Genomic DNA, 138,967 nt, shown 5'->3' with positions numbered 1-138,967 from the left:
TCTGCTTCTGTCAACTCCATAAATCCAATAAATCTGCCCCTGGTATCTCTTTTACAAACATACTGGGCCCGCTGACCATTGGAAGTGTGGTCCTAAGTCACGTAGGCTGCAATTTAAACCCACCAATGCTGTAACAGCTAAGGGATGATGCTGATGAACCTATAAACACTGTAAGAAACTGGGGATTGTGGCTCAGTTCTCAGGAAATGATTCTAGCTGAGCCCATTGGCCTAATAAACCGCTTGGGTCCTCCACTGTCTCTGGTGCCTGTTTGAATGGAGGGAGTTTTCCCACCCCAGGTTTCTGTAACAGCCCATCCTTCTGGGGAGTGAACCTATGGATGGAAGTTCTCTGTCTTTCTGCCTTTCAAATAAATAAATAAATCTGTTTTTAAAAACTATAACATTTGGGGCTAGCGCTCTGGCGCAGCGGGTTAACTCCCTGGCCTGAAGCACTGGCATCCCATGTGGGCACTGGTTCGAGACCTGGCTGCTCCACTTCCAATCCAGCTCTCTGCTTTGGCCTGGGATAGCAGTAGAGGATGGTTCAAGTCCTTGGGGCCCTGCACCCACATGGGAGACCGGGAAGAAGCTCCTGGCTCCTGCCTTCAGATCAGCACAGCTCCGGTCATTGTGGCCAACTAGGGAGTGAACCAGCGAATAGAAGACCTTTCTGACTCTCTCTGCCTCTCCTCTGTGTAACTCTTTCAAATAAGTAAATAAATCTTAAAAAAATAAAACTATAACATTCGTGAAAGAAAATACAGGAGCAAACCTTCACAACCTTGGGTCACTCATAGCCTTCTTAGCTACAACACCAAAAAACCACAAACAGCAAAAGAAAAAATAAATTGAATGCAAATTGTATCATCAAGAAAGTGTAAAGACAGTCACTGAATGAGAGAAAACGTCTTCAAGTCACAAAACTTACTCAGGAATTTGTATTACAACGTATAAGGGACCTCACAACTCACATAAATAATAAAAAGTCATATAACGCAACCCAAAAATGGACAAAGGATCTGAACAGAAATTTCTCCCGAGGTAGATATTGAAATGGGCGATAAGCGCACGAAAAGTTTGGTATCAGTGAATCCCTCGGCATGCACATCAAGATCACAAGACACCACACCCACAAGACCAGCTGTGAAAGAGAACATGAGAGACATTAGGTGCTGGAGAGGATGTGGACCAATCAGAAATTCACACATCGCTCGTGCGACAGCAAAACGGTGCAACCGTTTGGGGAAATGGTTTGGTAGCTGCTCAAAAAGTGAAACCCGGGGTTATCACATAGTCCAGCAAGTCCACGTAAGGCAGAGACCCACGAGAAATGCCCACGTGCACCCACGTGAAAACCTGCACGCGAATGTTTACAGCGGCATTATTCTCAAGAGCCTAACAGTGGAAACAGCGCACGCATTTGTCAACCGACGCGTGATTGGATGAATGAAGCACAGTACGTCTAAGAACGGAAGGGGGTTCCTCGGTGAAAAGGAATGACGTGCTCACCTGGGCCACAACATGAAGGAGTGAAGAAAATGTTCTTTTTTTTTAAAGATTTATTTTATTTATTTGAAAGAGTTACAGAGAGAGGTAGAGACAGAGAGAGAGAGGTCTTCCATCCTCTGGTTCACTCCTCAGATAGCCACAATGGCTGGAGCTTTGCCGATCAGAAGCCAGGAGCCAGGAACTTCTTCCAGCTCTCCCACGTGGGTGCAGGGGCCCAAGGACTTGGGCCATCTTCAGCTGTAGGATTAGCTTGCTGTGCCGCAGCGCAGGACCCTGGGTGCCTGGTTGGAGCCTCCAATACAATGTTGAGTAGAAGCGGCAAGGAAGGACCCATTGTCCCAACTTGCTCTCGGTCTTTTGTGGGTAGCAGGATGGTAACTGTGGTTTTCCTGGAAGCCTTTATCATATCAAGGTTTCCCCATTTCTCCAGCTGTGTGAATCACGCCCCTTTGACGTGCCCATCAGCACCTCTAGGCTTTTCACACTCATGTCATCCCGATGACACGCTGGGTCGGTCTGGGTCGGTTGGTCGGTTGCTGTGAAGGTGTCGCCTCCCGAAATGACTGAGACTCTCTAGGTGACAGCTGATCAACAGTGAGAAAGAGGGAGGAGGATGAGGGAGGCTGGAAGGGAGAGAGCGAGAAAACGTAGTGGTGACCTGGAGCCACGCGGCTCTGACGGGTGTCGGCGACTGGCACAGGGCATCCTTGCACGTGTGCTGGTGACAGTGAACACACTCTAGTTGGATGTGAACCTAAAAGTGTCATCGCCCAAACTTGCTTTAAAAACAAAAGATTTATGTATTTAAAAGCGACACTGATAGAGGAGAGAAAAGAGAAAGAGAGAGGGAAATATCTTCCAGTGTCTGGTTCGTTCTCCAAATGCCCACAACAGCCAGAGCTGGGCCAAGCCAAAGCCAAGAGCCTGGGACTCCATCTGTATCTCCCACGTGGGTGGCAGGGTCCCAAGAACTCAAGCCATCACCTGCTGCCTCCGAGGCACACTGGCAGGGGGCTGGATTGGAAGCACAGCAACAGAACTCTATCGGCGCTCTGATAATGGGACGCCAGCCTTCCAAACAGCAGCTTAACCCACTGCACCACAATACCCGCTCCTAAATCCTCCTCCCCCCTTTTAAAACCACACATTCTTGGGCTTCCTTACATTTTAATATTCTGAGATGGAATTCAAGAATGATAATCTCCACTCACATCAACACAGTGCTCAACCTCTACTACAGGGGAGGTATGAAAGGGAAGTAATTAAAAATGTACATTTCAATGTGTTCTTGGGTGCAACAAACCAAGCAGGCATAATGAAGACATCAGAGCGTAGACCCCCGTGGTGAGAGGTGTGGGGCCGAGATGTAAGCAGATGAGACACCGCCATGCACAAGCGGTGCGGGGAAATGAAACAGCAGGAGGTGCGGGTGGAAATTAAAATAAAAGCTGCTCTTAGGACAAGACATGGCAGCCGCAAGTTGTCTGCGGTGGACACAGAGAGAGGAATAGCCTTCACTGAGGGGGAGGGCACGCAAGACACACCGCGGCCGGCAGCAGGGAGACGAGGAAGGTGGCCTGGGGCGTGGCGGTCATCAGTTCCCTTCCTAGGCAGGGCGGGCTGCAGTCATGCAGGGAGCACATCACACCGGAACAAATCCCAGCCCCCACTGAGCCGGGTTCTGCTTTCAGATCTCTGTTTTTTGTTTGTTTATTTAATATTTATTTATTTACTTGAAAGTCAGAGAGGCAGAAAGAGAGAGAGAGAGAGAGAAAGTCTTCCATTCGCTGGTTCACTCCCCAAATGGCCACAATGGCTCTAGCCAATCAGAAGCCAGGAGATAGGTGGAGTTTCTTTCAGGTCTCTCACATAGGCGCAGGGGCCCAAGCACTTGGGCCATCTTCCACTGCTTTCCCAGGCCACAGCACAGAGCTGAATTGGAAGTGGAGCTGCCGGGACTCGAACCAGCACCCATATGGGATGCTGGCACTGCAGGTGGCTGCTTTACCCGCTACACCACAGCACTGGCTCAATGCCTTTAGATCTTAAAAAGCCCCTTTGGTCAGGTGGAGGTGGTCACCGAAAGCTGGGAGAAGCCACCTGCTGCAGCCATGGGGACCGTGTCTGAGTCACGCTGCAAGACTACAGGTGACCCCGGCATAAGTCGTGCACCTGTCCTTCACACAGCACGAATGCAAAACGGCCATCCTGGAAGGAATTCGGGGAGGCTGCTGGCATCTCTTGTGACTAATTCCGAGGTGGCTCTAAGCCTCTACCCAAGAGCCCCACGTGTCCTCCATTAAATATTTGCCAATGGCTTCACGGCTCTTCAGCCACAGCGTTCACATCCTGGAACGTTTCCCGTAAACACGGACTAGGAGTCGGTCTGATTCCCTGGCCGGCCAGGCTGGGCAGGATGGGGAAATTCTTCAGCCATTGACTCTCTGTCCTGCTCCGTGCCCGCGCCCCGGTCCGCCGCCGCCTTCCCCGAGTTACTGATTCTCCGCGCAGCTTCTATAGAAGCCTTTGGCGTCGCGATGCACTAACGGCCAGCGTATTTGTACTGGCTCCAGGCTTCCACCGTGTGCACACTGGAGGGTCGTGTGGGTGGGGGTGTATTTCTGCCACGTGTGACCGTTCACACGAGTGGGCTGCCCTGGGTCCCCGGTTCTTGCACTCGTAAATGTCCCTCGACACCCAGTTGTTGTGGCAGCCGTGGAGGACACCGTGTGAAATGCTCCTGAGACAGCTGTGGATTCAAAGCCACTTCGTCTCAATCCCACCCTGGTCATCCCCGACTCCATGGTTGGCATCTGAGTCCAGGGCCAGGGGCTGGTTCACGGTCACTTTTCTTACACCTTCAGTGTGTTAGATTCAGCCCATGCGTCCTGCTGGCCAGGTCTGTGGACATCCTGGTCGTGCCTTCTCATGTCTTGCTGCTCCTCTGCCACACTGTAACAGCTAGAGTGGTTGGGCAGGACGGGGCGTGGCCAGAGCCCTGTGACCTCCCACTCCACACCCTTCCAAAGGCTGTCCCAAGACCATCCCCGGCATCTTCTGGTGACCTCAAGATGCTGCCCGTGGTTCATCCACTTGCTCTTTGCTTAAATGTCAGGACTCCGTGGGGTGGGAAGGGTGCCGATCAGAAAGGAGAAGTGGCTCACCCAGGGTCGCCCCGCCAGAGGAGCCAGGGCAACGCGGACTGCCCTGGGGCTGACCCACTCCTTACATTCTTCTGACGGCTACTCAGCAGCCCACAGTGGACCCTGCACTACTCCCATCTGGCCTAAAAAGGGTTGGAATCCGGGGCCTGCGCCAGCCAAGCACACAGCGTCCGCAGCCTATTTCCATGTCTGGAGGGACTCGAGAAGTGGCAGGGAGCCAGCGCTCCATGGAGGCTGGAGTGAGCGGCCTCGTCCGATTCGAGACACCAGCAGCTGCTCACTCAGTCGTCTGAGAGTAGGGCCCAGGGCCCTCAGCAGGTGACCCGGGACGTAATCCCTTGTCAGCTGAGCCTCCATTCTCCCATCTGTAAAGTAGGAGCAGTTCCTCCTCTCCTGCTACCTCCCAAAGGCACTTGTAAAGAGCCAACCCGGAGGACCATTCTAGAACATTCTGAAGACACCGTCTGTGGCTCTCAGTGAGATGGGAGCCTTCAAACTAGTTTGGACAGAGAAGAGAAGCAATCTGCCTGAGATCTATTTATTTACTCGATAGGCAGAGTGACACAGTGATAAAGCTGGTTCACACCTCAAAATGGCCACAACAGCCATGGCTGAGCCAGGCTGAAGCCAAGAACCAGGAACTCCTCTGCTTTCCCAGGTGCATTAGCAGGGAGCTAGATTGGAAGTGGGGCAGCCGGGACTTGAACCAGCGCCCACATGGGATGTGGCATTGCCAGCAGTGGCTTAACCTGCTGCACCACAGCACCAGCCCGTGCTGCAGGTGCCTAAGTGCCCTGGATGCTGATGGGGAAGAAGTCCCATGGGGGAGGCTTGAGGCCATGAGCAGGTGAGGGGCTGCTGCAGAGACTCAGTGAGAGGGTCAGATTCCGGGGGATCCTGCAGCAGTAGTCACAGACTGAGTGTGGGTGTCAAGGATGACCCCAGGGTGTGACCTAAGCAGCGGGGCGGCACCCCTGTCTGGGGTGGGAAGTCGGTGGGAGGAGCGGGTTTGGTGGGGGCCGTGGCGAGCGTGACTTGTCTCAGACATCCCAGTGGGAATATCCAGTGGATCACATCACGTTAAATAAGTTCGCCCTGCTGCCTCCCCACTCCAAGTGCGTGCACTTGGCTTTCTGAGGAGCAGCAGTGTGCTTGGATTTGGGAGCATCCACTCGCTGCCCGCCCCTCGCCCTGGCTGTTTTCACCCAGCTTGGCTTCCAGATGCACCTGCTTGGCTCCCGTCTTCCCCGCCTGGGGCCTCAGCTTCAGCCCCACTCGGTGGCAGCTGCTTTTCCTCTCAGATGTTCTGAGTAGACCTGGAGACCCCAAGGGGGTGCCGGAGATGGGCAGCAGCCTGTGTATCAGATCCGATCACCCCTAACCCCTACTCTGCAGCCCCAGACCCTCCCGGGGTTCCTGTGACGTGGTACTAGAGAATCACTTTCCTTTAGGTGAGTCGTCACGCACGCCTCTGAGAGGTGAGGAATTACCAGTGGGGCGGCCTCTGAGCCAGTGTCCTGGCCTGTGAAATGGGCATGAGGTCCCTGCCTGGGCAGAAGGGAGGCCACAATCAGAGTGACGTCCCCAGCTATGTCCCTGCCACCAGCCCAGAGCTGCTCCGGCCCAGCCTCTGACAAGGAGAGGGACATCGAGGCAGAGACACCGGCAGCTGCTCTCCCGTGGCACGCAGTGGGGAGGGTCTGAGCTGGGGCCAGGGCCCAGGCTCTCCGACCCAAGTCCAGGAACGTCCTCACCCCACCCCATGCACACTCCGGGGGCCTCTAAGAGCAGCACCTCCTCCCAGCCAAGGAAACATCCCCTGCACCCCTCCCAGGCTCAGCTTGCTGCCAATTCTCCCCCTTCTCCTCCCTGCCTCCTGGACACCCTCTCTGCCTGCCTCGCTGCCCAGGCTCCCCGCAGGCCCTGTGAACTATAGACCTCTGGGCTTCCGGCCTCCACAGCTGCATGGACCCACGGGTAACCTGCAGGAGCTTCTCCTACGAGCCTGGTGCTGCCACCAGCCCTCCTCGCCTGCCCAACCCTCTCAGCCCCCTTCAGCCTAGTTCATTTTACAGATGAGAAAATGGAGGCCCACAGGGTTCCCAGGCAGAGCTGGGGTTCAAAAAGGCAGCTAGTAGGCCCTCTGGAGTGTCACCAGGATGAGCTGGGACAGAAGGCGTCCTGGGCAGACTCCCCCTGGGGAGAGGGCAGGAGCGTGGCTGCCCACTGTTGCACGGGATGCTGCAGGGGGCCGTGGGCCACGCACACTGCAAGCTTCCAACTGGTTCTTAAAGGAATGAGTGGAATTCCTGAGACAGTCTCCTTGGAATTCGAATGAGCCCACGGGGCAGGCAGTGTTTGGAACGGGAGGGGCCGGCCAGGTGTGGCTGGGGCCTGTGCGCTGCTCCTCATCCTTTTCGCTGAGATAGAGCCGGATGTCATTCCGGGTGGGGATGGAAAGCGATCCTGTTCCCCCTGCAGTCTGGCCTTCATGCAGATAAGAGAATTCCAGACTCACTGCGTAGGCTTGGTGAGCAGAAGCCACACACACAAATTAGCTTTTCTTTTGGGGCAAGTGCTTAGCAGGCCAAGACACGTATTTTGGGGGTGTCCTTACTGAACCCCAACACCGCCATGCTCTGTTGTCCAGAAATCGGGCCCTTGGTGATTAAGCCCCATGGCTACCGCAGGGGCAGCTCCCTGGGCTCTCAGCACGGTGTCCCAGCTCCACAAGCACCGGGCCTCTGGGGGCAGGCTCTAGGGAAGACGTGCCCCGGGCTAAAAAAGCAGGGAAGGTCAAAGTGGGTCCAGGCTGGCATCAGAGAGGGAGACTGGAGCCAGGATAGGGTCCCCCATCCTGGCTGAGGCTGGCCTGAGCCAGGGGCTGGGCCAAGTCCTATCGGCTAAGGAGGAGCCGCCCCCAGGGAAAGCCAGGCCCTGAAAAACAAGCCTCCTCCCTCTGCCAGCTCAGCCTGGCCAAGACACTGTGACCGGGACACTTAGCTCTGGCCCTGAGCCAGGAGGCCCCCGCCCTGCCCTGAGCCCCAGCCTCCTCTCCTGATAAGAGCCCCTCCTCCTCCCTGCATGTGTATGTGGCCCCCTTATTTCCCCCAGAGTCAAGAAGCAGGGAGAAGGGCCCCAGACTTCCCAGACGTCCACTTAACATCTGGGGAAACTGAGGCCCCAGGCTGGCCGGCAACTTGTCCAAGGTTACTCACATCTGTGCTCCTCTCGAGCCCTGCGCCCCACAGCACTGCAGGGCTGCCAGAGAAGGTGGACAGGGGCAGGCTGCTGGGGACCCCCCAAAGGGCAGCGTGTTGGCCACCGTCCAGTCCCTGCCAGCTGCGCCTGTGATACCGGAGCCCACAGTTTCCTGGTAGTGAGAGGGTTGGCACAGGGCCTTTTAACAGTAAAACCATTTTCCTAGAAAAGGGAAAAAAATAGAATAAAAAAAAGAAAACCAGACAAAGCCACAACGAGACGTAGCCCCTCCCCACGGCCTGCAAGCGGCAGACTCACGGGAAATTTGGGGGCGGCTCGGTTTATTCATTCGCTCATCAGACCTTTGTTTCCACACCATCTGTGTTCCGGGAGGGCAGGTGGGTGGCTGGCCTGGGCCAGTCCCTACTTCCCTGGAAGCACACAAGTCAAGAGACCGTCACAGACACGTACAAACGCGGCCCAACCTGGGGAGGAAGAACTTGGCCAGGGAAGGCTTCCAGGAGGAGGTGACATTGGGCTGTGTAGGAGTCGGCCAGGCAGGCAGGCGGGACCAGCAGGTGCCAAGGCCTGGAGCAGTGAGAGCGCGGGCGGGCTCTTCAGGAGCTGCTGGGCAGCTGGAGGCCAGGGGGAGCAGGACTCAGGGGCCGAGACACGGGGGTCTTCTGCCGGCTGCCCCCAGCCCCTGTGCTCAGCTTTCTGCTCTGACGAGGGTCAAGAGGAGGCTGCAGGATTCCAGAAACTGGGCCGAGGACTCTCTGGAGCCCAGGCAGTTTCTTTGGGAATTCTGGGACAGACCCCTGAGCTCCTGGCATGTCCCTGGCTCAGGCCACTTTCATGAAGTGGGAGACCTTGGGATGTCTGGCGATGGAATGCAACGGCCGTGGCCACAATTATGCACCCTCGTAGAGTACCCACGACACACACAGCCGGGCCGGCTGCCTCACAAGCACTGCTTGCGTTTCCTATGAAACCGATAGCAACAGAGGCCAGGGATGTCCGTGGAGCTTCGCCTGGTCTCACGGAGTTGGACGCAAGTGGAGCTGGCAGTGGAACGGGCTGTGTTTCGTGGGACCCTGCTGACGTGGGGTTTGCGGGTGAGGGGTTTATAAGGGAGTGCTCCCAGGTGGGACAGGGACATGAGGAACGGGAGGAGGCGGAGCGTGGGGGAGCCAGCCAGGCACATCCTCTGCCGGGCGAGTGGTAGGGGCCTCTGCCTCCCACGGCACTCAGGCACCTCTAGCCTCCTGTGCACAGGCACGGGGCTTGCCGCAGCCTGGGGCGGCCCAGGACGGAGACACAGCGCAGCTCCTAGGAATGAGAGCAGAGCAAGGGCCGTCATGCTGGAGTCAGGAAAGGAATCTGGGGGCTTGATGGGTGTCCAGGGAGCCAAGCGCCCCTCCCAGTCCCCGGCCTGGCCCTGCGGTCACCTGCCCCGCCGCCTCCTCACTTCCGCGCGTGCTGTGTGTGCTGTTCCCCCAGCGGATGTTAGGATACTCCAGTGCACCCACTGTGCGCCAGGCTCAGGGACAGGGTGGAGAGTGGAGCAGCCTGGGCCGGCCCCTCCCCATGGGGAGCGTGAGGGCTGGCCGAACAGACACATGTCACACAGTCACTACCAAGAGGTGGCGGCTCTAAAGGAAAAAGAGTTGTGGTTCTCTGACAAGAGGAGCTGGACCTAACCTGGGGGAATCAGGGAGGGCTTCCCTGAGGAAGTGGGTCTGCGCTGAGGTGGGAGGAAGGGGAGGTGCAGCAGCGGTCAGGGGAACCTGCCGGCTCTTCCCCGGCCGGGGCCTCGCAGCCTGGGAGCACCTGGGGAGTCAGGTTCTAGGCAGGAGAGCCAGACACGCCGACTCCCTGCTCCCGCTCAGAGCAGCGTCCACGGAGAAGTGCGTACTCAGCCATCCCAAGAGTCGCGGGCACCTCTGGCCCTGGGGACCCAGAGCCTTCCTGCCTGTGCTCTCAGCCCGGGACCCCTCAGGCTTAGCCGCCTGGCCCCTGACGGCTTCACGAAGCACGAAGGAAGCCCAGGTTGCAACACAGCTCCCTGGTTCTGAAGAACCCTGCCAGCTCAGGCTCCCTTGAGTCGGTGGTGGGGAGGGGCGGGGCCCTTCCTGTCTGCCAAGAATTACCACCCCTTAGGGGAAGCCGACTGGGGTCAGGACTTCGAGGAATATTCCAGACACAGCTCCATTTCTGGGGAAAAACAGGGCCAGGGACGGTGAGACTGGGTGTTGGGCTTGGCTGACAGCACCTGGAGCCATCTTCCGGCAGCCCCGCACCTTGCAGGTGCATCTGCCAGCCAGGCGGGGGCAGAACCTGACCTCGCTGGGCACTGTCCTCAGGCAGGTGGCACCGCCGGCCTCCCAGGCCCTGGAGCGGCTGCTGGTTGGGTCAGTCCCTGTGCCTTCAGCCTGGGCCACTCTGTCAAGCGGTGCTTGCAGCCCCGACTCCTGGGGGAGCCTTTGGGTCTCTGTGGTCTGCGTCCTGTCCCCTGCCCCGCGGGTCTGACCCTGGCAGGTGTTTGTGCTGACTCAGGCGTTCACAGTCACGCTTAGTGACTGCCTGGGCACGAACCATGCATTTCACTGGTTGCATTTTTGTATTTCAATTCAAAGGGAGAAGTCCCATGCCTCTGGCCACCTTCATGCCTGGGCTGACGTGTTCATTAACTCAACACACATTTACTGAGTGCCTACTGTGTGCCAGGCACTGTCCAGGCCCCAGGGAAGTCAGCAGCAGGCAAAGGCGACAGTGAAAATCCTGGCTTCAGGGAGCTTATGTTCTGCTAAAAGGGTCCAGCCACAGACAGATGAGGAAACACGTCCACACCTTGTGTTGGTGGTGATGGTGCTGTGTGTGTCTGTGTGTGCGCGTATGTGTCTGTGTGTGTAGAGGAGGGGGAGGGAGACACAGACAGAGGCTTGGATCCTCAGAGTTTTCTTTCTTTCACCACCACCTCCCATCTTGCCATCATCAAGATTAAGAGAGAGAAAAACACAGATGATTAAACAATTTAAATGTGCAAGTAAAATGACACCTCAGCGAGCACATTATGCAAATCTATTCAATTAACTTCACAAATGCAGTGAAGCCACTGGAGCCAAGGAGCGAATTTCTCGGGGGCTCTGGTGCCTCTCTTGCCCCTCTCTGAATGCCAGAAACTTCTCGGGTGGAAGGGAAAGGGGTGGGCGGGAGCAAGGGCTCAGCTGGGCTGTGGGCGGGACGCGTCCACGTGGCCCCGCGGGGTGGCCTCTGCCTGGGTGGACAAGCCTGGGCTTCCACACCGCATGGTGGCTGGGCTCCAAGGGAACTGAGTGGACATGCATTTGATGACCTGGCCTGGAAGCCCATAGCGTCACTTCCGCCACACTCAGCCATGGAGGGCACACAGACCCCAACCACCCAACAGGAGGAGAGGCAAGGTCACAGAGCAATGAAAAAACAGGTTAATGGGTTTGCCCAGCCCCCAACAGATACAGGAGCAATGCTGGCCCATCGTGTGAAAGGGAAAACTGAGGGTTGGAAGGAGATGAGACTAGAACCCAGGTCTCCTTAGAGCACGCAAAGTTGTCCCCCTGTCCCTCGGGGAGGTTGGAGCTTCTCACAGGCCTGCAGCCCTCCTCGGCCCCCTGAGGCAGAGATGGCCAGTAGGTCTTTGCTGTGAAGGGCCCGAGAGCAGGCCAGGTGGGCCAGACCATGCCCTTGTCATCGCAAGTGGCCACAGACAACGTATAAGCCAATGGGTGTGGCTGCGTCACAATAAAACCTTATTTATTGGGGTCGGCACTGTGGCACGGTGGGTGAAGTCATCATTGCAAGGCCAGAACTCCCCCAGTATCCTGTATCAGTGTCAGTTGGTGTCCCGGCTGCTCCACTTTCCATCCAGCTTCCTGCTAACATTCCTGGAAAATCAGATCATGGTCCTTGTAATTAGGCCCCTGCCACCCACATGGGGACCTGGATGGAGTTCCCAGATCCTGGCTTTGACATGGCCCAGCCCTAGCTGTTGCGGCCATTTGGGGAGTGAGCCAGTGGATAGAAGATCTCTCTGTGTGTAACTCTGCCTTTCAAATGAATACAATGACTCCTTTGAAAACAGCCCTTTATGTATAAACCAGGATTGCACTAAGAGATCTGGTTTAGCCAGAACTCCCCCTGCAGCTGACCAGTAACCATGGTGGCTGTAGCACCCTGGGCAGTTCCTCACCCACTGACCATGCTTCTCCACCTGAAGCATTGTGGAATGTTCTGGAGCAGTTCCGGCAATGAGAGGAGCTTGACTCAGCCCCGGGGGGGTGGGGCTCAGGACATCGGGGCACCCGTCCCCGTGTCCCAGCCCTGTGCTGGGGACTGGCCCTGTGCTCTGCAGGTGGAGAGTTCAGACGTGACACCAGGGAGACAGCTCGTCCTGCTCTGTGATGTCAGCGGCAGAGGCTGACTCAATGGCTGGAGGCTGCGATCATCCAGAAGCATCATCCCCGTAGGTCTGGCTGGGAGCAAGGGCTCAGCTGGGCTGTGGGCAGGACGCGTCCACATGGCCCCGTGGGGTGGCCTCTGCCTGGGTGGACGAGCCTGGGCTTCCACACTGCGTGGTGGCTGGGCTCCAAGAAAACTGAGTGAACATGCATTTGATGACCTGGCCTGGAAGCCCATAGCGTCACTTCCACCACACTCAGCCATGGAGGGCACACAGACCCCAACCACCCAATAGGAGGAGAGGCAAGGTCACATTCTAGGAAACCACGTCGGATGGGCGATCTGCCCCACACATGGCAGGAGAGGCTCCTGGGCTGGGGTCCGGGCCTAGAACTCGGCTGCTCTGGCTCAGGCGGTGGCAGCCTTGTCACTGGGAGCCCAAGCCGTTCCAATCCCAAGCCTTTTGTGGTCAAAGTCGGCCCTGGGCTCGATACTGGCTCTCCTGCAGGGCTCCTCCACTCCTCCTACTGTGGTACCATTTGCAGTCACGCTGTTTCATTTTCTTACAAACAATGAAGGAACAGCTGCAAACAGCCCCCACCCACACAGCAGCCCCGTGACCGCAGCATCACCAGGAGAGTTGGCAGCACCAATGGGAAACGTGGACACCAAAGCAGCCGGGAAAGCCCCCCTCCCCCGGCCCAGGCCAGAGGGTGTGATTATGTCCTGAGGGTTGGGGGGTGGGGCCGAGGTCCTGGCTGACCCAACGGCAGAGACCCTCAGAGAGTGGCAGGTGGGCACAGGGACCACAAGAGGCCAGGTCACCCCAGGGTCACAGGGTCACAGAGCTGCCAGCAGCAGACTGCCGTGTGGGAGGGATGGTTGGGCCGCTGACACCGTGGGGAGATGTGAGTCCTATTAGCACCCTTCTCCCCGCACATGAACGGAACCTCGAAGATCCAGCTCATCAGGGAATTCTGCCTCTGCTGTCGGATCCTCTCCCCAGCAATGGGAGACGGTGGGAGGAGGACCTGGGTGCTCAGCCATGGGGAGGGGCTTGCGTGGGGTCTTAGAGTAAGAGGCTGAGCTGGGACTTTTTTTTTTTTAATATTTATTTTATTTATTTGAAAGACAGAGTTAGAGAGAGAGAGAGAGAGAGAGAGAGAGAGAGTCTTCCATCCTGTGGTTCACTCTTCAAATGGCGACAAAGCCCAGAGCTGGGCCGATCCGACACCAGGAGCCAGGAGCCTCCTCCAGGTCTCCCACACGGATGCAGGAGCCCAAGGATTTGGTTCATCTTCTACCGCTTTCCCAGGCCGCAGCAGAGAGCTGGATCGGAAGTGGAACAGCTGGGACTCGAACTGGCACTATATGGGATGCCAGTGCCGCAGGCCAGGGCTTCAACCCGCTGAGCTGGAGCTTTAACCTGGGTCCCTGCTTCCTTCCTCAGACTCGCTTGAACGGGTCTCATTATGCATCCCCCTGTCACCGCCCACTCGCCAAGTTCCGGGTGCTGGGCATTGCATGCAGCACCTCACTTGACCTCACAGCAGCCTGAGGGCCGGGCTCCTGTTGCCTCTGCATTTCCACAGCAGGGATGCGACTTCTACAGAGAAGAAATGGCTGAGCTTGGACAAGACCCCAAGCCTGACACTTGCTCTCAAAGGCACACTGCGCGATGGCCCTTCTTTGGGGTGCGGGAGATGCTGGGACATTCCCAGCCCTGGCCTAGGCACCTCGGGGCATCCTGCCCCAGGTCATTGCTCCCCTGAGCCCCCAAGAGCCCCAGCTGGGTGTGGCTGTATCAGCAGAAGTGCCTGGGAAGTACAGAGGCAGGCGAGACCTGCAGGCACCCCATTCCAGCCAGCCTGGACGTTAGAGCCAGGATAATTGCCCCATTTTAACTCATGGGCAAACCAAGGCCCAGAAGGGAGCCAGGACACTCCTTTCTGGAGGAGTGGAGGGTGGGGAGCCACAGCCAGACCCTGGCTGACATCCTGCCCGCGGCTCTTTCCCCAGGGTGAGCTGGATGCGTGGGAACAACAGAGAGGCAAGGATGGGCCAGCAGCTCTTTCCCTGCAGACATTAGCTGATCAGCCGTCCCCATGACTCATCCCCACCTCCCAGCGGCCCTGAGGCTGCCCTGGCCTCAGCCTCCGAGCCCCTGCCTTGTTCCCCAGCTCTGAGGAGGGCCCTGGAGCCCACCCCCTCCTCCTCCAAGGCCCGGGGGACGTGGATCATCAGTGAAATGCATCAGATGGGTAGGGGGACAGTGTGATATATTGGGGAGCTATTAAGAATTACTCAAGGTCAGTGGGCATTGTCCAGGCTGCCCAGGGCAAGCAGATGTCTGGTCACCCTGCTGGACGGTCATGGCTAAACTCAGAGTATTAGAAGCACTAATGTCACACACTCGGGTACCACCACAGGTTAGGGCCAGAAGGTTCTGGGGCACGTATATTTTTGAGAACTGCAAGAGATGGGGTACCTTTGGGGGAATTCAAGTCTACATAAAGAGGTTTAGAGGACACACTTGGAAATGAGGCTTCTGGGTCCGCAGCCCGGCTCAACCACTTGGGGGCTGTGTGAGCTCAGGCATCTTACCTAACCTCTCTGACCCTCCTCCTCCTCCCCCATCAGACCAACCTCCCTCCCTTAGGATACTGTGCAACGATGATATGAGATAATTACCCATAATACTTGCACAGGATGGATGCTCAGCCGGGAGAGGGAAGTGGATCTGTGCTAGAACCGGAGCTCAAGTCCCCATTTCTTTTCCGTCGCCTGGGCTTCAGGGTCTAGGGTGCAGGAAGGAGTTGGGGTAGAGAACCAGGGAGAACAAAATCATGAAATAACAGGCTTCACAGCAGCGGTAATGACATTTTAACTTGAAAATTGCAAGGAGATGGGACTGTGGAGGCGTATGCAAATTTCATGTAGATGAGATGCAAATGTGACTGGCTGCTCCTGCCTGGCGCACCTGGATGTGGCTCAGTGACAAATCCTAACGGGCTTGGCGCGGCTGTGTGATTGATTAGCAAGGCCAGCTGGGATGACAACTGCTCTTCCCTCCCGGGGGCCGGGGGAGAGGCAGGACTCTGCTTCCAGGCAGCCCCTAGCGCCCTCTGTCGGGGGACCATGAGACATGGCCCTGCCCAGTTCCAGGATAGCAAATTTGGGACAAATCTTCTACCTGTAGGCCTGCCTGCACCAGGTGGCAGACATTGTTAATCAAAAATAGGATTCTTTGCTACTGAGCCAAGCAGGTGAGTTAGCCAGCCCCTACTAATCAAAAAGAGTTGCCATTAGTTCATCCATTGATTCATTCAACTGACAAATGCTATTGGACGGGAGGCCCAGTTCCCGCTCCTCCAAAATGCACAGTTTCGTAAGGGGTGTGGGTGCTAATAAAATATTGCCAAACAATTGAGACGCATGCCATGGCTTTTATAACAGTGTTTTAAGAAGATGTATTCATTTATTTGAAAGACAAAGAGAGCTCTTCCATCCACTGGTTCACTCCCCAAATGGCTGCAACAACTGGGACTGAGCCAGGCCACAGCCAGGAGCCAGGAACTCCATCTGAGTCGCCCATGTGGGTGGCAGAGGCCCAAGTCCTTGGGTCATCATCTGCTGTTTTCCTAGGTGCACAAGCAGGGGTCTGGATTGGAAGTGGAGCAGCCAGGACTCAAACCAGCACGCTGATACGGGCTGCCAGTGTCACAAGGGGCAGCTTGACCTGCCACTCCACAATGCTGGCCTCATTTTTACTATTTTTCCACGCACAATTCAATGACATTAATTGCATTAGCAATGTGCAGGCATCACTGTTCCTAAGGGAAACTCTGCCCATTAAGTAGCAACTCCCATCTCCCCCAGCCCCACCCTGCCCAGCCACTGGTAACCTGGAGTCTACTTTATGTCTTTATGAATTCGCCAGTTCTAGATAATTCATATAATGGAATTGCAATGTTGGTCCTCCAGCATCTGGCTTATTTCACTCACCAGGATGCTTTCAAGGCTCAGCTACGTAGTTGCCACTATCAGAACTACATGCCTTTTAATGGGTAGTATTCCAGAGTGTGTGTCTGTGTGTGTGTGTGTGCGTGCGTGTGTGTGTAACAAAATGCGATCTGTGTGTACCCGTACTGTGTTGTTTCTGGACATTTGAGCTGTAGCTACAGTGAGGACGCTGCTGCGAGCCTGGGTAGACAGGTGTCTCCCTGCGCTGGGTCCCTTCTTCTTCACCTTCATCGCCAGACTGTTTTACATGGCGGCTGCACCATCTCCCCTCCCCCACCCCCAGCATAGCACACCCACCCCGGCATTGGCTGTGGTCTGCTCTTGTTGTCGCAGCTGCCCTAGTAGCTGTAAGAAGCGTCTCACGTCTCACGGCGGGCTTCACTTGCATTTCTCTAATAACAAACGACAAGTCTTTTCACCTGCTTCCTGGCTGGCCATTTGTCTGTCTCCTTTGGGGAAATTCAAGTTCTTTCCCCATTTTCTAATAGTTTTGTTTGTCTTTCTGTTGTTGAGCTACAGGAATTCTTTATAGATTCTGCATATTAAAGCTTTGTCATACGTATGACTAGCAAATATGCTCTCCCACTCCATATGTTGTCTTTTCGCTTTCTTGATAATATCCTCAGAAGCAAAAAAGTTCTTAACTTTGATGCAGTCTATTTATAAATGTTTGCTTTGGTTGCTTGTGCCTTAGGTGCCGTATCTAGGAATCCATTGCCAAATCCAAACTCATGAAGATTTGCTCCTGTTTCTTTCTGATCATTTTATAGGTTTGGCTCTTACAGTTAGGGTGTTGATCTATTTTTAGTTAATTTTTATAGATGGTGTGAAGCAGGAGTCTGATATGACTTTCTGACTTGTTTATTGCTTTATTTGAAAGGCACAGTGATGGGGCGCAGAGAGAGAGAGACAGAGAGAGAGAGAGGAAAGAATTGTCCATCTAGCGGTTAGCTTCCCAAATGGCTGCAACAGCTGGAGCTGGGCCAGACCGAAGCCAGGAGCCAGGAGCTCTATCCAGGTTTCCCATGTAGGTGGCAGGAACCCAAGTCCCTGGGCCATCATTTGCTGCCTTCCAGGTGCAGTCGTAAGAAGCTGAATCAGAAGCAGAGGCAGGACTTGATCCCAGGCACTCCAATATAGAATGCAGGCTTCCCAGGGGGTGGCTTAGCCCCCTGGGCTGTGACATCTGCCCCCACGTCATTCTTTTTTTAAAAATTAATTAATTAGTTTTTTCCCCAAAGAAATCCTTTTATTTAAGGAATACAGACTTCATGCATTTTATAAGTACAACTTTAGGAACAGTGATTCTTCTCACCATATCCCACCCTCCCAGCCACTCTCTCACCCCTCCTCCTCCTCCCCTCCCATTCCCGGCCTCATTCTCCAATAAGATCCATTTTTGATTAACTTTATACACAGAAAATCAACTCTATACTAAGTAAAGAGTTCAATAATTTGCACAGAAAAAATAAAAACAAAACATTGAGACAAGGGCTGTTCAAAAATCAATGCATCTGGAAGTTAATTCTACTTTTTTTTTTAAGAACTTAATTTACTTTAAAGAAGCACCCAAGAATGATACATCTTAGACATGATTATAATACAACTCTTTGAGGACAAAGGTCCTGCATGGGAAGTTAGTGCACAGTGATTCCTGTTGCCAATTTAACAATTAACACTTTTATGTATGATGTCAGTGATCAGCTGAGGCTCTTGACATGAGCTGCCTAGGCTACGGAAGCCTTTTGAATCCACGGACTCCATTAGTATTTAGACAAGGCCAGAAGCAAAGTGAGAGTTCTCTCCTCCCTTCAGAGAAAAGTACCTCCTTCTTTGATGACCACTTCTTTCCACTGGGTTCTCACCCATCGAGGTCCTTCATGTAGGACATTTTTTTACCACAGTGTCTTGGCTTTCCATGCCTGAAATGCTCTTGTGGGCTTTTCAGCCAGACCAGAATGCCTTAAGGGCTGATTCTGAGGTCAGAGTGCTTTTTTTTTTTTTTAAAGATTTATTTATTTGAAAGTTGGAGTTACACAGAGAGACAGAGAGGTCTTCCATCCACTGGTTCACTCCCCAATTGGCTGCAACGGCCGGAGCTGCGCCAATCCAAAGCCAGGAGCCAGGAGCTTCTTTTAGGTTTCCCATGTGGGCCGCGTGGGTCTCCCAAGTACTTGGGCCATCTTCTACTGCTTTCCCAGGCCACAACAGTGAGCTGGATGGGAAGTGGAGCAGCCTGGACATGAACCAGTGCCCATATGGGATGCCGGCACTATAGGCATCGGCTTTACCCGCTACACCACAGCGCCGGCCCCCAGAATGCTATTTAAAGCAATTGTCATTCTATGAGTCTGCTCTGTGGACTGCTTCCCATGTTGGAGCATTCACTCCTTTTTAATTCAGACCCTTAACCCTATCCATATGATCATTTTAACACTTAAGATGGTATTTTTACCACTGAGCTTAAGGAGATATGGGGTCCCATGGCAAGTTTTTAAACTGTACCCTTAGAAGTAAGTCCATAGGAATGTATGCAGAACTATACAGCTTTACAATTACAAACTTCCTACACTTCCCACTTACAACTTAGGAAGATGGTGCTTCTTCCCACCATGCCTACCCTCCCACCCATACTCCCAACCCCTCCTCCTCCCTCTCTTATTCCCACTCTTATTTTTTACTGAGATCTATTTTCAATTGACTTTGTACACGTATGTTTAGTTTAACTTGACGTTAAGCAGAGTTCAACAAATAGTATTTTTAAAAAGATATGTTCCTCAATAGTCAAGACAAGGGCTATTCAAGTCATTGCTTCTCAAAGTGTCAATTTCATGTCTACAGATTGCCTTTTAGGTGCTCTATTAGTTATCATAGATCAGGAAGAACACATGGTATTTGTCCCTTTGGGACTGGCTTATTTCACTAAATATGATGTTTTCCAGATTCATCCATTTTGTTGTAAATGACTGGATTTCATTTTTTTTACTGCTGTGTAGTATTCCAAAGTGTACGTATCCCATAATTTCTTTATCCAGTCTTCAGTTGATGGGCATTTGGGTTGGTTCCATGTATTAGCTATTGTGAACTGAGCTGTAATAAACATGGGGGAGCAGGTAACTTTCATATGCTGATTTCATTTGCGTTGGGTAAATTTCCAGGAGTGGAATGGTTGGGTCATACGGGAGGTCTATATTCAGGTTTCTGAGGTTTGCCATGCTGTCTTCCATAGTGGCTTTACCAGTTTACATTCCCATCAACAGTGGATTGGGGTACCTTTTCCCCCACATCCTCGCCAGCATTTGTTGTTTGTTGATTTCTGTATGAAAGCCATTTTAACCAGGGTGAGGTGAAACCTCACTGTGGTTTTGATTTGCATTTCCCTGATGCCTAGTGATTCTGAGCATTTTTTCATGTGTCTGTTGGCCATTTGGATTTCATCTTTTGAAAAATGTCTAAGTCCTTTGCCTATATCTTAACTTGGTTGTTTGTTTTGTTGTGGAGTTTCTTGATCTCTTTGTATATTCTGGTTATTAATCCTTTGTCAGTTACATAGTTTGCAAATAATTTCTCCCATTCCGTTGGTTGCCTCTTCACTTTCCTGAGTGTTTCTTTTGCAGTACAGAAGCACCTCAATTTGAATTAATCCCATTTGTGAATTTTGGCTTTGATTGCTTGTGCCTCTGGGGTCTTTTCCAAGAAGTCTTTGCTATGTCAATGTCTTGCAGGGTTTCCCCAATAATTTGATGGTGTTAGGTTGTAGATTTAGGTCTTTAATCCATTTTGAGTGGATTTTTGTGTAAGGTGTGAGGTAGGGGTCTTGCTCCATACTCCTGCATGTGGAAACCCAGTTTTCCCAGCACCATTTGTTAAAGAGACTGCCATTGCTCCAGGGATTGATTCTAGCTCCTTTGTCAAATATTCATACGGAAAAGTTGGTTGTAGATGCATGGATTGATTTCTGGCATTTCTATTCTGTTCCATTGGTCTATCCACCTGTTTTCGTACCAGTACCAGGCTGTTTTGATTATAACTGCCCTGTAGTATGTCTTGAAATCTGGTATTGTGATGCCTCTGGCTTTGTTTTTGTTAAACTTCCTTTAGCTATTCGGGGTCTCCTGTGTTTCCATATGAATTTCAACATCATATTTTCTATATCTGTAAGAATGTCCTTGGTGTTTTGATTGGTACTGCATCGAATCTGTAAATTGCTTTTGGAAGCATGGACATTTTGATGATATTGATTCTTCCAATCCGTGAACATGGAAGATTTTTCCATTTTTTTGTATCTTCTATTTCTTTCTTTAATGTTTTGCAATTCTCATTATAGAGATCTTTGACATCCTTGATTAAATTTATTCTAGGGTATTTGAATTTTTTTTTTTTTTGTAGCTATTATGAATGGGATTGAAGTTCTTTCTCAACCATGGCATTGTCTGTGTATACACAGGCTGTTGAGTTTTGTGTATTGATTTTTTTTTTGACAGGCAGAGTTAGACAGTGAGTGAGAGAGAGAGAGAGAAAGGTCTTTCTTCCGTTGGTTCACCCCCAAAGTGGCCGCTACGGCCGGCACACTGCGGCCGGCGCACCATGCTGATCGGAAGCCAGGAGCCAGGTGCTTCTCCTGGTCTCCCATGCAGGTGCAGGGCCCAAGGACCTGGGCCATCCTCCACTGCACTCCCGGGCCACAGCAGGGGGCTGGACTGGAAGAGGAGCAACCGGGACTATTACCCAGCACCCCAACTGGGACTAGAACCCGGGGTGCTGGCACTGCAGGTGGAGGATTAGCCAAGTGAGCCGTGGTGCCGGCCTGTATTGATTTTATATCCTGCAATTTTACCACACTCTTCTATGAGTTCCAACAGTCTCTTGGTGGAGTCTTTTGGATCCCCTAGATGTACAATCATGTCAGTTAGGGATAGTTTGACTTCTCCTTCCCAATTTGTATCCCTTTGATTTCTTTTTCTTGCCTGATGGCTCTGGCTAAAACTTCCAGGACTATATTGATTAGCAATGGTGAGAGTGGGCATCCTCGTCTGATTCTGGATTTCAGTGGAAATACTTCCAACGTTTCCCCATTCAATGGATGCTGGCTGTGCGTTTGTCATAAATTCCCTGATTCTATTGAAGAATGGGCCGAGGGAGCTTCCGGAGAGCGGGACACCTGGAGACTCGGGGAGTGGGTGCAGAAGCTTGTGCCCCCCCACCCTCACCCCTTCCCGCAGGCTGTACCTGCACACCTCCCACCTGCTGCTCCTCCAGCTGCTTTGTAATGTGTTTTTATTTATTTATTTTTAAAGATGTATTTATTTGAAAAGCAGAGTTAGAGAGAGACAGATCGATACCCCTCTCCCATCCACTGGTTCAGTCCCCAAATAAAAACAAAATCCCAACAGCCATTTCTGCAGAAAGGAGGAGGTCAGGTCTCAGACTGGGTCTGGAGAGGGGTCCGCATGGAGGCTCACACACCCTCTGCGACTGGATATTGACCGGAACTCGGGCCCGCCCCGAGGCTTCCCCTCCCCAACCTCTGTCCCGGCTGCATGACCTTGGACATCTCCCCCTCTCTAGGCTTCAGTCTCCTCAGCTGTAAAATGGGGACATCCCAGAGGACGACTTCTGGGGCCCTCAAGGTCATAGCAAATGTCAGAGGAGGAAACGACAGACAAGCAGGTGCTTTGTAAACTGTAAAGTGCCCGCGCTTCTGCTTGGGTCTCGGTCCCGCTGCTGCCCCATGTCGCTGTCCAGCAGGCTTTCCAAGCTTTGCTCTTTCCCAAGACCACCACTCCTCTGGAAAGGAAAACATCCTGATGCAGAGCTCAGGGATCCTGAGATGCTATCATCTTCGCCCAGTAGGATTGACAAGCCCATTGAACAGACGGGGAAAACTGAGGGTGGCCATCTACTCGGAGGCACCAGGCATGGAATCCAAGACAGGGCTGATTCCCACGATGAGAAAGATCCTTACCCACCCCATGCCCCCATTGGACAGATGGGGTACACTAAGCACAAGAGAGGAAGTAACCTGCATGGGGTCACAGGGCACACAGGGTCCCTGAGTGCCAGGCTGGGCTCTCTCACACCAACAGCCCTTAGGGTTGCTCCATAGGGGTTCCCCTCACAGGGGGTGGTTCAATGGGGCCATGGGCAGACTTGGGGCTCAGCCCCACTGTCATCCCCTCAGGCCGGGCGGCCACCTCCTCGGAGCAGCCCTGGGGCCAGGGCCTTTGCAGTTTCACAGTTCTGCGGTCCCCCGGGGGGAGCTGCACATGCAGGGGGACTTCCCTGCTGCGACCCCACGCAGTAAGCTGGCCTCTGAGAAAGAGAGGGGATTCGAAAAACAACGCGAGGACGTCACCGGAATCGGAGTGCAAAGCCCCCCGGGATGCAGTGGGGGTTCACTGGTGGTCTCTGGGGAAACCTCTTCCTGGATACCAGGCAACGGAAGCAGGGGCTGGCAGGGCCGGCGCCGCAGAATGAGCCTGGGCGCCATCTGCTGAGCCCACGCCACGTCCCGCGGGATTTCCACGTTGGCTTGTTGTGAAAAAGTCAAAGCCTTTGTAACTCTTAGCACAAAGCGAGGCATGAGGAAGACGCAAAAGGAATGTTAGCTCTTAGAACCGCACTTGTATACTGTAATGATTACAGTGCATTTCTGCGTCCCCTTCTCCGCCAGGGCCTTTGTGAGTACACGGGCAGCACTTTTTGGAGATAGAAGGATGCACAAGATGACCTTGGGGACCCCCCTCCCAAGGGTTCTCAGATCACCCGCCCCCCACCAGCCCTCCTCCTCCCCAGCACTGTCTCTCCAGTGACTTTCCATCCTTGCACCCCAGTCTCCTTGGCTCCCTGCCTGTGGTCCCCACTGGCTGGATGCTGTTGCTATGGCAACAGCATTTTAAGAGCCTGAGGCCCCCCTCCGAGGCGACAGGCATGGATAGAGATGGGCTGATCAAACGGCTTTCCTTACGCATGGCTGGGCTTCTGCATGGCAGGCGGGGAGCAGACCACAGAATTTAGAGCAGGCTTGCGGTGCGGGGCTGGCTCGGGCACCTCTGCTTTGGCTTTGGTGCGTCCCCTGCCCCGTTCACGTATTGGAAACTTCATCTCCAGTGCCACAGTGTTGAGCTCTGGGGCTCCAGGGAGTGAGCAGGTGATGAGGGCTCTGTCTTCAGGAAGGGATCAAGGTGGGCACGGGTCCTTAGGGTGAGCTCTCTGTGCGCCTGACGCCTCCCACTCCCGCCATGTTCTGACACGGCGGGGCGGCCCTTGCTGCATTTGCCCCCCCCCCCCCGTTAGTAACTTCCCCAGACCGTGCTCCCACTCTTGCTGGGCTGCATGGGGAGCTCCGCAGAAGGTATTCCGAATGCAGATTCCATCCCCCAGCCCTAAGGGTCCGACTTTAACTCTGGGGATGGGATCCCTACCAAGCTGGAGAAATCTTGAGTGTCACAGAAGATTCCTGGAGGCCCTGGGGCTGGAACGTGTGTGACTCCTGGCTGCGATGACTCCCAGGACACCTGCTGGTCCCCCTGCACAGCCTCACTGCTGGGAGCATGTCTGCTCCTACCTCCTTCTGCAGCCATAAAGACTCCGAGCCCGGCTGCCCGAGGCCATCACAGTCACGAATCCCAAGGCCGAGACGGGGCAGACACTGGGAAAGGTGCTTGGGAGCTGCCAGCAGGGGTACCTCTGCCTGAGACCCTGTACTCGGCCTCAGCGCTAGCCTGCTGGATGGCGATGGTGCTCCCTCCCCTCATCCCGCTACTCCCATGCCTTAGAACCCCAGGTTCCCTGGGCACCAGGGGCTGTGCCCAAGGAGAGGTGGGGGATGGAAGACGCAGAGTCAGAGACACGGTGGGGATAAAGAAGACAGATACCCTGGATGGGATGTTTCTCTCTAGATGGGATGTTTCTGTCTGGATGTGAGACGCTGTAGGGTTCTGTGAATCTGAGGATGGAGGCCCAGGAGCCGAGGGGAGGGGAGAGCAGCAGCCCTGCCCTTGCCCATCCCCTTGCGTGTGCAGGAGGCAGGAGCGGCCTCCAGCCCCATAGGGGGATTCTCTCGGCTGAGGCCCATGGAGCTTTGCCTGCAGCCCACAGGACTGAGCCCTGGGAGTTGGGGATAAGTGCCACACCCCCCAGCAGGATAAATGGGGGCATGTTCCCGCCTTCCAGACATCCCCAGCAGGACTGAGCTGCAGTGGCCCATGTGGGAATTCGCTCCATAACACCTTCTGTCCCCTCCCAGAATCACCTGCCCTACCCTGCCCTGCCCCATCCAGCCCTTCAGTTCCTGGGGTCGCAGCCAAAGTCACAGCCAATCCTTGTCTTGAGAGCTGCTGCCATGAGGCAGGAGGCCACTCCCGAATCTCCCCACCAGTAGGTTCGGCTGCCCTGGCACCTGGAGGGGAAGCCGTGCACCTCCCTGAACTCCGGGTGGCTGCTGGGCCAGTCTATCCCTGGGATCTGAGGTCTGTGGCAATGCGTGTTCCCCCGAGACCCCAGAGTTGTGAAGCCATCATCACACGCTTCACGGCATCTGGGTCCCACTCCCACTCCCAGAGTGCCCCGCGGCTGGGAGCAGGTGCTCGTCTTCCCAGCACAGGTGAAACCAGTGCTCAACAGTCCTGAGCCTGGTGCAGGCGACGGGGCCCCCGGCTAGAGGGACGCAGGGGGGCTTGTCTGGGGTGAGTCCTCCAGGGACGTCTGTGAGTCTGTCCCCTCTGAAGAGAAGCTGCCTCCAGGGGCGCGGGGGGCCCGGCTGTGCCTGGGGAGCCGCTGCCGGGAGAAGAGGGCGGCAAGAAACCGCTCGGGGGCGAGGTCGGGGGGCCCAGCCTGGCCAGCCTCGCAGTTCCTTCCTGGCCTCCCTCTGGTGCCCCGACGAGGCCAGTGGGATTTGGGCGAAGGATCCCTGGCTGGTGAGTCCTGCAGGGGCAGATCCTGCCTCTCCTTGGAAGTGACATCTCCATTCGGCCCGTGGTCCTTGGCTGCCACCCCTCTGTGGGTGGCGGGCACCACTGTGCTAGGACAGTGGGCCAGGGCCTTCTGCAAGAGGGCCTGGGTCTCCTCGTGTCTTGCCTGGGCCTCCTCCCATAGGTCCTGGCCCAGCCCCGCCCGGCTCAGGGAGGCCACCTGCAGCCCCATGGCCGTGAGCTTCTGGGCAGAGAACTCGGACGCCAGGCGCTGCAGGTAGCGCTGGAGGCGGCGCTGGTCCCCGGGGCTGGCCCGTTGGGCCTTACCCAGCCTGAGCTGCGACATCAGGTCCCGACAGTCCATGTGGAACCAGGCCAGCTGGGGACGAGAAGAGAAGAAGGCGGAGGCTCAGGCTGGGAGTGGGACCATGGGGGCTCCTAGAGACAGGCCGTACATGTCGGCAGAGCGGCTCAGGGGCTGGGGATTGCTAGAATGAACCAACGTCCTCGCCCACTCTGCCACAATGGTTTCTCTGCCTTCCCTGGGGCACACACACCTACACCTGGGAACAGCCCCAGCAGCCCTGCGGGCCAGCAAGGACTCACCCACTGATCACCGACAGCTCAGCCCTCATTTCACAGAGAGGGAAACTGAGGCTCAGAGCAGTGACTTCACGTGCCCCAGGTCACACAGCAGGTCAAAGAGAAGCTGGATTCCAACTCGGATCTGAGTGGCCCAGGCAGGGGGTGCGCCCCAGTGGTCGCACAGCAGAAGTCACCCAGGCCAGGCCGCGGGCCCCCTCGCTCCAGCAGGGCTTCTGCCCTGGGCCATGACTCTGCCTGTGCCCACTTCCCCCACAAAAGGCCTTCAGATTCCCAGGGAGCCCGCGTGCTCCCGCAGCTCGTGACAAACGCAATCCCTCTCTCCATTACTTTGGAGGCCGACAGCGAGCTGTTAGCCGATGGGGCTGGGAGGGCCATTTCCTCCGAGGAGGCCATCTTTCCGTGGATTAAGGGAACTTGTCTTTAGATGAATGGCTTCATATTCGCGGCAGCTCACAGAGCTCATGGCTGGCAAAGGGCTCCATAAATCTCCCTGAGCCGCACACTCGGGTTATTATTATTTAGGGCCACGGCGGCGGTGGTGTTCACACTCCCGGCCTGGGGCCAGGCTGGGCTTGGGGCTGCCATGTTGTCCAGTGCGCTGGCCAGGGCTCAGCCGTCCAGGCCAAGCTGGACACACGTGGCTGGCCACCCAGAAATCACCTCGCCCCGCCATGCTGCATGCTTGGAAGGACCGCGCCCAGGACAGCCCAGGACAAACAGCCAGAGTCAGCAGGGTGGGACTCCAAGGCGGGAGCTTCTCCTCCTCGCAGGCTCTCCCCACACTGGTCTTCCCCTCTCCCACCTTCTGCGTGAGCCCCGACTGCGTGCCCTCTGTGGGCCCCCCTGGAGCCGCTGAGACCCAGTCCCTGCCTCAGGGCACTCAGCACATGGGTGCCAGAGCTAGGACGCAGCAAAGAGTCAGTGAGCACCAGGCAGCTGGGAAATAGGTGGTGAGAAGGAGCAGTGCCGGGCGCTGGGTGGCCGGGAGGGCCTCCCGGAGGAGGCGACATGAGCGCATGGAGGAAGAACCAGCTCACCAGAGGGAGGGGCCTCCCAGGCTGAGGGAGAGGCCCCCAGAGCCCAGGAAGGCCAAGGAGGCCACAACCCACGAGCCCAGACACCCTCAACCCTAGATGACATTGCGGTCAGTCACAGCGAAACGGGCGCCGTGCGGCCATGCCCCGGGCGGCCTTTCACTTCCCTCTAGCGCCTGGCAGCCTGGGTTTGAATCTCAGCTCTGCCACTGGGCAGCTGTGTGACCCTGGGTGAGGTCCATGACCTCTCTGGCTCCTACTCCTGTGTGAAACGGGCAAAATCTTCGGCCAGGGTGGAGCGGCTGGGACAGGGCCTGGTGCACACGAGGAACTGCGTATGCACCATCTGTCGTTATCACTGTCGCCTCGGAGGAGCAGGGGCTCCGAGCAGCGCAGCCTGTCACAGAGGGTCCCACAGCCCCCGCAGGCCAGCGCAGCCCCTGGCGCTAAGCCTCCGATTCTGCCTCTACCCCACCCTCTAACTCTGCCCAGCTGGGAGTGGGACGCTGCTCTGAGCCCCGCCACAGGGAGACAGGGCCCGGAGTGCGCCGGGCAGGCCTGCCGGCGCCAAGTCGTGGGGCGTGCTCTTCCTGGGACGCCCTTCGTAGCAAGTGCCAGGAGCAGCCGAGGGCCCTGGGGCTCCCGTCCCAGCTGGGCCCCAGCTCCCCCAGGCCGCCCTCATCCCTGCAGACCTCTGTCTGCCCATGAGAAAAACCAGGGGGTTGGTTGCATGGACTCAGGAGTGGGGAGGGCTCTAGAGTCAAAACCTGCTTGACCCCGACCCTCTGGGCAACCTTGAGCAGGTCACTTCCCTCTCTGTCTCTGTTCTAACCTGAGAAATGGACGGGTTACTGGCAGCCGTCCCTCATAGAGATACAGTGAGCTTTTAAGCAGGCAAGGTATGGGAGGCGGTGTGGGAGGGTCTGGCACAGAGCACACACCCTCCTAACAACCAGATCGCCTTCATCTTCATCATCCTCCTGCTGGCTGGGACAAGGGAATCTGCCTCTGCCCCCTCCTCTCTCTGGACAAGGCACCGGGAGTGTTAACGGGTGGGACACAGCCACGTCCAAGCCCAGTTCTTCCCCGCCCCAGGGCTCCTTCCCCATGGGACTGCAGGAGTACATCACCCAGAGAGCCTGCCGTCGCCCAGGCCACCCCGCTGTGGCCTGCGGGGCTGGGGCTGTGCGGCTGGGCCACGGGCTCACCTTCCTGCAGAAGTGGTGCAGGTGGAGCAGCGTCTCCAGGTCGGTGCGCTGGCGCTCGGCCGCCATGTAGAAGTGGGTCAGCTTAGCCTGGAACGCGCGCTGCGTGGACGCGAAGGCCGCCAGCTCTGGGGCTTCTGCTCCGCCCGCCTCGCCAGGCCCTCCGGCTGCAGCTCCCAGCTGGGCCGCCTGCTTGGACAGCTCAAGGCCTCGGCGGTACTGGGCCTGGGATGGGAGGAGAGGGGGTCTCCCTGGATGTCAGGCACCTCCCATGACCGAGTTGTGAGACTTCCTGGGCCTCAGTTTCCTTATCTATAGAATGGGGACACTATTAGCACTCCAGGCCTCTGCCTTGCCAGACTCTGCTCAGGTGTCTTCCTTCTGGAAAATTCTCTGACCCCAAAGCCTAGGTTGAGGGCTCTCCTTTGTGTCCTCACAGTCCCTGTGTTTCCCGTTGGTCCCCTACCCCCAACTTCCGCTCAATCACTCTGTACTCAAGCCTCAGCACATCGAGGGCCCCGCGTCCCTGTCCCTGTTGTCTGGGGCTGACCGAGTGGGTCCAGGAAGCTGCATTTTAAGAAACCCTCTGGGGCGTCTGCGTGTTCTTCGGACTCGGCAATCTCGAGAGGCTCCCTGGAGGAGGTAACATCGTTGCTGGCCCCTTGGTGACCTGTGCTGGCCTCCTCGCTGTCTCTGGACTTGTTTGCACTTTGCCACCTCCACATCTCGGCCCTGGCAGGGCCACCCCTTGGGTGCCCTCCCCCCTGCCCCAGGACTGCGCCCACTCCCCGCGGTGTGGGACGCACTGCAGCCTGAAGGAAGAAGTCTTCGAACTCCATGTGCGCCTTCTCCACGGCCTCCAGGCTGCCGTCCTCGGGGGCCAGGGCCTGCAGGCACCGGCTGCCCTCCCGCTCCATCCAGTCGCTGACCTGAGGCAGGGGAGGTTGGGGAGGGAGGCTGGCGACACGTCCTGCCCCACACCGGGGCTCCTTGGCGGGACTCCACTGGGGGCCAGGCTAGGACCAGGGTGGAGACCGACACCACCCACCCGAGTCTGCGCCAGGACAAGGCGGCGGGCTGGGCAGGGCCTTCCCTGGGAGGGTGGCTGGGCCCACCCCTCACCCCTCCGCCGGCCTCCCCTCGCACCTGGCGGATGGCGGCTTCCAGGCGGCCCAGGCGGACGCGGAGCTCCAGCCTCCCCAGGAGGTGGTTGGACGCAGTGACCAGGACGTGGAGCTGCTCATCCACGAGGCCGTACAGGGTGGCAGCCTCGGAGAGGTGGCTCCTAGGGGAGGCAGGGGGTGGAGCCGGCCCTCGATGCCCTTCTATCCCCAGCACCCCATCTCTGTGGCCCCAACCTAAGTTTCCAGCTGCTGACTTGCTGTGTGACCTGGGTGGGTCCCTACACCTCTCTGGGCCTGCGGGGACTGGGAAGACCCGAGGACGAAGCAGAGTCAATGAGCCCCTCCCCTTGGAGGACACAGGCAGCTACACCTATCCGGCTCCAAAGCCCAGCCCTGCTACCTTCTAGGACGAGACCTGCGCAAATTCCTCTGTGTTCCTGTGCTCCCGTGTTTGTCTGTGGAGTGGGGATAACAACAGAAGCCGCCTGGCAGAGTGGCTGGGGGGAGGAAATTCTCTAACGCTCTGGCTCTCAGTCCTGGCCACACAGGGGAACCTGCCCCAGGGCCTTTGAGAAAGCTCAGGGCCCAGGGCCCAGCCCAGGACCAACTGAGGCAGCTCCAGCTGCTAGGAGATTCCCAGGACGGCCCTCGGGGACCACACGCAGCAGAGACCTGCACTGTGTGCCTGCACGCGCATCCTACTCCCATCGCAGTGATGGTGAGAAGCTACAGCCCAGGCCCTCCATTTCACAGATGGAAAAACTGAGCTCCCCGAGAGCAGAAAGGACACTCGCCATGGGAACCCAGCCTGGGGCTGTTTCTGCAAATGATCTTTAAAAAACAAAAACAAAAAACAGCCCAAGTTCCGAGGCTTCAAGGAAGGGTGCAGATGGGCTCTCAGGCACAGCCACCCTTGGGCGAAGGAGGAATCTCAATCCCCAGCCCCCTCCCCTTCACCACCAGAGGGTCTGCCTCCAGGAAAAGCAACAAGAAAGCCCACTGTTCCAGAGGGGGCCTCGGGGACCCCGGCTGACCCCCTGCAGCTCCCCAGGGAATGAGAACCCAAGGGAACAGGGCTGCCGGCCTGGAGAGGGAGGGAGAGGGTCAGGCAGGCTGGGGCCACAGGACCCAGCAGTCAACAAACCCATGAGGCAGCTCCTATGGGACCACAGTGCCCCCTGGTGGGGATTCCTGCATCCACGTGTACAGAGGGGCAGGGTACACTGGGAATGCTAGCGTCTCCCCAACCAGGCAGGGCAAGGGGCAAGGAGCTGACCCCATGCCCCACGGTCCATCTGTGAAGACTTGACCCTGAGTCTAGGGATGCACATGGGGTGGTGCGGTCCAGATTCTGGGGCCAGGCTGCCCGGGTTCAAGTCCTAGTCCCACGACATCCCTGCTCTATGACACTGAACTTGCCCCATAACCTCTCTGAGCCTAGGACTCCCCCACTGTAAATTCAGGCTAATGCCAGCGCCTGTCTCAGGGAGTCAAATTGGCCAGCATTTGTAAAGCCCTTAGAACAAGGCTGTACTTGCACTAAGTGCTATTTAAGTGTTGGGTCGATAAACAAATGGTTCTTAGAAGCTTATGCAAACCTCAAATGTGACTCCTGGCGGTAAGCAGCTGTGATCTAATTGAGAGAAAATACCTCCAGCTACTGAGCCAATTTCTATTTTTTAAAAAAGATTTATTTATTTGGAAGGCAGAGTTACAGAGAAAAAGAGAGAGAGAGAACTTCCATCTGTTGGTTCACTCCCCAAATAGCTGCAATGGCCAGGACTGGGCCCGGCTGAAGCCAGGAGCCAGGAGCTCCATCTGGGTCTTACGTAGGTGGCAGGGGCCCAGGCACTTGGGCCATCTTCCGCTGCTTTCCCAGGGAGCTGGGATGAAAGTGGAGGAGCCAGGACTCAAACCAGTGCCCACATGGGATGTGGGCATCACTCAACCAGCTGTGCCACCATGCCCGCCCCCTACTCACCAATTTCATTACCGACTTCCTCTGACTCCCTAAACTCAGCAAAGTGGGTACTTTCCCTGAAAGCCTGTTATTATCCAGGCGCTCTGAAGCCCCTGACAAGGTACTCGGTTCTCCAGGGCAAGCCAAGCAGCTGGGGAAAGAGGGACCAGGTGGGGGTCCAACGGACAAGTGGCCTGGCTGCCACATCACTGAGCCCGTCACCCATGGGCCAAGTGCCAGGAACAGCTGAGATGGCCTTTGAAGGGGTTCAGCCCGGTGTCTGGGTCGCAAAGAATGCTTAGTCAGCGAGGGTGACCAGGAGTGGGCAGGGCTGGCCTCTGGGGCCCACTCCAGGCTCAAGGTGGCCATGGCTAAAGGAGGGAGAGCAGAGGAAGGATGAGGAATTTGCTAAGGGTTCGAGTCCCGGCTGCTCCACTTCTGATCCAGCTCCTGCTAATGCACTTGGAAAAGCAGTGGAAGATGGCCCAAGTGCTTGGGTCCCTGAATCCACGTGGGAGACCTGGATGGAAATCCAGGCTCCTGGCTTTGGTCTGGCCCAGCCCTGGCTATTGTGGCCATCTGGCTATTGTGAACCAGTAGATAGTTGATTTCTCTGTCTCTCTCCTTCTCTCTGTCATGCTGCCTTTCAAATAAATAAAATCAATCTTAAAAAGAAAAAAAAAAAAAAAAGGAATTTGCCAAGGTGTAGAGTGGGGGCCTGGGGCAGGTTTCAGGGCATAGGCCCTGGAGACGTCTGAGCTGGGCTGCACGGGGCCTGCCCTGTGTGTTCCCTCAGGGGCAGCCCCAGCTCTAAGCCCCCACATGGGGAACAGGGTCAGGGGGCAGGGAGAAGAGGGCCAGCCATTCACACCTGATGTCCGGGTTGAAGTCCAGCCTGCTGGCCTCTCGCCGTAGCCTGGCCAGGGTGGCTCCACCATCCCGCTGGAGGTCCAGGAGGCCTGGATCCCGCAGCACAGCCTCCATCAGATCCTTGAACTTGCTCAGGCACCTGTTGGCCTCCTGCAGGCAACGGGAGGCCCCCTCAGACCCAATCCCACTCTCCCTCTGCAACCTGCCAGGGCTCCCCACACCCGCACCAAACCTCACTTCTGTGGTTTGGCATTCAAGTTCCTCTAGAAAGCCTATGGATTTTCCCTCTAAAACACCGCCCCAAGCCACGCCCCCTCTCATTGCCATGGCAACCACTCTGGCCCAAGCGCCAGCATCTCTTGCTGGGACACCCATCCCAGCTTCCTCCTTGATCTCCCTGATGTCCTCTGGCTCCCCCTACAGTCTGTTCTCCACATGGCAGCTGAAAGGCTCCCCTGCCTGAAACTCCCCAGCAGCTTCCCGGCTGGCTGGCTGAGACCCGAATCCTGCCCTGTGCGATCTGCAACACCCCCAGTGCCTTCCTCCCTATCTACTCACTCTGCCTCCTCGCCACTCCTTAGCATCTCAAGCATAAACCTTTCTCAGGGCCTTTGCACAGGTTTGCCCTCCGCCTGGAGCCCAGGCCCCCTGAGGCAGGCTCCTCCTTGGATCCCAGGGCTCCACTCCCTTGCCACCCCTCCCTTCCCCATCACTCGCAATCTTACGTCCATGGCATTTGCCACATTTTGGGACTCCGTATCCTTGCCATGTTTGCTTTTAAATTACCACCATGAGGCCCAGGAGGGCAGGGACCCCTGGGCTGGGTCTCCAGTGTGGCATACGGAGTGGGGGCCCGATAAATACCAGAATAGTGGGGCGATGATGCCCACTCTGCCGGCCCATCCCTGAGCCCTTGGCCCCCGGAATCAGGGGTTTCCTGTGGCTTCCTTGCCCTGTGCCCCAGGCTCACCTGCACGCCTGCAGGGGGCGCCCCCTTCTTGAACTCCTCGATGGATGCCTGTAGCAGGGAGGAGGCCTGATGGAGAGTGGCCAGGAAGGGGTCCAGCCTCTGCGGGGCAGAAGAGGGGTCACCGGGGCGCCCAGGTGGACACAGGGTAGGAAGGGGGCAGCGCTTCTCACATTTGAGCTGCACAGTATCCTCACGGGTCGGCGACGACAGACTTCAGGGCCCTGCCCTCCGGTCCCTGATTCAGTCCCTTTGGGCGGGGCCTGGGAACGGGCATTTGTAACACGTTCCCAAGGGAGGTTGAAGCTGAGGGCCGGTGGGGGTGTTGAGAATGGGAGGTGGGGAGAAGCTGGGCTGCCGCACAGCTCAGGCCAGTGGGGGCGTTTCAAGGGAGGGGAGGGGCCTGTCCTTGGCTGGGTCCCGCTTCAGCCCAGCTCTGCCATTACTCGCTGTGAGACCTGGGGCAGGTCACTCACCGTCTCTGTGCCTCTGCTTTCTCCTGTGTGAAATGGGCTCACAATGATTCGTATATCCAAGGGCTGTATGAGGAGCCCAGCACACATGGTTAGCCAGCATCATGGTCAGGTTTATTATTATTATTATTATTATATTATATTATTATTGAGGGCTAGAGACAGAGAGCCCTCATCCGCCTGCTCAATCTCCAAATGCCTGCAAAGGCCGGGGCAGGGCCAGGCCGAAACCAGGAGCCGGGAGCTCAGCTCAGGTGTCCCACGTGGATGGCAGGAACCCAGCGCCTTGGGCCATCACTGCTGGAAGCTGGCATCAGGAGCAGATGCGGGTGTCAAACCCAGGGTCCCCAAGGTCTGTGACACAGGACACAGGCACCCTTAGGCAGCTTAACCCTACACCAAACACCTGCCACTGTGGTTGGTTTTACACTCCAGGTCTTTAAGGAAGATTTCATTCACAGGAAAGTTTTTTAAGCTAAAATAAAGTTCAAAGTCACTAGATTGGGGCCAGTGTTGTGATCCGGTGGGTTAAGCCACCGCCTGTGATGCCGGCATCCCCTGTGGGAGTGCTAGTTCGAGTTCCAGCTGCCCTGCTGCTGACCCAGCTCCCTGCTAATGCGCCTGGGAAAAGCAGTGGACGAGGTCCCAAGTCCTTGGGCCCCTGCCCCAACGTGGGAGACTGGTGCAGTTCCTGGCTCCTGGCTTCTGCCAGGCCCATCCCTGGCTGTTTAGAGAATGAACTAGCAGGTGGAGGATCTCTCTCTATCTGCCTTTCAAATAAATAAATCATTTTTAAAAGTCACTGGACTAACTGGAGGCATCTGGTACTATTATAAATCTGTAAATCTTCCTCCCCAAAACCAGTCACATTAAAAAAAAAAAAAGACCGCCCACACAGACAGCAAGCAAAGCTGCGGTGAGACTGTCGGTGTAGACCAGCCTGCTCCGCCCCCCGGGGAGACCTGGCGATGCCTGAAGACAGTTTGGGGTGCCCTAGTTTGGGGGTGCCACTGTCATCCAGTGGGCCGAGGCCAGGGCACAGTGAAACATGTGCCAACACCCCAGGCAGCACACAACCAAAACCAACTCCGCGGACAGCACGCAACCCAAACCAACTCCGCGGTCCCCCCGCAGGAGCAGGCCGAAGCTGAGCAGCCTGCTGACAGCGCCCTGGGCGGCCACCCGTGCACACTGGTTTCCGTGTGGTTTAAGCCTGTAACCTTCCGCGTGCCTCCGTGCAGTCACCCCATCCCCTGCGTCCTCATGTGTTAAACTAGGCATGAAATACCCCTGGCGGGGGGCGGGGATGGCAATCATGCAGCGAGGGGGCCCAGTGCTGGCAGCTGGTCTGTCTCCTCCCTTGGGCAGGAGGAAGCTCACCTGCCTCCCCCGTCAGACCCTGGGCTCCTGAGTTGTGTGAGCCCCTGGGCAGGTGCCTGCACGCTGCTTTTCAGTTAACACAGACACAGCTCCTAGCACGTGCCGGGCGCACCTCTAACTCTTTACCTGCGTTAATTCATCCTCACAGAAACCCTGAGGGAGGGCGCCATCTTGCTGACGCGGAAAGCAAGGGCCGGAGAAGGTGAGTACCTTACCCAGTGTCACAGAGCAGAGCCGGGATTGGAACCCAGGCAGTCTGGCCCCAGAGCCTGAGCTCTGAGTCACTGCATGCTGCACCCTCAGTCAGCGTTTGTTGTGAGACTCTGTTTTTTGATGGAGTCATGGGGCAGGATGGGAGAAGGAGGGGAAGGAGTGAGGGTGGGAGCTAAAAGCTGTGATGGCAGACACCTGGAAGAACTGCACCCACTCGCTGTGGCAGTAGGGGAAGGGGCCTTCCAGGGCTGCCGGCAGCTGGCTGGGGTCCACGTGGTGGCCGAGGGCCTTCAGTGAGGTCAGCACTTCCACCTGCAGGCAACGAAGTGGGTCAGTACGACCAGGGCACTCAGCGTGGGGACGGACCTCTGAGATCCCTGCCCCAGCACCCACTCACCCCTCCAGGGTCAACTCCCCCCACCCCCTCCACCCCCAGCTTGAACAGTTGCTTTCATGGTAACCAATCTTTGCTGGAAACCCTGAGAAATCAAAATTCAGAACCAGAGCCTGGTTAAGGCATAGCAGATAAACAGCACTCACGCTGCCATTCTCCCAGGCTGTACCCACAGCAGACCTCATTAATCAATCACAGAACTCATCCCCCCTGCGCTTGGCTCTTTCTCAGCTCAGCGCTCCGGGCAATCACACACAGGCATTGACGCTGGCCCTCCCTCCTGGCACCATGTGTTTGTGATCCTTGTCCTGCTCTCTGGCCACCCCAAGCTGCTATCTCCTTCCAGGAGCTAACGAGAGAGGTCACCAGTTCCTAGCAGTGTCCCCTAAGAGGCGGAGGTGGCACTGGGCAGTGACGTGGGAACAGCTCCAGAGTTGGACCTGTTGTGGATCCATCTGTGATCCCTGTCACTCAAAGTGTCACCCATGGGCCGGGAGCACTTGAGAAATGCAGGACTCCTGGTCCCACCCAGAACCACTGAATCCATAGATGAAGAGTCTGACTAGCTCACACGCGCCTCTTTCCTGGCGGGGAGGGGGAAGAAGGAGATCTCCTACACCCCTGCCCCGTGCAGGGGAGCTGGGCCCCTGCGTTCATGACCTGGCACCAGCCACTAATTAAAGGCAGCCTCAAAGTGTGACATCCCCTCTGCATCTGGGTTAATTAGGGGCAGAAACACAGGAAGGACCGGCCCGGTGTGGAGGAGCCCCCAGCTCAGCTTGGCCTCGTGGCCTCGGGCCTCAGTTTTCCCATCTGATAAGAAAGGGCTGGCCAGATGGACTAGGTGAAGCTTTTCACAGGCTCACGCAGCGTGCCATTCAACCTGCCAGGGTTGCCGGGGAGAAATCGTTCTGAGACCAATGGCATGTAGTGCCCTACGCCAGACCGGGTGCCTTCCACAGCACTGTGCCCCATCCCCTCGGCTCGGTCCGCCGCCTGTTGCTGCCGTCCTCACCTGGACATCACAGGCGGTCTGCAGCGCCAGGGCACCCCGCTTCTCCCCCAGGAACAGGACACTTCGGATGGAGGCCGGGGCCAGCGCCTGTCAGAGAGGACTCAGGGTCGGCTGACCCCTCCCACCCCTCACGCCCCCCACCCCCCACCCCGACACGCAGGCCGGGCCAGGGCTCGGGGGCTGAGACCTTGATGGGATGGGAGGTCAGCGTAGCGTAGGGTTCACTCCTGCCTAAAAGCATGGTTCCGAATCTCTCCCTCCTCCCTTCTCAGCGCATCTAAGCCTAAGCCAATCCATGTGCTGCATTCCCCAGGCCTCAGGGAATGATTGGCTGATGGATGGATAGCTAGACCAATCAGGGCTAGACCTAATTTCTGGCCCTCTGGGAAACAATCTCTCTTTGCTGTTGGATTGAAATTCGAGGCCCTGTGAAGTCACAGCTGCCACAAGAGGAAGGGGTGGTCTGAGGATGGCCCCCCTCCCAGGAGAAAGGGACTGGAAATGGAGTGAGGGGAACCAGGGCCTGCTGATATCATCTGCGTGCCTGGATCCAGCCACACCTGAAGCTGATAAACTCCTAGAAGGCTCAGTTCCATGAACCAGCGAACTTCCCCTATCTTGAGGTGCCTTGCGGCTGGGTTTTCTGTCAGCTGCCATGAACCGTCTCTTCCTGGGCGTCCTGGTTCCAGCCCTGAGTCCCCGGGCCCGGGCCTGTCCGGAGCCCCTTGCTCCCCCAGGCTTGCCGCCCTGAGGCCCTCACCTCCCGCTCACCTGGGTGGCCTGCAGGGCGCTGAGCAGGCCAGGCTGTGGGGGCTGCTTCCTGGCGTCCAGCACAACCACCAGCCCCTTGGCTTTCTCTTCGGGCCTGTGGGTGGGGGGCACAATGGCAGAGACTTGCCAGAGGAAGGACCCCGGGGGAGGCCAGGGGAACCGGCCGTGAGAAGCCTTGAGTTGTGGATGAGATTTCTGTCCTGGAAGCCCTCCCCTCCAGGAAGCCCGCCGCAAGTCCCCGAAGGCCAGCGCTCCCTCCTCAGTGCCCCCGGGAGACCTCACCCTGCCTTCCTTGCAGCCCTGTGAATCATAAACAGCCTAGCCGCCATCCCAGTTGCCGGCACTCCCCAGGAATCCGATTCCCTCCAGTCATGTGCCACCCCCAGGGCCGGTTTTGGATCGGTTGAAGCCAACAGTAGCAATGCAATGTCTCTAGCCAATGATCAGGTTAGATGAGTGTCATGTGATCAATTTCTGGCCAATGAGATGTGAGAAGCTTGGGTGGGGGGGCTTCTGAGAGGCACTCACTCTCTGCTTTAGAAAGCCCCCTGTAAGAGGCTGGCGCTGTGGCATAGCGGGTAAAGCCGCATCGGTTGGAGTCCCAGCTGTTCCACTTCCAATCCAGCTCCCTCCTAATGCACCTGGGAAAGCAGTGGAAGATGGCCCAAGTGCTTGGGCCCCTGCACCCATGTGGGAGACCCGGCGGAAGCTCCTGGCTCCCGGCTTCGGACCATGTGGCCATTTGGGGAGTGAGCCAGAGGATGGAAGATCTGTGCCTCTCTGTAACTCTGCCTTTCAAATAAATATATAAATCTTAAAAGAAAAAAAAAGTTCTTAAGGCACAGAAGGTGAAGTGGTTGAGGCTGTGAGCAGCGCCAGGGGACCCCGACTTCACGTCCCCGCCTCAGCGCCTCCAGCTCTGCCCGCGCTGCTGTCCCGGCCTCGAGCCTGGGGCCCCTCGAGGACAGGGGAGGAGGCTCTGGGTCCCGGGCACTACCCAGCACGAGGCCAGACCCAGGCAGGTGCCCAGCCAGAGTTTGTTCAGAGCGCCCGTGGGAAAGAGCCCAGCACACAGGACTCCACAGCACGCGTGGCACGGGCCACTCTCCTCGTCCTCCATGGACAAGGGGGCCGCGTGGCAAGCTGGTGGCGTCCCAGGGCCCTTTCTGCCACTCCCGCCACTTCTCAGGCCCCACAAAGCGTCCCCTCTGCCCCTCAGACCAGGAAAAGCCACTGCACCCGGGACAGGAGGGAGAGCATTCTCAGTGGCCAGCAGGTGGCAGCGTTGGCGCCCACGGGGAAGAAGGTTCCAAAAGATTTTGTCCTGCCTTCCTCCCCCCCACTCTCCCCCCTCCCTTCCCTGCAGCAGAACCTCTAGGTTGGGCGGGGGCGGGGGGGGGTGTAGTCCAAGGTCCACTCTGAGACTGCCCTGGCTCGGGGCCGTGTCTTAGAGCAGAGAACAGGGCCTTGTCCTCGCTGGTCCAACGCTGAATGTACGTGAGGGCTGGTGGCGAGGAGCATATAGAGATCAGCTTGGGCCACTCTTTCACTCCTCATTCAAATATTTATCACTCGGAGGCCAGCTCAATTACCACCTCCTCAGGGAAGCCTTCCTTGATTTCCCAGTGTTAATTAATATTCCCACGCTTCTCTTGCCCCAAACAGTGGGGCTCAGAGGTAGTCCTCACTCCAGAGGCATCAGCGCCACCAGGAAACTTAGTGACCTTAAAAGTGCAAATTCACAGGCCCCACCCACCCCAGACCTAGTGAATGGGAAGCTCTGGGGAGGGGCCCAGAAGCCACTGGAACAACCAGGGCAGTCCTGGCGCACAGTGGGCTGAGAGCCATGGCCCCCCCCACCCCTGTTCTCTCCACCCCACCGACACCCTGCAGCTGCTCGTCCATGGCTGGGGCGGCGCTGAGATCAGACGCCTGGATGGGAGGATGCGGGCCTCTGTGCTAGGTGCCTGGAGGGCCGAGGTGGGGATGGAGGGTGGGGTGGGCCAGGCCCTCACCTGGGGACGGTGCACAGGTAGGAAAGCAGCTGGGTGAGCTCGGAGGCCGTGCACCATGGCTCCTCCCAGGCCCCCTCGGTGGTGGACACCAGAAGCAGGGGTCGGCCCGCCCTGTCCCGGCCGCCTGGAAGAGAGAACACAGGAGCAGGGAGACTCTCGATGGACACCGGGACCTCCCTGCAGCCTCAGGCCTCTGCCCACTCTGCCCCTCCGCCGAAGGCCCTTTCTCTCCTCCTTCCATGAACTCTGAACTCGTATGCACCCTTCAAGACCCAGCTGGCAAGCCCCTCCTAGACCTGTCCTCCCTGACTCCCTCCCCTGCAGAGGTGCGCAGTCTGCCGGGGACTCCCTCTAGAGGGCGCTCTTGGAGCTCTAGGATCACGCAGACGGGGTTGGGGCCCCAGCTCTGCACTGACCCACTGTGTGTCCTTGGGCAAGTCCGTGCATCCCAGTCTCCTCGTCTGTTAAGTGAAGTGAGTACGACACTGAGCTGGCTGGGCTGTTTCGAGGATCACAGGAGAGGTCCCGGGCGCAGTGGCTAAGCTGCCACTCGGGACGCTCCCTTAGCAGAGTGCCAGCTACTCCACTTCCGGTCCAGCTCCCTGCTCATACAGACTCTGGGGGCAGCAGGTGATGGCGCCAGTCCTTGGGTCCCTGCTACACAAGTGGGAGACAGACCGAGCTCTGGGCTTCTGGCTCTGAGCTGGCCCGGCCCAGCCCTGGCTGTTGCAGGCATTTGAGGATTGAACCAGAAGATGGAAGATTCTCTCTTCCCCTGTTCTGTCTTTGTCTCTCTGCCTTTCAAATAAAAATAAAAGAAATAATATGAAAGCTTAAGAAAAAAAATGACGCAGATCCTGAGAAGCACTTAACACATAGCAAGGCGCAGGGGATGGTGGCTGTTCCGCCGCCCGCCATCACCGCTCTGTCTGTCCAGCCGGAGGTTCTCAGCGGGCCGGCCCTGCTCCAGGAATCTGGGCTGCACGCCTCACTCTCCCCACAGAGCTCCTGAGGCCCAGGCCCTGGAGTCAGCGCTGGACGGTTCCTGTCTGCAGTGGGGGAGGCCCAGGCTCTGGGAGACTCGGCCTGTCCTGCTCTTTGGGCCGGACGCCCTGCACGCCCCTCGCCTCGCTCAGGTCCGCCCTGCAGTGACCGCTACCCGCCGCCTGGGGGCTCTGTCCCGGGAGCCTGAGACCCACTCGGCCGCTTTGGCCCCACTGCCTCCCACGCGTCCAAGTTTCCCGCGGGCCTTACGCCTTGACGTAATCTAAATTGATGATGTCTACGTGTGTGTACAGATACACAGTCGGCCTCCAGGCTCCGAGCGCTCCGCGCCTGCCATCCAACCGGCGGGGCTGGAAAAGACCCCGGGAAACATTGCCTCAGTCCCGAAGAGACTTTCCCTCTTATTCCCTGGACGAGGCAGCGCTGCGGCCATCCGGGGTGTGAACCTGCAGATGGGAGACTCCGCTCGCTCGCTCTGCCTCTGCTTCTGCAACTCCACCTTTCAAATAATAAATAAATCTTAAAAAAAAAAAATAGTCTCAGAACCCAAATGGATGAGGCAGGCCAAAATGCTGAGTGACTCAATCTGAGCAATGGGTAGATGGTGTTCATATTATTCTCTGCTTTTCTCATGTTCAAAAAATTTCTCTTGAAATTTATCTTGAGATTTACTTTCTTTTTCTTTTTTTTTTTTAAGTTTTATTTTCTTTGAAAGGCAGAGTTACAGAGAGGCAGAGGCAAAGAGAGCAGAGAGGGAAAGAGGTCTTCCATCTGCTGGTTCACTCTCCAAATGGCTGCAACAGCCAAAGCTGGGCCGATCTGAAGCCAGGAGCCAGGAGCTTCTTCCAGGTCTCCCACGTGGGTGCAGGACCTGGGCCATCTTCTACTGCTTTCCCAGGCCATAAAAGAGAGCTGGATTGGAAGTGGAGCAGCCAGGACTCGAACTGGTGCCCATACGGGATGCCAGCACTGCAGGTGGCGGCTTTACCCACTACGCCACAGTGCCAGCCCTTACTTTTTTTTTTTTTTTTTAAGATTTAATTTTATTTGAAAGGCACATTACAGAGAGAGAGAGAGTGAGAGTGAGAGCAGGAGTGAGCGAGCGAACAAGAGCAAGAGAGAGAGATTTTCCATTTTCTGGTTCACTCCCCAAATGGCTGCAATAGCCAGGGTCAGGCCAGGCCAAAGCCAGGAGGCTGGCACGCCATCCGGGTCTCCCACGTGGGTGCAGGGCCCCAAGCACTTGGGCCATCTTCCACTGCTTTCCCAGGCACATTAGCAGGGAGCTGGATCAGAAGTGAAGCAGCCAGGACTGGAACCAGTGCCTATATGTGATATCAGCATTGCAGGTGCTGGCTTAACCCACTGAGCTACAATGCCCCCCTCCCCAAATTTCTTAGTAGGAAACATTTTTTAAGTCAAAATAATGAAATTTCAAAAAAAATTGCTTAACTTGCAAACTGGAGATGCTCATTTGTGTCCCTGCAAAATCCTCTCACAATCAATGGGTCCCTGGAGTTGGGCATTGCTACATCCAGTCCATGGGCCCATTTCTCTGGTAAGGAAACTGAGGCCTGGAGAGAGAAAGCAGTTTCCGCAGGCCCAGGGCTCTGTCTGCCTGCGAGGGTGGGGATCACACCTGACCCACCGTGACCCTGGCTGTCGTCTGCTGTAGACCTGGTGGCTGGAGCTCAGTCGCAGGTCAGTGGTGCCGCTGTCCTGCTCTGAAACCTTCTGTGGCTCCTCCTGGCCCCGGGGAGAAAGGGCCCGCTCTCCACCTGCCCTGAGGTCAGGATGCCTGCGGGCCTAAGCCCCAGGCCCTGCACCTGTGACTGCTTGGAGCCAGGTCAGGAGCCAGGGCCTTTAAAGAGGCAGGTAAGTTACAATGCGGTCCCCATGGTAGGGAGGGGGCTCGGGCAGGAATGACGGGAGACTTTACGAGAAGAGGAGATGGTGACAGAGAGGGAAGACTCAGGGAGAAGCCTGCTGCACCAGCAGCGAGTCACCTGCTGACACCCGGACCTTGACCTTCAGCCTCCAAACTGGGGGAAAATTCATTTCTGCGGTGGGGCTGTGTTCTGGCAGCCACACAATCGGGCACGCTGTGGCTCCCCTTGCCACCAGCGGCCCAGCCGGAGCTGCTCACCTGTCACATCCCCGGGCACGCCTGGCCCTCTCCCACCCCTCCCCCTTGTTCACCCCACTCCTTCCACCCAGCCTGCCCTTCCTTCCGTCTCCATCTGGTCAGTCCACCTCGCCCCTCAAGGTGCCCACACCCACAGGGCACAGCGTGTTGCAGATTCGGGGGTGGGGCTTCAGTGCCTCAGTTAGGGTGCTGCTTGGGACACGCCCACATCCCACAGCAGAGTGCCTGAGCCGGCATCCCGGCTCCAATTCCAGCTTCCTGCGGATGCACACCCTGGGAGGCAGCAGGTGATGGCTCAAGTGCTTGGGTCCCTGAAACCCATGTGGGAGGCCTGGCTGGAGTTCCCAGCGGGTGTAGACAGCAGGAGTCACAGACTTCCTTCTAGAGGCTTCTACTTGCTCAGGGAGACTGGAAGGGAGGGCAGTGCTGGGGGAGGTGGTGTCAAGGTCATTGGGGAGAGAAGGTGTGACATCATCACTCAGGGCAGCGGGCAGCCACGCAGGAGTCTGCAGGTACAGCCGGATTCAGGGGCGCTGTTGAGACCCCGGGGAACTGGTGTTCAGGAATGCAGCTGGTCAGTGGGACCGGGGATTCTTCCAGTGTGGTCCAGGTACGGGGGATGCGGGGAGGGGGTGGGTGCACAGGTGGGGATTTCTCCAGGTCAGTGTGATACTGGGAGGGAGAGGAGGGTGTTGGAAAGGAAGTGATTATAACCGGGGGATCCCGGGGAAGGAGGACGGTGCGTACAGGATGGAGAGAGCGAGAGAAAGGCGGCGAGGCAATCAGCTCACGTTCTGGGGGTGGGAAGATGATGAAATCCGGGGTGGCGGCCTAGCTGGAAAGAGACGCGGCAGTAATGCCAAGCGGGAGTCTTGAAGGCGCAGCTTGGCCGGAGGGGAGCAGCTAGCTGGGAGGGAGGGCGGCGGGAGGAGGAGCTCCAGGAGGAAGGCCAAGGTCCCCAGGTCACAGATGGGGGCAGGGATGTAAGGGCGCTCTGGCTGTGACATCTGTCACCCCACTGATCGCCAGGGTTGATTCGGCTGATCTGGCTGGCAGGGTGGGCGTCTCCTTCCTCCCTCACCGCCCCATGTGCGTCCCTCCCGAAGCTGAGCGCTAGGTGGACAGGTTTGCGGTCAAGGGCATATAGGAGCCGGCGCCGCGGCTCACTAGGCTAATCCTCCACCTTGCGGCGCCGGCACACCGGGTTCTAGTCCCGGTCGGGGCGCCGGATTCTGTCCCGGTTGCCCCTCTTCCAGGCCAGCTCTCTGCTGTGGCCTGGGAGTGCAGTGGAGGATGGCCCAGGTGCTTGGGCCCTGCACCCCATGGGATCAGCGCCGGCCGTGGCGGCCATTGGAGGGTGAACCAACGGCAAAGGAAGACCTTTCTCTGTCTCTTTCTCTCACTGTCCACTCTGCCTGTCAAAAAAAAAAAAAAAAAAAAAAGGGCATATAGGTAGCTTCACTCCCCCGCTGGCACCTCCAAACAAGGTCTCAAAGATGGCGGCGGAAGAAGCAGCCACATGGACCCTGTATGGCTGCCCAAGTACTTAGTACTGGGCACCGACTGTGCGCCAGGCGCTTGGGGCCCGTCGGCGTGCGTGGCGATGACCCAGGAATGGCAAGAGCAATCCCGGAGAGTGAGCTGGTGAGCCCACCCCCGTCTCCCCGCTCGCCTCTTACCCAAAAGGCAGCCTGAGGCCGGCAGAAGGCAACTGCCTTCTCCCAAGTCACACAAGCAGCTCGTGGGGAGCTGGGCCTCGCAAATGGAGCAGGGCCCTTTGGTGGGTGAAATCTGAGCCCTCAGAGGCTCGGCGCAAGTTTGGGTGCAATGGATACAGGAACAAGCGAGAGTGTCTACAAAGATGACCTGGAAGAGGTCAGACAGTACCCCCAGGAGCTGCACAAAGCGGCCAAGGGTCTGCAGAGGTATAGCGGTCTAGCAAGAAAAAGGGAGCTGCAGGGCAGTCAGTGGCCCAGAAGTGCCGTGGTCTCTGCCCCCCAGACCTTTGCATATGCCGTTCCCTCTGTCGGGAGCACTGTGCCCAGCTCTTTTCCTGGGTAACTCTTACTCAGACTATAGGACTGTGCTTATGCAACTTCCAACAGGAAGCCCTCCCTGACTTCTCCCCACCCCAAGCCTGGACCAGGGGCCCCCTCCATGCTCCCACAGCTCCTGTACTTCCTGGTTGTCACATTTTTTTTACACTGGGTTGTAACAATCTGCTGTAAAAGGCTGTTGAGTGTAGGCAGGCTGGGAGCAGAGAATGCATGAGATGTGTTCCTGAGCCCAGTGCTAACCCTCGGCTGGACTGGGTCACGGCTTGCCTGCGCCTCCATTCCCGGCGCAGCCTGCAGTTAACAACTCATGTCCAGCTTCAGGCCAGTTCATGACTGGCAGACAGGTTCTCAAGATGCAGCCCCCTACGCCTGAAGATGGAGCCCACCCCGCGGAGCAGTCCATGCCCAGGGCCAGCCCACAGCCTTGTCCAGATCCTTCCCCTGCCCTGGCCTGCTCCCCCTCCCCTTCTCCTGAGAACCCTCCTCCAATAAACCACTCCCCATGATCCATGTCTCAGGCTCTTTCTAGGGAACCCTACATCCACCTTGGCTGCCTCTCTGAAATTTGGATGGATGGATGGATGGATGGATGGACAGATGGATGGATGGATGGATGGATGGACGGACGGACAGACGGATGGATGGATGATGGGTGGATAGATGGACGGATGGATAGGTGGATGGATGGATAGGTGGATGGGTGGATGGATGGATGGATGGGTGGGTGGATGGATGGATAGGTGGATGGGTGGATGGGTGGATGGATGGATGGATGGGTGGGTGGATAGGTGGATGGGTGGATGGGTGGATGGATGGATGGGTGGATGGATGGGTGGGTGGATGGATAGGTGGATGGGTGGATGGGTGGATGGATGGATGGGTGGATGGATGGATGGGTGGGTGGGTGGATGGATAGGTGGATGGATGGGTGGATGGATGGGTGAATGGATGGATGGATGGATGGATAGATGGGTGGATGGGTGGATGGAGAGATGGATGGATGCATGGATGACCAGCTAGCTAGATGGATGGATACCTAGAAATTGCTTTCATCTAATCCAGCTCCTTCTTTGGAAAGATGAAGAAACTGAGACCAGGGAGGCTTCATCCAGAACCTGAGCTTCCGGGGCTTTACAAGCCTTCCCTCCACCCACAGCATCTGAGGATGCTCAGGAACCCCCCACCCCCACCCCCAGCTCTCCTTCCCCCTCCTTCCCCTTCAGTCCCCAGAACCTGGCAGGCATGCTATCCTCGAGTGGAGAATCTCGACACTCAGAGCCCCAATCCCCGGTGCAGGCCCTGGGGGCTCCTCCTGCAGGGCGGTGGGGCCTCTCTGTGGGGGGCCGGCTGAGGCTTCTGGGAAGCCAGTCTGCTCCCCAGCCCGGAGGCCTGAGTCAGCGGCTGGGCCAGATGTTTTGGTCTGAGCTGTCCCATCTGGGAAAAGCAACAACAAAGGCGAGGATGTTGAGCAGAAGCTGGATTTCCTGAGGGCACATGCTCTCCCTTCACCCTCTGACTGCGGTAACCGCTCACGACTGTTCCCACTCTCAGCCTCCTACTGTGTGCCAGGCTCCTTACTTCTGGAATCTTCTTGAGCCATGAAGACAACAATGCGAAGTAGGCGAGATCCCACACCGCACAGACGGGGAGATCTGGGCTCAGAGAGGTTAAGCCCACGGCCAAGGCCATCCAGCCAGTGCGTGACGAAGCTGGAGATGTGAGCTAGGGCACTTGTAACACAGTGGCAGTGCCTTGTTCCATTCCAGACCCACAAGGCTTCCACCTCCTTAACACCACACTAAACCCTGAAACCACCAGCCCAGGGGGGCCCCATCCCTTACAACCAGAACCACCCTGAGGCCTGGTGTCAGCCTGACAATTGTCCCCTGGCCCAGCTGGGCACAGGGCACCTTACCTTCCCCCGGGGCTTCAGCTCGGCAGGGTCTGGGGGAGTGCAGTGGGCAGGAGACTTTCTGAGGCTTGTCCTGCTGGAGCGAGGCCCCTGCTGGAGGCGTGGGGGACAGCCTCTGCCCTTCCGAGAAGGAGGACTGGAGCCCAGGAGCAGGGGACGCAGAAGGAGAGGGGTTTCCGCCAGGACAGGTCACGGGCCTGGGGGGTCTCCCGCTGCCCTCTTTGGTCTCCTCTGCCTTTGTTGCAGCGGCTGGAGCCACAGGAGAGGCTGGGGACGGGCAGGGGGATGAAGCCTGTCTGGGTCTGGGCCCGAGCTGGACCCTGGTCTCTGGCTTTCCCAGCAGTCCCTGTGTCTGGGAGATGGCTGGATCTTCTAAGACACCAGCACTGAGGTCAGAGACGCGGCCCAGGTCAGGCTCTCGGGGCTGCTGTTCCAAGTCGCTGGCAGGTGCATCGTGCCCAACCTTTCGCTTCAAGCCCCCAGAGCAGGGCTCCTCCTGGAAGCTTGCTGGCTTTGCAGAAGCCTGCTCCAAGGCAGGTTCCCCACTGTCCCCTGAGAGTGGCAGCAGTCTTTGAGAGGGAAGAGTTTCCTGAGCTCCAGGGAGCTCTGCTAGCGCCCCCAAAGCACCCGCACTGTGTGGCTCCACCTCCCTCCCCGGAGACTCTCCTCTGCTCGCTTGGGGAAAACCCAGGAGAGCCACGTAGTCTCCCTCCAAGTCCCGGCTGACCACGCTGTCCATCCTGAAGGCCGCCTCCCCGGGCCTGGCCTGCTCCACCTTGATGAGTCCCGGGTACTTGTTCTCATGCGTCCTGCCCTTGCCCTTGGCCAAACCCTGGGCAAGAAGCACCTGGCTGCTTGGGGAGCCGACCCGGTGCAGCTCTTGGGGGCTGCTCAGCCGGAGGGCCCCACGAGCTGGGCTGAGGACGCTCAGGGCACAAGGCCCGTCATCCACAAACTCTGGGCTGGCGATCTTGGCCCAGGACACAGGTGCAATCCCACTCTCTGAAGCCACCAGGCAATTCTGGAGGGGACTTCCTTCCAGGCCACTGTTGATGGCCTCCAGCCACTCCTGGGTGAAAAGCACAGGGTAGGACGACACGGGGACGGGCTTCTTGTCCACACTGCGGAGGTCTGAGGAGAGGCATTTGATGGTGATGCAGGCAGATTGCTCCTCCTGGGGCTCGACTTGGAGGTAGAAGTCCCCCGGGCGTAACCAGAGGGCGCTGAGCGGTGCCAGGTGGAGCACAACCCCCTCCCGCAGGCAGAGCGGCCAGCCCTGGTGCAGGAAGAGGCGGTGTGCATAGGGGGCCTGCGGAGACAGGGGGTGGCGTCACACAAGCCGACCCTAGAAGACTCCACCCATCCCAGAGGGAATCCTGGACAGGCCAGGGCCAGGCCAGCCACGTGGGTGATGGGTCAAGGCCAGGCCAGCAGAGCACGGCGGATGACAGGCTGGCTCATCTGATTGGACTCTCACGGTAACTCGCTGGCACAGGCAGGGCTGGCTTTGCAATTCTCACTTTAGGTGAGAAACTGCAGCTCAGAGAGGGAAAGCCACTGGCTCGGTCACACGGCAAACGTGGCCGAGGGAGACTGCCATCTGTCCCCGAGCCCTGCTAGACTTCACAGGCAGGTGGCCACCGGTGCGTGGTGATGGGCAGCCAGGGAGGCCGGCCCATTCTGATCTCAGAGGGAGAAGTGAGGAAGTGCGACGACACTAGCAACAACTCTTGGCTCCCGCTGTCTGCCAGGCTCTGGGCTGAGCCGTGAGGGCCAGCTCTGTGTTCACTGCTGTGTCGCGACCCCCATGTGACACAGATGTTCAGAGAGGTGAAATGCATCCCCCAGGCTGGCTATGAGGGAGCCTGGATTTGAACCTGGGGCCCCTGAGTGCAGAGGACACACGCTGTTAATCCTGTGTGATTGCCTCCTGCTCTGAGCTGGCACGGATTTGCCTGGAAATACAACCCAGCTGCGTTCACCTACAACGAGAAATGAGGCTGCGGGAAAGCTGTGACCCTGTTCCGGAGGAAAACGAGGAGGCGGTCAGTGTTAAGCGTGGTTTCCGTGGCCAAGCAGAGGAAGTGGGCAGTTGAGGAGCTTGTCCTGGAGCAGCATGGAATGTCAGCGTGGACGTGGGGAGCTGGCGGCAGATGCGGTGCCGCAGCTCCAGTCCCTGCGCGCTGCGTAATGTCGACCTGCCAGGCTCTGTGCTCCACACGGGGAACAAGTGACCTCTCTTCCCCTCTGCCTCCAGCCATCTCCAGTTCTGGCCCCTGCCCTCTAATTGCCACCTGCAATTTCCTTCTCCCGCTGACGCACGCAGCCTGCGTCCTGACACTGTTCTGGGTGACTGCCAGGGAGGCAGCAACGCTGGGCAGGGCCCAGGAACCTCTGTGGGGCCCCAAGGCTGGGGTGGCAGGGGGTGGGTGCTGAATAATAACAGATCAGAAAACAGTGGGCCACGCCTGCGAAGGGTGGGCTGGCTCCTTGGGCCCCTCTCCATGGTTGGCTTTGGAAAGCTCCATCCTGGGCGCTGGCACCCTACGCAGCAGGTGGAGCTCCTGCTTGTGACGCCGGCAGCCCGTATGAGCACCGGTTCGAGTCCTGGCTGCTCTGCTTCTGATCCAGCTCCCTGCTAGTGTGCCCAGAAAAGAAGCAGATGATGGCCCAAGTACTTGGACCCCTGCCACCCATGTGGGAGACCCGGATAGAGTTCCTGGCTCCTGGCATTGCAGCCATTTGGGAAGTGAACCAGTGGATGGAAGATCTCTCTCTTTATCCCTCTTCTCTTTGTCATTCAGCCTTTCAAATAAATAAGTAAATATCTCCACCCTCCAACCACAGAGGCAGACTCAAGCCTGGCCAGCCCTGGACCTTGTTCCTCTGGCTCCAGTGATTGGTGTAGGAATGGACAGATGAGCCAAGCCTGACCAATCAAGATCCTTCCTTGAGATTTTTCTACCTGCTCTGAAGTGTGATCCTCTCTGCTTTGCGGCAGGAGAAGCCCCCGGATATCTGGGTTGGAAGGCATGTCCAGGGAGAGCTGCAACAGTGCTGGGGCCTCCGGGAAGCTCTGGGCCACTTCCTGCTGTTGCCACTGAGGCTGCCCACTTCAGCTAAGGCAGCCTGGTGATGCCCACAGTGCCAGCCTCGGGGCTGGTTCCTCAGGGCTAGGACACCCAAGGATGCCTCTACTCAGGCTTTCCTCCCTGCTGGTCAAAGTGCGAAGGTCATTGACTTCTCCCATGTGGCTCTCCTGCTCCATCTGGGATGGGGGAGGGGTGACATCTTGCTTTGGACAAGCAAGCATTCTTGGAAAACCTCTGAATGGCCCCAGTTCTTCCCAGGCAACACATATCAGCCCACCCCGCTCTCTGCTTGCCTCCAGGCCCATGGCTTTCTGGGAGGAGAGCTCACCCCCGACCCCACGTCCCTCCACACTTACACAGGCTGCCTCGCGCACTTGCTCACACAGGCGCTTGGCAGGGATCAGGAAGTCCAGCAGGAAGCTCAGTCCATCGCCCCCGAAGTCGGAGTCCAGGAGCCGGAACACCTGAGCCAGGACGGTGGGCGCGGTGGCCTCGAAAGGCGGGTAGAGGCCCGCCAGGGCATGCTGGATGGCTGTGTCCAGGGACGGAGGGTCCTGTGTGGGCAGGAGGAGAGGAGGTAGAGTATCAGCGGCAACAGTAGTAGGGGTGTGGCCACTTCCTGTGTCACTCTCTGACCTCCTCTCCATTCCCCTCCTCACCCCCGCATCCACGATGGCCCCTCCTTCCCTCCTTCCTGCTCCTCAACCCCCCCCCCCCGGGCCCAGTCCCACCCCTGAGCCTTTGCACTGCCCCCCCCCCCCCCAGGCCTACAGTGTTCTTTCTCTCACACCCTGCGGCTCTTCGCTGAAATGTCATTCCTTGGCCCAAGGTCAAGTGGAGGAACAAGGAGAGGATTCAGGTCAGGGTCCACTGCCACCACCTGGCTGCCCTACAGGCCTGTAGCTCAAAGCTGAGCCACCAGGCAGATCCAGCCTGGCTCACCCCATCCCAGGGCACAGGCAGATGTGTGGGTGAGGACCGTGGTGGGTGTCTTCTGCTGAGTTTGGGGTGCATTGGGCACAGTGCTCACGACAGACACAAAATCCAAGCCCTCGGATGCCTCCCCAGCTGTGTCCCAGGCACAGCCCAGGGAGACATGGAACCCGACTCAGCCACTTCCCAAGCCCCTCCTCCCCATCACTGCTTCAGGGATGGCCCCACCACTCCTTCAGACTTGCAGGGCCCTGCTGCTGCCTCCCGGCCCACCCTCAGATCAGCCAAGTAGTCGGGTCTGCTGTGCTCTGGAAGCCCACCCCCCTTCCCCGCCCCGCCTTGCTGCTGCACTCCCTGGCCCCCACTGCAACCCAACCCCCTCCCTCTTTGCATGGAATCACCTGTTCTTTGGTTGCAGCCTCTGGTCTTCCTTCCACTAGGACCAGTGACCAGCGTGTCCAGCGCGACCTCCCCTGGCTGACTCAGGCCCACCTTCGCCTCGCAGGGGGTTTCTCTGACTTCTCACCGGCCCTACCCCAGCAAGGTCAGTGCCCCCTTTCCTGGCCTCCTTAGAACCTCTCTCTCTCTCTCTCTCTCTTTTAATATTTTATTTATTTTTTTAAGAGGCATAGTTACAGACAGAGAGAGGGAGAGACAGAGAGAGGGGTCTTCCATCTGCTGGTTCACTCCCCAGATGGCCGCAATGGCTGGAGCCGAGCTGATCCAAAGTCAGGAGCCAGGAGCTTCTTCCAGGTCTCCCATATGAGTGAAAGGGCCTGCTTTCCCAGGCCATAGCAGAGAGCTGGATCGGAAGAGGAGCAGCTGGGACTAGAACAAGTGCCCATATGGGATGCTGGTGCCAAAGGCAGAGGCGTAGCCCACAACGCCACAGCACCGGCCCCAGTACCCCTCTCATAGCTGTTCCGGCACTGATGTCTGGCTCCTGGAGGGCAGGTGCAGCCAGCAGAACAGACCACAGGGCTGCCCGGTCTCTGTGCTCCCCCTGCATGGGGGCCGGAGGTGGCGGATCAGCTGACCCCCAGACAGGGCGGTTACGCCAGACTCCACAGTGGTCCCTCTGCACTCACCAGTGTCCGCCGAGAGTTTGGTACAGCAGTTCAGACACTGCCAGGGACGTCTCCGTTCTCTACAGGTGCCTGGATTCTCTCACCTCCACCTCTCATGCCAGCTTCCAGCTAAGGTACAATCCAGGAGGCAGTTGGTCATAGCTCAAGTACTTAGACCCCTGCCACCAGAGGAGACTCAGATGGAGTTCCAGGCTCTTGGTTTCTGTCTGACCCCGTCCCTGCTATTGTGGGCATCTGGAGAATAAATGAGTGGGTAGAAGATCTCTCTGTCTCTGTCTCTCTGCCTTTCAAATAAATAAGTGAGAGAGGGTACTGGTGCTGTGGTGTGGCAGGTAAAAGCCACTGCCTGTGATGCCAGCATCCCATATGGCGCTGGTTCCAGTCCCAGCCTGCTCCACCTCCGATCCAGCTCCCTGCTGATGCACCGGGAAAGCAGTAGAAGATGGCCCAAGTCCTTGGGGCCCTGCACCCACATGGGAGACCCAGAAGAAGCTCCTGGCTCCTGGCTTTGGCCTGGACCAACCCTGGCCATTGCAGTCGTTTGAGGAGTGAACCAGCAGATGGGAGATCTCTCTCTCCCTCTCCCTCTCTCTCTGTCTCTGCCTTTCAAATAAAAGACAAACAATATTTTTTAAATACTCAAATCTTAGAATAAAACAGAGCAGGAGCTCTGGGGGCCTCTGCCCTCCTCCAGAAGGGCGGGGAAGGAGCTCTTTCCTCCTCCCAGAGAGGGAGTGCTGTGCACTACGGAAAGGCACCGGACCGTCTCCTCCCCAGAGGCGGCTCGCTCCTGGGACCCGAGTTCCCGTCTGTGGTACCTCTGTGTGCTGCCCAGCTTTCTCTTCCTTAGTCTCCCCATCGGGAGGTGGGGCTTCCACTTCCCACCCTGCCTCGCTCAGATCATCATTGTTCTGGAGACGGTGGGTGCAGGGGTCTCGGGAGCAGTGCACGGCGCCACAGGCGGTGACTGCTGCTGTCCCTGGTTCTCCCCGGCGCCCCTGCCTGCAGCTGGCCTCCCCTCGAACTCTTGGCTGATCCTCCGCTCACAGCCCAGGAACACCAGCAGCTTCCAGGAGCCCACGGCATGCCATGCCCTGCTCACATGCCCTCGCTTGGCACACGTGACGATGCCAGCGGTGAAATCGGGACACCTCATCTGACAAAGAAAGAAACGGAAGCTGATCTTGCCCGGGGTCACAGAGACCAGGAGAAAGGCAGGGCCAGGATCCAGCGCAGATGTGGAGTGGCCAAGTCCGCCCCTTCCCCAGGCTCCTGCTGCCTGCTCCGCCGAGAGTCCCCAGCCTCGGGGGTGGCCTGCCCAGCTGCCCAGCCTTTGCTCTTTTCAGCGGTGCCTAAAGAAACTGTTTACTTCTCACGAGTAAGGCTCGCAAGCTGAGACGCCCTTGGCTCTCACGTGTTGGCTCCGCTCACCACCAGCCATAGCCATTTACAGGGCAGCCAGTTCAAAGGGAGAATGTTCCAAACTCACAGGGCTTTTGGCCAGCGCAGGACCTGCTCCAGGCCTGCACCCCAGGGGCTCGTAAGCTGTCCAAGGGCTGGGGGAAGTGCCCGCGAACGGGCCAGCAGCAGGGAATGCTGGCCGCGCCCCCTTCTAAATCCCCCGCCCGCGGCTGCAGGAAGCCCAGCACCATCAGCCAGACGTGGGCCCCTCCACATGATTTCCGCGACCCTCAATCAACTTGTCTCCATTTCTTCCCAGGGAGTGCATCCCGGCTGGCCCTGCTGACAGCTCCTCCTGGGAGCCCAGGCTGGGTGCGCAGCTGAAAAGGAAGAAGGCAAGACGGTCACAGCCGCTGCCCCACGACCCAGGACAGAAGCCCAGAAAGAGGGGGCGGCGGAACCGGGCTCCCGGCTGCCCCTGTGGGATGCACCTGACCTGCCCAGTTGACCTGGAACACAGCAAGGTGCTCGGAACCGTTCTGCCTGGGCGGGGCGGGAGCAAGACTCACCTACGTCTATTTTAATGTGTCTTCAATGAGCCTCTGTTCCTAGTGTAATCTAAGTGTTATTTTTATCAGGCAGTACAAAATGTGCAGGCTGATCCGCCTTTACTTATATCCAAACCCTGGGACTCTTCAGTAATTGTCTGAAAAGAAAAATTTCCATGCAGTATGATCCACAGTACACGCACATGCGTGTCTAGACCAAGCCCAAGAGGCTTTAAATAAAGTGTTAACTACAGTCACCCCCGGGGGCTGCGAGAGGCAGGGGCCTCGCAAGGTAGCGTTTTCATTCGCTCCATGGTTCGCTGGATTTTCCAAACGTTCTGTAACCAGCTTGTGAGTGCTTCCACCCCAGAGGAAGAAAAATAAAAGTGCACTTGTGTGTGCTGTTCAGGCTGGCTCGGTTCTCAAATGGTCTCCCCAGATGTTGCTGGCCGGGCCTTCTCGCCAGTGGGCTGGGCTTTTCCGAAAGGTCCACACTTGGCCGCCAGCTCCAGCAGGCACAGACTGTATCGCTCAGCCCCAGCCACCTCCTCACGTGGGAAGAGAGCAGACTGAGAAAAGCCCAGGTGGGCAGGGTCCTGGAGCCGCCTGCCACTCTTGCCCGCTGCCGGGGGAAGGTGGGATTCGGCCTCTGGTTCACAGAAGGATGCTGGCCTCAGTTTTCCCATCTGTAAAAGGGAAATTCTGGGCACAGCTATCTCCGAGAGCCCTCCCAGTAGGGGCTTGCTAGAATTCAAAGTATAATCAGGTCCAGGAAGGTCTGGAGCTGGTAGGTAGCTACCAGGTGGGATCAGGCTTGTGGTCACTTGGTGAGAAAGTTTAAATAGACACGTCTTGTGCCTTTCCCTGCCCGGGCCCAGAGAGAGACTAGACCAGCAGCCACAGAAAGAAAATAACTCCTTCGGGAGATGCTAAATTGGGAGAGGACCAGGTGTGAGAAAGCGGCCCCTCGGGGTGAGACCCCTGACGGCCAGCCTCCGCGTCAGGGCACAGTGGGGCCTGCGGCACACATCCCAGCTCGTCGCCATCAGTCAAGGATTGCTCTGCCTAACACTGCCAGATCCCAGAGCTGCAGGGCTTGTAGTAAGAGCTCCAGGTTGTTTTTAAAGGTTTGCCAAACCAAAGACGCCTGTGAGCCAGACCCAGCCCGGCGAGGGTCAGGCGGTCACCTCCAGGCTCGGACTCCTGCAGCCTAATTCTAAAGGCACATCACCCTGCCTGCCAGGAAGTTCTTGCTCACGTCCAGCTACAGCCTCTGCTGCTCCAAGTCCTTTGGGTTTTTGCGGAGGTGGTGGTGGGAGTGAGACCTGGCTTCTGATTAAATGAACCTTTCAGAAACTGGAAATGCAGCTCAGACACAGCGAGCCGAGGAGCAAGTGGGCATCAGCGCGCCCACAGTGGAGGCCAGCTCTGCCGTGTGTCTCCTGTGTGGCCTGTGTTGTATTGCTGCCTTGCCTCTTCCCTGGGCTCACCACCTCCCACCCCAGCCACATGACCACGACGACACCCAGAGCAAGTCTTCCGCACTCCGCGGCCACTGTTTATCGTCCCAGCAACTCGATGGGCTGAGTATGTATATTCCCATTTCACAGGTTAAGAAACTGAGCCAGTTTTCCCGCTAGTTGGCAGCAGAGCTGGGGGTGAACTTGCTCTCCTGCCTCTTCCCTGGGCCCAGCTCCTCTGCAACACACAGATCAAGCTGCCACCCTCCACTGCTTGGCAAGCCTTAGAGACTCCCTGCTGCTACGCGGCCCTGTGGCCAACTCACAGCTGACCTTGCCTGCTTCTTCCAAACACGTGGTTTTTGCTTCCCAGACATTCTCGTGCCCAGGCAGGGGCTTTATTTTTTGCTGTGTCCACATATCCTGCCTTGTGATATTATCATAATATCATTATTATTTACTTAGCAGGCCTTTTGACAATTCGTCATCAACCTAAGTTTCTTTTCTGTTGATAACGCATCCGTGCCGTTTAAATCGCCCCCTGCTTAGCCATCAGGACGAACAGCTGCGCAATAGGGAAGACTCACTGAGCGCCATGGTGAGCCTCCCGGTCTAGCACCCGCGGTGAGGGCCCCGGTGGGGGGAGCACCACCTCAGTGCTCGTCTCCACATCCCTGCTCTTGCCACACCCCTACCCCGATGGCACGAGCTCCTCCACACCCTGCGGAGCCCCTGCCCCACCGCCAGCTCTGCTCTGAGCTTTTCACAACATGTGAGCGCCCAGGCGCCTGCTCCCACTCCCTTCACACAGCCCGGCTCTCCGCACAGGCAGCTGCCTCCCCACAGAGCGCGGGCCCCCACGGCTGGGACCAAGCGCTTAGCCAGGGTCCGGCACACAGCAGGGGCTTGAGGTATAGGCTCCATGGCAATGTTGAAGGAAATGAACTAGACTCAACCAGTGCTTCTCAAACCTTAGGTGAGGTCACAGAGGGCTCCCACGACCATCGTGTGAAACCACAGCAAGGAAGTTGTCCCCAGCTCCCCCCCGGCCACCCCTTGTCTCCTCTGATGCCCCTGGTGCCAGCAGGCAGGCAGCTTCTCAACAGCTCCTGGGCCCTCTGTCACTACTTCTAGCAAAATGAAAGCAGTGCCCAGGCTGGGAGTCGTCCGCCGGAGCCGACCAGCACCGGGGGCCTTCGCTGCTCCTGCTCGCCCAGCTGCCTGCCATTTGTGACAACACATTCTGATTTTTCCAGTTGTGAGAGCAAGCTTCCTACTTAGATACATTTTTACATGGATGAAGTAAGTTGACTGAAAGAGAAAATGTTGAGCAAACACTGAGTAGTAGGTTTTATTATTTCCTTATAGGATTTTACCCAGCGAGTGGACACATGAAAGCTGGCATTTGGGAAACTTTGACGACACTGGCATTTGGGAAACGCGGGACAGGAATAAATCTCCAATCCCTTTGCCATAAGATTCTCTGAGATGGGCTTCCCCAAACACCAGCCAGCCATTCATCAAGTCATGCCACAAGCTACAACTGTGACAAGTGCCACGGCATGCAAGAGTGAGAGTTGGGGAAATTCAGGAAGGCTTTCCCGAGGAGGTGACATTTGGTGGAGATTTACAGAATGACTGGAAATTCATTAGGAAGTGAGCCAGCCAGCAGGAGCAGCACCTGCAGGGGCTGGGGAGGAGCGAGTATGAACCACTCACATCTCTAGACCAAGGCCAGAGGGGCTGGAGCACGGAGATAAGGCCAGCGAGGTGGGCAGGTGATAACCACTACTATTTAAAGCCAGAGAAGGGAAGGACAGCCACCCGTCACTTCCACTCGGGAGAGAGCCGCTCAGCCTTTGACGGAGCAGCCCAGGGCCCGAGCTTGGTTTGAGGAACTGGGGTCCAGTGAGGGGGCTCTGGATTCGAGAATTGGTAACTGGGTCAGATGCAAACCCAGGAGAGGTGTAGCCCACACCTCTTTGTGCAGCACATGGCAGCAGGGTTAGTAGTGACAGCCAAGTGCGGGCTCAGACTCCAAGCTGTGCTAATCTGGACTTCCTGGTGGGGTGCACTTGGGCAGTCGGTGGAGCTCCCAGAGGCTGGGTCCCCCCATCTGGAGGGCGGAGACACCAGTGGCTCCAGGCAGTGCTCCGTGAGCGCCCGCATGTAAACCACCTAGCATGGGGCCTGGTCTGCAGGGGGAGGTGGACGACCTCTGGCCCGGGACGACTGTTTCCAGCCGGCACCGGGGCAGTGTGTGCACGGGTTCGGCTGTGTGCGCATGCAGGCACCTGGGTTCACAGCGCAGTGCTGTGCGCAGGCGCTGACTGGCCAGGTGTTAGCAGCTCCCACACTGTGGACAAGGCCTGTGTGTAGGAGAGGGCACACGTGTGGGACCGTGCAGCTGTGTGCACGAATATCCCTCAGCACAGCCGCCTTCTGCAGGTGGGTGGGCACACTGAAACCCGCACAAAGTCCTCGTGGGGTTAAACTCCCCGCCTGTCTTCCCCGTCCTGTGCAAATCCCCTAGGATTCCGAAAATCGCTCCTGTGTAGCTGCCTGGACTCTTGGGCCCCTCTGGAGCTGGGCTGGGATTCCTTGAAAACACAGGCTACTTTCTTCCCTCGTTCCCAGATGCCTGCCCGGACGTGCAGGCTCAGACACGCACCTGGCGCCCACGCACCCTCTGCATAGAGCGCCCCGGCGGTCTCAGGGGTCGTCCACGAGGCCCAAGGGGAGGCCACCCCCCTCGCCGCCCTGCCGGGGCCACCTCCCCACCGAGTCCCCCAGCCGCCCGCCCTGCAGGCGGGCGAGGCTGAAACAAAACCATCCCAAGTTACGGTTCCCTCCTCCCTGCTTGCGCCTCTGCGCTCTTCGCCCGCCCGGCGCTGTCTGGCGAGGCAAAAGGAGGCTTTAACTCGCATCTACCCGGACCCCGCGCGGGATGCTACGCAAACCTGCTCTCCAGCCCCGCCCGCGTCTAGAACGCAGACCCCCGCAGGTCGTGACGGAGCCCCCAGCGCCAGGATTCAGGCCAGGAGCCGCGCTGCGCCTTCGTTGGCCCATCCCGCCCCATCCACCGCACGCACCAGGGGCCCAGCGACGACCTGGCCAGAGAGGAGCCCGTGCATGACCCCGACTCTACCCCTGCTAGGGTGAGGGTGCCGCACAGACTCCTGGCCACGTCGGGAGGATGTGCCCCGCCGACAGGGGGCAGAACGGGGTGGTCCTGGCCTCGGCTAGCGTTACCATGGTGACAAGGGCGGCGGTGGCTCCTCTGCTGGGCGCCTGGTTCGTGGGTCCGCGGGTCCTTACGTCCGGCGCAGCCCCCGACCCCGTCTAGCCCCGGAGCGTGCGAAGCGGAGCGAATGGGCCCCAGGCGCCGACCCCGGCCTCGTCTCCGAGGGAGCGGCCGGGAGCCGAGGGGAGAGCGCGAGAGCGAGGAGCGGGGACAAGGGGCGGCCACCAGCCGAGGGGCGGCCGCAGGGGCGGGCCGGGCTCGGCGCGACAGCGGCCCCTTTGTGCTGCGCCCGGGCCCCGGCCCCGCCCGCCGCCGCCGCCGCCGCGGGTGATGAGAACCAGGCGCCCCCGCCCGGCCCCGGCCCGCGGCTGCCAGGAGGAACTCGAGCCGGTCCCGCCGCGTTTGCTTCCCGCGGCGCCCGCGTCCCCGCCCCGCAGCCCCGCCGGGCAGCGCGCCGCTGGGGCCAGCGCCCGCGGGCCTCGGGTCGCCTGGCTGCCCTCTCTTCATCCGCTCCCCAACAACTCGCAGGGTCCCCGGGCCTCCGCGTCCTCCTGTGTGCCCTAGGATGGTGACCTGCCACTTAGACGTGCTGGGCACCCGCGAGCCTCTGCCCAGCGGGGCCCGACTGTTTGCCACTTCTGTTCTTGTGGGACACCGTGAGGCGCTGTGTGACCTTGGCCAAGTCGTCGGTGGCTCCTGGGCCTCAGTTTCGGAGCGACACTGAGAAAGCAGCTGGTGCTCGCTGTGGTCTGAGTGTTCGTGTCCCAGGAATGTGTGCGAGGCCACCTAACCTGGAGAGCTGCTGTGGGCAGAGCCTGGGCCTGGGGAAGTGGCCCAGTGGGCTGCTGGTCCTGGTTCCCTCCACGGGTGAGCACCCAGCCCGAAGGCACCGCGGGGGAAGCAGAAATCAGGGCCCCCACCAGACCCTTGATGGTGACTTTGGACTTCACACCTCCAGGACTGGGAGCCCCCATTTTCTAAGTCTCTGGGGAAGGGATTTCATAATAACCACCCAAGCAGACCAAGACGAGGGCTCAGGCTACTTCTTGGTTGGATGACTCAGGGATTCTTTCATTTATTTATCAAACATGGTGCTAAGCTCTGGGCCAGAACAGAGGCCCTGCCCTCAGGTCATGTGCAGTCCAGGGAGGGACACAGACGAGAAACAAACAGAAAAAAGTGACTGAATGAGATCACCACTAAGAAGGCAACGGACAGATGTGATGCTGGGAACTGGGGTGGGGGGGTCAACTTAGGGTGGACGGTGCAGGAAGGGGGTGAGAAGCCTAGATGTGAGATGGGGAGGAATTAGGTGAAGCGCGTGCGTGTCTGTGTGTGTGTGCATGTGCACCTGTCTGTGTGCATGTGTCTGTGTGCATGCATGCATGTATTCATGTGTGCGTGTCTGTGGGTATTTGTGTTTGGGTCTGTATGGGGGGTGCAAACAGAGTTCCACTGGGAGAGGTCAGCATGGGCAAAGGGTCTGAGACAGGTTTAAAGTTAAAGAAATTAAGAATGAGAGAAGTGAAAGGGCCCGGTACAGCAGGTGGCCTCATCCGCAGCCCACCTCCCACCCAACACGGCTGAGCTGGGAGCTGCTCTGTCTGGATGGACAAGCTCCATCCTGCCCCTGGATCTTCACTTGCTCGTCATTAATTTGGTGCTGATAATTCCCCGACCCTGACCGCGACCGTTACACCACACAGCCAGAGGAGCCGCCTGGTGATGTGTATTTGCCGTCAGATAAACCCTCGGCAGCCGGCAGGAGACGTCTGGACGGTCTGGGGGTCACTGCTCAGGAGAGAACAGACGTGATGATGTTGGCAGCAGAGCTCCCCTGGAGTCGAGCAAGTACGGCTCAGAGGTTTCGGGGTCCCAGGCGGCACTGAGACGGGATTAACATGGCTGCCAGCGCTCTGGGGCTGTAGGCGGCAGAAAGTGGTTCTGAGTGAGGGGAAGGGATGAACTGGTAGGGTGTCAGTGCTCCCAGAAATCAGCAAGAAAGCCGAAGGCTCACACTCTGGAAAGAGCTGGAGCAAGCAGTGCTCCAGGGTCTCGCCAGCAGGAGTGACTTGGACCCCCTTGAAGACTGCGGGAACTACATCAGGACAGACACCCCAAGGAGACCTGCATCTGCCAGGTACTCTTTTTTTGGCAGGCAGAGTTAGACCGTGAGAGACAGAGAGAAAGGTCTTCCTTCCATTGGTTTACCCCCCAAATGGCTGCCACGGCCGGCACCCCACACCAATCTGAAGCCAGGAGCCAGGAGCTTCTCCTGGTCTCCCATGCAGGTACAGGGCCCAAGCACTTGGGCCATCCTCCACTGCCTTCCTGGGCCACAGCAGAGAGCTGGCCTGGAAGAGGAGCAACTGGGACAGAATCTGGTGCCCCAACCAGGACTAGAACCCGAGATGCCGACGCTGCAGGTGGAGGATTAGCCTAGTGAGCCACGAGCCAGCTGCCAGGTACTTTTCTGAAGTGGGGACAGTCACAAGGAACATTTTATTGTTGTCCTTTTTTCACAGTTGACAAACCAGGGCACAGAGACTTTACATGACTTGCCCAATGTCAGAGAACCAGTGCGGTGCGGGTGCCAGACTCGGACTAGGCTCTCCAATTCTAGGAATTATGTTATTAATCAGCTGGCTTTCGGGGGCCGGTGCTGTGGCATGGAAGGGTAAGCTGCCACTTGCAGTGCTGTCATCCTGTTTGGGCACTGGTTCGAGTCCCTGCTGCTCCACTTCTGATCCAACTCCCTGCTAACGTGCCTGAGAAAGGAGGATGGCCCAAGTGCTTGGATCCCTGCACCCGCGTGGGACACCTGGAGGACACTCCTGGCTCCTGGCTTCGGCCTGGCCTAGCCCCGACTGTTGCGGCCATTTGGGGAGTGAACCAGCGAATGGCAGATCTCTTTTTCCCTTTCTGTCTCTCTCTCTCTCTCTCTGGATCTCTTCCTTTCAAATAAATAAAAATAAATCTTTAAAAAAATCAACTTGCTTTGCTACTTCAATGAATCCCAAGTATTTTTCCTATTTTATGTCACTCCTTGCTGAACTCTAAGCCTTAAAAGAGAGTGTGTCCAGGGCCCTACAAAAGGCAATCAGGTGGCCCAAGCTAGAGAGGAAATGGATAGAAATGACCCAGAGACGTGCGACCTCACAGTATCCACCCCGACCCCTCGTGACGTCATTTGCACCCTCCCTCCCAGGCCTGGCCTTCGCACTCCACTCTACCAACATGGCCCAACAACACACTCATAGCCCTGTGTGAATGGGGCCCACGGTGTGCGTGCCCACCAGGAGGTCTTCTGTCTGGGCCTCAGAGTCGGCCTCTAAAATGGAGAGAAAAACCCTTCCCCACAGGAAGAGCTCAGGTAAGTGAACGGACACCAAGGGCTTTGCACGGGGCCTGGTGTAGCATGGAGTGGGTGCACAGCCCACGGACGGTGCTGGGTAGGGGTGGGGCCGGAGGCTCTGAGATCAGCCGCCATGCTCCCAGGCCTCGCTGCTGGACTTGGCTGCTTCATTTCTCAGGGACTTTCCAGAAGATTTTCCAAGGACTGATCAAATATTCACTTCCTGTCTCCTTGGCAAATGAATAATTGAATCCTGCTCCAGTGGCTGCACTGGGTTTTGAGAAATAACAGAATCTGCTCCTGGCTTCAAGGAAGGGGGGAGCGAGCTGGGAAGGGCTGCGTCGGATTGGCTGTGTGGTCCTGGGCAGGTCCCTCCCCTCCTGGGGCCAGTGTGTGCTCATCATAAGACGGAGGTTACAAGATGTGCTCATTTGGTGATGAGGCACCACACTGAAGGGCCTTAGCACAAATGCCTGCCATATTTTAGGTCCTCAACAAATGGCAGCTGTACCTGGATTTTGAGAGTCTCAGGGTCAGGGGACGGACTCACTTGGCGAAGGGAGCTGCCTAATTTAAGTAGGATGGCATGGCATTCAGAATTCATTTATTCCATACATGTTTATTTCTTCTTTCTACTACAGGCATGCCCAACGCTTGACACACATGTACACTTACCCCTTCCTTACCCTGGACAGACATCACCAATCAATCATGGATCTTCCTGCTGAGCCTGGTAGCAGGCTCAGAATCCTGAACACAGAGCACAGGCAGCTGCCACCAGGCAGTATATGTTGCCATCTGTAACAGAAAGCAGGCTGGCACTGAAGACACAGGCCCCAGCGGCAGGAGGCTGGGGTTTGAATCTTGCTGTAAGCACCCTTGTAGATTTTCATGATAGTGAGGAGATACTGGGGCAGCGTATCTGTCATGGAGCCACTTGGATCCCCTTTCAGGAGAGAACGTGGGAGCTGTGTGTGCCTGCAGGACCTGCTCTGGCGTTCCAGCTGAGGCTGCACATGCCACTTTCCCATGAGTACTCTGTGCCCAAGGCCCCCGGGGGCCAGCCTTGGCCTTCGCGGGGCTGCACCACAGTCTGAGGCTTTTTCTACCCAGTGCTGTTTCCTTCCCCTTCGCCTTTCACGGGTGTCAGCCCAGCATCGTGGTCCCAGCCTCTGCCCTGCTCCTCCTGCCCCATCTTTCCCGTACCCGTCCCGGGACTCACAGGGAAAGCCCCCAGGATCCTCCCTCGCACGGCTCACCCTGTCTTCGGCATCTGTTTTGCGGATCACCCACCGACACATGCATGCTGTGCCCCTCCTCTGGCCGTCAGCAAAATGGTGGCTCCGAGATCACCAGGAGTGCCAGGGGCCAAGGGTGGCCCAGGACAGGGAGGCCGAGGGCCACGGTCCACTACCTGTCCTCCCTCATCAAGAGCTCTCGGTTGCAAGTGACGAAAACTCAACCTCCCTGAAGTGAAAAGGGACTTCAAATACCTTACAGATGAGCTCTGTTGCCATTCTCCTGCGACCAAGGAAGATGGCCTCCAGACCTACGTGGCTTCTAGTGCAAAGACAACATCTGTGCCCTGACTTCAAAGTAGTAATTCTAGGGAAGATCCTGATTGGTCTTGCTTGGGTCACATGTCAGTTTCTCAACCAATCACCATGGCCAGGGTAGTGAGGCTATTCTGATTGGCTGGAATAGTTTCTATGCCCAGTTCTGGGTGGGAGCACATAGTGGTGGCTATGCCTGGGCTTCCTGGGCGAGCAGGTCATTCTCTCAAGGAGGGGGATGGGAACACAGGTCAAACCTGCTCCACAAGCCTGGGGTGGGGGGAGGTGGTTTCTGCGCGGCATCCTCTTTTCACAGGGGAAAGTATGGCGTTTAAATGAGCGTCTTGGTCAGATCCTGGGAAGGGAGCGGGGGAGGACTTAGGGCACACGGTTCCCTTGGTCACAGTGTCTCCTTCTAAGACGCCCAAAGTCTGCCGGGAGGGAAGCAACGGGAACAGACCATGAGTACAAGGTCCTCAGACCTCCAGAGGAGACTGAAAACTCCCCTTGTTCTGATCCCCAGCAGATAGTGCCGCCTGGGGAGCCACAATGACGTCAGCTACCTGGCCAGGGGAGCTGTCTATCACCTGTGCCTCGGGATGGAGGATCCTGGGTACAGACACAGAGGCCCTGAGTTCAAGTCCCCGGCTGCTCACCGACTCCCCGAGGGCTTCCTAGGCGTCGCTACAGTTTTCCCACCTGCTCGGTGGAGTCAATAACCTCTGCTTTGCCTCCCTCCTCTGCCTGCTGGGAGACAATCGTGTAGGCATCGTTCTGTCCTGCTAAGGCTGCAAGGAGTCTCTGTCCGTGCCCTGTAGCAGTCATAAAATACCTGAGGCCAGGTGACTTCAAAAGTAGAAGTTTATTTGGTCCATAGTGGAAGCTAGGATGCCCAAGTGCAGGCTTCCAGCATGTGGTGACATGGCGGAGAGCGTCCCTTGGCAGGCAGAGCGAGTGTGCCAGCTCGGCTGTCTCATTATTATTATTAAGCCACCTTGGCATTGTAGGGCCAATTAGCAAGGAGCTGGGCTAGGACTTGGTTGGAGAGGAGACTATAGCTGACTTCCTCATGTCATCCTAATGACTCCCCTGAGACCCTGCCTCCAAGTGCCATCAACATGAACTTGGAGATTCTGTTTCGAGCACGAGAACTTCTGATGGACACATTCATGCCACAGCAGAAGTCATGGGTGTGTATACCTCCCCGGAAGCAGGGCCATTGGAGTGACCGTGACAGCCCCTGCTCCTGGGTAACTCGCAGACTACGAGGGCATTGGATGCAATGAATGCGTCACAGAGAAAAGCCAGTGGGGATCCAGGAGGGCTGCCCTGAGACGAGGAGAGAGAGAGAGAGAGAGAGAGAGAGAAGGCAGGAAAAACATCACAGAAGGGGGACGTGCACGTGGCAGCCCTAGAGCAGGGGCGCGTGCTGCAGGCCTGCAGGGCAGAGGGTGTGGCAGGCGGGGTGGGCAAGGCCCTGCGGATCAGGAGCTTGAATTTTCTCCTAGAGCCATGAAAAGCCAAGGGAGGGGGTCAACAAGGGAGTCATATGACCAGATGAGTTTATTTTATTTATTTATTTTTTTCATAAGACTCCTCCAGCTGCTGGGTGCAGGAGACGGTAGGAAGGGGCGGGACCTGCAGGGGGACCCTCCGGGGAGGGGCTGCCTTGCAGTTGGAGAAGAGTCAGGCTCCAAGGTTGGTGGAGGCCAGGAGCCAGGGCCCCAGGGAGCCTTGGGGCGGGAGGCCCCAGGCAGGGAGATCTAAGGGCCGCTCAGCTCCCGCCCACGCCCCTCTGGGTCCTGCACCCCTGCAGTTTTCTTCTCCTCCCAGCCCAGCCTTGCCTTGTTTCCGTGGGACACATGCCATGAATGACTCACGCAGGAGTTGGGTTTCCTGTCCTAGCCATCTCTGCTCCCTGATGACTCCGGCACTGCCCCTCGCTGTCTGCGGAGCAGCCGCGGGCCCCACCAGCTGGGGGAAGTCACGGGAAAGGACCTCAGGCCCACCAGACTTTCCTGCCTCTGTTTTGCTCATCTTCTGGGAATCCTGCTCCTCCCTCCGGGACCCCCTCCTCCGGGAAGCCCTCCTAGTGGGCCAGGCGTGCTTCCCCTCTGTGCCCAGCAGCACCTGCCTATTCACCCCCACTTCAGATCTCCTAAGGTCTATTGTCTCTCAGGATCTCATCTTCTGGTGAGGGATGCAGGGTTGCCAGGATGGAGCTGTGGAAGAAAGTATGGTAGAAGCCCAGGGGGAAGGAACTGACCACTTCTAGAGGTTGAACCAGAAGAGAGCCCCGAGGAAGGGGCATTTCCAGGGGGGTTTTGAGGGAGGAATAGAAGTTCACTGTGGGGAGAATGAAGAGAAGGCACTCAAGTCAAGGAAATGGTGTGTGTTGGGAGTGATTGCAACTGACTGTAACGTGTGAATATAACGTGGATATAAGTGCTTGTTGAGTGGATAAATGTTTGGTGGGGGCATGGCGAAATTGGATGTGGCTGCACCGTAGCCTTCAAACTGGCCATGGACAGGCCAAAGCAGGCAAACAGAAGAATAAAACAGTGCTCAAGGGGTGGTCGACAGCTGCAGGTTGGGAGGCTTCACCTAAACTCCTGGAGCTGGGCAGCAGCTTCCGTCCCGGCCCAGAGCCCTGCCTGATTCACATCCCAAGGCTCTGTGGACACAGAGTTGCAGCCCCAATCCAGCCGACGGATGTAATCCTCAGGGTTCTGGACTGTGAGTGCAGGGCCAGGAACACAGCAGGTGCTCACCGAGTGTTTGCAGGCTCGATGGGTGGGGTAACAGCTTCCTAACCTCTATTAGATTTCTTTACCACCACCACCCCCTTCCCAGAGGTGGCGGCTCCTTCCATGTGGGCTGGACCTAGAGACTCACCCACGCAGTCTGATTTGGAGGACGGCGCACTGCATGACTTCAGAGACCAGCCCGCAGAGACACTGTGGGCTCTGGCACGCTGCCCGGGGATCCAGTGCTGGACAGGAAGCCGGCCGCCATGTTGGTAGGACACTCCAGCAGCCCTCTGAAATGCTCTCTAGTGGAGAGAGACTCAGGTCTCTCGCCAGCAGCTGGCACCGACTTGCCCATCACGTGAGCAATTCTGTGGCCCAGCCAAGCCTTCATTCAGATGCTGTAGCCCCAGTGTGCAACTTGACCGCAACCCCATGAGACCCCCAGCTAGAACCCCTCAGCAAGGCATGGATGGAATGGGTGGATGAACAGATGGATGGTGGGTGGGTGGGTGGAAGGGTGAATGGATGGAGGGAGGGAGGGACCGAGAGATGGTTGGACGGATTGATGGACTGGTGGGTGGATGGTTATGGAGACTGTCAAGGAGCAGGGAGTTTCTGTTGGGAGGGGTTAGTGCCCAAATGGGTTTTCCACCTTGAAAATGCAGAATGGGGGTCGTTGCTGTGGCGTAGCGGGTAAAACTGCTGCCTGCAGTGCCGCCTGCTCTACTTCTGATCCAGCTCTCTGCTGTGGCCTGGGAGAGCAGTGGAGGATGGCCCAAGTGCTTGGGCCCCTGCACCAGTGTGGGAGACCCGGAAGAAGCTCCAGGCTCTTGGCTTCAGATTGGCCCAGCTCCAGCCATTGCAGCCATTTGGGGAATGAACCAGCAGATAGAAGACCTCTCTCTCTCTCTCTCTCTCTCTCTCTCTCTCTCTCTCCCCTCCCCTGCCTCTCTGTAGCTCTGCCTTTCAAATAAATAAATAAATCTTAAAAAAAAAAAAACGAGAAAGAGAGAAAGAAAGAAGGAAAGAAAATGCAGAAGTGTGATTTGGGGATGCCATGGTCAACTAGGAGTCTCAGGTCATTGAGGCAGTCAGGCAGAGAAGCTAAAGCTTAAGGCGAAGAGATCAGCATGGGGCTGAGCCAGTGGTCGTGGGGAGACAGGGTGCTCTGTCTCCAAGTCCAGCTTCGCCCAGCAGCAGTCCTGCCCGGCTTCCTTCCGCCCCACCCCCGTCCTGGTGTCGCCGTGCCCTCCGACTGTGGAGGAGGTCAGAGTTGCAGCATTTCTCGGACGCCAAGTCTCCTCGCCACTCACAGCAGTCTTTGTGTGCAGGGAGAAGTTTCTCCTTCAGCCAGTGGGGGGCTGCTGGCGGGGCCAAGAGAGGGGCAGTGAGGAGCTGTTGGCCCTCCAAGGAGACCTTGCTGTCCCCAAAAGCATGGTGAGGAGTTGCAGCCACCAACCAGGCACAGTGTTAAGTCAACTCCAGGATCCAGCATCCTGTGGTTGTTTGAGATGCCCCAGCAGGTGTCCTGCGGAAACACAGATACCGGCGGGCCGGGTACACAGCAGTTTTACTGCAGATCAAAGTGGCACAGAAAGGCCCTTCCTCATCTGTCGCAGCGGCGGAAGCTCACAAGATTGGTGACACGTGTTGACAAGGCGCTGGGCATGGCGCCATCCTCAGACATGGCTGATGGGAAGGCCAGGTGGTAACCAGCCTCATTGAAGGCAGTTGGGTCATTTCTAACAAAACAGCACCTGGGCTTACCCTCAGCCCCAGGATTTCCAGAACTTACCCTAAAGATAAAAAGCCACAATTAGGAAGAACTTCTGCACAAGGTCATTGAGGTTCTCCGCAGCAGCTCAGTGTTGACGATGCTCAAATGTCCATAGATAGGAAACGGAATGACCTGGGTGCCCGCCGAGGGGCTGTTGTGCAGCTACGAAAGCAAGGCTGGGGGCCAGGATGTGATGTCCAGCACAACACTGAGCTAAAATAAAAATGGGCTGCGAAGGACTGTAAATAATTGCTACTTCTCTGCTAAGAACGGTAAAAATAAAACATTTATTTATTTACACACAAACTCATTTATTTAACTATGCAAAAGAAACCCAGGGAGGGTAAATCAGAAACCTTGTGACACTGCTCACCCACAAGGAGCTGGTGGAAATACAATGGACGAGAGACAGGAGCGAGACATCTCTGAATACATTTGTATATGGTGTGGACGTGTTTACCACGTAAGCATTTGACATTTACAAAAAAAAAAAAAAAATTCAGTAGAAAGGCAAAAAAAAAAAAAAAAAAAAAACCCCACGAGCTCTAAATTTGAAAACAAAAAGCGATGATCTCAATTGTGTATCATAGTCATAACAGAACCGCACAAAGAAAACAATCCTTTCAGGACACTGGCTCTGGGTATTGGTGCTATAATTCTGAGATTACTATTTTTTTGTATGACAGAAAAAAATGAGCAAATATTTTGGTATTTGGGGAATCAGGGTTCTCACTATGGAAAAAGGAAGTTTAAAATATGGGAGGGGGCTTGTGTTGTGGCACACCTGGTCAGCTCCCACCCGAGAGGCCGGTGTTCCATGTTGGGGCACTGGTTTGAGTCCTGGCTGCTCTGTCTCTTATCCGGCTTCCTGCTGATGCACCTGGGAAAGCAGCAGAGGACGAGCTAAGTGCTTGAGTCCCTGCCACCCACACGCGAGACATACGTGCGGTTCCTGGCTCCTGGCTTCTGGCTGTTGCAGCCATTTGGGGAGTGAATCAGAGCAAGAAATTATCAAGAAACAAGGGGCTACTCTGATCTGTGTGATAAAGTATTAAAGCTGAGGCAGTCGCCTCATAAAGGAACAGCCATAAAGTGATAGACCAAGAGGTAAAAGTAGAAATATTGATAGGTGTATGTGCATAAATAGTACTGTAGAGACACACACAAGGGTATGTTGGAAAGCTCTGGGAAAATGGAATTAAAAGACAAGCTAGGGCCGGTGCTGTGGCTCAACAGGCTAATCCTCCACCTGCGGCGTCAGCACCCTGGGTTCTAGTCCCGGTTAGGGAGCTGGATTCTGTCCCGGTTGCTCCTCTTCCAGGCCAGCTCTCTGCTGTGGCCCGGGAAGGCAGTGGAGGATGGCCCAAGTGCTTGGGCCCTGCACCCGCATGGGAGACCAGGAGGAAGCACCTGGCTCCTGGCTTCGGATCGGCGCAGCACCGGCCATAGCGGCCACTTGGGGGGTGAACCAACAGAAAAAGGAAGACCTTTCTCTCTGTCTCTCTCTCTCTCTTTCTCTCTCACTGTCTAAACTCTGCTGTCAAAAAAAAAAAAAAAAAAAAGCTAATTTTGGTGTAAAAGATATTTATTTTCAAATTTCATAACTTTCACATTTTCCATGAACTTTTTGTACGTATAGGTGGATTTAAACATTTTTTCTGCAGAATAAGCCCATCTTTCAATTCCGCTTTCTGCAAACCTCTTGGAGTGCTCGCACACGCTCTTACTTCCTGTCTTCCTCCGCTGAGAGAGCTTAAATACACCAGCGTCCCAGCAGCGACCCACACACCTCGCGTCCAGACCTTGGTGCCTAAGCCCATGCTGCCATACAAGGAACCAGGGTTCCTGGGGGAAATGGCTGGTCCTGGGGTGGGGCAGCAGATTGCCAAGGCGAGCCCGGAGCCTCTGATGGTGCACGGGGTCAGACGGCGGAGGCAAGCCACAGGGACACAGGGATCCTCGGGCAGAGCGGCTCCCGGCCAACACTGCACGCATCCGAGTGAGGACACGAATCCCTAGCCCGACATTCAGAGAGGAGTGAATACATAGATAAACGGACGAGAGCGGGCACTTTTCCCAGGCAGGAGGGTTGCTCAGCGGCCACGCACGCCCCAGCCTCCAGGAGACGGAGAGCCGGGCGGTGTTAAGGCATGCACAGAATTCTGTCGCCGCGCTCGCGGGACTGATGGGAGCGTCGCCAGGGACCAGATGACCGCACCTCAGCGGCTCGAAGCCGCGCTGAACGTGCACTGTCACTCACAGCTTCTGTGACCTGGCAGCCAGGATGGCCTGGTAGCACGGTTCTGGCTCAGAGCCGCCTCTGGCGGGGTTCAGGTGCCAGGGCTGCGGGCATCTGAAGGCTGGAGCACGGACATGGCTGACGGATGGACGCTGCCGTGGGCAGGAGGCCTGGGGTCTTCGTCCTGGGGACCTCTGCAGAGGGCTGCCTGGATGCCCCACAGCCCTGGGACAGGCTTGCCCCCAAGCCAGTGACCCCAGAGAGAGCCGGGTGCAACCCAAGGGTCTTAGGACCCCACCTCTGAGGTCAGTGCTGTTACCTGATAGTGCCCCCTGGTGGTCTGCCCCATGGGGGTTTCTCAGGGGCAGCAGAGCATGATGGGAAACAGCCGCAGTAGCTCGGTTTGTGGGCGTGGTTTGTAAGTGTGGCTGAGGGCCACCCTCTGCCTGCCTGGGCTTTCACCTGAAAGGGTGCACTTCTTCCTGCCCCCACCTCCTATCTGTCACGTTTCCCCACTCCTCCAATAAATGTGTTTTTCAAAAATACTGATCGGATGACTGGTGAGTTTGCCTTCATTTATTGAAACCACAAAGACTGCTTGAGTGCCTCCATGGGCCCGGTGCTGTTCTTGGCACGGGAAGTGGTGTCGGGGACGGAGCGAAGGGAGCCCCCTCGCCAGCCGGCTGCACCTCCTGGGGCTGCCAGGGCTCGAGGCCTTCAGCAATGCACAGTTGTGCAGTGCACAAGCCGGGGTCAGCGGGGCAGAGCCCTTCTGAGGAGGGAGGGGTGACTGGGGTGAAAGGCGAGTCCTTGTCTCCTACCCGCACCCGCACCCGCACCCGCACCACAGTGTCCGCCTGGCCCTTGGTGTGACACTGGCCGTGCTGGGGCAGGGCCGGCCCTCATGGCCTCATCTTCACTTGGGTGCCTTAGTAAAGGCCACTTTTTTTTTTTTTTTTAACAAGGTCACACGTTGTGGTGCTAAGGGTGAGGGTATCCAAAGAGGGAGTTTGTGGGACAGCCATGTAACCCATAGCATTGCCCTTCCAGCTCGGGAGGCAGAAGGAGTGGGGGTCAGGCAGGAGGGCCAGTGAGGCTAGGGACGGACCCAAGGGTGGGGCTGCAGGGAGACCTGGGGGTAGGCAGCGCCTGCTCAGATCCGTGCTGGACCATCTTGTGAGCTAAGATCAAAAACTCAGAAATAAACGACAGGACTCCAGTTGGAGGCCCAGCCATTTCTGGGGGCTGAGAGGAAGGGTGGAGGGAGAGAAGGCAGGTAGTGTGCCTGTGTGCATGTGTGTGTGGTGTGCACATGCGTGTGTATGCAGGGGCCAGCACCTGTATGTGCATGTGTTCAAGCAGTGTGTTGTGTTGTGCATGCATGTGGGCATGTGTGTGCACATGTGTGTGGGGGGGGGTCCTGTTGTCCTGGGGGTGGGAGAGTGTGAAGGAGGGAAGGCAGCAACCTGCAGAGCAGGGAGGAGGTGCACGAGCCAAAGGTGTGAGGAGGGGGCAGGCTCAGGGCTTGGTGAGGGAGCAGGGGGCCTGCGGGCCCCCCCCCCCAGCTCCCGGCTGGCTCAGTTCCCATCCCCCAAGCCCTGCAGCTCTTGTCCTTCTTGCTTCCTCTCGGCTCCCCCAGGGCCCTCATGAGGCCTCCGCATGACGCCTCTGTGGGCCTCCAGCTGTCCTCACTCATCAATGGATTCTGTGTTCTCTCCCTCCCCCGCTCCATGAGTGCCCCCCAACAGGGGCCACAGGGCCTCACCCCTGGACTCCCAGGCCAGTGGCCCAGGCGCTGTAGGAAGTTCTGTCTATGAGGATGACCAGATGCGAAAGCCCTTGGCAGCTGCGCCATCTCATCGCAGCCGGAGACCCTGCCCCACCCTCTGAACCCTGCAGCGACACCGGGCTGCCCAGGGAACAGAAGCGCAGCCCTGCAGAGTGGCACCCAGGACCCTGCGTGGTTTCTAAAACGGCTTTCAGTTGAATCCATTTTGGATCTGTTAAGGAGCTCCACCTTGCAGCAGCGCCCTTCCTGTTCACATCTCCCTTACGCACAGCCCCGGGGCTTCCATAGTCATTACAAGGAACAGGGATTCTTGTCACTTTTACTGTGAAACACGCCGCGGGACAAAGGCATGCTTTGTGCAGTTGGAGGAATACCAGGGCACCGCACAAGTTTGTGAAGATGGAATTCCAAGTGGGAGCTTTCTCTTGGCTCCAGATCCTGACCCCAGCTCCCTGCTAATGCAGACCCTGGGAGGCAGCGGTGAGGGGTGAAATCCCTGGGCTCCTGCCTCCCGCAGAGGAGACTGGATTGAGAACCCAGCTCTGGGCTTTGGCCCTGGCCCAGCTCTGACCATCGCAAGCACTTGTGGAGTGAACCAGCAGGTAGAAGTTATCCTTTCTCTCTCTCTCTCTCTCTCTCTCTCTCTCTCTCTTCCTCCTCCTCCTCCTCCTTCTCCTCCTCCTCCCTGCCTCCTTCCCTCCCCACTGCAAACAAATGCTCAAATATATTTTTTAAAGTATGGTTTGATGTCGCTGTCAAAAAAGTCAAATCCATACATAGTTTGTCAGAACACGCGCTCTCCGTGTACTAGGAAAAAGAACGTTTGCTCCAAAATCAGTTCCTCACTTTCCCACGGCTTTGTGAAGGACCCTTGAGTTCAGCAGCCTGTCTAAGAAGCAGAGCGGGACGGTTCCCTCGCAGCTATCTCCGTGGGCCCCTTCCTGCTCAAACCTCGTCCCAAAGAGCGAGGAGAAGCTGATGGGTGGGGTTTGGGTTTACAAAGGAGCAGCAGACTGTGAGGACATGGACAGAGACGCGGGACGCAGAGTTTGTTGCTTACCTCTTCCAGTAGAAAGGGGGCTTGCCACGCCTCACAGTGCCATGGGGGCGAGCCCCAGGCCTGGCAAGGGCGCAGAAGCAGGAGGGAGGGCCCGAGCCTTGGCCGGGGCTTGCACAGTTCGGGCAGGGCAGGACAGAAGAAGACATCGCAGGGCCAGCTAGTTCCAACACCTCCACAGGCTCTGAGCTTCAGGGAGTCTCTGGTCACCTGGGACCTGGCCTTAGCTTGACTTAGGACAGGAGAAATACTGGCTTGGCTAATGACAGTCAGAGGGAGGAGGTGCATGGCGGGGGATAGGCCTGGGGTTGGTTGGCCCATCTACGAAAGACACACACTGGGCCAAGCTTTGGCTGTCTCTAAGAACTGGTTAGTCCAGGAGGGGCAGTCTCTCCCCAGCCAGTAAGATTTGTGTCTTCCTTAACACATGACACTTACACTTATTTATGGGGGAAGGTGTTATCATTGGTTACGTAACACAGCGGGCGGCGATCCAATCAGGGTAGTTAGCATTTCCACCTTCACATTTTTCTAGTTATCCTGAACTATGTCATAGATTGCACCAAGATTTTGAAGCCACCAAAACACCATAATATACCGAAAATGAAAAGAAAACAGGAATGTGCCCTTGGTTTTCTCTGCGTTTGACTCCTAATGTATAAATCCCTGCACAAAATACCCTATGACGCTGTTCTCGGACTTTCTCTAACTGGGGCTGTGCTGAATGTGTTCCTCTGTGATTGCTTTGCCTACCAACACTCTGCTTTTGAGCATGGCCCTTGCTGACACAGCCGCAGGGTTCCCTCTTGTTCACAGCTGTGTAGTATTTCACCGCATGTTGCCATGTATACACGTAACCTTTAAGAGTTCATAGAAATGGAATCAAAAGATAAGTTTATTTGGCTGTAAAACACTTCAAAATCTGTGCATAGGTTTTCCACAATATGCATTTTTTCATAGACTTTTTTTAAAAAAGATTTATTTTATTTATTTGAAAAACAGAGTTACAGAGAAAGGTAGAGAGAGAGAGAGAGAGAGAGGTCTTCCATCTGCTGGTTCACTCCCCAGATGGCCACAGCAACTAGGGCTGAACCCATCAGAAGCCAGGAGCCAGGAGCTTCTTCCAGGTCTCCCATGTGGGTGCTTGGGCCATCCTCCACTGCTTTCCCAGGCACATTAGCAAGGAGCTGGATCAAAAGTGGAGCAGCCAGGTCTCAAACCTGCACCCATGTGGGATGCTGGCATTGCAGGCTGGGGCTTTAACCCGCTGCACCACAGCGTCAGCCCATTTGTGGACTTTTTGAAGACCCCTCGTCTGCATGGATTGAACAACGGCATACCGCAATGTATCCATATTCCATTGTTTATGGGCGCTTGAGCTGTGTCCATGTGCACAAGGCTCCTGTTTCTGTATCTTGCTGACCTACAGAGGCAAAGGCTTCTGCTGCGGGAACCCAAGTTGAAGTGCACATGTGTGTGTACATGTGTGCTTGCATCACAGTGCAGCAGCCACGGCTTTACTGAGGACCACAGAAAACTGTGCCTGCCAGCGCCTCCAGCCCAGACCCCCATCGTCCTTCGGTGCTGTCTGACTCCCACATTTTTCTGCAGTCTGTGGGTCTCTAATACTGCTTCACTGGGTCTAATCCGTGCCTCCTTTACTGAGAAGGAGGTTGACAACTTGTCTCACGTTTGTGCGTCCTTTCTGCTGTTGCTTTTGTGAAGTTCCTGTTCCTGGTTTTTGCTCATCTTCCATTGTGCTATTTACTACTGTCATTCCTTTTTTTTCAGATTTATTTATTTATTTGAAAGACAAAGTTACAGAGAAGTAGAGAGAGAGAGAGAGAGAGAGAGAGAGGCCTTCCATCTGCTGGTTCACTCTCGAGATGGCTGCAGTGACTGGAGCTGAGCCAATTCAAAGCCAGGAGCCAGGAGCTTCTTCCAGGTCTCCCACACAGGTGGGACTTGGGCCATCTTCTACTGCTTTCCCAGGCCAGTGCAGAGAGCTGGATCGGAAGTGGAGCAGCTGGGACTCGAACCAGTGCCCATATGGGATGGCAGTACTGCAGGTAGCAGCTTTCACATGGTAGGCCACGATGCCAGCCCTATTACTGCCATTCTTATACTCACAGGTGTTTTTCCATATCAGACGTTGTTCTTTGGTTGGTTATTTGTGTTGCAAATGCCTCACGGCAGGTTGCAACTTATCTCTTCATTCTCAACCTGGGGTCTTTGGATGAACGGACATCCTCAATTTTACTGTAGTCTGACTTATCACACATTTCCTTCACGGTTCTGACTTTTCCTATCTTGTTTAAGAAGAGTTTCATTAGAAGACCTTTCCATAAAGATACTCTCTGAAATTATATTCTAAAGTTGTAAAGTTTCATCATTTTCATTTGGAGTGGATCCTTACTGTGTGGCGTGAGGTAGGGAATCATTTCCATGTTGTTCCATAGGAAAGCCCACTTGTCCCTGTGCTGCTTGTTGGAGGGACCATCCTTCCCTGCTGGGTTTGTCGGGCAGGGTGAGCTGAGTAGCAGCTTTCCACTGTGCACGAGGAAAAAAAAGGGAAAAAGCCAAGCAAAACAAAGTGCTGTGCAACTCTGTCACAGAAAGTCTATGCTTAGGAATTTATTCTCAACAAAAAACTGTACATGTGAAAAAATTATTCCGCTCGAGGGTGTTGTTTATAACAGCCAAAATTAGGGGTGAGTGTTTCGGCTGCTGGTTAAGATGCCTGCGTCCCAGCTGTGGTGCTTGGATTCAATTCCCAGCTCTGGCTCCGGCTCCTGACGCCGGCTCCCAGCTAATGCAGACCCTGGGAGGCAGCAGGGACGGCTCGAGTGATTGTGTGCCTGCCAGAAAGGTGGGAGACATGAGTTGAGTTCCCAGGGCCCGCTTTCTGCCCTGGCCTAGCCCTGGTGGCTGTGGGCGTTTGGAGAATGAACTAGTAGATGGGAACACACACCCTCTCTCTCTCCACCTCTTAATTAATGAATTAAAAAAACAGAAATTTTTTTTTATTTGACAGGTAGAGTTATAGACAGTGAGAGAGAGAGAGACAGAGAGAAAGGTCTTCCTTCCGTTGGTTCACTCTCCAAATGGCCGCTATGGCCGGAGCTACACCGATCCGAAGCCAGGAGCCAGGTGCCTCCTCCTGGTCTCCCATGGGGTGCAGGGCCCAAGTACCTGGGCCATCCTCCACTGCACTCCCAGGCCACAGCAGAGAGCTGGCCTGGAAGAGGAGCAACCAGGACTAGAACCCAGTACCCATATGGGATGCCGGCGCCACAGGCGGAGGATTAACCAAGTGAGCCACGGCGCTGGCCCCAGGAATTTTTTTTTTAAGAGGAAGAAAAAACTAGAAAACAATGTAATTGGATGTCCAAAAGGAAGTGATTGTTTAAACTTTTGTACGGCACACTGTGCGGCACTGACAGTAATCCAGAAAGAGAAGGTAGACGACAACTTGGTGATACGTGAAGAAATGCTGAAAAAGCACATGATAAAGCTGCAGATATAGGATGACACTTCAAAAAGATTGTGGAGGGGCCGGCGCTGTGGTGTAGTGGGTTAAGCTGCTGCCTTCAGTGCAGGCATCTCATGTGGGCACCGGTTCGAGACCCAGCTGCTTCACTTCTGATCCAGCTCTCTGCTATGGCCTGGGAAAGCAGTACAAGATGAACCAAGTCCTTAGGCCCCTGCACCCACATGGGAAACCTGGAAGAAGCTCCTGGCTCCTGGCTTCAGATCGGCACAGCTCCAGCAGTTGTGGCCAACTGGAGAGTGAGCCAGTGGATGAAAGACCTCTCTCTCTCTTTTTCTCTCTCTCTGCCTCTCCTTCTATCTCTGTGTAACTCTGACTTTCAAATAAATAAATACATCTTTAAAAGAAAAAGAAAAAAGTTTGTGGAAAAATGCGGTGAAAATATGAGCACCCGAAAAGTTCAGGGTGCCAAAAGCCAAAACCCTTTTTCCACAATAAATAGAAGATGTGTATTATGAAACACTGAGTATATTTCCAAAAAATTTTGGCACCAAATAAACTCATTCCTTTAATTCTACTTCTTCACAAACCTTTTGGGGTAATCCTTATATGTTCATATATGTGTTACAAACTGCTAGCAGTTTATTTGTATTGTTTCAATTTTTATGATGGTATCAGATAATAACTAAAACACAATTCATTTATTCTCTGTTTAAAAAAAAAAATGAGTTTCAGGGCCGGCGCTGTGGTGTAGTGGATAAGGCAACAGCCTGCAGTGCCAGCATCCCATATGAGTGCCGGTTCAAGTCCCAGCTGCTCCACTTCTGATCCAGCTCTCTGCTATGGCCTGGGAAAGCAGTAGAAGATGAACCAAGTCCTGGGGCCCCTGCACCCACGTGGGAGACCTGGAAGAAGCACCTAGCTCCTGGCTTCGGATCGGCATAGCTCAGGTCACTGCAGCCGTCTGGGGAGTGAACCAGTGAATGGAAGACCTCTCTCTGTCTCTGTCTGCCTCTGTCTTTCCTAACTCTGTCTTTCAAATAAATAAACAAATCTTTAAAAAAAAAATGAGTTTCACAAGTTTAAGGTCACGCCCTAGGATCCAGCCATCGTATTCCTAGGAATTTTCTCAAGAGAAATAAAAATTTGTGTTCATCTAAGAGCCAGAATGCGATGTTGATGGTAACTCTGTGCACAATCACCCCAAACCGGACACGACCCAGACATCCTTCAGCTGGGATGTGGATAGACAAGCGGTGATGCGTCCGGCAGTGACCACCACTCTGTGATGAACGAAACGCTACAGATGGACGTGGTGGCATGAATGGACTTCCATGCCCTCTGCTCAGCGAGAGAAGCCGGCCCCCAGCGTGCACACACTGCTACGTGATATTCCGGAAACAGCAAGTTCATAGGAAACAAAACAGGGGCGCCAGGGCCTGGGTGCTGCGAGAGGCCGACTCCACAGAGGCACGAGGGGAGTTTTTGGGGGAAGGAATTGTTCTGTATCTTGTATATTGGTGTTCACATGACTGTACAAGGACGGCTAGACTGTGAATGCCACTGTATTGGAATTACACTGCAGTAAACAACGCAGGGAGGACGCGTTTAGCTCAGCAGCTAAGATGCCTGCGTCCCACATGGGAGTGCCTGGGCTCAACCCTCAGCTCCACCTTCCTGCTAACGCAGATCCTGGGAGCAGCAGCTGATGGCTCAAGGGGCTGGGCTCCCGCCACCCACACGGGTGGCCTGGATGGAGTTCCCAGCTCACAGCTTCAACCTGGCCCAGCTCTGGCGGTTGCTGGTATTTGGGGAGTGAACCAGTGGATAGGAGACGGTTCTCTCGTTCTCTCTCTGCATGTATACGTGTGTGTGTGTGTGTGTGTGTGTGTGTGTATCTGTGTCTGTCTCTTTTCTCTCCCCATCTCTCTGCTTCTCAAAGGAATCTTTAAAAATTAAAATAAAAACCAAACACTGCAAGCTATAAATACCCTTGTAAATTAGAACAAACCAATAACACGAAAGCTGAACAAAAATATGTTGCATAAGAACACAATGATCTGGGAAAACAGTTACGACGCTGTCAGATGAATATCATGTTGCAGCACTACACAACACACACCCACACACCCCCAAAAGCTTGAACGCTCGCACCCAGGCACCCGCTGGGAGAAAGGAAGCCTGCAGAGCTCCAGACACGGTGACGGTGTCGCCGAATGAGAGCCACCACGGCTGCGCTTCCCTTTGCTCCCTGCGTCTTCTCATTTTCCCACGATGACCGCACTCGGCTTGGCGCTTTGAAGCCGCTGGAGTCCAGGGCTGCCTTGGGGAAGCTGGGAGGAAGTGGCCGCTCCACAGCTGGGAAAACAGCAGCCCCCAGACAAGCGCTGGGCCCTATCCTGTCAACATTCGTTTTTCCCCCTTGGGCAGACAGAGTGGGAGACTGGAGGAGGGGGCAAAAATCCAGACGCAGCGCCCCCTTTGGGTGCCCCTGGGCAGCAGGGTTCTCTCTGAACTATTGGCTCCCATGTGGGTACCTCTCCCCCGCTGCCTGGGCTCTTGTGGACCAGGCCATGCCAAGGAGGCCCCCCCAATTGCTGCCCCATGAGATAGACTCCCAATTAGCCACTGACACTGTGTGACACTGGGCCAGCCACTCAACCTCTCTGTGCCTCCGTGTTCTCCTCTATGACATGGGGACACGGACGGCGCCTGCCCCACGGGAATGGAGTGAGCATGTACACAGGAAGCGAACAACAGTCCATGATTGGTGGCGCACTGCTGTAAAAATCCAGCTGACACACGCATGTGCCTCCTGGCCCCATGTCAGGGCATGTGGGGGCTACAGGACTACCGTCCTGCACCCCACTCCCACCCCAAGTCACTTCAGAAAGACCTCAAGCACTCCCCTGTGTGTCTGAGCCTCCTGACAGTGACTCGCGTGGGCACAGGGATCCTGCCCAATGCTCCCGTCGGGCCATCACAGTCCTGTCTCCGAGGGTCCCTTCCCTGAACTCTCTGCGTTCAGCCAACAAGTGTTCACTGGGCACATCCTGTGGGCCAGAGGCTGATCTGAGCTCCTTGAATAGATCAGCAACAAAACAGGTTAGGACCCGCCCACTGCAGGGGGGTTTGACTCCACGGTTAGGGCGCTGCCTGGGACGTCCGCTTCCCACACTCGAGTGCCTGGTTCGAGTCCCGACTGCTTCTGATTCAGCTTCCAGCTAATGTGCTCCCTTGGGAGGCTCAAGCCCTGGGCTCCCTGCCACCTCCATGGCGGATCGGGACGGAATTCCATACTTCTGGAGTCAGCCTGGAGTCAGGGAAGCCAGACGCTCTCCAGAAAGCAGGACTCAAGCCAGGGCTGGGCGTCCTCCACCCTCCAGCACCCTTGAGGTTTCCAGAGCTGAGCTGGGGAAGCAGAGGCCAAGGCGGGCTTGGGGTGGTGCTTGACAGCCCAGCTGTGTTTTCTCCAGAAGTCGCAGTGTCCCGCACTGGCAAGCGCACCCTCCCCTGTCTCCCACCCAGTAGTCCTTGAGGGAGCTCTGTGAGCCCCAGGGGACTGGCAGTGGGTGCAGCAGGAGAGTCTGGGCTTGTCCTCAGCACCACTCCTTAGGACCCAGCAGGGTTCAACAACCACCCTGCCCCTCAGTAGCTTCAATAGCAGAATGCACATGCTAACCACTGCCGTAGTGGAGATTAAATGAGATGCACGTGGAAGCATTTGGCAACACTACTCCTCTCTGTCTCGGGAAGGAAGCCTCCACCTTGAGACTATCATGCAGCTGGGCACAGACCCCAGGACACTGCCGTTTGTGGCTTTGGTCCCTGTGGTCGCCTCACTTACTCAAGGCACACGGAAGCTCCAGGGCGTTGCACCATCCGGGGCTCCCAATTGCAAGCTGTGGCTGATGTGAGCAGAAGAGCAATTTCTGGAAAGGCTGTCGTTTGGCTCACAGCATCACAGGAAATCCTGCGGGCCTCTCCAGGGAGGGGGGTGGTGAGCTGATTCCAGTAGTTACAATGTGTACTTGGCATGGTGCTTTGAGCTCAGAAATGGTACTGCGCACTGGGCTGGAACCGTGGCACCAGCATCCCATATCCAAGCACCAGTTCAACCCCTTGGCCGTCCTGCTTCTGATCCAGCTCCCTGCTAACACTCCCGGGAAAGCAGCGGGAGATGAACCCCTGCCACCAGCGTGTGAGACCAGAAGGAAGCTTCTGGCTCCTGGCTTCCACTTGGCCCAGCCCAGGCTGTTGAGGCTGTTTGGGGGAGTGAATCAGCAGATGAAAGAACTCTCCCTCTCTGTCATCCTGCCTGCCTCTCAAATAAATAAGTATATAAAGCTTTCAAAACTGGTATCTAATAATAACAAAAGCAGATGTTAGTGTGTAACACTTTGCTCCACTGTCCACCAAGGAATCCAGGCCTCTGGACTGCGGACACTGCGGGTGGAGGTGGGGTGGAAGCTCTGAGGTCCTGCAAGCGCTCTGCCAACCCACACCCCTGGAAGCATTGTCTGAGCCCACGCACTCTCCAGCGGCCGCTGCCCGCGCTGGGCTCCGGCTCCTTCCCCTCCCCTAGGAATCTGGACTTGGCTGGCTGGGCTGCATCCTGCAGCACCGACTGGGCCTTGTTTTCTCTCGGGCAGGAGCCCCTGCAGCTAAAAGGTGCCCTTTTTCTGGACTCTGCCTCTTGACCAGTAAACCACTCCTGAGCCTCTCTCCCCCTACGTGGCCGGGTCTGCGGCCACTGCGGCCATTTCTCCCCGCTCCAGCCCAGCTCAGCCCCAGCCAGGGAAGCTGCGCTTGGTTTTAAGGTTCAGCACCCCCACCACGTACTGGGGTGCAGGTGGCACACACCTGGCAGGGCAGATGTGGGGCATTCTGCTCTGGGGGCCCAAGGCCACACTCTAAGAGGCGTCATGAGACATAGCCCTGGCCCATCACTTCCAGCATCTGCAAACTGGGACCTAAACAGGTGCACTTCCAGGGCGGCCATGCCCGCACCCCGCATCAGAGCGCCTGATTTCAATTCCCGGCTCTGGCTCCTGACTCCAGCTTCCTGCTAACGAATCCTGGCGGGAAGCAGTGAAGGCTTAAGCAGTTGGGTTCCTGTCACCCATGTGGGAGATCCAAACTGGGTTCCGGGCTCCTGGCTTCTCTCTCTGCCTCAGATGAGTAAGAAAGAAAATGAACCAACAGAACACGCACATTTTAAGAGCACAGCTTTGGCTCCTCAGTGCTTTGCGAAGCCGCCAGTCCCGGGAGGCCCTTGGTACTTGGAACGCTTAGAGGAGTCACCAGCCTCCCAGAATGAGACCAGAACGTGACCCGTGGCCCGGCCCCTCTGCCTTCCCACGTGGCAGTCACCTGGACTGTGGTCCCAGCCTCCTGCTGTGGTGCTCCCAGCATACCCCATGCCCCTACCCTGCAGCCAGCACTCAGAAGGAAGGTTCCAGACATGCGCGTCTGGGTGCACTGCGTGCTCTGGGCCCTGCAGCAGCCGGGGAGTGGGGTTCGGCGTAGTCAGGTTCTCCTACCGGATGTCGGCCGTTGGATGGTGACAGACTTTTCCCGTGCAGCTTTCTGGGGCTCCTGGGGTCAGGGCGATGGGGCAATAGCCCGAGTGAGCGGAAGAGCGCCGTTGAACCCTGCTTCCTTCCCCTTATGCAGGGGGCTCACGGCCTGGCTGAGGGAGGCAGCCCCCTAGCCTCCAGCCTGGGAGACCCCGCCCCTGAATGTATTCAGGCACTTGAACCAAGAGGCAGGCTCCAGTCCACAGGAAGACCTGGCGTTCCCAGGAGACAAAGAAACCAGGCTTTGATGAGCAGCTACCAAGTGGCAGGTCCAAGCGCTGCTGCGTGCTGGGTCCACATGGTCACAAGGACCCCCTGGTGAGCCCTGCACTGACGTCACTGACCCCTCACAGATAAGGACACCAAGGTGTTGGTGTGGGGTGCAAAGGGGCAGCACGGAGAGCATTTATCCCCCAACAAGGAGTAGTGACTGGCAGGCCCAGTGCTGTTCATTTGGTGTGGGACAAACATGAGACACCCCAGAGGGCAGGGAGGGCTCCCTGGAGGATGCGGCCTGCGTTCTGCCTCGATCACCCCATCAGGGTCCTGGGAGCAGAAAGAGAACCCCAGCCTGGGGCTGCCTTGGTTTCCAGCCTGGAGGGAGCCCTTCCAGATGATGGATGTCGACCCCAGAGCCGAGAGAGGAGCAGCGATTGGTTCAAGTTCATGTGGCCAGGTAGAGGCAAGACCAGGTCTCGCCGTCCCTCATTGACCTCACCCTAATCCTGGCTTGCCTGTGTCCCCTGTCCCATGGGGCAGAGCCAGGCCAGGAAGCTCTCCCAGCAATGCTTCCCTTGGGACTAACCCTTGGCTCCTGGGGGCTCACCTAAGTGCAGCCCCGTTTCCTGCTGTGGCTCAGAGCTCTGGGTGCCAGAAGCTGTTGGATCTTTGGCCACGGCCACTGATTTCCTGTCTGTGACCTTCTTTTGGGCTGGTGATGGCTGGGCTGCCCAGAGCCACCATGGGGACACAGACAAGCTCTGCAGTGTTCTAAGAAAGCCGGCAAGTGCAAACACCCTCCCACTCCAGAGCCGCTCCCCGGGGGGGCTGCTTTGCTGGTTCCCTGCCCCTCAGTCTCCAGACACTGCTCTCATGCAGTGCCCAGAAGACGGTCTCTCTCTATCAGCTCCCCCCCACCTCCAACGCCTGGCTAGAGTCTTGCCTCCTCCTGGAAGCCTTGGGGGATTGCCAGGCCAGGCTGAGCCCATCCTTCTTAGTGTGCAAACACTTCCTGCCTGGAATCTACACTGTGGGTTCTGCCTTCTATTGCATTATTCACTACAGAATCCGTCTTGTGTCTCCCTTTGGGATTGCAGTGATGATGATGGTGGTGGTGATGGTGCCCCACCTTGTGCTCCTAGGGGCTGGTGCCTCCAGGACCAGGCTGCTCAAGGGGGCCTTTGTGGGGGGCCCGGCTGTCGCCAGAGTTTGTGGGCGGAGCACAACATTTGCACCTGTCTCTCAGAAGTTGCCCCTCAAGCCCAGCCCCGCACAAGGGCCTCCCTTCCACCCCTGGAGGCTGCCGCCCCCAGCCCCTTCCTCAGCTGCATCCTCCCCACCCCCCACCCAGGATCAGAGCGTGGGGCCAGAGGAGGTGGGGCCTGGGCAGGTGAAGGAAGGCAAGGGCTGGGAGGAGGAGAGGTTAGGGACCTCCCCAGCCACAGGGAGGGCCTTTGCTTAACCCTGAGCACCCAGATCTGGAGCGTGGGGGCAGGCAGGAAGCTGAGACTCAGCAAGGTTAAGTGAGGAGCTCCAAGTCACACAGCCAGGATGTGGCAGGCCAGGATCTGGGCCAGGTTCGCCAGATTCCACGTGCACACCTTTAACTGTGCAACCAGAGACGCCGGGCACAGGGGAGGCCGTCTCAGGTCCTGAGCACCAGGTCCCACTTCCTTTGCGCTCACCCAGCCCAAGGTCAGTGCCGGAGGCCAGAGGCCCAGGGTGGGGCGAACCTAGCTCGTCTCCCTGAGGCGCCGGGGCTCCAGGGCCAGCTGGCAGGGCAGCTTGGGTCAAGGCTGTTTCCTGAGGCACCTTCTGCATGCAGGGTGACAAGGTGACTCATGCCTGCGCTCTCCCTGCAGCCCCCAGACAGCCCTAGGGCGGCCACTGCTCCCTCCTGGCAGCGAGAAGCCGAGAAGCCTGGCACATCAGCGGGGTCAGGAACCCGAGCAAACTCACAGGGGCCTACGAATTCAGATGGGCTGGGCTTTCAAGCCGATTGGCTTTCTCCTAGACCAAGTCTACAGAGTAAGAATAGCAAGGAGAAAAAAGAGCAGGAGCCTGAGCCAGCGCCCACAAGGCAGCCCGCGCGCAGAGTCCTACTGAGACAACGCGTCTTCCTTATGACTCAAGCCACGTGGAGTGGGGCAGCAACAAGCCCACGTCCTGATTGTGGCCGTGGCCACACGTGATCTACTCAGGCACTGAAAGTCACAGACCCACGGAGACCAGCCCTGCGAATCTGGCTCCCGCCTGCTCGGGAATCCCAAGAAAGCCCAGGGAAAGCTGACGTTCTAAGTGAACACTACTCAAGTGAGCACTTTCTATGCACAATGAAACAAAGTCAATAAACTCAAGGAAACAGCGCCAGGATAAAAAGCTTGGGAAGAACACTGGGCCCGTGAATACAGCTGTCCAGAAGAACTTGCAAAGCGGACTCGTTCCTTGCTTGAGGACTTTATAAAAATGATAAATTCCTAAGCAAAAGCAGATACCAAGTGAATAAAAAAAGTAAGAGTCGTAGAACTAAAAGAAATTATATGAGGCAAATATGTCTTACTGTTAGGATTTTATACACTTGTGCTTGCTTCGGCAGCATGTATGCTAAAATTGGAATGATACAGAGAAAATTAGCTTGCCCCCTGCACAAGGATGACATGCAAATTCATGAAGCATTCCATATTTTTTTTTAAAAAGTTGTATACACTTAGGTAGTCTGCTCTTCTCTGTGTGTCTGAAATGTTTTATAATAATTTTCAAAAAAAAAAAGGCAGAAGAGCCGGTGTTATGGCATAGCGAGTAAAGCCGCCACCTGCAGTGCCGGCATCCCATATGGGCACCAGTTGGAGTCCCAGCTGCCCCACTTCCGATCCAGCTCCTACTAATGTGCCTGGGAAAGCAGTAGAAGATGGCTCAAGTGCTTGGACCCCTGCACCCGTATGGGAGACCTGAGAGAAGCTCCTGGCTTCTGATTGGCCCAGCTCCAGACGTTGCAGCCATTTGGGAAGTAAAACAGATGGGCCAGGCTGCAGCCAGGAGCTGAGGACCCCACTGGGTCTCCCACATGGGAGGCAGGGGCCCAAACACTTGAGCCATCCTCCACGACCTTCCCAGGCATGTGAGCAGGAAACTGCATCAGAAATGGAGTAGGTAGGACTCAAACCAATGCGGGCAGCTTTACCTCCTGCGCAAGGCCAGCCCCTTGGGAGTCTAATTCTACAGCCATGCGAGGCATCATCATATGATTTCATCTAAGACTCCTTTCCTAGCTGACACCTTCACAGAAGCAAAATCTGCCTGGGCCCAGGGCTACTCAGGGCCGTAGGGCAGTTAAGAGCTAGAAGGGTTCAAAAGTGTGCAAGAGAATTCGGCAAAAACCAGGTTTTATGAAAAGTTGTCGATCTCTGTGTCTGGGCTCTTTCCCCCACACGGATGCTCACGGCTCACTCTGGGTGCCCCCGCTGGTCACAGCAGGGTAGAGCTGGGATGAGCACCAGCGTCGCAGGTCCTTCTTAGCAACTACCACAGGTGGGTGGAAAAGTCTTCCCTCCCTGAAAGGCAGAGTGACCACGACGGTCACTTAGCTGCGCTGTGACTCAGTTTCATCTCCAAAGCGGGAAAGAATCGTCCCTCCCCTGTGCGGGGCTCTCAGGCTCACAGATTCCCCATGTGAAGTACTGGCACTCGGCTGACATCTAGACATGGCCACTGCCTGCCTCCCCCAGCAATCCAGGAGGAGTCTGATTGTGCAGGCGGGGGCAGGGGGGAGCAAGAAGGGAGATCCTTTTAGAAGCAGATGAACAGAAAAAAAAAATCCTCAGGTTTAGCAGGCTTCTTTAGACTTTCATAAAATCAGAGTCCAGAAGACAGAGCGCCAGGGGGCTGATGGGGACTCAGCGGGAGAGAAGCTGGCTGCCCCCTTGGCAGCCCCGCCCCTCCTCTCATCACCATGGAAACTGAAGGGCTGCCTGGTGGGGTTTCCGCCCACCCAGGGCCTGAGGCTGCCGCAAAAGGAGGGGCAGAGACTGCCCAGCAGACGGAAGCTGAGACGAGGCTGGAGCTGAAGCACTCAGGGCTGGGGTGGGACGTGTCTGGTGGACAGCACGGGGGCCCCAGCTATGTAAGCAGCACACTGCATGTCTGCAAAACCTCATTCTGCATCTGTCAAGGGAAGGGCTGAAAAATGCAGAAAAACCAACGCATGGTTAAAGAAGTTGTAGGAGGACAATGCTGTCGCTCCCCCTCTTCGTGGAGGAACGACACTAAACCCTGCCTAGGCTTCATATCCGAGTCACGGCACCATTATGTCGCTCCCCCTCTTCGTGGAGGAACGACACAGGACCCTGCGCTGTTCTTTTGTCTGCTCGGCCCTCCCCGGGTTTGCTGCTGGTTCTTCCCGGGTTGGCTACTGTCCCTTCCACCTCCGTGGAAGGGCAGTTCCCCCTGGCCACATTCCCCACTTCCGCAGGGGAGCGGCACACCGCCGGCCGGCTTTCTCGGGGGCCGCACAGGTGTTCCTTCAGCTAGATGTTCCCCTTAGATGCTCCTGGTGCATGCCATCTCTCTCCTCCTTTATAGTCCTCCTCCGCCAATCCTAACTCGGCTGCCCACACGCCGAGTACGCTGCTCTCCAATCAGGAGCAAGTCCTACAGTTTATTGGTTGAACTGGAGGCAGCTGTGCGGAAGCTGTTTACTTCTCTCCCAGCGCCATATTGTGGGAGAGCAGATGCATAGAATAAGTCTTAATTCCAGTAACTCAGTCCAGTCCGAGCTGCTCCCCACAAATGCAATGATACATTTAAGTCTGGGGGAGACCATTCGCGCAGACGCACGCACATGCACGCATGCGGTCATGCACGTGCACACCCGAGGTTCCCAGGCACCACTTCTGGCAGCGTCGGGGGCTGTGGCCCCAACTGTTATGGAAAGTCCACAGGATCAGAACAACGAGGACAAGGTTCTGTGTGAACGAAAGAGATCACTGACTGTGGATTAAGGAGGAGAGTCTCTGGGACCCGCTGTGCTGGAGGAGGGTGCTTGTGCCCACAAGAGGCTGTAGAAGCGGGTGCTGGCATGGCACAACCACAGAAGAGCTGCAGGTGTCTGGTGTTGGGGGCCAAGGCTGGCCCTCCATCCATGGCAAGGTGTTCCTGTTGCATCACAGGTGCCTGAGGCCCACAGGTGGGGAGATCAGACCCAGTCTGACAAGGTCCTCCGGCTGCACAAGAGGCTGGAGATAAGAAACAAAGCAACGTGTGCCTTAGGATACAGCCGAGCGGGAAGCCACCTGTCCAGCCCTGGAAGTCTCGGCTTCCCAGCTTTACACTGAAGTAGTAAAAATTGTTTGCTTACGTTATTTTATACCTGGTTACACAACCTGGACGGGGAGCTGCAGCCGCCCGCCCCTCGCCCGCCCCCATCCGGTCCCTTCCTCCTTTCCAAGTCCTACCGGCTTGCACTTCCCCAGCCGGTTCCTTTATAGCTGCCTGCTTCCCCTCCAAGGCCTTGAGGTTGTGGCAGCACTAGAGGACCAGGGAGGACATGGCCAGGGGTCCTGAGGGCGTGCGGAGCTGGCCAGCCCTGGTGCTGCTGGCCGCCGTGGTCACCGCTGAGACAGAGGCCACCAACCCTGGCTTCACGACCAGGATCTCCCAGAAGGGCCTGGACTATGGTAATTGGACACCTTCCTTCCCTCCCCTCCCACGTCTGAGGTGTACTGACTGAGCACCTACTGCGTGCAGCCCTTTAAATCCAGTGCACAGTATGCTCACAGCTCTGCAAGGTAGGTGTCCCTGTTGTACATGTGCAGAAGCCGAGGCAAAGCGAATCGGCCAAGACCACAGGGCTGGGAAGTGGCGCTGTGCAGACTGCAACGCTCCGAGAGGACTCCTAGCCAGTGCTCAGCCTGCTAGGTTTCCTCGTGGTCCCCTCTCCCTACCCGACCTCCGTCTTGGGCTTCTAGGTCCTTCTCTTTTTTCCAGAGTCGGTGCGCAGGCTTGCTGTTCGTGCCTGGAGGTTGGGCAGGGACGAAGGGGAGTGTGGGCTTGCAGAAGGGATGCAATTTCAGCTCTGGTCTCATCAATGCTGCAGCGCAGGGCTGCTCAATGCTGCCTCTCAGTGGCAGAGAGATGAACTGCAGAGCGGCCTCAGCCCCAGGGAAGTTGGAACCAGGGGACTCAGATCCCCACCAGCTGTGTGTGTGTGTGTGTGTGTGTGTGTGTTTGGTAGGAGAGAGAGGGAGCAGGACCGCACTCAGGGGCTTGGGACCCTACTCCTGAATTCCCACCCCAGCCCAGGCAGGGCATCTCTGAACCCGGGGTGCAGACCAAAGGCCCCACGTGAGCTCCAAACCCACAGCAGGGATGGCCTGAAGGCTTCCTGGAGGCAGAGCCTGAGCTGAGGGCTTCACCTGCAGAAGTGCTCACGCTCGGTCACAGCTGCCTCAGTTTCCCCGTGCGCCGCCCAGAGTGAGCCTTGTGGAGCTCAGTGAGTCTGTTTCTGTCCTCGCATCGCCCACACCACTCAGGGCTCCCTGGCGTCTCCCCAACTTCTCCGGGTCCCTTCTGGCCCCAGCGATCTGACAGCCTGCAGCCACAGCACCTTTCCCGTCCCCTCCGGGCAGGGACCATGAGCTCACTTTTGAGCCCCCACCACTACCACCACCAAAGGTCGACCCAGGGCATGGGCTCTGGGACCAAAAGGCCTGGGTTCCGACCCTGCTTCCACCACTTGTGGGCAGTGCAACCGAGCAAGGTCCTCACCGTTCTGAGCCTCAGCTTCCTCATCTGCGAAATGGGGGTATGACAGGACTGGCTTTCTAGGATGGTTCAGACTCAATAACTTAATGCCGGTGCAGAGCCTGGCACAGAGGGAGAGCTTGGTAAATTCTATTATTATTGTCGTTGTTGTTGTTACTATTTTTCCTTTTTCAAATTGGATGTGTTATGATTTCTGGCTTCTTGAAAAATACAAAGTCTGGGTTCCCTCCTCCTCCAGTTTACTCCTCGGGCAATGTGTTTGCCTTTTCATCAACTCTTTGCCGGCCACGTAATAGCCGATGGTGGAATTGCCACCTTTGGAGTGTTTATTCAAGAGTAAGTGCCGGGCACTGTGGCAGGCGGAGGGGACGCAGTAAATGCCACTGACCCTGCCATTGACCTCAGTGGGGGAGGGAGACATTAATCCAAGTCACACAAACAAATGCGTGGTTACCAACAGTAGTGGGGGCCTCAAAGGAGGTGTCCACGGCGTCGTAAGAATGACAAGGGGCGCACCAGGCTCCTGAGTCGGGAAGGGTCCTGGAGGAAGTGAGGAGCAGTGGACTGGGGGCCGACCAGGGAATAAGAGGGGCACAGCTTTCTGGGCCGCAGGAGCAGCACTTTGCAAAGGTCCTGGGGACGGAGTCCGAAAGCCAAAGGGAGTAGTGTCTGCGCGGCCTGGCCAACGGCGTGGAGGAGGTGTTCGGCACCGCTGGCGGACACAACCACTGGTGTTTGGGAGGTGGTGTTTTCGAGCACGGGTCAGCAAACTGCAGCCCCCAGGCCAACTCTGGAGGGTCTTAGGCGGCCTTTGAGCTGAGAGCGGCTTTCACACGTCCAAACGGCTGATAGAAACCTGATGAAGGGCAGTACCTCCCAACCCAGGAGAGCGATCCGAAACTCCAGTTGCTGGAATACAGCCACGTTCACCTGTCACAGCGACCTGGGGCCACCTGTGTGCGTGAGAGCAGAGCAGAGTGAGACAGAGGGGCCTCCAGGGCTCGAGGCACTGACCTCTGGCCCTTTATAGAAACCCTTTCCTGGTCCCTGTTTGAGATCTCCCACAAGTCCCGCCACCCCTGCCACGCACAGGGCCACGGGCAGCGCTGCCCTGCACCCGGGCCCGGCCGCTGACCGCCGGCCCCTGCCCTGCCCCTCCTGTGCCCGCAGCCTGCCAGCAGGGGGTGGCCGTGCTGCAGAAGGAGCTGGAGAAGATCCGCATCCCCGACGTCTCTGGAAAATTCAAGCTCAGGCCTTTCGGGAAAGGGCACTACAACTTCCACAGGTGAGGCTGGAGACCGCCCTCCGCAGGATCCGCTTGCGAGCAAGACCTCGGGTGGCAGGGGGCTGAGGAGCTTCCCGGGGGACCTGAGCCCCTAGGAGGGGCGTGGAGGAAGCCGCAGGAACCGCCTCGTGCCCCCGCCATGACTCCTGGGGGACTCAGGGACCCCAGGACCCTGGGCCAGGCCCATGGCTGGGTGAGGGCTGGGGCATCAAGGACAGAAGACCTAATGCTGGATGGCCGGAGCCGGAACAGTGGTGGGGGTGGCCCAGCTACAGGTGCAGCTGGAGGCAGGTGCAAATGTCCTTGGAACCCGTTCCCCGCCCCCACTCCCCACCACATCTGAGCATCACTGCCACAGAGCGGCCTTGTCCCTCGGAAGGCAAGATGGCACTCAGCCAGGAGGTGCCATCAGTCTGGGGCGGGGCGGGGGAGGGGTTCTCCCATGGTGACATGGCCGTTCTCATGTCACAGGAGGGGTGAGAGTTTGGGCAGAAAACCCATGAGTGTCCTCTCAAGAGCTTTATACACCCGCTCATTCCCCGGGTCCTCTGAGCACCTGCCCTGTGCCTGACACAGCGGGGCTGCAATACTGAAAGAGGCAGACACGCCCCAGCCCTCTGCAGGGCTTCCAGGCCTTGGGTTCATGTGCGGCATCTTTGCTGCCGGCCACACACCCTGCAAGCCAGAGATAACTGTGCCCATTTTACAAGCAGGGAAACTGAGGCTTGGGGTGATTCAAGGGTACACCCAGGGTACAATGGAAGAGCAGGACTCGAGCACAGCTCTGTCTGCCTTCCCAGCCCAAGTTTCCCAGTGCCCACAGATTTGCCAAGGCCGCTGTCAGAACTCCTGGCTCCTCCCCGGGGCGGACGGGCTGAAGGACCGGGGTGGGGCGGGGGGCCGAGTCTGCTCTGACTCCTGGCCCAGTGCTCCACCAGCAGCGGGGGGCTCACTGAAGGTTTCTTCTCTGCAGCTTGGTTGTCCGCAGCTTCCAGCTTCCCAATCCCCAGATCAGGCTGCAGCCCAACGTGGGCCTTCGCGTCTCCATCAGCAATGCCAATGTCAGGATCGGCGGGCGCTGGAAGGCCAGGAAGGGTTTCATGTGCGTGTCCGTGCTCAGGGGTGGGGGTGGGGGTGGGGGGCCAGGCTCTCAGGAGGGCCCAGGGTGTGCCTTGTCCATCACCAATGTTGCCCGGGGGTCCCTAGAGGAAGATTTTTTTTTAAAGATTTCCTTATTTATTTTTATCTATTTGAAAGACAAAGCATGAGAGAGCCAGAGACAGAGAGAGATCTTCTATCCATTGGTTCACTCCCCCAAATGCCCAGAACAGCTGGGGCTGGGCCAGGCAAAAGACAGGAGGGAGGCAGGCCAAGTCCATGGGCCTGCTGCCTCCCAGGGGAATTTTTTGAGCAGGAAGTTCAGTGTAATCCCTGAAGAACAGCTGGGCACTTGGGCACATGCCCCCGCAAGCCATGGGCACGGCTGAGTCAGTCCGTGTCACACAGCACCTGTCGCTCACTCGCTTTGTCAGTCACCTGTCGCCATGTAACAAACCATCCCCAGCTCAGTGGCTTAGAGCTGCCGTCACGTGTTGCATTTCTTACCATTCATGTATCTGGGTATCCGCTGGGGTCAGCTGATCTAGGCATCTCCTTCGCCTCCTGGGACCAGTGGACTGCCTAGAGCATGTTCGTGGAGACAGCAGAGGTACAAAAGGGAAGGCAAAAATATGCAGATCCTCTAAGGCCCAGGCTCAGAACTGACCCATGGTCACTTCCGTACGTAGTCATTGACCAAATCATATCATGTGGCCAAGTCCAAAGTCAAGAGCAACAAAGTGCACCTGCCTCCCCCCCTCACCCCTTGACAGACAGTGGCAGAGGTGTGGCTACAGGAAGGGGTGGAAAACTAGGGCCACTCATCCAAGCTACAGCTCTGAATCTAAACACTGGGCGACCCCACCCGCAAGGACCTGAGGCTCAAAGGCCCAATCACTTGAGGAATGTCCGTCCCTTTGTGGGGAGTCTGGGGAGAAATCGCAAGAGAAGCCACCTTGGGCGAGGAGAGGGCTCGCTCTGCTCCCCGTGGGAAGAGCTGCTTGATTCTCGACAGCCGTGGCTGTACACCTGTCACCCCACTTCTTGGCCACTCACACACATGATAATACTTCATCCCCTTATAGAAGCGCGGACAAATGACATCCTTGGCCACCGTCTCACCCAAACCTCATTCATCCCGAGGAGTTATGAAGCTCGTTAGCTAATTGCTGTCTCATTAGTTTAAGTCATTGGCCCGAGGGCGCAGGTGTTTAGTCCAGCAGTTACGATGCCGCCTCCCACCTGGGGGATCTGGGTCTGACTCCCGGCCCTGGCTTCGGACTCCCGTTTCCTGCCAATGCAGCCCTGGAAGGGGAAGGCGGTAGTGAGGATCCTACCTGTGTGCGAGATCTGGCTTCAGTTGCTAGCTCCCAGTTTTGGTCTTGGTCCAGCCCTGGCCATTTTGCAAGTATTTGGGAAATGAACCAGCAGATGGGCGTTTCTCTCTCTCTCTCTCTCAAGTAAATAAATAATAAGTAAAATTTACAACTAAGTTATTGGCCCCAAGCTCCCAGCTATTTAGCGGCAATGCTGAGATACACACTGCGATATCAGACTGCTGGTCCAGGGTCTGGGTGAGGATGCAAAGGCTCAGAGAGGTTGATTAACGTGTCCAAGACCACACAGCAAGGGTAGTGGCTGAGGCCAGGGTTGACAGCAGTGCTCTGCCAGGCAGACCCGGGTGGGACTTCAGGTGGGAATCCTGGCCCCACCCCTCAGCTGCTGTGTGACCTTGGAAGATCATGGCTCGTAGCAGTGGGGATCGTGGTTAAACTGCAGCCCAGCCTGGGGCGTGAATGCAGTGGGGAAGAAAGCGCTCGCTCCAAGCCCTTTCTCTGTCTTCCTCCAGCAAAGTCAGAGGCAAGTTCGACCTGAGCGTGGAGGGCGTCTCCATCTCGGCGGACCTCAAGCTGGGCAGTGTCCCTGCCTCGGGCCGTGCCACCGTCACCTGCTCCAGCTGCAGCAGCAACATCAACAGGGCCCGCTTGCGGGTCTCAGGCATCCTGGGGTACGACCTCCTGTGGCGTGGCTGGGACAAGGGACTTGGAGAGGAACCGTCCCACTCGTACCGGTGTCCCACACACCAGCCCGTGCCAGGCCTTGTCCGGGGGTCTCGGGGGTGGAGGGAGTCAGAGGCAGGCAGGACAAGGTAGACACTGGTCATTCGGTATTCACTGAGCACTTTCTACACTCCGGGTTCCTGCTAAGCATGCGATCCGGGCACTGAGTTGTATAATCTCACGGTGAGTCTGCGGGCATTCATCCACCCACCCACTCAACAAACACCTGCTGACATCGGCTGTGCACAAGGCGTAGGCAGGACAGACCCGGGTCACAGCAGCGACCGGTGAAACACGGAAGAGGGAACACCAGCCAGAGGCTTCCATGCACTGTCCTTGACTCCCACAGTGACTGCCAGGTTGGTCCACTGTTACCCCATTCTTGGGGAGAAAACCAAGGCACCGAGGCTAGGAAATAGCCTACATTGCCGCAGCCAGTGAGTACTCCGGCCCAGGACTCTCTGGCCCTGGCCTGTGACGGGACAGCCCTGTGGGGCAGGCACACGCTGATGAAATCATTGTTTTCATGAACGGCTCACATACAATTATGGAAGGAGATAAGAACTAAGAAGAAGAGGTACAAAGTGCTACCAATACACGGAACAGGAGGATCTGACCCAACCTGGGGGCTGGATCTTTCTTCTTTGATGAAATAACATTGGGATTGAGATGAAAAGAATAAGTAGGCGTTAATTAGGTAGAAGTCGGGGACAGAGGGTGTTCTAAGCAGCAGGAACAGCATGTGCAAAGGCACTGTGGTGGGAGGATGCACAGAGTCCACAGCAGGCCAGGGTGGCTGCTATATTGCAGAAGAGGGTGAGTGGGTGGAGAGGGAGAAGAATGAGCGCGAGACTGGGGCAGGGGCCCAGCCGTGCAGCTGTTAAGGAAATAACCCCACAAGCAAGTCCCTGCAAATGGGGGGAAGTGCTGAACAGGGTGTGTGCACTTGGAGCTCGCGGAGGAGGTGCCCAGGCCCATGTGAAGGGGGAGGAAGGCCCTCCTGAGTCCAGCTGGGGGACACCTGGACGCCTCACTCATGCTTGTCACTCTGCAGGTGGCTGCTTAAACTCTTCCACAAAAGAATCGAGTCTTCGCTCCGAAACACCATGAACAGCAAGGTAGGACGCCGCCCCCAGAGGTCATAACCTCACACCCCCAGCCCCTACCCCGCACCCCGCTGTAGCCCCAAAGCCGGCTGTAAAGTTCAGTCGTGAGGATGCCACGGGGGGTGGAGGGGTCGCCATGGCCGCCTGCCCCTCCTCCCCAGAGCCCCTCACCACGCTCCCACCCAGGGCACACGCCTGGGGCTGGCCAAGGGCCGGGCCCCGCCATGCCTGGATCCCTGAGCCAGCTGCTTCAGCTGAGAAGGGAGGCCAGCCGGCGCGTGGGATCCTTGGCAAACTCGGCGTCAGCGCCCACCTGAGCCCCCTTGAGGGGCCCGTGCTGAGCGTGGGCTTCCTCCAAGGGCAGCGGGGAGCCACTGATGGGTGGGAGCAAGTGGAGGACCTGAATAACACCCCTGAGAATGTCCAGGAGGGCAGAGAGACCCCTGAGGAGGCTCGTATGGGCTCTGGGGGGTGGGGAGGAGACATTGGTCTCCTGGGAAAGGCACAGAAATGCAAGGAGGGAGACTTCCGCCGAGTGGGCTGATCTCCGGCCATGCTGGCTCTGAGTTTACAAAGGTATGATGTGTGCACATGTCGGCATGCACAGTGCAGTGGATTCGTGAACGGGTCAGGTCCCCTGAGACTGCCGGAGCAAGTGACTTGGCCTCATGGGCCTCCACCTCTCCATCTGTGAAATGGGCACATGAGTGGCTTCTTCTCTATGGTGGTGTGGGGATTGATTGCTGCGGTAATACAGACCCAGCTTGGCACCCATGCACTCGCTGGGCCTGCAAGTCCTCTGTCGGCACTGATGAGAGCCACCGGGGTGCCAACGCCTTCCGGCTGGCGGAGGGATACAGCGGGCCCAGCTCCCTCCATGCCACCCTCTCTCCCTGGCCATAGGTTCCTCTGAGAGCAACAATGGGGTCCTCCCCGGGGCTCCTGGAGCTTTCTGTGATAGGAACACGCCCCATGGGAAGCAGAGCTGTGCCTGCCCCTGCCCTCCCCTGAGACTCCTCGGGCAGCCAGTGAGGAAGGGGGGAGGGGAGGGCCATGGGCCCTGGGCAGAGGTGAGGCCAGCCCCAAGCAGGAGCGAGAACTGGGCAGTTGGCTTTGGGTTGTGCCAGTCCGGGGGCCTGTGGGACATCCAGGAGCAGCTGTCCAGGAGGCAGCTGGGTCCCCAGGCCGCAGTCAGGGGAGAGGCCTGAGACACACACCGAGCTCTGGCTGGTGGCTGCAGAGGCTCTGCTGCGGCACCGACATGGCATCTGGGGCACTGGGGCAGTTCTGCTGGTGGCTCTCTGAGGCACCTTGGCTCCCTTCCCAGCCGTCCCAGAAGGGGAGGGAGGCAGCGGGTGGGGAGACTTAGGGCCTCCCAACTGCGGCCCTACTGAGAAAGTCCCAGGCAGCGGGGAGCAGTAGCGTGCGAGGCAACGGATCACACCGGGTGCAGGTGACCCCACAGCAGCCCCAGAGGGCCCTGGGTGTGCTAACGTGGCTCAGGGAGTGGAGCATGTGGGGGCAGCAGGGAGTTGAGGGGAGAGCCCGGAGGTGCACCCCAGCCCTCAGCCACGGGGGAAGAGCTCCTGGCAAGCAGTGGCTGGGGACGAGAGAGTAAGGCCTGGGAGAGTGGGCCGAGGCCTTGGCTAGAAGGTTCTAGAAGTTTTTCTAGAAGAGCGTGGGCAGCCGTGCCTGGGGCTGAAAGGCAAGGACTGAAGAGACCCAGCTGATGAACAAGCTGAAGGCCACTGAGAGTGACATGGGGGCGGGGCTGCCAGACCACGGTGGGCCAGCTCTGTCCCTGCACGTTGGGGCAGGCTGTGACGAAGCCTCCGTGCCAGCTGCCTGTGGCTGTGCAACAAGCAGCCCCGAGTCTAAGGTCAGGGGACAAGTTCTTGCTCAAGGACTCTGTGGTTCTGTGGGCACGGCTGCGGCCTCTCCCTGTGCCCTGATGCCTGGGATCGTCGGGGAAAGTCAGAAGCTCAGGGCTGGCGTCACCTGGACAGCTCCCCCTCCCATCTCTGATCCCTGGCTCCTCTCGCTGGGACTCAGGACCCAAGCAACGGCCCTACCGATGGCATGGGACTCCTGCTGCTTGTGGCCAAGGACTGGGTTCACAGAAGGAGCCCTGGCCAGGCAGCGATGATGCACACCAAAGCAGAAGCCACACGCAAGGTCACCTCCCACTGTGTCCTGTTGGCTCGAAGCAAACCCACAAGCCCCTGTGGCTAGGGGTGTAGCACAGCCACAACGCAGGGGAGTGAGTGGGATGGGCGACGTGACTGGCCATGCTCCATTCTACAGAGGGGGATGGGCGACGTGACTGGCCACGCTCCATTTACAGAGGAGAAAGCAGAGGTCTAGAGAAGCAGAGTCGCTTTCTCAGTGGCCAGGTCAGCCTGACCCAAGCCAGCTCTTTCCAGACCACTGCTTGTCCCCCTGGGAGTCACGGGGGTGGGGGTGGGGGGTAGAGGAAGCAGGGCTTGGCTTCTCTGGCTGTGCACAACAAAGTCCCACCCCCCTGGAGCAGAGCGCCAGCCCCTGCTCCCAGAAGAGCTGACCACTGACTACCTCGTGTTCGTTTTTTTGAACCACCTCATTTCACAGAGGAGCTGAGATAGCAAGAACAAAGGGAAAGTGGTCAGCAAGAAACCCGCGTTATAAGGCAGGAAGCATAAATACATCAGGGCAGGAAATGGAACGCGGTTGTGCGGGTCACATACAATTACCATTTCCAAGCTGTTGTGCCCTGAGCGTCCTGGTGGCCCAAGAGCAAAGGGAAACTTGATTAGCTATGTGGTTTTCATGGAAACATACAAAGAAAGCAAAACCCGGCCGGGTCGTTATTCCCAAAGGACATTTCCCACCGGGGACGCCCTCACTGATCGCATCTTTGGTTCTCCCAGATTTGCCAGGTGCTGACCAGTTCTGTGTCCTCCAAGCTGCAACCTTATGTCGAGACTCTGCCACGTGAGTGCGGGTGGGGATGGAGAATAAGGGGATGGAAGCGGGGGCGTGAGGGAGGCGGCAAGCTTCCCAGACAGGCCGAGGCCTGGGAGCCACTGGGAAGAGCAGGGGATTCTCTAATGGCAGCGGTGTTGGCAGGACCTGCGGCAGGTGCAGAGTGAGATGGAAAAGCAGCCGGAGACCCTGGGCCCCTGAGGCCAGACACGCGCCACTGACCTGAGATCTGGTGCTGGTGGCTTCTCCCTGGAGCTCAGTCCCCACGACACAGCATGGGGCCAACACTCTGTCCTCCCCTCCCCGCCCCGCCCCGAGCATGGGGCCGAAACACTGTCCCCTCCACCCCGAGCATGGGGCCGACACGCTGTCCCCTCCACCCAAGCATGGGGCCGACACTCTGTACCCCCACCCTGAGCATGGGGCCGACATGCTGTCCCCCCCAGCATGGGGGCTGACACTCTGTCCCCCCCCAGCATGGGACCAACACTCTTTCCCCCCCCCCTGCCCCGAGCATGGGGCCTACACACTGTCCTTCCCCCCAGCATGGGCCAACACTCTGTCCCCCCCAGCTCTTGGCCTGGCCCTGCCAAGGCAACCGCAGGCAGGCCTCAAAATTCAGTCAATCTGTAGCGGACTCATTTTTAAGTGGGTAATTTTGCATGGCTCACCAATTGTTATAAATCTCCAGCTGGCCTTGGCAGAAAAAAAAAAGTTCCCTGCTACCTGAACTTATGCCTCCCAGCATCTGCGAGCTGACTGGTGGCACCCAGTCCTACAAAGGACAACAAGTGGCTCTGAGACCGGCAAGGGCTTGTCCCCATCACACGGGTGCCATTCACGCCCAGGTGTCTCTGCCCCGCATCTTGTGCTTCAGCCACTTATCTCGGGCTGAGAGAAGGGAGCGGGAGGGTGTCTGGGCAGGTGGGTGGGCTCCGTTTCCTCTAGTAGAGCTCAGGGCGGGCTCCTTGGAGGAGGTGAGTGGGACGAACACGGAAGTTCTTGAGCCAGTGTGAGAGGATGTTGCCATGGGAACCAGCTCACGAGCCATCTTCTTTCTGGCCAGTGAAAGAGAGGCTCGATTCCGTGGCCGGGATCGACTACAGCCTGGTGGCACCGCCAAGAGCCACGGCCGACAGCCTGGACATGCAGCTGAAGGTGAGGCTGCCGCTGAGAATCCCCTGCCCGCGGGCTCTGCCTCAGCCCCTGCAGGGCTCCCCGAACCCTGGGAAACAAATCTTCCAAGGACTCAAAGCCACCCTCTCGCCACTCTCTGCTCCACTTCTCCCCACACCCTGTCCCCCCCGCTTTGCACCTCAGTGATGTAACAAACACAGCCCCCAAAACCAAAACGCGGCAGCATCCGCTGACAGTGCACACGGCACTCCCAGCGCTCCCCTCTTTCCAAATGTTGCTCACTTGGAAGATGAAACAGACAGAACCGCGTTGTTCTTTGGACAGCATTTCTGTGCTTTGCTAGGGATGCTGGGACTGAGCGGGGGGAGCGGGTGGGGGCCGGCTGGCTGGACCCTGCGTGCCCAGGTTCAATTCCTGCCTCTGCCTCGTGCTGGCGGTGTGGCCTCGGGCAAGTCACAGCACCTCTCTGGGCCTCGGCGCCCTCTCCTGTGAAAGAGAGAGAGCAAGCTCCCTTCCCTGCTGGGGACGGCATGCAAAGCGCTCAGAAACTCACAACTGAGGGGCGCCTGGCGTCCTGAGGGTCTGGTGCAGCTGCTTCTCTTGTGAGCATGTCACCCCCGCAGCCTGCTTCCCCCTGGTGTGGGGGAGGGGAGGAGTTGTCACCCTTGCAGACGGGCTGCTCACTCTGCTGCTGCACCCCCAGGGCGAGTTTTACAACGTGGCCCGCCCCAGCCCACCGCCCTTCATGCCGCCGCCCATGGCCATTCCCAGCCTCCATGACCGCATGATCTACCTGGCCATCTCCGACTACCTCTTCAACACGGCTGCACTGGTGTACCAACAGGCTGGAGCCTTCGGCCTGACCCTGAGGGACGACATGGTGAGGCTTGGCTGGGGGCGGATGCAGGCGGAGCCCTGGACTCTGAGTCCTGCAGCCCCTCGCAATCGGGAGCTCTGTTTACACTGGGGGAGATGAAGGTCAGGACACAGAGCCTGCCACACCTGACTTTGAACTTGTCCCCACCCCTTTGCAACTGGGTGTCCTGAGGTTGGTCACTCAGCCTCTCAGAAGCTCAGTGTCCTTGTCAGTAGCAATAACGGTGTCTTCCCCCAGAGAGTGTCGAGAGGGTTCAGCGAGATACTCTTGTTGTTATGTTATTATATTGTATTATTGCTACACATGCAGAGGGGACTGGGTTCCCACTGAAAGGCACTGAGCTCACAGAGGCAAGCACCTGCCCCATCCCAGATCCTCATCCAGTCTGCACATCACGTCACCTTTATCATCATCATCATCCTCCTCTTCGTCCCTATCATACATTCACGGCCGAGTCTCACTCTGGGCCTCAGTTTTTCCATCTGTAATATGTGGACATGACCATCATCTTCAGAGTCAAGGAACAGTGTGGTTCCAATCTGGTCACCAGGCCTGCACAGCTCGAGGAAGAGATGTCAGATTGTCAGATTCCCCATCGCTGTGCAGGAACCAACAGGACGCTGCCTGCCCGTGTGCCCCTGGGGGCAAAGGCCCCCCAAGAGGGACAGCACGGAGGCTGTTTATCCAGAGCTGGGGAGTCGGCTGCCATCACTTGCGTTTGGCAAAACGCAAAGGCAGAAGGGGTGGGGGTGGGGAAGCGTCTTAGCAGGAGAGGAGCAGGTGCCGGGGAGCAGGGCGCCCGTGGGGTTGGTCTGCGGGCAGATTGGGCTTTCTCGGGGCAAAGAATGAAACCAAAGCCAACAGCCACCGAGCAGGGCACGGATCCAGGCCGGTCCTTTGGGCCAGGCTCCGCCGAGGCTGCGGCCAGCCTTCTGCTGTCACCCGTGCTGGGGCCAGTGTCCTCCTGCGTCTGCGGCTCTCAGCCCCGGGCAGGATTCGCCCCCAGCTCCCGGCCTTTAATAAGCTCCTCCCAGGCTGTTCTCTTCTCTCCCTACAGATCCCCAAGGAGTCCAAATCCAGACTGACAACCAAGTTCCTCGGGAAAGCCCTACCCCAGGTGAGCGAGGGCTTGCTCTCTCGCCTTCAGCCGCGAGGCAGCCTGGGCTCGGCGGGGACTGGGGTCCACGGCGTGGACAAGGAGACCCTCTCCCCTCTAGAGGCAGAGGCCACCCAGCAGGGAGAGTGGCGCTGGTCTCACGCTGCCCATGGCGGTACAAAGATCGGGCTCCGGGCTCCAGGCAGCGCACAGCCCACGTGCACGAGGCGAAATGCGAGGGCCCGTGACCTTGAGCTGTTTCTCAGGTGCCCCGCGTGGGCCTGGGCCCTGCGCCGGGAAGCCAGCTGAACAGCCCACCCCCTGCCTTCCTGGAGCTCCCAGCCCAGTGGAGAGAGAAGAAAGTCATTCAGATCCACAGAACAGTGGCAAGCACGGTGTCCACGAAAGTTGATGATGAGGTCGCTCTAGACGAAGTGGCCACAGCAAATGCCCCGGAACAGGGAACCTAAACACCAGGACTCTATCCTCCCAGTGGTGGGCCCTCGAAGTCCTAGGTCATGGTGCTGGCAGACTCAGTCTCTGGGGACGGACCCCTCCTGGATGGTGGGTGGCCCCTGCTCGTGGTGTCCTCCTGTGCACTTCCTCTGTGTGTGCCTGGGGGTGGAGGGGACAGAGACAGATGGACAGACAGACAGAGAAAGCACACGCCCTGGAATCCCTTCCTACAAGGCTGGTCAGGGCCCCACCGTATCACCTCAGCCAACTCAGTTACATCCTCAGAAGCGCCATCTCCAAACACAGCCACTCTGGGGTGAGGGCTTCACCACGTGACCTGGGGGAGGCGGCACTCCACAGCCTCTCGGCGGGGAGCACCTGCAGCCACTGCAGCGCTTTCTCTACAGGGAAGGCCTGGCTGGGGGCAGTCGTGGGGGCAGTCGTGGCTGGCAGGGACCCCCGGCTGTCGTAAAGCTGTGTTTGTCCGACAGTCACATCAGCTTTCCCCAGGGCTGTGGGCTTCCCTGGGCAGGACTGGAGGCCAGCAGAGAGGAGGGGTCACCGAGAGCTTCCCTAGTTTCCCAGCAAAGCCACCACGTCTCTCTGAGGAGGTGACATTTGCGCCAAGACCCACAGGAAGGGAAAGAACCAACCTAGGGAGGACTGGGTGGACAAGCATTCAACGGCAGGGAACAGAGGGTGCAAAGAGACCAAGAGAGTGCACCCTATCTGAGGACCAGAAACCATTGCCTGTGGCCCGAGAGGGAGGACACTGTGAGAAGGGGCTGTCTGCCAGCCAGGAAGACACTGAGGCTGCTGGCATCTAACTGTGGACTTGCAGTTCCCAGAGCTGGAGGCGCCACGCCTTGCAGTCAGCTGCATGGATTCCGGGGCAATGGGAGGCACTGGCTGTTTATGGAAAGGGAGGACAGCAGAGAACTCAGCAGCGTGTTGGTTGTCCCCTCCGCGGGCTGCAGGTGGCCAAGATGTTCCCCAACATGAATGTGCAGCTCACGCTGTCCGTCTCCTCCCCGCCACACCTGACCACGCGCCCCACCGGCATTGCCCTCACCGCCGCCGTGGACCTGCAGGCCTTTGCCATCCTCCCCAACTCCTCCCTGGCTTCTCTCTTCCTGCTTGGCCTGGTAAGCGGCTCCCAGGGGTGGGCAGAGGGGAGCCCTGGACAGTGCCATGAACACTGCCCTCGGAGTCGGGCGGGGAGGTGGCTGGGTGTGAATCCTGCCCGGATGGAAGCCTGGACCCCAGACCCGCAGGCCAGAGCCGCTGTACTCACCTGCTCTGGCTCCCACAGGCATCACTCACCCAGCAGTCACTGAATCTTTATTTATGTATTCATTCAATTATTCACTGGCTGAATTCTTCACTCATTCAATTATTCATCCCTTCGCTGGGTTGAAACTTGGGTGTGTTTCCCATTCGTTCATGCATATCTGTGGTCACTCAATTGGGCATTCATCCATTCATCCATTCGTCCATTCATCCATTCATCCATTTGCTTATTCATTCACTCAATTATTTCTTAGATTGTTGACTTGAAATCTGCTATACTGTTTGCAGGCTCCTCCACTTACTCATAGCTTTGCTCAACCGATCATTCATCTGTAGGTTTCTTCTTTCATTCATTCATTTACCATCCATCATTCATTCAAGCGTGCAAACCTTTGTTCATTCCTTCACTTGTGAATTTGTTCCGTTGAATCATGCATTCATCTCTGGTTGTCCCATTGCTCCAGGAACATTTTTTTAAAGATTTATTTTACTTATTTGGAAGAGTTACAGAGAGAGGTAGAGACAGAGAGAGAGGTCTTCCATCCACTGGTTCACTCCTCAGGTGGCCACAATGGCTGGAGCTGTGCCCATCCAAAGCCAGGAGCTTCTTCCCGGTCTCCCACACGGGTGAAGGGGCCCAAGGACTTGGGCCATCTTCTACTGCTTTCTCAGACCATAGCAGAGAGCTGGATCAGAAGAGGAGCAGCCAGGACTCGAACCAGTGCCCATATGGGATGCTGGCGCGTCAGGCCAGGGCTTTAACCCGCTGCGCCACAGCGCCAGCCCCTCCTCCACAAACATTTGATGTCGCCTCCTCTGGCCTCTGGGGATGTGGCCCAGCCCATCAGGGGCCACATAGAGACCTCTGTCCAGCTGACACCACTGATCCCCCTTTGCGGATAAAGTGGGTTTGGAGGAGATAGCCCAAGGTTCTCAGGCTGCAGGGGGCTGGGGCTGGAAGCTCGCTCTCCTACCTCAGTGAACTTTTTGGGATGAATCGATGCATCGGCAGTTGTGAGACCAGGATGGTCTGCCTCAGCCAGCCCCCTAGGAGTGGACAGGGAGCCACGGGGCTGCCCCAGGGCCAGGGGGAGCACGTGGGGACTGGCTCTGAGCCCCGGATAGCTTAACGAGCGCCTCCTCCTGCAGAAACTGAACACCTCGGCGAAGATTGGCACCAAGGCGGACAAGCTGGTTGGAGAACTCACGCTGGGCAGGTAAGTGGCCTGTGGGGACTGGGCAATGGGGCTGCCCATTTCTTCTTGATGTCTGTGGGGCAGCGAGGCCCTTACCGCTTTTGTGTTCAGCATCACATTTCGGCCTCAAGCAGGTCATGACGGACACAGAATCGCCATTTCACAGAGAGTGAAACTGATGCTCAAAGATGACGAAGGTCATACCCTGTAGGGGGACCCAGCATCTGTTTGCCTAGGAGTGTCTCCCTTCTAACGCCGAAAGTCCTCCACCCCGGGACACCTGCCAGCCCCAGGCTGACTCGTGGCCGGGCGGTGCCTCCCTTGCTGAACCGCAGCAGCATCTGGCTGCCCTCGGCGCTCGGGAAATCCCACTTCACCTTCCCACCTGCCCTTGGACTCCAACAGCCACGCCTGCGGAAGCGGCGGCAGTGGCGAGCAGGGGCTGCCTGGCCTGGAGGCACAGCGCCCCCTGCCGAGCGCGGGACCTCCCGGCTGCAAACCCGGCCCCATGTGTCTTCTTTGCCAACAGTACCATCGTGAGGATAAAGTGAAGTATTAGCTAACGTGTGCTGGCGTGTTTGGAACACTTCCAGGGCTGTAATCACCACTCAGTACACAAGAAGGGAAGAGAAAGCAAAGCACGGGAAAGAGAAATGCAGGGGGCGACACAGAGAAAGACAAAGGCACGTGAGAGGGAGGAGACAGAGAGAAGGGGAGAGCAAGAGAGACGGAGGGAGACAGAGAGCAGAGGAAGTGGACAGACAGCGAGAAGAGGCCTCTCCCAGGGAGTGGGCGTAGGACCCCCGCCTGCCCACCTGGCGTCCGGCTGTCCACCATGGTCACGCTGGGTGAGCTGAGTCCTGACCCAGGTTCCTGCCCGTCGCTGCCTCCCCGGCTCAGAGCCGTCTTTCCTGACCTGGAGCCCAGCCCTGACCTCTCCCGGCACCGCTCTGACAAGCCATGGGTGTGCTTTTCCTGAGCCACCTGTGAGCCTCTCAAGCCGTGGAGCCGGACAGGGGCCAGCAGGGGGCTGGCTGAGCGCAGACTTCCTGCACTTGCATGGGGACAGCGGCTGGGCTACAAGAACCCCCGCAGAGGGGCTCCTGGGCCTTCTGACTTCCGATGAACAAGAGAGAGCTTTCCAGAGTGCTGGGGCGGCGGGCTTGGACCTCAGCAGACCTGTTTGAAGTCATCCTGACTGTGTGACCGTGGGCAGGTTGATTGATCTCTCTGAGTATCAGTTTCCTCATCTGTGAAATGGGAATGTGGTGGCCCTTGCCTTGTCCGATGTTGGGAAAGAGAGCGGACCCAGGTGCTCAAGCAGTGACCTCAGGCCCGTGACCCCTCCGTCCCTGTGAGGGCTCCACGCCCGCCAAGCTGTCAGCAAGCAGCGACAAAGCCACCAGCAGCAGCACCCACTTTCCTGGAGAAAGGAGAGCAGCTCGCTCCCAGCATTTCTAGCGGAAACCTTGGGACTCCAGTGGGGCCAGCGGGGGGTCCCAGGTCCACCCTTGTGGCCAGCACCACCCAGAGCTCAGTGTGTGGTTGGCAGCACTAGCCATGCAGCGACTACGTGACCACGCCCTCTACAGGAGAAACCGGGGTGTGGCCTGGCGTGGGGGGAGCAGATCCCGAGTGGGACGCCCGCGGAGCTGCGGGGTTTCCAGGCCATCGGTTGTGTCAGCGTCCCCTCTCTCTTCCCAGGCTGATCCTGGAGCTGAAGCACTCCAACATTGGCTCCTTCCCGGTGAGTCTGGCTCCTCCCCGTCCTCACCCAGGGGCACTGGTCAGCAGGTGCCTGGGTTCAGTGGCATAGAATTAGTGTAGGAATTAATGGAGCCAGGAGCTTTGCGGACAGAGACCTGTGCTGGAATTTCTGCTCTCTGCCTACTGGCTGGGGGGCCCTGGGCGAGCCCCTTTCCTTCTCTGGACCTCAGGCGGCCCCTGCCTGAGTAGGCGTGGTAAGGTCCCAGTGAGAATAAGGGTACACAGCGTGGTACAGAAGGGCCTCTCAGCCAAGGCTTGTTGAGTGAACAAATGAATTATGGTATGAGCATGTGTTGGGGGCTGGATCCTGCTGCAGTGTGCTGGCCACCAAGCCAGGGAAGAGATGCCCCTTGGAGCCTCACACCAGAGTGGGGAGACACGGGAGCAGAAAGAGGGCCTTGGTCGTGGTCACAGCAGTGGGCAGCACAGGCAGAAATGATAGTTAGAGGATGTGATCAGGGAAGGCTTCTCGGAGGAGGTGATATTTGGGCTGACGATGAGATGGCAGAGTCAAAGGCCTGTGTTGGGACCAAGCTTGGCCGTGTGTTCCATGGTGAGACGTCCCTACAGGGAGTGCTGGGACCTGATTTGCGCCTCTGTAAGAGCTCCCTGGGGCTGGGGCAGGGCGGGGATGGATCACAGAGCTCAGAGCCAGGGGACCAGGGAGGAGGCTGATGGAGGCAGGGACTCAGCCAGGAAGAAGGGGGGATGGTGGACTGGAGATGTGTGTGGAAGTAGAGAGGAACAGAACTGGCTGCAAGATTGGCTACGTGTGATGACGACAGGACCGCCAGATGACTTGGCGTCCAGACTGGGCAGTAGGTGGTGGGGGAGGGGCGGCAGGTGTCCCCACCCGCCTGCCCCCCTCCCCGCCAGCCCAAGGAGAGGACTCCACGCCCCAGGAGTCCTCAGCTGTCAGCAGGATGTCAGTGAGTGGCCTGTCACTCCAGGCCACTGAGCAGGTGGCAGGGGAAGGAGCTGTTCAGATGTCATCACAGCTCTGTGTCCCACAGCAGAAGGCGGGTTCTGACTCACGTGGCCTGGCTCTCCCAGGGGCCCTCTGGGAGGACACGTGCTTCGGTCCCTGGGCTGCCCCCAAGTTCTCTGCCCAGCGCCTCGAGAGCCAGCCAGCCCAGATATCAGCCTGTCCCCACCCCCTCCAAATCTGGTAACCACGCGGCACTTCCCCGGCCGGGATCACAGCCACCTGGAGGGCGCAAAGCAGCCTCAGTACATTTTCACGGCTTTGCTGGGCCCCGGCTGCCCCTGCAGCGGGCGGGGTGGATAACTAACTTCCACTTCTGCAGCAAAGAGACCTTCTCAGCTCCCAGGATCCACGGGAAGGGAGGCACCGTATGTGGTGAGCTCAGGGAACTGTAGCCTGGGGAAGGAAGGACAACTGTTGCAGAAGCAAACATACATATTTACAGATTGTAAATGTCGCCCTGCACGCACCTGTCTTGAGGGGTCTACGCGATTTTTGAATTCTTTATTATCGCCCAAGCAAAGCCATGTACACTATAGAGCGCACAGGTTCGCCAAACTCAAGCTATTCGTATTTTCACGGCTCAGTTCATCATCGGTAGTATTTCCTCCCTGACCTTTTGCTCTGCCTGTGTAATTAAGAAATAGACCCCTGTGGCCACTGGCGCCTGCTTTGCTCACTCAGAAATGAACGGCGAATGCCTGGGTGTTGGTGACCTCTCAGCAGCTTTGGAGAGCTTGCTGGTACCAAAGCTTCACCCCGCCCCCGGGCCCGGTGCCTGCCCTGCCGGTGGGCGTGTTGGTTACTCCCAGGTGATCGCTTTGCGTGCGTTTAGTGCTGTGGGGAGCGTCCTGGCATCTGCAAGTCTGCCCTCCCACTATGTCATTTCCTTAGCGAGTTCCCCCGGCGGTGCATTGGTTGGCCCAGAGACGCACGCATGGCGGAGGCTTCCCGTGAGCCTTGCCTGACAGCCCTCAGAAAGGTCCCCCAGCCTGGGTGTCAGAAAGGGCGCATTTTTTAAAAATTAAGGTTTCTATGAGTCTTTAAAAAAATGTATCTGTTTGAAAGGCAGAGCGATGGGGTTAGCGGAGCGACAGAGAGATAACCCGCCCAAGGGCTCACTCCCCAAGTGGCTGCAGCAGCCAGGTCTGGGCCAGGCCAGACCTCCATCCGGCTCCATCCATGGAGCCTCCAGAGCTCCATCCGGCTCTTGCACACGGATGGCAGCATCCCAGGGACTCGGACCATCCTCCGTTGCCTTCCCTGGTGCACTAGCAGGAAGCTGGGTGGGAAGCGGAGCAGCCGGGACTCCAGCCCGCCCTCCGGGATGGCATACTGTTGTTGCAAGTGGCGGCTTATCCCACTGCAACAGCCCCGGCTTTCCTGTTTGCGTGTTTGGCCTAGCAGTTAAGACACCAGTTCAGACACATCCCAGAGGGCCTGGGTTCAAGTCCCAATTTCCCGCTATGCACACCCTGGGAGGCGGCAGCGTTGGCTCACACGGTTGGGTCCCTGCCACTGCTGTGGGAGACCCGGATGGAGTTCCTGGCTCCTGGCTGCAGCCTGGCCCAGCCCCAGCTGTTACAGGCACATGGGGAGTGAACCAGCAGGCAGATCTGTCTCCGGCTATCCCTCTCTCTCTCCCTCTCTCTGACTCTCAATACTAAATACTCTCTGTTGGCGTGGGCTGAGGTCTTGCCCTGCACAACGTAAGCCATGCTTTACGGCTGAACCTGAGAGCAACAGAGCTCACTCTGTGACCTTGGTGGCATCTGTGCCCCTCTCGCAGCCGTGTCCCTGGCTGTGCGGCTGCTGGGCGGCCTGGGGGAGGGAGGGAGGGGGCGGGGACGGCCGGCACCACTGGGCCCTCACCTCGTGGCTCCCCCTCGCCCTCTGGCCCCAGGTTGAACTGCTGCAGGCCCTCATGGACTACGTCCTGTCCGCTGTCGTGCTCCCCAAGGTGAATGGTAAGGGGCTCGGGAGAAGAGGGCGGGGGTGACAGTCTGGGGGCGCCTGACACCTGGGCTCACATGAGCTGATTCCCACCAGGGCCCAGCCCTTGGTTCACGAGCCTATGGGACGGGGGCATAAGACTCTCCCCACAAATGGTCCTGTAGGATCCAATCTGCCCACCAACCCTGAGCCACGTGGCTTGGTAATGACCCGGGAGCCCCGGTTCCGTCTGGCACGTCCCATAGTTCCCTCTCCGTGCGCGGCGGTTTGGGCCCAGCCGCCGGCCATCTCTGGCTTCAGCCTGGCACTGAGGCGCTCCAGGAATATCTGCAGCGACGGCCCCAATGGCACGTCCACGTTCCGGCCGCAGCGCTGCCTACAGCTGTGTTTGGCCAACACTCGGGTATGGCGGGAGCTGGCTGGGCCGGGCCCTCCGGAGGGCAGCCGTGGGGAAGAGGCCGTGCCTGTCCTGGAGGTGGGCCAGGGGCTGATGGGAGACAGGCAGAGCAGGGCGCAGCTTCCTGGCAGGCATGTGCCCCCTGCCGGCCCCTACCTGGGGGTGGGCCCTCCGCTTCACAGGGGCTCTCTCACCCCCGCCCTGCACTGCCTCCTGTCCCGTCCTCACCGTCACTCTGCCCTGCAGAAAAACTGCAGCGAGGGCTCCCTCTGCCGATGCCCCGGAAGGTGCAGCTCTATGACCTGGTGCTGCAGCCACACCAGGTGAGTCCCCGGGCCTCTGCACCAGCTTCCCCAGGCCGAGGCGTGGAGCCAGCGTGTCCCCCCTGCCCTGACATCCACCCTGGCACGCGAGGGCGGCCACTAAACACAGACAAGGGAGTCGGGCTCAGAAAAGCCACGCAGTATCACAGAAGCCCAGGTTCAAAGCCAAGCTTCCAGCTTGGAACCAACTGCACTGCTTCCCGGCTAGGCTAAAACAGAACCCCCCGAGTGGCCTTTATCAGGGGGCTCCACTGAACTTCCCAGCAGCCCCATGTCGCGTGCCTGCTAGGCCTGCAGCGTCCTGCCAGGCACCCGGACGTGGCCAGCGTCTGGCGGACGGTGACGCTGACCCGAAGGCCATGCAGCCCGACTGCATCACCAGTGGCCACCGCGCTTCCCCTGGCCTAGTTTCCCCTGTCTCTAGTTTGCGAGGCTCCCGGTGCTCGAGGGCCCCATGCCCCTGGGCTGCTGCAGCCCCTGTGCTTGCTCTCCCGCTCCCCAGGCCCCTTCTGTCCCCCACGGCTGGCTTTCCCAGTCACCGTCATCAGCTCCCTCGGACTCAGCTGCCACCTCCGTGCCACCCACTGTCCCGGCCACTCCCCCAGCTTCTGCTTTTTTTCTGAACTCTGGCCCTGTGCTTTGCCAGCTGCCTTGGCATCTCCACCCTAAGGGCCCTTAAGCCCATTGTGTGCCGACCAAGTGGTCATCTCTGCCCCAAAGCCACCGCTCTGGGTCGCGTGCCTCACCTTACTCGGCAGCCTGGAAACCCCGGCGTCACCCGGGTTCCAGCCTCCCGCTTACCCACAGCTGTCACTCACTCAATCCCCAGTGCTTCAGACCCGGGAGCCAGAGAGGCTTAGAGACTAGAACAGCAGTAGAGAACCACCCCCCCACCTTTCACCAAGTTTATCCTCTACAAAACAAGGGCCCCAGGGCATGGCTCAGTTGGGGAAGGGGGGATGCCGCAGAGAGAAGTGGTTTTGCAGCCTGGATGGGAGCCAGGTTCCCTGAACTGCCATTGGCTCCAGGTCTCCACGTCACTGAAGGAAACAGCTAGGGCAGAGGTGGGGGGGGGGGGTAGCTGCTGGAGGATCGCGGGCCCCAGGGGGTGCCTCCTGCTGGCTTTCCCCGGGCAGAAACCCTGCTCCGCGACAGCCCCCCCACACACACACACTCATAAGCAGGGCGCCATCCCCGTCTCTCCCCAGGATTTCCTGCTGCTCGGTGCCAACGTCCAGCATGGCTGACGTCGCTCCCCAGGCAAGGCGGTGTCTACACCTGCTCCTGGGGGGTCATGGGGCACAGGCCATGCTTCGCCAGGGAATCCTCTCTAGGTCTCGGCCACGAGCCCCAGCCAGTGTTTCTGAACTCCGATTCCAAAATGACCCAACACAGGAGCCACGCTCACTGGAAAAGTGCACCTCGGGGGTGATGAGCTCCTTTCAAAGCTCCAGGAGTTGCATTTCAATTGTGACCACTCTGTGCTTCACAAAAAAAAAAAAAAAAAAAAAAAACCTCTGTGTTTTTTTTTTTTTCCTGCAGATTCTTGTGCTGGAATCATTTCTTGCGTCCACTCATTTGTTCATTCATTGACTGGGACCAGTGTGGGTCCCACTACAGTCTACAGCTCAGGCACAGTCACCTGTTTCTATTTCAGGAATTAAGCTCTAAGTCCCCACTTGCCTACATTAGCGGGTCGTCTTGTTGCCCCCAGTGTCTTTGGGGCTCTCCTAGTCCAAAGGGAATGAATCTTGCCTCCTACAGTCAGGCATCCGGGCTGTTGTTTCTGATACTGCCACATGGAGGTGCTGTTGGAAGGTGACTCTGCCCAGCCCCTTGTCTTCCTGTGTATCTATCCATGGATCCATTGTAACTGTGGCTCCTGGGACCACCACGCAGTGTCGCTGTTGCATGGTGACCGTGCACAGCCTGTTCATGGCGATTGTATTAGTCTGTTACTATAACGAAATGCCTGGCCCAAGCTACTTTATAAAGAAAAGAGATTTACTCTGGTCCAGGGCTCTGGATGTGGGGAATCTTGGGGCCTCCTGTGGCAGTGGCCCTCCTGCTGGCTGAGTCCGGAGCTGGTGCAGAGCCTCACATGGCAGGACTGGTCTCTCCCTCTTCCTGTGAAGCCATGAGGACTCAGCCATGGGAGCCCCAACCTCATGACCTCCTCTCGTCCTAGTCACCTCCTTGAGCCCACTCCTATCCACCATCAGGTTAAGTGTCTGCTCCCTCTGCCCTACAGAGCCAGTAAAATTCCAGCCCCTGAAGCCTTGTCGGACACTCACACCTTAGCAGCCATGGCTTCCTTAATCCCTGCTCTGTGCCCGAGACAGAGCACTGGGGACAGAGGCCATGGGGGTTTGCAGCTTCAGCCACGTGCTTGGTGTGATTGGAGTTTCCCCGGGACTCCGCAGGCCGGGCGCCCAGCCCAGCCTGCCCCTGGGCTGGTGGGGGTATCCCTGGAGGTTGCGGGCCATGTCCTGCCATGGGACATCGGGAGGGGCTTTCGGGGGCCGTTGCATGGACACCAGATTGAGTGAGCAGTCCCAGTAGCCTCTCTTGAGTCCAGGATGAGCCACGACACACCCAGGGGTTGGGAGCAGGCAGTGGAGGAGGTGGTGACATCACCAGATTTAGCTTAAAAAAAAAAAAAAAACAACTGTGACTTCTGAAAGCTTCAGAAGGGCAAGAGTGGAAAGGAGTGGGCACAAATTAGGCCCCTGCTGTTTTCAGACTTAAGCACGTTGTTGACAGTAAAAATGGAGAGGAGCAATTGCACTGAGCAAAAGCAGATAAAAGGGGCTTTGGAAAGAAACACACGCGCACTTCCTGCTGTCATTGTTGCTTCTCTGTTAGGAGGCTGAGGCTCTGGGCCGCGTGGGCAGGAGTGCAGCCCAGGACTGCTGGAGTTTTCCGTTTGGATCACACAGCTGGCAAGGGGCCACGATGCGAGCCCCACCCTTTCTGCCTTCAGGGCCCACACTCCTCCCGGATGCCCAGTCTTGTCTGTGAGGGGATCTGGCGTGTTTCGGGCAGGACTGCTGTGTTCCGTGGCATGGGTTGTGCACTGTAAAAAGGCACCCATCCTAAGAAACAAAAATCTGTCTCAGGGCCAGTGCTGTGGCATAGTGGGTAAAGCTGCCGCCTGCGGTGCCAGAATCCCACCCATATGGGCGCCAGTTTGAGTCCCGGCTGCTCTACTTCTGATCCAGCTCTCTGCTATGGCCTGGGAAAGCAGCAGAAAATGGCCCAAGTCCTTGGGCCCCTGCACCCACGTAGGAGACCTAGAGGAAGCTCCTGGCTCCTGGCTTCTGTTGGTGCAGCTCTAACTAGTGCAGCCATCTGGGGAGTGAACCAGCTGATGGAAGACCTCTCTCTCTCTCTCCCTCTGCCTCTGCCTCTGCCTCTCTGTGACTCTGCCTTTCAAATAGATAAATAGATCTTTTAAAAAAAAAATCTGTCTCAACCTTGCCCACCAAGAGAGTGCACCTTTTTCTGTGTGTCGAAGGCTAGCGGGGGCCCTGGGCAGGAAGAGGAGAGCAGCCAGCGAGGCTGGAGGGAAGAGCTTCAAAAGCTCAGGGGATGCTGGGAGGCCACACAGACCGGGGAGAGGGACACAGACTCATCCACACTGCGCAGGGCCCCCGGGCTGCTGCTGGGAGAACAGCAGGTGCGTGTCCGGACATCCGTGCCCTCGCCCCCCACTTCCTCTCTCCTCTTCCAAAATCCAGCCATGCCCTCTCCTCTCCAAAACCCATAGGCAGCTCCTGCCCACTCCATGGGAAACATGGCGATTAATTATTTCCTGGACCTACAGCCTGGCGAGTGGAGCGCGCGGTGACGGGCAGTCTCTGGCGGCTGAGGAAAGGCAGGGTTGGGGGCTGGAGGCACATTTCCCAGCATGCTCCGAGTGATCTGCCCACTGCTGCCCAGCTGCGGTGGGAGCAGCTTCTGCCTTCGGGCTCCTGCCCACTCCTGTGAGTGCCAGCATGCTCCGGCTTCTTCCGGGTGTTGGAGATATTCTGAAATTAGATGGCAGTGAGGGCTGTACAGCCCTGTGAGCGAGACACCTGCCGTGGTGAGTGTCACGGTGTGTGCAGCAGGTGTCCATAAAGTTATAAAAAAAAAAAAAAAGAAAAAAAATGTACTTGGGGCTGCCTAGAAGCTCTCACCATTTGAGCAGAGAGACAGAGAGAGGAAGAGACAGGGAAGAGAGAGAGAAAGATTTTCCGGCTGCTGGTTCACTCCCCAAATGGCTGAAATAGCTGGGGCCGGGCCAGGCCAAAGCCAGGAGCCCGGCACTCAATTCAGGTTTCCCACGTGGTTGTCGGGGACCCGAGTATTTGAGCCATCACCTGCTGTCTCCCCGCGTGTACATTAGCAGGAAGCTAAAGCAGAAGCAGCAGCTGCAACAGGGCTGGGACCTGAGCCAGGCGCTCGGATGTGGAATGCAGGCATTCCAAAGGATTCTTAACCATCGCTCCAAATGCTCACCCCTGGTGGCCCATGAAATATGGAATGGGCAGGGAGGGGCAGTGGGTCACAGGGAGACTAACCACAGGTGCGGGCATCATTCTGCCACATCCTATTAGTGGCCCCGAGTGGCCTTGCCCTTGGCCAGTGGCTTCAAGCTGTTTATCCCTTTGAGTCAGATCCATTGAACACGCTGCAAGGGAGCAGTGGGCAGGTTGGGGGGGGGGGTGCTGCGGCCACACGGGCTGTAATGCATCCAAAGGACGTCCCCACCACAGCCACCACCTTGTAGTCAGGGTGAGCTGGTTTTCTTGTGGTCCAGAGGGTTCTGGGCAGAGCTGGGGACTCTCCCGCCCACCAGGGGCCCTAGGCAATCCTCACAGTTCTCTCCCTCTCTAGGTCTCCGTTTCCCATCTGTAAAAGCAAGGGCTCTCGGGAATTCTGAAGGGAATTCAGTAAAGTGGCTTCTGGCAAATCGGGCCAAGTCCCTTCTCCCTGAGGGATTTCTATTTTTCATAGAAGGTCCTTGGGGTCCCCAAAGCCATCAAGACCCGAGGCCACTGCTGGGCTTGTGGGTGCCACCAGTGGCTGAGGCAAACAGGAGGCTGCAGAGAAATGGGAGCGTCCCCCCGGGGTGAGGGCCGGGTGTGCCCAAGGCCAGCCCCTGCCCCATGTCATCTTCAAGCCCTTCCTGCTCGCCACTGGCATTGCTGGTTTTGTGGTGGATCTGCGCATCCCCGGGCTCCGGTGCCGCGTGTGGGGGCTGGGAGAGGAGGCTGCCAGTGATCTCAAACCCCGGCCCCAGAGCGCCTGCCCACATCCAGAGCCTCCAAGCCTCAACAGGAGCCTGTGTCCATGCAGTGCGCACGTCATCCTAGGAACTCGCGCTGAACCTGAGCCTGAACGGCGTTCTACGGAGCGGGGCGGGAACTGGCGGCCGGGTAGGTTCTTGTTCCGGAAGCCCCATCCATGCATGTCCCAAGGGAGCTTGTTAGAAATGCAGGGTCAAGGTCTCGGCCCCCAGAGGAACAGCTGAGTCAGAGTCTGCTTTGAAACAAGACTCCTGCTCTCATCTGCTCCCTGGGGAGTGAGGAACAGAGGGGGCGGAGCCTGCCCAGACCCCGTGGCCCTGGCTCGGGTTCGTCTCCTGCTCAGGCTCCTTCACCTTCAGGGGCTCTGAGTTTCTGCTTACCTGGCTCCCTTTTTCCGGGCCACCCTCCACATGACCTTCACATGACCTTCACGAGCCAGCAGGACGTCCCCTCCCCTGGGAAGGCCTCCTCAGTGGCGGAGGGTGGGCCCTGCTGTGCCGCACCACACCCGGTGCGCCCCTGCTGCTGACACTGGTTCGTGGCTTCCGACCACACATGGGATCCTTCCCTAGCCTCCTCCCACTCCCTCTCCTCTGAGGCGACCCGCTCCTGACAGGTATCTCTGCTTGTGGGGCGGCCCGCGCTCACGCGTGTGTGTGCGCTCACTCTCTTAAATAAATCCTGTTCGACTTGGTGCGCCTTGCTTACGCCCCTGCTTTGAATTCTGATCTCTGCGGAGCCAAGTTCTTGGAAAAAGAGTTGAGACACTTTTTCCCATAACAGGCACTCGATGAACTCTGCCCTGGTTAAGGGAGAGAGAGTGTTCGTGGTGGGGGGGCGGGGCCAGGGGTCACGGCAGCCAGGACATGCATGGGTGGGCAGTCCCCAGAAGAAAGGCCAGGAGGTCTGCATGAGGCTCACACCACTCGGAGGCCTCCACTGGGGCCCAGGGTCACCACCAGGGAGGGGAGCCAGGCAGGCACCTGTGGGGGTGGGGGCCTGGCCTGGGGCCACCGGATATCCACGCTGGCCACTGGCTCTGAGGGCCAAGGACATTGCCATGGGAAATCCCCAGCCCTGCCTACAGCCCCCAGTCGGGGACATCCTCAATCCACTGCCAGAGAAGGAGTGATGTCCCTGTCCCCGTGAGGAGGCACTGTCCAGACTGGTCTCCTCCCTCCCCAAGCTGGAAGGGCCTGTGGGAGTCACCCGCTCTGCCCCATCATTTTACACAAGGGAACTGAGGCCCAAGGAGGAGAAAAGGTCCTGGGGTCCAGCAGGGGCTGGGCCAGATGGGAGCGCTGGACTCCCGCCTAGGGCCCCTCCCTCCCTGGGCAGGCACCCTGGGGACACAGCTGTGAGAACGTCCCCTCCGAGAACCCTCCCCCTGTTAGGTCTGAAACTGTTTTCCAAGGTTGGCTCCTTTGTTCACACCTCTGGGGTCTCTGCAGGTCGCCTCCCACAGCCCTGGGCTCCCATCCCAGCCGGGTGGCTGTGAGCGGTGTCACCTCCCCTTGTCAAGCGTCAGGAGGTGTGTGCAGCACCTGGCACACAGCAGGTGCCCCGTGAGCACCTTCCAGCTCCTGCTGGATGCCTGTGGATCACAGGACAAGGAGGGGCTCAGTCTTGTCCTCAAGAAGCAGCCAGGCTGGGGACAGAGGGGACAGACAAGGACCTCGACAAGCCGCAGCCCAGTGGCAGGAAGCACACAGCACACAGAAGAGTCGAGAGACCTGGCCTGGGCTTCCCTGCACACGCGTGGGAAGTTCCAATCTGAGCCCCAGTGCCTCTCGGCTCTCCCCCCAAGAAGTCCCTCTGTGACTCCCACCACATTCCCGTGGAGGCACCCAGTAGCAGGGAGGAGAATCACAATACCAGCCTGGGAAATACTGAAGGATTTGTGGGCATAAATGAAAAAGGCCACCGTTACCCAAGAGCAGAGAGCAAGAAACGCTCTGATGGAGAAAGCACAAGGGAGTCTGGGACCATCAGGGAAGCCTGGTAATGGTCAGAGAGGGCTTCCTGGAGGTGAGCACAGAATGAAGCTCACCCAGGGAGGAAGTGTTGGGGCAAAACTGTAAAGAGGAGCGGCGCTGGGCTTAGGGGGTAAAGCCACTGCCTGCAGTGCCGGCACCCCATATAGTCACCGGTGCGAGTCCCGGCTGTTCCACTTCCAACCCAGCTCTCTGCTATGGCCTGGGAAAACAGTAGAAGATCACCCAAGTCCTTGGGCCCCTGCACTCATGTGGGAAACCTGGAAGAAGCTCCTGGCTTCGGATCTGCCCAGCTCCAGCTGTTGCTGCAATTTGGAGAGTGAACCGGCAGATGGAAGACCTCTCTCTCTTCTGCCTCTCTGTAACTCTGCCTTTCAAATAAATAAACAAATCTTTAAAAAAAAAACAACTCTAAAGATTAAGCACAATCTCGACTACAAATTTGATTTTCCCAGATGTAATTTTACTTGTGAAGTAACAAGATATGCCTAAAGCACACCCTAAGAGAATGACACTGTAAATAGCAACAAGCAAAATAATTTTTCTTTAAAGTGCCCAGACTCCTATTCACCAGACAAGGGACCACACCTCGAAACTCCCTGCTAAATCCTTTCCAGTTTGGTAAACACAGAAACCCATCTTGGCAGCGGCGTTCTGTCTCAGTGGGGTTGGCTGTCAATCCCGGCTGCTCCGCTTCTGATCCAGCTCCCTGCTAATGCACCTGGGAAGGGGGCAAGTGATGACCCGAGGGCTGGGGCCTCTGCCACCCACGTGGGAGACCTGGATGGAGTTCCTGGCTCCTGGCATCAGCCTGGTCCAGTCCTAACTGTTGTGGCCATTTGGGGAGTGAACCAGTGGATGGAAGATTCTCTCTCTCTCTGTCTCTCTCTCTCTGTCTCTCTCTCTCAGGTTCTGCATCCTATTTTGAACAAAGACACAGAGCCACGCCTGGGGCCCCTCTGCTCATCAGGAAGTGCACCCCTTCCACAGCTTTGGGAGTCATGCTCAGAGCTCCCGCTGCTGCCCATTCCGCTTGGGGCAGCCGCGGGCAGCTTCCTGCCGGGACGTGCTGGCCTGCTGACCGCCACGGACAGAAGCAGAGCGGCTGGGTCGCAGGGCACGTGGCTGCTGAACAACCTCTATGCTGCCTTCCGGAAAACCAGCAAGCTTTGAGAGAGCCCGACGCCCCCTACGGGGAAACAGGTTTCCTTTTCAAATAAACAGAGTCCAGTATAAAGAGGAGAAGGGTCACACAGTGCCAGACCTGGCTCCTGTCCCAACTCTGCCATTGGCCGAGTGTGGGATCCTGGGAGCCACGTGGCCTCTCTGACCTCGGCGTCCTCTTCTCTCTCCCAGGCCTTCCAAGCCCAGCCCTTAAGAGCCTGGCTGAGAAGAGACAGCACCTCTGGTGGTGAGTGTGAGTGTCTTTTGGGGGAAAGGGGTGGGGCTTGCCCCTGCCCCCTGCAGCTGGCAACAGCCCTCTGACCCAGTTGCGGGGACAACCCAGGACTTCTAAGCATGACCTGTGACCCCAGTCATGTTGCAAGCAGCTTCCAGTCCCCGTGCCTCCTGTTCCCGCTCCCAGGAGCCCACCCACCCTCAGGAACCGCCCCCGACCCTCTGGCCTTAGCTATTTAAGGGTGCCAGGCTCAGCCCACAGTGTGACAGTCCCGGCCCACACCACGGGGAATCCAGGATGGGGACCTGGGCCAGGGCCCTGCTGGGGTCCACCCTGCTGAGCCTGCTGCTCGCAGCTGCCCCGGGAGCTCTGGGCACCAACCCCGGCCTCATCACCAGGATCACAGACAAAGGCCTGGAGTACGGTGAGAAGTCGCGGCTGAGGGCTCTGCAGGCCCAGGCCCAGGCTGCTCTGGGTCCAGCAGGGGGTGCTCTACACGGGCCTGAGGCAGGGGCTCTGTTCCGGCCCCGTCCCCACCAGCTGTGGGACTTGGACCCGTTGTTACCCAGATGAACATGAGCAGTCGGTCTGGGATATGATTGTAGCAAGCACTGCAGGGGAGGGGCCGTGAAGGGAGGGCAGCCCCTACAGGGTGGTGGCCGGCAACCACCCCATGGGACAGGATCAACCCACCGGAAGCTTCTTGGTGAAGTTTGAAAACCCACACTTTAAAATGAGCAGCCAGAACCCGGGACCTCCCAAGGCAGGCATATTTCAGAGGGGGCACAGGGGAGGCTGGGGGCCTGGAATGTACCACATCGTGAGCTCGGTGGTGGTCATGCGGCGTGGAGAACGTTTAGTATTTTTAAAGATTTATTTACCTAGTTTTTGGAAAGCAGAGTGACAGGAAAGAGAGATCTTCTATTTGCTGGTTCACTCACCAAAAGGCCTCACCAGCCAGGGCTGGGCCAGGCCAAAGCCAGGAGCCTGGAACTCCATCCAGGTCTCCCACATGGGTAGCAGGGACCCAAGTGCTTGAGCCACCACCTGCTGCCTCGCAGGCGCATGCACAGGGAGCTGGATAGGAGCGGAGCTGGGACCCCATCAGGCCTTCTGCTGTGGGGCGTGGGCCTCCCAAGTGGTGGCTTCATCACTGAACTACAAGGCCAGGACATTTTTTTTTTAAGATGCTAAGACAAAGCTTCAGAATTATCCTGTCCGAGGGGTTGGGGAGCTGGGGGATTGATATGGGGGCCTGAACTGGTTGGGGGCTGCTGGGGCATGGGTGCCAGTTCTCCAGCAGTACTGTCCTGCTGCAGTTCCCAGACAGCGAGTCCCAGACACAGACAGACAGACGTGGCCACCCACCGGAAGGACGCAGGCGCATAAGTGTCTTATCTGTCAAAGTGGGGGGAGGATAACATTCCCCTGAGGAGGGTTGTTGGGAGCCCAGACTGGCTAGGTGCAGAGAGAGAAACCAGGGAAAGCTTCCTGGAAGAAGTGGGTAAGAAAAGTGGGGAATTAACCAAGGACAAGGGGCAGCAGGGCAGGCAGAGGGGCCCTGGTGTGGGCGTCTGCAGGAAGGAGAACGCACGGGAAACAGGGGAAAGGGTGCCGCTGGCCGGCGGTACACATGCGGCCTGCTGGGGCAGACTCCAGGGACACACACACACACACACCATGGCAGTGGGACTAGCAAATTCTGTGTATCTGGAAACACTGAACCAGGAGTGTTTGTCCCTTAATCCTTTCCACTGTGAGGACACACCGTGTGGTGAAACCACTCCTCTAAAGTTGCACATTTTGGCCTTTTCCATATTGTTAATCAAATAAGCCCTGCTTTCCTATTCTAGGCGCTTGCTGGGCACCTACTCCGTGCCAAGCACCCAGCTGGGAGTGCAAGGGACCTCCCAGCGCCCTTTGTGCTGCCCATTCTCTGTTATCCCTGCGGCTGGAACGGCCGGGAAAGTGGAGCCTGGGGCTTTGCTCAAAGTCACCTGGAACCCCGAGCACCTGGAGTCCGGCCCAAACCCTGCCCGTTTCTTCTACAAGGGCCACATGTCACGGTGGACAGGAAAGAGGAGCCAGCAAGTGCCCAGCACTCCTTCCCTCAGGGAGTTGCTGGCACAGGCATTCCCTTTCCTCGCCTGTAAAATGGGCACACACGTAGAAACCCCCCAGCAAGTGCAGGGACACCCTTGCACATGTCTCGTGCTCCTTGGCACGCAGTGGGGGCTCAGGAACCTGCACCTAAGTAATGCTGATGCAGAAGTCAGCGTCTCTCCGCAGGGCAGGTGCGAGCCATCGAGGGTTTGAGCAGGGGAGGGAGGCGGACCATGCTGACTCAGCTTCTCTCTCCCCAGCGGCCAGGGAGGGGCTGCTGGCTCTGCAGAGAAAGCTCCTTGGAGTCACGCTGCCGGATTTCGATGGGGACTTCAGGATCAAACATTTGGGGCGTGCACAGTACAAGTTCTACAGGTGGGCCTCTGGGGAGGCCTGGGGGAAGGGCCCCGGAGAGGGAGCGTAAGAGCGCATGGAACTGGGTCAGGGACCCTGAGGCAGGGGGCAGTCAGCAGGAGAGTTGCTCAAGGATTTCAGAAGGGAATTCTGGGTTGGGGGGGGGGGATTGAGTTCCTCCAGCCGTTCGCACAGGGGTCTGTCTGACCTGGGCCTCAGTCTCCTCACCTGTGAGACGGAGATGATACTGCTTCCTCTTTCAGAGTGACAATCTAGGATCCAGTCTGGCCTCTTAGAGTTCAGTCTAGAAGGGAGGATAGGCCTGAGGCTGTAAATAGAACAGCCAAGTGGTAGAGCTGAGCTTTGCACCTGGGGGATCAGGGCAGGCTTCCCAGAGGAGGCAGCGTTTGAGAGTCACAAGATGGGAACAGCTGATACTAACCAAAAGGCATGAGTGCTTCTTGCAGGCTTGGCCGGGCAGGGAGGGCAGCAGGCCCCGGGCCCATTATACCTTCCCTGCTCGCTGCCACCGCCTCCTCCCTCCCTCCCTCATCACCTCCCTCTTGTAGTCAACCCATTAGTCAACATCCATTGAGCACCTACTAAGCACCAGGCACATAGCGTGGCCCCTGAACACTCCTCTCCCACGATGGCCCTTTGTCTCTCCTTTCTGTGTCTCCTCTGAGCCTGGACGTGTGGAGGGGAGGGTGAGGCTCCGGGCCCTGCCAGGCGCTAATGTGACCGTGTGACTGGGACAGCTGCGTCCCTTCCTCAAGCTTCCATTCCCTCTCTGTGAAGAGGGGACAAGCACGCCACTGGGTGCTCTGGGAGGCACCACAATGCAAAGAATGTAAAGGGCTGCGCGAGGCCGCAGGAGCCAGGCTGGCACAGAGCAGGCGCCCGGGGAGAGGGTGGGAAGGCAGGCGAAGGCCCGAGCTGACCTCTCCCTCCCGTGTCTTGCCCTCCAGTCTGGAAATCCCCAGATTCGAGCTGCTCCGTGGCACCCTGAGGCCCCTCCCCGGCCAGGGCCTGAGTCTCGACATCTCCGACGCCTACATCCACGTGCGGGGCAGCTGGAAGGTGCGCAAGGCGTTCCTGTAAGTCGGCTCTGTTCTCAGGACCTTGACCTTGGCCTGAGGTGTCCCTGGCTCATCGGACAGACCGCGTGCGGGAGGCAGCCCGCGCCCAGGACAGACCATTCACCGCGTGCAGGATGCACTTTGCCCTGCGGCTTTTAGAGGCTTGGCAGCGTGGGTGCCGTGGCTTCCTCGGGCTGAGCCCTCATGCATACTCGGGCTGTTTCTTCCTCGCTCATCCTCGCCCACGAGCTTCCATGAGCGGCTCCCCACACTTGGGCTGGCAGAAGGAGCCACAGGATAAAGGCTCAGAAGTCAAATCCCGAGCAGAGTGTGCATGGGAACCGCGAGCTTAGGGGCCTCTGGCTGTGCTCCCCAGGGGCTGTGCCAGTGCCAGTGCCCGTGTCGGGGGTCCCATTTACCAATATCTTCACCAGCCCTCTGTCCTAAAACTTCAAAACTTCTATCAATCTGATAGGTGAGAAATGCTATCATTGTCATTTGTATTTTTAATAACTTTCCATGATTCTTATTTGCCATTGAAACTGTTGCCATATCTTAGATTTGGTGGGGGGGTCCTGTTTTGCCCTCTCCTCATTAATCTGTATTGGCTTGTCCTTTGGAAAAAAAAAGATTTATTTTATTTATTTGAAAGTTAGAGAAAGAGAGAGACAGAGATAGAGAGACTTTCCATCTGCTGGTTTACGCCCCAAATGGTCACAACAACCAGGCTGCGCCAGCCCAAAGCCAGGAGCCTCTTCTGGGTCCCCTACATAGGTGCAGGGGCCCAAGCACTTGGGCTATCTTCTGCTGTTTCCCAGGCCATAGCAGAGAGCTGGATCGGAAATGGAGCAGCCAGGACTTGAACCGGTGTCTACAGGGGATGCCGGCACTGCAGACAGCGGTTTAACCCGCTGTGCCACAGCGCTGGCCCCGACAGCGCTGGCCCCGGCTTGTCTTCTTCATGTGAAGGAACTTAGCTCATCTGCAGCTTCCAGTGTTAAGGAGAGCCGCTCTTTCTCGGGGGCGCCTTTCTGTTTTTACGTTGCGTGTGGTGCCTTTGTTCACTGGAGTTTTAGTTCTCGGAGACGGGAAGCTAAGCAGCCACTTCTTCACGGCCTCTGAGACTCAGATCTTGCTGGACATGTCTCTGTCCACCCGCGACAATACAGACTGGCCCCAGGCTTTCTTCTAGATCTTTCTGGGCCTTATTTGTGACTCTTGCTTCTTTGCTCTGCTCCACTTTCTTTAGGGTAAGAACTGAGCTTTCACGTCTCCCACCCCAGCGCTGGCAGGCACTGGGCGAGGAGTTAACCATCGCTCCTCTTCCCTCCTCAGGAGACTGAAGAACTCCTTTGACCTGTATGTCAAGGGCCTCACCATTTCCGTCCACCTCGTGTTGGGCAGCGAGCCCTCCGGGAGGCCCACGGTCACCACCTCCAGCTGCAGCAGCGACATCCAGAACGTGGAGTTGGACATAGAGGGGGACCTGGAGTAGGTCACCGCCGGGACTCCGCCAGCCTGGGCCCCGGCTGCAGCCCCTGCATCCCCTCACCTGGCCTGGCTCCGGGTGGAACCGTCAGCCTCTTTCTGGGCCCCCAAAGATAAACTTGTAGGGGCCACGGCTGGCAGGCTCAGGTGCAGATTCAAGCCAGGGCTTGACGAAAGTCAACTTCAGGGGCCCTTTGTCAGGCAGATGAGAGGTGGAACACAGAGAGAAACACGAGGCAGGTGGTTGAAGCCGATCCCGGAGCAAATCCTTTCCTCTCTGAGTTGCTCAGTCCCCTGGATTAAAAAAAAAAAAAAAAAGAGTGCTTTCTCAGTCCCTCCCCCAAGTCCCTGACCTTGAGCAGGTCCAGCAGGTGGCTGGGAAGCTAGGTGCACTGAACTGGAATGGGTGGGACCCTGGGGCTTTGCAGGGCTCCAGGACTGGGGGGAGGACCCCCTGGGGGCTGGCCTGGCCCGAGGCCTGTGCTGACCGTCACTCTGCGCCTGCGCGTCTCCACAGGGAGCTGCTGAACCTCCTCCAAAGCCAGATCGATGCCAGGCTGCGCGAAGTGCTGGAGAGCAAGGTCAGCGGGCCCGGCTGGGGGGTGAGGGAGGCCGCGGACACGCGTCCAGCCTGAGCCGGGCTGGGGAAGCGAGTGTGGACACACAGGGGCCCAAGGCCCAGAGAACACGCGCGGCTGCCCCTGTCACAGGCTGACTGTGTGGCGCTGGGGGCAGCGCTCTCTGGGCTCTGCCTTTGTCCAGCCAGGCAGAAAGCAGCCAGGTGCTTGGTCAAGGGCAAGATGCAGGGGCCAGGGACCTGGCTCCACCTGCTCAGCTCTGCTCACTGCCACCGCCACCTCGGATCCCACAAAAGTCAGACAGGAACTCACAGGGCAGGAGTGTGGCCTAGCGGTTAAGATGCCCGCATCCCAGATCCGACAGCCTGGGTTCGAGCCCAGCTCTGTTCCTGACTCCAGCTTCCTGCCAGTGCAGACTTTTGGAGGCAGCAGATGGTGACTCAAGCACCTGGGTCCTGGCCCCCTTGTGGGAGACCTGGATGGAGCTCCTGGCTCCTGGCTCTGGCCTGGCCTCGTTTCAGCCCTGATGAGCGTCTGGGGAGTGAAGCAGTGGATGGAAGATCTCCCTCCCCCTGTCTTTCTCTCTGTGTCTGTCTGTCAAATTAAAAAAAGAGGGTGGTCAAAAAGTGGATTTAAGAGATAAGTTTATGAAGAGGTTTTAGAAAGGAGACCAGCACTCAGGTGCCCGCAGAGGCGGGGGGCCCAGGCAAGCTCGTGGGCGCCTGCCCTGGGTGGAGAGGCTGTGGCGTTGTCAGACATTCCTGTTTAAAAGATATGTGAAATCTTCAGATTTTATAATCTTTGGCTAAAATAAAACTCATTTCACCCCCAAAATCCCATTTTTGAGGTGTTGCACACCCAGACCTGGGTCTGTAGTGAAGACTCTGGGAATAAAAGGAAAAATTCACATGTACCCCCCCCACACATACACCATAAACCACACATGCACACACATACACACACCACACCTGCACATACCACACACATGCACTACCACACACATATGCACCACACACCATACACTAAACACATATACATATCACATACACACCACATCACACATACACCACACATACCACACATGCATGTACCACACACATATGCACCACACACACCATACACTAAACACATACACGTATCACATATGTGCATCACACTCATACATGCATGCATCTCACACACCATGCACACCACACATACATGTACCACAATACCACAAATGCATGTACTGTACACACGTGCATGCGCCACACACATATGCACCACACACCATACACTCAACATGCACATATCACATATGTGCATCACACACTTACTCATGCACACACATGCATCACATACACCACACACACACACACACACATGCATTTTTAAAGGCCAGCCATCTGCATGGTGTATGGTATCTAATTGCTTCCACTTTTTTTTTTAAAGACTTATTTTATTTATTTGAGAGGCAGAGTGACGGGGTGGGGGGATCTTCCATCCACTTGCATTCCCCACATGGCCGCACCAGTTGGCCGGGCTGAGGCTGGGAGGCAGGACCTCCATCTCCCTTGTGAGTGGCAGCCCCTGAGCACTTGGGCACCCTCTGCTGCTCTCCAGGCGCCTTAGCAGGGAGCTGGCTCAGAGCGGAGCTGCCGGCACTGGCCCCAGGGCTCTGCTATGGGAGGCCCACGTGGCAGGTGCTAGCAGCTAATCCTGCAGTGCCTCCGTGCCGGGTGCTCCACCGAACCTTGGCCTCACTTTTCTGACAGCAGAAGCTCTGAGTAGTGGAGGAACTCACCCCGCGTCAGCTGGCTAGGGAGAGGAAAGATCAGGGTAGAACTTCCTGGGATGTGGCGCCCCTTATGCCAAGGCCTCGCAGGACCCGGTGCCTTGGGACAAGGAGCTCTCCCCTGACCCCAGTCCTTATGGTCCTCAAAGATCTCCTCCCGTGGAAGCCAAGGGCCTGGGGCGAGTGCTTTCTAATTCTGCACTCGGGACAGGATGCGGTGTCGGAGCAGCAGGACAGAGAAGCAGCAGCAGCACCCACTCACTTCTCAGCCCCACTGCCTCCAAAACCCCAGAGGCACATGGCCTTGGCCTCGCCACTGCTTCCTGTGCGTGAGGACCACAGGTGGAGAGAGATGGCGCAAAGGTCACCGAGCAGGATTTGAACCCAGGCTTGTTTGGCTCTGCTGCTGTCTCACTGGGAGACCCTGCTGTGCCTCCATGGCCCCCTGCCTCTGCCGTCTGGGTCCCTGCAGCAGTGGGGCAGGTGGGCGCAGGTGTGGGCATGGCAGATGGGCCCATGTGTGGGTGTGGCAGATGGACGCAGGTGTGGGAGTAGTTGATGGGCTGTTGTCTGAAGGGAAAAAGAGAAGGGAATAACGGGGAGGCCAATGGCACTTTCCAATTCCGCTGCAACTGATCTGGAATGTTCTTACCACCTTTCTCCGTGTTCTGGCAGCTCCTCACTGCTAAACTCCTCCCCAGAAAGGCAGCTGCAAAGGGGGGATAAGCTACAAGCCCCTCCCATGCCCCAGTGCCTGACTGATGCCTGTTCACCCTTAACAATGTCACCTCTGCCCAGAAGCCACCTGTGAGCCCCACCTGAGGCCAAGGCCCCCCCACAGCCCTCTCAGGTGGACGTGTTACACAGTAGCTGGCAGCTGGCTAATGAAAACACTCAAGTGAGGACTCTCCTGCACACAGAGACAAGAGAAAATCTTGACATTGGAGCCCAGTGTTTGAAAACACAGGGACTACAAATTCATTTGTCAGCTTTGGGTGGAGGGCGCATAACTCACCACCATGGCCTCTCACGGACTGGGTCTTGCCTGCATAAAGCATTGACCTGCTATAAATTCTTTCATCACAAAGGCGATGTAAAGGCACTTGGGAAGCCACCCCAGTGCAGAACGCTCCTAGGTTTTCATGGCTGCTTTTTCCTCCTAAGGCTTTCTGACGTCCACATTTGAATACCTTTTTGCAGCACCTCCCCTGCCCAGAGTATGCATCTCGGGCTCTCGTGGAAACAGCCCCCTTCTCAGGCACTTTTTGCTGGCTTACATACTAGATCATCCGAGGGATGGTGGCAGCACGCACAGCCAGCAGGGTTGGAGATGTGTTTCTCTCTCCTGAGACGCTCCCTCTCAGATGGTGACAAGTAATTGTGGGTGACTTCCAGACACGAGCGTTCGGTCTTCGCTGGGCACGTGAGAATGGCGAGCCTCAGCTGTCCAGTGATGACGATGAGGAGCATTCACTTTAAGTCTGCGTTTACCTGCGTTCCTGTTCCTAGTTACCACCTCGCTCTGCCATGAAGCTGAGTTCTGGGAGCCAAGGTCTCCCTAAAGAAAATATCTCTAATGGCGTAGTTTGGGGGAGTGTCTCCAGCTGGGTCCCCTTCACCTCCCTGCGGTAGTGACTGCCTTGCTCAGATAATCAGCTGCGGGACAGACTCCCAGAAAGCCCAGGGGTCCACACGGGGGCGCACTTTTGTCTTCGTCGTGTCCAGCACATGAGAAACACTCACCGAGGTTTGTAGAATGACTGATCCCTGGGAGAACGTGTGAAGACGAGCACAGCGCCAGGTCAAACCCGGGGTCTCACCGAGCCTTCCTGTCTTCTCTCAGATTTGCAGGCAGATTGAGGAAGCCGTGACGGCCCACCTGCAGCCTTATCTACAGACACTGCCAGGTAGGGCGCCCCATGCACTCCTGGGACGCTGGTGACGTCTGTAAGAGCACAGATGTCACCAGACATCGCACAGGAGGGCACGAAGTAGAAAGGAAATGCTCCCTTTTTTGCCCCAACTTTTCTTCCAGGAGGTAGCTTCTGTCTGGGGCGCGTCTTTTCAGGTCTTTTCAGACACAAAGGCACGTACTCCTGTGCCTAGACCTTCATCCATGCGTCCTCTCTGCTCCTGAGCTTATGTGGAACGATGCGTGTGTGCCAGCATGCGGAGTGTAGATGCTGCTCTGCGGGCTGTTTCTTTTTGAACTTGTAGGAACTCAGCCACCGCCCAGCCTTCAGGGCTAACCAGGGTTCCGGCTTCTACCAGCAAAGACTAATTTGCACCCTGTACAGAAGCGCAGTCGTACGCTTTTTGAGTCTTTTTTCCAAAGCCTGAAAGGCTGAGCACCCTGAGGTGGCCCAGAGCCTGTTGCCTCCAGGCAGATCCTGCCTTCTCCCGGCTGTGCCTTGTCCTCTGGGTCCCGCTCCACGGCTGAAGGCTGTTTGGGCAGTTTCCGCGCGAGACCACTAGGGGTCGTGCTGCTCTGAATGTCCTGGAGCGTACACAGGCTCCCGCGGCACGCAGAGGTTAGCGTGATACCACACGGTTCTCTAAGTGGCTGTTGCAACGGCATCATTCTAACAGCTGTATAGTATTCCATCAGGGCGGTGTCTCTTCCTTGTTCTGTCATTCTTGGCTGTTGCCAGCAAGGGGTCCCCTTGCTCACGCCTCTCTGCCTGCATGTGTGAGTGCATCTGCAGGACAGACAACCGTGTGTGCGGGAGGAGTCCCTGGGTCCCAGGAGCACGACGAAAGTGTGCAGAGCCAGTGACAGCTGTCTGAGATGTCGTCTGATACCCTGTGTGCACCTGGGGCCCGGGCGGCCACAGATGACCCAATGTGTGAGAGCACAAAATGTGTTCCCTTAGGGCCTCGGAGCGCGGAGTGTAATGCCCCCACCGCAGTCAATCCAGCAGTGGGACCAGAGCTCCGTGCAGCCTCTTCCATGGGGAAGCAGGTCTCTGTTGCTGGCCCCGGACGGGGGTCTTTAGGTGGAGGGGCAGGGGGCTCAGAAGAAAGTCACAGGGAGCGGCCAGAGCCTTCTCTGTCAGTCAAAGGCTGTGCCCGGCTCCTCATTCTGCCCCATCCTGGTCCACAGTCACAACGCAGATCGACAGCTTTGCCGGCATTGACTACAGCTTGATGGAGGCCCCCCGGGCAACAGCTGGGATGTTGGATGTGATGTTTAAGGTGAGGTTCCTGGCAGAGAGGCTTGGGTGGGTCCAGCCCCAGTGAGGCAATCCCCAGGGTCAGCCTGTTCCTCTAACAGTCAGCTCCTCTCCCCCGTGGTGCCCATTGTGCCAAGGGCAAGGCTATACAGAACGGTGAGGAGCATTCCCAGAGCTAGGAGCCCAGCACAGGCGTCTCATGACCCTAAGATCTTCAGACCTCCTCTCCTCCTTGTTCCCCCTGTTCTGCCCACCTTGCAGGAAAAGGTCCATCAGGGCTGGCCCAGGGTGGTGCTGAGGGGTGGTCAGCACTGCTGCAGGTTAATATACCAGAGCCACGCCCAAGTTCAGCTACGCTTTCACCCAAAGAAAGCACGCTTCGTGATGGACTTTCAGGCCATGTCCGCGGCCAGGTCGCTGGGCCAGGCCATGTGGCTGACTCCCTAGCGTGGACACCAGCCTGGGGTGGGGGGAGCATGTGACAAGTCCCGCTGGACCCTGTTTCTCTCGCCAGGGTGAAATTTTCCCTCTGGATCACCGCAGCCCAGTGGACTTCCTTGCTCCAGCCATGAACCTCCCCGAGGCTCACAGCCGAATGGTCTACTTTGCCATCTCCGATTACGTCTTCAACACCGCCAGCCTGGCCTACCACAAGTCAGGGTACTGGAACTTCTCCATCACAGACGCCATGGTAAGGAGCAGGCAGACGGGCGCTCTCGGAACCCTAGGACTCAGCCCTCCCTGCCTTCTTCCCTCTCCACCCCATTTATGTCAGAAACATTGTAAGTTACGAGAGAGAGAAAAGTCAGAATCAGGGAAAATAAAGTTAGAGCAATTTCCCTTTTTCACTCTGGCTACCAGGCAGCTCCAAGCCACGCTTCTTTCTCCCTCATAACAGCCATGGACGCCCCTGCAGCTCATTTGTCTGTGTTTTCCTTCCTTTCTAGTGCAGCCCTGTTATTCTAATTCAATTCCCTTTCCTCCTGGTGATGCGTGGAGATTAATTTAAAAATGCTTAGTGAATGAGGCGGGATAACAGATGCAGTGTTAGATGAGACAGAAATAAAGATTAGGGTAGAGTAAAGCTCACTTGTAAGCACTCTGGGCCCATAAACAGCTCTAGCAGGGAGCTCCCTTGCAGCCCAAGTGAAAAGGGTCCCAGTAAACAGGTAAAACAAAGTCTGCCTGATACTTAACCTTGAACATGACTGTCTCCCATGGGGCTTTGTGTAAGGGAGACTGGATTCTACAGGGATCCCCTCTTTAGTATTTCTCTAGGTTCTTTAATGTTTCTAGTTTCAAAGTGTTTTTTTTTTTTTTAAGATTCTGTTTATTTAATTGAGAGGCAGAGATGCAGACAGAGAGAGGGAGAGACAGGGAGGTCTTCCATCTGCTGGTTCACTCCCCATGTGGCCGTGACGGCCAGAGCTGAGCTGATCCGAAGCCAGGAGCCGGGAGATTCTTCCAGGTCTCCCATGAGGGTGCAGGGGCCCAAGGACTTGAGCCATCTTCTACTTTCCCAGGCCACAGCAGAGAGCTGGATCAGAAATGGAGCAACCGGGACTAGAGCCAGCATCCATATGGGATGCCGGTGCTACAGGTGGAGGCTTAGCCCACTACACCACAGCGTGGGGGCTCCAGGGTTGTTTCTTACAGTACCTCATAATGGTTGACATCTCATGAACATAAAACAGTTCAGTTCGACAGGGATGGGCCTGTTTGCCCTGGTCAGGGACTGTCTAGCAGGTGGATGGAGTGACTCTCCCTTGCGTGACTTCTCCTCTCCCATGACCAACGGTGACTCACCACCACTCCCCCCCCCACACACACACACACAAACATCTGTGGCACAGGCCTCGCTTTTGATGGTGCTGGGGGTGATCACAGCTCTTCCACGGAGCACTCACAATGTGTGAGGGCTTGTGCCCGCTGCTCACTTGGCCTCGCAATGACCTAAGGCAAGGACAACTATTATCCCGGTTTTGTAGATGACATTGAGACTTACGGACAGGAAAGGACTGGCCTGGGAACACCCAGTAACCAAGCCAGGAGCCAAACGTAGGTCAGTGGGACTGCAGGAGGCACCCAAAGTCCCCCAGGGAGGCCTTTGTGCCACCTCCACCCCAAGGAGAGTAGCCAGGGACACAGGTGCTCTGCTTGGGGTGAACACAAGACCAGCTTCAAGAAGTTACCATCTGGGGCACTCCCCCTCCCCCACTTCTCTAGCCCCTCAGCTCCTGTCCGGTCCCCTAAGACTCTTTTGTGTCTCCACCACAGGTTCCGGCCGACTCCAACATCCGGCTGACCACCAAGTCCTTCCGCGCCTTTGTCCCCCGGGTAAGAGTTCTCGCAGTCCCCCAGGGTGCAGACCAAGCGCACGAGAGTCCTGGGGATTCTCCTAAGCTCTCTGTACTCCTCTCAGCTTGGCCAAGAGTCGAAGGGTGGCAGCCGCCCGCAGTGAAGGCCTGGGGGTTGGGGGCTGCAGGTTTCGGGGCTCCCCGCGAAGTCACAGTAGCAAAATCCCAGTCCCCATGCTGCTGGGATCACAGGTTGTCCAGCCTTTTATAGGCGCTAAGAATCCCAAGCACGCTGGCATGTTTCATAGCATGTGCCCTAACTAATGCCATCTAACAGAGGGCTTCTTAGGGGTCAGGCATACTCTCAGTGCTTTGAAACATTATTTTTTGAGTGAGTAACAAATTCTCCTGGTTCAGTTTTCAAAAGACACATGAAGTTTTAGCAAGCAAAGTCTCAGCCCACCCATGTCTTCCAACACCCAACCCATCTGGAATCTGAGCCCTCCCAATGATATTCTCAGCATAAGGCATGCAGCAAATATTGTGCATCTATGTGTTTGCACAAATAGAGGACTGCTAGACACCATTTTGTCCCTTTTCCCCCTCACTAGATCTGTAAGACCATTCCCGACAGGTCTAGAGGAAGTGCTCTCATTCTTTTCTTCAACGGTACCCACCCTGCCATGGCTGGGTTGACCATAGCTTGGTTAACCTGTCCTGGTGGAAGGCCGTCTTCCTCGTTTCCAATCTTTTACTACATCAGTGTTGTAGTGAACAACCTGGTAGCTCTGTCATTGCTGGACTTAATTCTTTAGGTGTGTCATCTCATTTAATAATGAAACAATCCACCAGTCCTGTTCCCTGCCCCCAAGACCCCGAGACACGGCAGAAAGAGGCAGCAGTGGGTAACATACCTTGCACAAGGTGTGGTGATAGCCGAAGGGAATTATAAAGGTGGGGCAAAGTGTAAACCTCACGTCCGATGGTATCTGGGCTATGTCTGTATCCATGGCGCCCCCTACAGGCCCTTTCTGTTCCTAGAGCCCCATTCACAGCCAGACCGGCTGCCATGTTGTCCTAGCCAGCTTTGGGCTGCCCTTGGCCGTACTCTGGCTCCACTGTCCCTTTTGCCCCCAAAAGAGAAGGAAACCCTCCTCGGCCTTCCTGCCTGTTTCATCATCGGCCATGAGGAGAAGCAACGCCCCCACCCCGTGAAGCTTCTCATTCAAGAACAGGATATAGATTTTACACTGACATAACCAAGAGGCTCATGGGAAAGGTTTTTTTTTTTTTTTTGACAGGCAGAGTGGACAGTGAGAGAGAGAGAGACAGAGAGAAAGGTCTTCCTTTGCCATTGGTTCACCCTCCAATGGCTGCCGCAGCCGGCGCGCTGTTGCCGGTGCACCGCGCTGATCCGAAGGCAGGAGCCAGGTGCTTCTCCTGGTCTCCCATGGGGTGCAGGGCCCAAGAACCTGGGCCATCCTCCTCTGCACTCCCTGGCCATAGCAGAGAGCTGGCCTGGAAGAGGGGCAACAGGGACAGAATCCAGTGCCCCGACTGGGACTAGAACCCAGTGTGCCGGCGCCACAAGGCGGAGGATTAGCCTAGTGAGCCGCGGCGGCAGCCATGGGAAAGTTGTTCGTCCACCAACTTTCCCTGCAAAGGAATGGTCTTGCCCCGAATTAAATTCTGTTCCTCCCTCTAGCTAAGCCACACAGTGCCGTCGTGTTTGAAACGGTGGGATCTGTGTGTGTTGTATTTCAAACACGCTGGCGTCCATTCTCCGGGTGTCCGGTCACCCAGTGCAGTGACAGCCTGAGGACCCACGGCTCTCCCTCATTGCCTGGTGGGGTGGCCAAAGCCGGCCTGACAGGTTGACAATTCTTACCAAATCTTTAAAAGCAGCCCTGTGCTTTGACTCAGCGATTCCACCCCTAGGAATGGTTTCCTGAAAAGACTAGCCAAGGGTGCTCAGGGAAGTGAATGTGACAATGCCACAGCCTGGAGGTAGCTTAAAGCCCAGTAGAACTGGCTCAATGTAATACCCAATCACCATGGAATACAACGCAGCTATGAAATCGATGACGCGGATTCTGTCTGTGTGGACAGATGTCCAGTTGTGCTGTCACCGAGAAAAGGCACAGAGCATTGAGCACAGACGAAGCCAACCACAGAGCACTCTCAGCCTGTTGGACTTCCTCAGGACTCTTGGTGCAGCCACATCCCTGGAGTTTCTTCTCTCGACATAATCTCTTCATTCTGCTCCCAGCTGGCCAAGCTCTACCCCAACATGAACTTGGAGCTCCAAGGGTCAGTGGCCTCGGCCCCACTCGTGAACCTCAGCCCCGAGAATCTGTTCGCGGCACCCCAGATGGATATTGAGGCCTTCGTGGTCCTGCCCAGCTCTGCCAGGGAGCCTGTCTTCCGGCTGGGTGTGGTAAGACTCAGCCCTTACAACTGCTGTGCCCGCTGCCCGCGTGCTTGGCTCCCTTTCAACACCTGCTAATTCCTTCAGACCTCAAGTTAATTACCACCGCCCCAGCCGGGCTTGGCTGCATCGGGCTCATCCTCAATCTACCTTACCTCTTGCCATTTTTTCCTTGGAGCAACCCATGATTGTTCTTCACAGTGCCTGTTACAAGCACCTGTGTGGCTGTTTGCAGGTTTACTTGTTTAGTGTATGGATTGCCCTCTGAGTGAGTCTGGGCTGTTGTGGGGAGAAATGTACATGAGCCTTTGTCCTATTTGCTCTGTTATATGGCTATAGCTGGCCCCTCAAGACTACATTTCCCAGACTTCCTTGCACCCTGACTTCCAGTTAGGTCAGCCAATGGGAGGCACTGTCAGGAGAATGGAGGGCGGGAAGAAGGAAGAAGCCAGAGTGTTTTCTCCCTTCTGTTTGCCTTGAGCAGAGGCTCTGGCAATGATAGTGTGTCCTCCATGGTGGTTCCCACAACCGCACTTCCGTCTTCTCCAGCCCTGGGGAGGAAGCAGCCTCCAGCTTCTAGTGATTCCATCTCTTGTACAACAATTTCCCTGTCTTAAATTCCCACTGCATTAAATATTGAGAGTGGTTTTGAATCCTTTCCTGATGGGCCCTGACTAATGCCGAAGGAATTGAGAGGCCTTTGGGGAACCTGCTCAACTGGATGGAGAGCTCAGCTTTCTTGTTTTAGGGCTGAAGCTCAACAAGGCGAATCTCTGGTTGCCAACATGATCGCTGTTCTTAATTGATTTTAAAATAAGATGTAATCTATAATTATTATTGCTGGAGCTGAGCTTGCGGGAAATGTCCCTTTGTAGAGCTGTGCAGGGACAGGCCCTGTGCCTTCTCTTGGTAGTCTGTTCAAAGTTCAACTGCCATCATGGGCAGCAGTTTCAAGTACAAATGTTCTAGGCCAACTTCAAGCTCTTACTGAGCACTTACAGTGAGCCTTCTGGGAGTCTGCAGTCTGGTGGGCACATTTCCTGCTTTCACTGCGCTGAGCCAGTGGTGAGAGGAGACAGCTGGTGTTGAGTCATGCTTCCCACGCCAGACAACATCCATCATGTACACCTGTTACCTTCTCCCGGCTCTTCCAGGCCACTAATGTGTCTGCCACACTGACCTTGAACACCAGCAAGATCACTGGGTTCCTGAAGCCGGGAAGGTAAGTGAGGCTCCTGCCCATGCGTGGGCATCCCACCGGGGCCGGCTCTGCTGCTGGGGGTAGGACTGTGATCCTCTGGTCCATGTTAAGGGGCTGCTGTTTGGGTTGGAAACGTAAATTTCACCCCAATTGCCCCATTACCCCTGCCCCTAACACTTCAGATTTCTAAAGAATTTGCTAACACTGCTTTTTCTTGATCTCTGAGTTTTAGACGACAGCTATATGAGTTTCTTGAAATGATAAAGATTGGGCTCTTCTTCCACAACTCCCCACTGTCCGTCTTCCCAGTACTGGTGTAGCGTTGCTTTTAGTTACTCAATCGTCGCTTCCACACCCACTCCGCCCTGGCCCGGTGCTGTCTCAAGGCCACGGCTTCCCATTTCTGGGGACTCCAGCGTTGCTCAGGCTTCTGTGTGCATAATGTTCACGTCTCTGGATCTTTCCTGCCCCGTTCTAGGCTACAGGTGGAACTGAAAGAATCCAAAGTCGGAGGATTCAATGTAAGTTGGTTTTTCTTACGGACATGACTAGCGTGCTAACTAATTTAGGGTGCGTCCTAAGTGATTCCCGTGCACCCATCACAGGAAGTAGAAAAGAAGAGGTGCCCTCGTCCCTGCAGAAACGTGGACCCTCTAGGGAGTACGAGACCCAGAACGGAGACACAGTTGCACCCCAGGATAACACACAACCGTGCTGCCTAGTGGACAGGATTCTTTTAATTGCAAAGCATAGGAAGCCAGCTGCAATTTTCTTAAGCAAAGAGGAGGCATGCATAGGGTCCTGGAGCTAAAAATCAAAAAGCAACGAAAAAAAACCCAAGGCTGGAGGTTTCTCTGCACAGCAGGATCCAGGAGCTTGACTGTATCCACTCTCTCCATCTCTGTTCCACTTTCATCTGTGTTGACTTCATCCTCAGGCAGCCTCATCCCTGGTGAAAAGCCCTGAGGTTTCTTGTAAGTTAAAAAAAAAAAAACAAAAAAAAAACCTACAATAAAAAAAAAAGCCCCCACCCCTCCACCAGTCACTGCAGCCGGAAGTGCAGCGAGGCCATTTGACCCAGCAGGGACCTGATCTACAGTCCTGGGACCATGACTTCGGGCAGCCACCCCAACCTCTGTGGACTGAGGCTGGGGGACACGGGGACTCTTAGGAAGACAAGAGGAGTCCCATGCCGGGCAGGCGACACCAAGGGGTGATAGCCACCCGGAGGAGACCTGGATGGCAGAAAGAGAAGGGCAAGATCAGTGTGGGCTGCAGTGATGGAGAAGAACTTTCTGGAAAGGGGGCAGGTGGGGTGATCAGCTGCTGCTCACGGGAGGGGGTGGAAGTCGTTATCTTGGCTTTCACCTCCCCATGGGCGCTGGGTGCCTCTGACCCGCTTCACCCCTGCCCTCCTCCCCAGGGCTTACAGAGTAGAAGTGGACACACAGACGGGAGGCAGAGACACTGCCGCAGGCCCCAGGGATGGCTTCCTGCAGCGCAGACAGGGTGAGGTGCAGTGGCACCCTGGCCTGGTGCGTGCACATGGCCTGCAAAATGCCCTGGATTGCCATGAAAAGGCCATCCTATCAGGTTTCCAGAACATGGAGGGTGAAAGCAAGAACTGTAGGCACAGATAAATTTAGGTTCAGATCCTGACCCCGCTGCCCTGTTTCCTGCAAGTCACTTTGGTTCTGTGGGCCTCAGTTTCCTTACCTATGAAATGGGGACTTTAGTATGAACCTTGTCGAGTTGTGGTAAAGATTCAATCAGATATATATGGAAACTCAGAGCCTTAGGTCTGGCATACAATGGATGTTAAAAGACGTTATTTCATAATTTTTAAAGCATTTGAAACAGAAGCTCATTTAGTTTTTACTCAGTTTTTTAAAAATATACAATTCAGGAAAGCACTCTCACTGTAAATGAAAAAGTTAAATACCAAAGATAAGGCCAAGGGCTCAGTCAAACCTGTGTGCTCTTCCCAAAGGAAAAACAAGTTGGGGGTACTGCCTTCCAAAATGTCTGTTTATCTGTGTACATATAAATGTGCATCTCAAAATACTTTTATAAAGTAGTGGCAAGTGTAGGTGTCCATCTCAGTTTGGCTTTTGCCATGTCAGCATGGCACACCCCACAGCGAGACCCTGTGGCCATTGGCAGGCAAGATGGCCCGTGTGGTCACAGTGCACCTCTCCTGCTCTCCACCAGGTGGAGCTGTTGGAAGCTCTCCTCAACTACTACATTCTCAACAACCTCTACCCCAAGGTCAATGGTAAGAATATGGATTTTTTTCCCAAGTCAAGAATGGATATTCTTTTCTTTGGGGGAATGACAGCTGGACTTGGAGTTGGGTGCCAGGGCTCTCTGGGGCTGGGTGGCTAACTCAGGGAGGTCTCGCTTCTCCCTGAGTTGGGTTGTTGATGCTGGAGGAGGGTTGGAGGCTGGGGCAGCTTTGTGGGGCACAGGAAACCTCCCTCAGGGGAGGAGCTGGGACTTATGGAAGTGGCAGGAGAAAGACTGAGAGTCAAGTTTCAATGGACGCCTCTGAATTCTTGTTTCCCAGAAAACTACCCCACCCTTTAGTCAAAACACAAAGCTTCAAGCCCCCAAGCCCTATTTCTGTGAGGCACTGCCACCTTCATCCGGCATAGCAAGCAGAAGGGGTGCAAGGCCATCAGGTGGGGCTCCCGATCACTCGTGGCTGCCCCGCACCTGCCACTTCCTCCCATTGGCTCTGACAGCTTAGCCTTCTGTGTTTAATGCCAGCTCTGCCCCTTTCTAGCTGTGTGACCTAGAGAAAAGTCACATGGCCACTCGTGCCTGTTTCCTGATCTGCAAATGGGGATACTAATCACACCTACCTCTTAGTTGTGGTGGTCATTAAATGAGAATAGTGCGTGTGGAGCGTGCAGAGCGCAGAGTGCTTGGGGGAATATGTGTCCGTGACCGTCATTTCCTGACAATCTCAATGTCATGCCTCAACCTGCAGAGAAGTTGGCCCACGGCCTCCCGCTCCCTCTGCTGAGGCACATTCAGCTCTACGACCTGCTTCTCCAGACCCACGAGGTAACTGGGGGGGGGCCGACTGGGGGTCATAACTGGGCGGGTGGGACCCAGCCCAGCCCTGCACCTCGGGAAGCCAGCATGGGTTAGGACGTTCTGGGGGTCGCTCTAAGCCGGGAAGCTGTCCATGGGTTCTTCAGGTGCCTGGCACCTAGTCAAGTCTCCGCCCATTGTAACTACTAACGTCGGGGGTAGGGGGGACAGTAGACACCCCCTGCTCTTGTATTTGCAAGACGAATCTGCAGGGACTCCGAGATAGTCCACAGTCACCTCCCGCTGAGTGTTCCCAAGCAGTCAGACAGATCGCTGTTCCAAATGAAGACGGAGTGTCAGTCCACACAGCTGGCCTCAGCTTTCACCTGGGCAGGACGGGTGTAGCCCACCTGCTCTCAGACGGCAGGTTCTCCTTCTCACACACTGAACCAGCGCGGCATTCTGCTTCTGAGAAAGAGAAGTTCATTATCAATTACAGGCCGGGGGGCAGGGGGGCAGGGGGGCAGATCTTCCTGAAGCTGACATCCGTCTCCCCGCTCAGAGAGGAGGTTGGGGTTTATGGATTTAAGATAATGGCGGGGGCAGAACATGACAGGTGCAGAGGGAAGCGGGGGTGGAGAATCCTTGGAGCGTGCCTTGACGAATCACGCGTGGACACCCCACGCATGTGCAAAGACAGCTGCCGATACCAGGTCGGAGGTGTCGCTCCACATGACGATGAACCACAGGGTAACTCTCCCTGTGCAGTCTGAGCCGATCTGCACAGGCTCCAGTTACAAAACTGGCTGCAGCCAGCTCTGTCCAGTTTTACAAGGGACCCTGGAAAAACAGTCCAGCAGATTTATTTATTTTTTAGCAAAGGCAACTATTATGGGCTTGCCAGTTACTATGCAGCAGGTAGGCAGATGACTATTATGGGCTGTTAGTATGTTAGGCAGCCTCGGGGAGATTGCCATGAAGCAAGGGGTGGCGGCTCCTCATTGTCCATGTTTCACAAAGCTTACAGGGTATCTGAAAATTCGAAGCCAAGTGTGAGAACTGCAGCTCCACGTTTGGCACATGGGAAGGGACTAGCAGATTTATTACCCATTATCACATTCATTAAAAATGTGAGGTCAACTCCAGCCACCAGGCTGATCATGAAAGGTAGGGGGATGGATCGCTGCGGGGAGGAGTTGAACTTGACCTTGAGCTCAGAATCCCGGCACTCTGGGTGATGGAAACGTCAGGAGAGCAGCAGAGGGAACCCCAGCGGCTCTCAATTTTGCATTCTTGGCCCAGGTGACACAAAAAACAGACATTTCTGAGGCCCGTTAAGAAGCAGTGACAGTGGCTCGTCGCCCAAAGCTGTGCTTCATGGGGACCTTGGGGACCGAGGCATGTCGCCGTTTAGGCACTGTTTCCCAATGGGTGGGCTCCGTTTACATCAAAGCACACGCGTCTTGCCGGCTTGGACGGGGCTCCTCACCCTCCTGTGCTGTCTTCTTCCTCCTAGAACTTCCTGCTCGTGGGCGCCAACATCCAGTACAGGAGAGTTTGAGGGCAGGAGGAAGATGGGGTGTGGAGGCCACAGCTGGATGTGCGGTGGCCTCTCCAGGTGTGCGGCCGATCCTTGGAGAACCGGGAGGACGCAGGCGTTCCTGTTCCCAGCTCCTGGGGTCGGCTCTGCCTGGCCTCTCCACCAACTCCTTCTCTTCTCCAGGGGCACCCAAGCCCTCCCTGCCTCAGGGTCTGCTTCCCTCCAGGGTAGCCCCCTTAGGAGCCGGCGCTGGAACCTTCATTCTCCCTGTGATCCCAGTGCCCGGAACAGTGTTGGCACCGAGCAGATGCTCAGTAAACGCTGACTAAGGGATCCCGTGAGCCCCTCCTGCCGTTCCCGCTGAACCTCCTGACTGCCCACCCTCCTCTGACCGCGGGCGTCTTTGATTGATCAGCCCCACCTGTGGTCTCCAAGGCTGGACCTTGAACTCTGCTCTCATCGACCGCTGCTCCTGGGGCCTGGACAGGAGAGTGAGGGGCTCCCCACGCGG

At 57.1% G+C, this 138,967-nt stretch overlaps 3 protein-coding genes and 1 non-coding gene across 12 annotated transcripts; 3 read left to right on the top strand and 1 right to left on the bottom strand.

Moving 5' to 3' along the window:
* Positions 1-21,610: 21,610 nt before the first annotated feature.
* KIAA1755 (KIAA1755 ortholog) lies at positions 21,611-58,487 on the bottom strand. 6 transcript variants are annotated; one of them, XM_089307122.1, is made up of 15 exons: positions 58,170-58,485; positions 49,844-50,041; positions 46,399-47,704; positions 45,717-45,917; positions 39,276-39,399; positions 37,261-37,354; positions 36,490-36,576; positions 35,276-35,392; positions 33,188-33,277; positions 33,018-33,116; positions 32,049-32,197; positions 29,240-29,378; positions 28,900-29,022; positions 28,097-28,318; positions 21,611-25,627 (listed from the first exon to the last, which is right to left on the bottom strand). In XM_089307122.1, the coding sequence occupies exons 1-15, from the start codon at positions 58,170-58,172 to the stop codon at positions 24,995-24,997; spliced, it is 3,585 nt and encodes a 1,194-aa protein (XP_089163248.1). In that variant the 5' UTR covers positions 58,173-58,485; the 3' UTR covers positions 21,611-24,994. The 6 variants fall into 6 exon arrangements, with proteins under 6 accessions (XP_089163248.1, XP_008254226.4, XP_089163251.1 ...); XM_008256004.5 differs by lacking the exon at positions 33,188-33,277 and having other exon boundaries at positions 58,170-58,483; XM_089307125.1 differs by lacking the exons at positions 39,276-39,399; positions 45,717-45,917; positions 46,399-47,704; positions 49,844-50,041; positions 58,170-58,485 and adding an exon at positions 37,543-39,244.
* Positions 58,488-84,549: 26,062 nt separating this feature from the next.
* On the top strand, positions 84,550-84,656 carry LOC127491280 (U6 spliceosomal RNA). Its single transcript, XR_007919851.3, has one exon. It is a non-coding gene; the product is annotated as a U6 spliceosomal RNA (small nuclear RNA).
* A 2,754-nt stretch (positions 84,657-87,410) lies between these two features.
* On the top strand, positions 87,411-110,329 carry BPI (bactericidal permeability increasing protein). Of its 4 annotated transcripts, none has more exons than XM_089306784.1 (15): positions 87,411-87,641; positions 89,899-90,013; positions 90,987-91,115; positions 92,961-93,119; positions 94,226-94,289; positions 97,184-97,247; positions 98,305-98,396; positions 99,079-99,255; positions 100,310-100,369; positions 101,782-101,949; positions 103,244-103,311; positions 104,995-105,037; positions 107,946-108,002; positions 108,639-108,715; positions 109,924-110,329. In XM_089306784.1, the coding sequence occupies exons 1-15, from the start codon at positions 87,512-87,514 to the stop codon at positions 110,306-110,308; spliced, it is 1,788 nt and encodes a 595-aa protein (XP_089162910.1). In that variant the 5' UTR covers positions 87,411-87,511; the 3' UTR covers positions 110,309-110,329.
* A 7,370-nt stretch (positions 110,330-117,699) lies between these two features.
* On the top strand, positions 117,700-138,477 carry LBP (lipopolysaccharide binding protein). Its single transcript, NM_001195719.3, is given in 15 exon segments — positions 117,700-117,826; positions 119,766-119,880; positions 120,828-120,956; positions 122,274-122,429; positions 122,944-123,007; positions 126,622-126,685; positions 127,882-127,973; positions 128,466-128,642; positions 130,229-130,288; positions 132,518-132,685; positions 133,831-133,898; positions 134,356-134,398; positions 136,089-136,152; positions 136,870-136,946; positions 138,433-138,477. Coding segments are annotated over 15 exon segments (1,449 nt in total).
* Positions 138,478-138,967: the final 490 nt, after the last annotated feature.

The sequence above is a fragment of the Oryctolagus cuniculus genome, chromosome 11 (genome assembly GCF_051225735.1).
Source record: "Oryctolagus cuniculus isolate XC-2025 breed Fujian yellow rabbit chromosome 11, ASM5122573v1, whole genome shotgun sequence".
NCBI lineage: Eukaryota > Metazoa > Chordata > Mammalia > Lagomorpha > Leporidae > Oryctolagus > Oryctolagus cuniculus.
The sequence above is the reverse complement of the archived record's forward strand: the minus strand, read 5'-3'. Positions and strand labels throughout refer to the sequence as shown.

Excerpts from the sequence above, each read along its gene's own strand:
- KIAA1755 (XM_089307122.1), bottom strand. Across the intron at positions 45,918-46,398 it reads AGCTGAAGCCCCGGGGGAAG|ATGGGACAGCTCAGACCAAA; the intron begins GTAAGGTGCCCT and ends TGCTTTTCCCAG. Across the intron at positions 33,278-35,275 it reads AGTGGGTGCAGTTCTTCCAG|GCCCCGCCCAAAGGGACTGA; the intron begins GTGTCTGCCATC and ends GCCCGTTCCCAG.
- BPI (XM_089306784.1), top strand. The coding sequence starts at position 87,512 with ATGGCCAGGGGTCCTGAGGGCGTGCGGAGCTGGCCAGCCCTGGTGCTG. Across the intron at positions 98,397-99,078 it reads GCCTGGACATGCAGCTGAAG|GGCGAGTTTTACAACGTGGC; the intron begins GTGAGGCTGCCG and ends CTGCACCCCCAG. Across the intron at positions 99,256-100,309 it reads TGACCCTGAGGGACGACATG|ATCCCCAAGGAGTCCAAATC; the intron begins GTGAGGCTTGGC and ends CTCTCCCTACAG.